The sequence below is a fragment of the Callospermophilus lateralis genome, chromosome 2 (genome assembly GCF_048772815.1).
Source record: "Callospermophilus lateralis isolate mCalLat2 chromosome 2, mCalLat2.hap1, whole genome shotgun sequence".
Lineage (NCBI taxonomy): Eukaryota > Metazoa > Chordata > Mammalia > Rodentia > Sciuridae > Callospermophilus > Callospermophilus lateralis.
Window position 1 is genome coordinate 202530153 of NC_135306.1, and position 131716 is coordinate 202661868.

A 131716-nucleotide genomic window follows, 5' to 3' on the forward strand; every position below is an offset into this window, starting at 1 on the left:
AAGGGCACAGCAGAGAAAGAAAGCAGTTTAGAACATGGCACCAGGAAGACAAGAGGAAAGAATAAGAAGGAGAGAGAGGAGCAGGAGGAGGAGGAGGAGGAGGAGGAGGAGGAGGAGGAGGAGATGAAAATTAGTGAGAGGAGAGAGAGAGAGAGAGAGAGAGAGAGAGAGAGAGAGAGAGAATCTGTTCAATAAGAACAAAATATAAGCCCCCAAAGCACAACTCTAATGACTCATCTCTTCCAGCCATAACCTACCTGCCTACAGTTACCATCCACTTCATTGATTTAAGTATGTTAATGCACAAATTATGTTAAGGTTCTCATAACACTATAATTTCACCTCTGAACTCTCTTGCATTGTTTCACATATGAGCTTTTGGTGGACACTTAATTTCTAAATCACATTTGCCATCATGTTACCTAGACCTGTTGGTTAGTATATAATCTCTCAAACTCTGAACAGACCACTGGATTTTAGACTTTTCTAGTTGTAAATTACCTTTAATTGGTTAATTTATGAACATAGACATCATGCTAAAGATTTTACTTAAGTGATATCAGCCAAGAAGGTTGGGTAGAGGTGCCTGGCATACTTTTGTCTTTGAAAAAGGAAGAAACAAGAAAACATAACTGGGTTATTTGAGGTATAGTACCATAACACAGTAGGATGTGACAGAGACACAGTGGATATTAGAGATCCAGCATGGTCTTATAAAGAAGGAAATAAAACACTGAATATATCTTTTCTGACTTCAAGAGTGAAGAAGCACAAGCAGAAATGGCAAGCAGGAGATCCCCTAACAGTCCCAACTAACACTCATGAAAACCTGAAGTATTTGCTTCTAGAGAGGGCTGCAGCCCTCATAGGACCTCAGTCTAGTATTATTTCAGACAGCATTCTCTGCCAATGCTGTGCCCTTCTACAGCCAAGCTTCTGCTGCATAGTAACATCTCAAGACTCCACAAACCTGTGATCCCATAAATCAAGTACTTGCTTTTACTCATCCATCTTCAGCCTATGAAGTACCTAGGCAGCTCCACCCACCCTTCAGAGGACCCATGGAGCAAACAAGTGAATCAGCATACCCTCGTGTAATCTTGACCAAACTTCTGTGGTATAGGGGAGTATGTGTGTTTTTATCTAACTATCCTAATTCAGGTAAACAGGCAGGTAACCCTAAACAGCTCATCCCACCAATATCCTGAGAGGCAGACAGGTAGATCTGCCCACCTGCCTTCAGGCATGGGAAGCACATATTACCTGCCCCAATCCACCAGAGCATCCTGCATCCACACAACCTGTGGAAATTGAGAGCTGCCTCACATCTGAAGCTGCATGAACCACACACACAGCCACTGACAAGTCTCAGCTACACCCCACTAAGAGAGATACATCCTACCTTGTGAATAAGCCCCAAATTCTTGTATTCTGGGCCACTGAGACAATAACAGACCTCACAGACATGGATGGCTGGTGAAGAATGTACATGTAGACTATACCACTGTGGCCACCTGGTATATCCAATGCAATCCAATGAAATCAACCCAACCAACACCATAAAATTATTACCAAAATAAAAATTTTAATACACTGTTGAGAGCTACAGCCGAAGGGACCCCAGCAAACTTCCAGCTGATTGGCTCACAGAGGCCCCAGCAAACTTCCAGCTGATTGGCTCACTGTGGCCCCAGCAAACTTCCAGCTGCCAGCTTATTGACTCCTCTGTGGTGATGCTCATTGGGCTGTTTCCCAGCCCTTTCAGACCACAGAGCTGTTCACTGGGGACTCTCTTGGCTCTGCCCACACAACCCAGCCAATCAGCCTCAAGAGCAGGAGGAGGGGGGGTTGAGAGGCTCACCGGAAGCCAGTGGTGGCAGTTGGGCTCTGAGGGAATTCCTGAAGAGCTTGTGTGGTGCGGTGTGTGTGTACTAAAAATAAAGTTCATTTCTGCTTGATAAGTGGCTCATGAATTGTGCCCAGCCAGACTGTGGCATTTGGTGGCCCACACGGGGAACGACTGAGGGTAAGTGATAAGGTAAACTGCTCACCCCTGAAGGCAGGGCGAGAGGATGAGTAGCCATTTTAAGATTCTTCTTTCATTTTGTTTCGCTTTTGTTTTAAGTTGCCTGTCCCTGGAGATGGGTGAGATGGAAGAAAAACCACTGACATCTGAGGAAAAACTATTTGCGTCTGAGGAACAGATGGGGAGAAAGGACGGATGGATATTTCAGGAGGATAGAAAGGCTGATATAATGATTTTTTGTTCCATTTTTGTTTCATCTGTTTTGGTTTTTGTTTGGTGTTATCTTGTTGGGTTATGTTATAGTTATAGTAGAAATATGGGATCAGAAATTAGTAAAAAACAAACCAAAAGAGTGTTAAGTAAATTGTTAGAGAAAGGAGGCATCCCAGTAAAATCAAGAGCAGTCAGGGCATACGTTGATACAATACAAAAATGTAGCCCATGGCTTTTTAAGGAGGAGTTGTTAAATATATCACAATGGAACCATCATGGTGAATATTTAAAAAGAATAGAAAAGAACAGCCCAGGAACTCTGCCAGTTGGCACATTGCCATTGTGTACGTTGGTATTTTGTTTGCTTAGTCCAAAGCCTTCAGTTCAGACAATGGTAGAGGAAGGAGAAGACATATTGATTCAAGTAAAAGAGAAGGTCTCTCAAGGTATTCAGACAGAGGAAAAGATTCAAGTAAAATAGAAGGTCTCTCGAGCTAGTCAGACAAAGGAAGAAAGTTTAGAGCAGAAGAAGCCATCAGGGGAAAAGTTACAACAGGAGACTGCTACTAACACCTTTCTATCACCAGAGGGCTTAAGTGTCCAACCAACAGTGCCACCTCCATATGCTGGGAGACCCCCAACCCCCATGGTTGATAGATGGGATCCTGAGACAGGAACCTCAAATATTAGCATGCCCTGTACTTGAGCAGGCAGGAGGACAGCAAATTCACCATGCTTTAAATTTCTAAACAGTGAAGCAGCTAAAAGAGGCTGTAACAACCTATGGTCCTCAAGCACCCTTCACTGTAAGCATGGTCGAATCCATTACCAACTTGAACATGACACCAGCAGATTGGACTAGTATGTGTAAAGCTGTGCCAAATGGAGGACAATACCTTTTATGGAAGGTTGCCAATGAGGAATTTTGCAAGGAGATGGCTAGGCAAAATGCAGCAGCCAGTTATCCTCAGAGAAATCTAGATATGTTGTTAGGAAAGGGACCTTATGAGGGTCAGCAGCAACAAATTGCCTATGATCCTGCCATATACTTACAAATTGCTGTAGATGCAGTTAGAGCATAGAAGACTTTACAAGGACATGGAGGTTTACAAGGTCAATTATCTAAGGTAATACAAGGAGCTAATGAACCTTACTCTAAATTTGTAGATAGGCTTATTCAAACAGCTACCAGAGTTTTTGGGAATACAGAACAAGCAATGCCATTAATAAAACAACTGACTTATGAGCAAGTGAATCGTTGGTGCAGAGAAGTCATTAGACCATGGAAATATGAATATTTAAATACATATATTAAATTATGTAGAGGCATTAATGAACAAGGGCAAGTCTTGGCAGCTGCAGTACAACAGGCTTTAGATGCCAGGCCAAAAACATGCTACAATTGTGAACAAACAGGACATTTTAAAGAGAATTGCCCCATAGGAGGAGGGTTTAACAAAACTAGGTATCAAAGGAGTAGAATACCGGGTATTTGCCCACGATGCCATAGAGGGAGACATTGGGCTAATGAATGCCGTTCTCAAACCACCAAAGAGGGTACTCCATTATCAGAAAATGAACAAGGACCAGATGTCTAGCCACGATATCGTGGAGAAAGGCATCGGGCTCCATTGCCAAAAAATGGACAAGGGGGCCCAATGCTCCGAGGCCCATGACCACAAATATACGGAGCACTAGAGGAACCCAGCAACCCCATCAGGGTAGTGCCCAGGACACATTGTCCATCAGATCCCTTATCAGACAAACCAGAGGGAGCGCAGGGTTGGACATCTGCACCTCCGCCAGATCAGTACTAACTCCAGAGATGGGAGTTCAAATCATTCCCACAGGGGTAAAAGGACCTCTTCCCAAAGGAACAGTAGGCTTATTATTGGGATGCAGTTATTCTACTCTAAAAGGACTTATGATAAGTCCTGGGGTAATTGATCCCGATTATGAAGGTGAAATAAAAACTATAGCCAGTTCTCCAAAGGGTATATCAGTAATTTCACCAGGAGATAGAATAGCACAGTTATTAATAATACCCAGCCTACATGATAAATTTTCCAGTCATACTGTAGAAAGAGGTTCCAGGGTATTAGGCTCCACAGGTGTAGATTGGGCTATGCTTTCTTTAAATTTAGATTCTTGCCCCATGCTAAAACTAAATATTCAAGGACATGAATTTAATGGGCTACTGTAAACAGGTGCAGACCTTAGCATTATCTCTTGTCGAGAATGACCAAAACATTGGCCGTTACAACAAGCCACTCAAACACTTCAAGGCCTAGGAGTGGCGACTAATCCCCATAGAAGTGCTATGGTATTAGATTGGAAGATCCTGAAGGATGTGAAGGAACTATACAGCCATATGAATTGGATCATCTTCCCATAAATTTATGAGGACAAGATGTCCTAGATCAATTAGGACTAACATTAACAAATAACATCAATTCAAATGTGTCCACTATTATGGCTGGACAAGGTTTTAGTAAAGGAAAAAAATTAGGAGAACAAGAACAAGGTATAGCAGCACCAATACAAATAGATCAAGGAACAGACAGACATGGGTTGGATTTTCAGGAGGGGTCACTGAGACAATAAAAATTACTTGGAAATCAGAAAGGCTAGTATGAGTTCCTCAGTGGCCCCTGACTAAAGAAAAGATACAAGTAGCCCATGACCTGGTCAAACAACAATTAGCAGAGGGACATATACAACCTTCTGTATTTCCCTATAATACTCCCATTTTTGTCATCAAAAAGAAATCTGGTAAATGGAGATTATTGCAAGATTTAAGAGCCATTAATAATGAGATGATTATTATGGGACCTGCTCAATCAGGGATTCCCCAATTGTCTGCTTTGCCAAAAACCTGATATGTTTTAGTTATAGATATTAAAGATTGTTTTTTTTTCCAATTCTAATTCATCCTGAGGATAGTCCATGTCTTGCATTTACTATCCATGCACTGAATCATGAAGGTCCTGGTCAGAGATATGAATGGAAAGTACTCCCTCAAAGGATGGCTAACAGCCCAACTATGTGTCAAATTTATGTTAACAAAGTAATCCAGCCACTTAGAAATCAAAATCCTGAACTACAAATATTTCACTATATGGATGATGTATTATTAGCACACAAAGATAAAAACACATTGCTAGAATGTTATGCCACACTTACAAACTTATTAAAAAAGTATAACCTAGAGATAGCAATTGATAAAGTACAATTAAATTTTCCAATTAATTATTTAGGAGTTCTATTATCCTCAACCATGTTCTGTCCACCAAAAATTCAAATACGAGTAGATCAACTCAAATCACTTAATGAATTTCAAAAGTTATTAGGAGACATAAATTGGATAAGGCCTTATTTAGGTATACCAACAGGAGAGTTGGGACCTTTATTTGATATCCTACAAGGTCCATCAGATCCAAATTCACCCTGAATGTTAACGCCTGAAGCAAGAAAGGCATTAAAAGTCATTGAAACATATATGGAAAATATGCATTTGGATAGAATTGATATAAGTTTGCCTTTATTATTTATTGTACTACCAACAAAAAATATTCCTACAGGAGTATTTTGGCAAGAAGGTCCATTATTATGGATACATTTATCTTATTTTCCTAACACTATTCTTACTAGGTATCCTGAGGCTGTAGGACAGTTAATACTCAAAGGAATAAAAGCAGCAAAGGGAGTGTTTGGAATTTCTCCCAATAAAATTATTACTCCATATACTATGGATCAAATTGATGAGTTAGCTAATGAGTTAAATGCTTGGGCAATAATCACATGCAAATCTAATGTTTCATTTGATAACCACTTACTATCTAATCCTTTATTGTCTTTTTGGTCATCACATCCTGTAGTTTTTCAAAAAATGACAAGAAAAACACCTATCTTGAATGCTCCAAATATATTCACTGATGGGTCAAAGAATGGTAAAGCAGCAATAGTTACACCTGATCAAACTTTTACATTTTTAGTACCCAAACAATCAGCTCAATAGGTAGAGCTTAATGCAGTATCACAAGCTTTTGTGTATTTAATTTAATTTATTTTCTGATAGTCAGTATATAGTTAATGCTATAGTATCCCTTGAAGATGCTGGTAGGATTTCCCCTTCCTCTACTGTTTTCTCTTTGTTTTCCACTATACAAAGTCTAATCTGGGACAGAAAAGATCCATTCTTTATAGGACATATCAGGGCACATACAGGATTCCTGGAGCTCTTAGTTTGGGCAATGATTTAGCAGATAAAACTACACATGACATACATATTTTCTCTACACTAGAAGAAGCTACAAATTTTCATAAAAGTTCCATGTCAATGCTAATACTTTACAAAAGCATTTTAAAACAACTAAGGAACAAGCTAGACAAATAATAAAATAATGTCAAAATTGTGTGACCTTTTTACCACAAGTTAATCTTGGAGCCAATCCTAGAGGACTGATACCTAACCATATTTGGCAGATGGACGTCACACACTTGCCAGAATTTGGAAAATTAAAATATTTGCATGTTACAGTTGATACTTCTTCCAGATTTTTGATGGGCTCCCTTCATGCCGGAGAAAAAACTAAAGATATTATAGCTCATTGCTTACAAAATTTTGCCACTGTGGGCATTCCAAAACAGTTAAAAACAGATAATGCCCCTGGTTATACTTCTACCTCTTTTAAACAATTTTGCTCATTATTTGGTATTACTCATTTAACAGGAGTCCCATACAATCCACAGGGACAAGGCATAGTTGAAAGAGCTCATCAAACTATTAAAATGTACTTATTAAAGCAAAAAGAGGGAATTGGAAAGGAGTATATATTCCCCAAAGATAAACTTAAAATAACCCTTTTTACTCTAAACTTTTTAAATTTGAATTCATCAGGGCTTAGTGCTGCATAAAGGCATATGTGTCCAAAAAATGTACATAAGCCTAAGGTACTTTGGAAGGATATTCTAACAGGACAATGGAAAAGTCCTGATGCAGTGATTGTCTGGAGTTGGGGCTCTGTTTGTGTGTTTCCACAGGGAGAACAGCAGCTGATTTGGATTCCAGAGAAATTAACCAAAATTAACCAAAACAGACCAAAAAGAAGATGATTTGGCTCAAATCCATAACAGCTGATATCCAGAACTCCAGTTTGGCTATCCTTACATCTGCAATTGTGGTTCTCCCACACCCGGAGGCTAATGAAACCAGGATGCTTTTTTCAATATCTATTTTATTATTGCCCTTTTCCACATCATGAAGTTCTATTTTGTTTTTTGAGCTCAAACAGACCTAGGTTAATGTTTTGCTGATCAGTTCTATTTTTTGACTATGGAGTTTTTAAACATTGCAAAGGAGATTTCATCTGTAAAATGTTATAAGGCCTTTACTATTATGTTATGTGTTGTATGTATTATATTATGTGTGCACACTTGTGTATTGTAATGTATGTTTGTATGTGCATATGTCCATATATCATATATGACGAGTGCTCATGAAAAAATGGATCCAAATATTTTTTTCTTATTCACGTGATTTAAATGGTTTAATTTAAATTGTGTAAACAGCTGTTGAGGATTGTTTTAATATGTGAACAAAAAAGGAGGTTGACAGATCTGTTTGTTTACTTTCACCTTTCCTTTTCATTATATTTAATATTTCTGTTCAGGATAATGTAAATTGTTCAGAAAATTGTTTTGTTTTAGTGCCTGCTGGAATGTTATATAATTTTTTCTTTAGCCATTATTGCCAGAATTCCTATCTTCATCCCAGGGCTGGTAAAGACAATGATAAAACCAATCTACAGCTTCTGCAATAGCTATCACTGAACTGCTTACAGAACTTGCCTCGACTATGTATCACTTGTATGCATTGTGAACTATCTGTTGGTGCAACAACTTGTGGTAGTGTCATCGGTGGTACAATTTTTCCAAAAGGAGCCGTCAAATGGCTTGGTGTATCCTCCTCCCTTCTGCTTGTGATGGTCGTTCAGCTAAAATTTGGGGGCCAACAGAGGTGAGGCAAAGATCCTCACCCCCCCCACACACTGGTACAAAGGCCTATCCACAGGTGTGGCTGTATGCTGAACTGGTAGTCAATGATGGGTAAGATCCAATTGCAATAGTACCAACCTAAGACAGGAGGCTGACATTTTGAGGTCAGCTCATCCGATGTCGGGTAAGGACCATATGTAGTATTGGACAACCTAAGGCAGGCACGGTCCCTAAGCCTCATGCTTGTCATTTAAACAGAGATGGGGAGATGTTGAGAGCCACAGCCAAAGGGGTCCCAGCAAACTTCCAGCTGATTGGCTCACTGTGGCCCCAGCAAACTTCCAGCTGATTGGCTCACTGTGGCCCCAGCAAACTTCCAGCTGCCAGCTGATTGGCTCCTCTGCAGTGATGCTCATTGGGCTGTTTCCCCGCCCTTTCAGACCACAGAGCTGCTCACTGGGGACTCTATTGGCTATGCCCAAGCGACTCAGCCAATCGGCCTCAAGAGCGGGGGGGGGGTTGGTTGAGAGGCTCCCCGGGGCCGCTGTTGGCAGTTGGGCTCTGAGGGAATTCCTGAAGAGCTCGTGTGGTGCAGCATGTGTGTTCTAAAAATAAAGTTTGTTTCTGCTTGATAAGTGGCTCATGAATTGTGCCCAGCCAGACTGCAGCAATACACAACCATTCTATAAAAATTTTAGAGGCCACTGAACTGACAGATCTGTCAATACCTATTAGGAACACAGAAATGTAAGCATGCAAGATATATGATGCTTCCAAAGGAATACAACAATTCTCCAGAACAGATGCCAAGGAAAAGAAAATCAGTATTTTTCTTTTTCTTTTCTTAATTAATGAACTTTCTAAAAAAATATATAAAAATACAGTTTTAAAAAAAATTAAATAGCATCATTTAATTTAGTTGCCTCTTAAACCTGAATCCTCTTAAGTTAAAAAATTATAATTAACTATTAACACTAATAAATTTAAACCTTCCAGAAAGCATGAATCCAAAAGGAAATGTCCAGCAGGTGACAGGAGCCAGATGCTCTATGACCTTTCCTATTTCAGTCTAGACACTCTAAACATCAATGGAAAAAAATCTCTAGTTTCTCAGTTTTATTCTCTTAGAGCACAGTGTGTGGCCTGCTACTGCATATGGTCCTCCAGCGGGTACACAATTAACTCATAGGTGAACAACAGGATGGCAGTATTAGGGATCTGCCTGATTTTTGTAGGGACAAATGAGGCAAGGCACTGAAGATAGCAGGAAACAGTTTTATTTGGCTGCAGCCAGGTTCAGAGGGCAAAGCGTTTGCTGTATTCAATTAATCCCTTGAACCCCGAGTTCAGGGAGTTTCAGAGTTTTATACCCAGCATGTAAGGGGAGGGGCTCAGAAGTTCACAGTCTGCAGAAATTCATATAAAAGCAGCTTTTTCTTTCACTGTTCTGGGCACGTTAACTCTTCAAGGACAACACCTGAGAAGGGGAGAGCTTCTTCTCCCCTTTCTTTCCTCCTGCTGCCAGCTGTTACCATGGAGCCCAATTGTAACTTATCTTAAAAACGTAGACATCTCTGTGAAGCCCCAGATCAAGGCCAGAGGCCTTGTTTGCACATTTCTTCAAGGTACTGTACTGGATATGTTTGTGAAAAACTAGTAAGGAGGAGTCCAGCACCTGGAGTGCTGGTATCTTCTCGGCCAGTGGCCAAGTAAACAGGGCGACACCAAAATAGGAAGTTTATCTACATTGGACTCTTTCTCAGAGACTATTTTGCTGACAATCCTAAAATCAGCCATGGTGAAGAGGGCTTTTCTGTGGAGAAATGGGGTGCCACTTCAATTCCCCCCTTTAATGATGCTCCCCACAATTTAATCCTTTAAATTTAAGAGCATCATTACCATTATATTGGCTTAAAACCTTATACAATGTCAAAAACTTAGTTGTTGTCATCCTTTCAAAAGCAGCTTCTTTAGTGGACCCAATAGTTTTAATGCACAGTGGAGCCAAACATGGGAGCAATGAACAGGTTAACAGCAGAATACCCACTACACCAGTTAAGCTTTTAAATATACCAAGAATTGAAAACCATCTCCCAAAATCATGTTTGGGACCTAAACTTTAATGCCCTTTTAGGTATAAACTAGCACATGTGCTAATTCTCTTGTGTTGTTGGCTATGTTCTTAATTGTTTGTCTATTGTCATCCATTTGGATGCAACAATCTGAGCTTTTGAACTCTCCACATATTTCTTTTTCCTCAACCAGTAGGTTTTCTAATGCCATGCGGTTTTGATAGTTAGCCACTCATATCTGGTCTGTTGTGTGGATAGGAGGTCAAAGGCTGTGGCAGTCTGATTAATAATAATTTCTAGTAAAGCTTGTAAGTGAATAATTCTATTTAACATGTAAATAGGAGTTCTATAGCTCCAACTGTCATTTTGTGCCCAGGTAGCTGGAGCATAAGTGGCAATAATCCTCTGGGGATGCCAGTTACCTTCACCCCAAGATTGGTGACCTCCTAAATCAAGTTTCTTTCCAATGGACCTCTTTTTCCTTTCCAAACAGTCATTCATCTATAGCATTCCTCTGGTGGGACAGGTCCTAAATATATGTTTTACCACCTCTTGGTTATAGTGGATTGTCTTGACACATGGTTCACATGATCTCCATGGTTGGAATAGGAGTAGGGCAGAATCCCTTAAGGTTATCAAAGGAAACCAAACTAAATAATAGACTAACATTTTGGTTAGCATAGGTTAAACAGCATGAATTAACAAAGCCAAACTAATAACACCAAACAAATTCTAGAAAACTTATATAAGCAAGATAAAAAAGTATAAGTGAAATTTTGTTACCCAGAATCCAGTGAGTAGATGTTACTGTCATCAAACCAGTAGCAAAAACCAAACAGAGAATTATGTATATATCTAGAAGCAAGGGGTGGCAATACATTATAGTATAAGAACTATCTTAGAAGTTAAAAGAGTTCATTAGGCCTGTGGGAAATTTATCTTTCACTGTGCATTGATCAGCCAGTCAGCCCTTCCTGTATGGCTGAAACAGGGTCATAGTCTCCTCAAGCTTTGGCTGTGTGTAGACCAGTCAGCTTCCAGAGTGACTGGAGCAGGGCTGTTGTCCTTCTGATCCTCAAGCTTCTCTGGTGCTCCTTTTTCTTTGGAATGGTCAGCTTCAAGGGCATAGCAACATCTGGAGAGCATGCCATCCGCAGCTGCAGGCATGAGTCTGGTGTAGTGAATCCAGGACCCATCTCTGCAAACTTTACTGCAGTTGGGGTGAATAAAACAACAGTGAAAGGGCCCTTCCAAAGAAGTTCTGGGGTTGAATATTTCATTCTTTGACCCAGACTCAATCTCCAGGCTTGAAGGAGTGTGCACCTGTGGTCAAATTTAGTGGCAATCTTTCTCTAACCCACTGGTTGAGAACCTGTAAAGTTTTCCCTAAGGCCTGAAGCTGTCATCTCAGGGTTAATTTTCCTACCTCTCTTAAGTCTCCCTGTAGTCCCCTAATAAGAGGGGGGGGCTCCCATATATTATTTCAAAAGAAAAGAATCCAGTCCTCCTAGTGGGATTTGATCTAATCCTTAGCAGTTTAATAGGGAGAAGTTCATCACAATGTAACTGAGTCTCCTGACACAGCTTACCTAATTGAGCCTTAAAGTCCTGTTCATCCTTTTAACTTTACCAGAACCCTGCAACCTATAGACAGTATGTAACTTCCATCTGATGTTTAAACTCTTGATCAGTAATCGTATCACTTCTGCCCAAAAGCTGGCTCATTTTCTGAGCCAATAGTTATTAGGACACCAAATCTGGGAATAATATCCCAGAGAAGCATCCTAGTATCTCCCTAGCCTTTTCAGTGCAGGTGGGAAAGGCTTCCACCCATCGGAATATGAACACATAAAAACCAAAAGTTATTTATAGCCCCGTGAGCGTGGTAGTTCAGTGAAGTTTACTTCCAAGTCTTCAAAAGGTGCTCCTCCTATAGTTTGGATTCCTGGTGGGAGCTTTGGCCCCTGACAAGGATTGTTGTGAGCACAAACCTCACATTGTTTGCAGATCATCCAGGTGTTCTTGTGAGCTGGGGGACATAGAAATGTCAACTCAGAACTGTCTCAAGTGCTGTATGTCCAAATGTATTCCTGAGGAACTGTCTGATAAAAGCTGGGGCTAGAATCTCCAGGATGGCTATTCCGGCCATCAGAAAATCTCCACTATCCACCTGGGAGAAAATTTTCTTTTTCAGTCTTAAATCACTTACTTTCATGTTGGGAGTGTGTTGGCTCCCATTCTGTTAGCTAGTCAGCCAGGCAGAAGGGCAGCATTTAAACCTGAGACTGGATTTTCTTTCCATTCCTTGCAGACAGCTAACCTGGCCTCTCTGTCAGCTCTCCACACACATACAAACAAATTCTAAAATACTGAAACAGTGTTTGTGGGGCTTTTTTGTTTGTTTGTTTGTTTTTGAGAACACACATTTAATCTCTTTGATGGTCTTTTGTGGCAATATGTTGATCAATCTGAGATCTTCTCAAATAATTTACATACTCCAAATGTGTGATGTATATTCATGTATATATATGTATATATATGCATGCATATATACCAATCATTTGGAGTAATTGGAGTTTGTTATATATATTTATTTATATATAATTGTTATACTTGGTAATAGCCTCAGTTTGATCTTTCTTCAGAACCCAAAATTGAGTTACAACCGTAAGCTGGAAGAATATGAAACCATGGGTTCCTTTCCCCTAGCATACCAATTAAACAATAACTTATGGGAAAATTTCTTTTCTGAAAAATCTAAAAACTAATTGAGAAGGTTCTGCTCCTTAAGCAACTGTGAAACCAGACACATCAAAGTTAGGAGTTAAATTAGCAACACCTTCTCTCCAGTATCCCAACCTCTGGCACAGTACCATATGATTAAGAGGAAACTTACTTGGTCTTAGATTTTCCAAGGACAGAAAAGTTGGGGCTTAGCGGTAAAGCACTTGCCTAACATGAATGAGGCACTGAGTTCAATCCCTGGCACCACATAAAAATTAAAACAATGGACTCAACATGGCGGCGGGCGGGGAGGCTGTGCTTTCAGTACCTCCTCAGCCACGCCGACAGAGAGACACACAATGTTTGGATTCTACCTGCTGAAAAACTCCCAGCAAAATTCCGCTGAAGTGAGATCTAGGTGAGGAATTTGGGATTATTGGAGGTGACAGCTTGCCCTGGACGGGTGAATCTCGGCCACCCTGTGTGGAGGTCCGGGCTGCTGCTACCTGGCAACCAGTGCAGAAGGAGGTGCTTCAGCACTGCAGGATACCGTGTGAGGCGTAGAGACCCTTTGAAGAGGTTGCTAACCAAGCCTTCATGAAACAGCGGACCAGAAGTGAAACCGAGTCTGGGACAGTCCAGAGACAGGCCAGACCCACCCCTCCCATCAGACACTTTGGCAAGGAGTTTGGGGCCCGCCATAGCAGAGAGCTGATGTCACCAGAGTTCGGTGGACGGGATCCCTTCCCAGCAAAATTGCTTCAACAGGTGTGTGACTCCCATCCCCACCAGATGCATACAGCTGGGAAACATCAAAAAATCTCACCCCAGAGCTCCATGGGCATGACCGTAGGGACTGAGGGAAGCAGAGGGGACTCCCGACCCCCAACTCCCCCTACCACCAGCAGCAACACCCAAGGCCTTAGTCGCCAGTTCCCGGGGGGCGTGGTCACCAAAGGGGTCCAGACAAATTAAACTGATGGTTCCTAGATCACCCGCTCCATAACCTTGGGGTCTGGATGAATGACAAATAGAGAGAGTGCTTAGTCATTCGGGAAATAAGACCTAAGACCAAATAACAGATCACTCAGGGGGGCTGCAAGTGTAACTAGATCTGTGGAGATCAGCTCCAGGGAGCGGGGCCTGGCTGCCTGGCATGAAGAAGGGGTAAGGACTGGAGAAGAGAAACGGCTCTGGACTAACAGGATTGGAGAGACGCCCAGTAGGGGAAGAGGATCCGCCTTACTGGGATTGCTACTGGCACATAGAGGGCAGAAGCTCAGCTCGGAGGGCACAGCTCCACCTACTGGAAGAGAAGAAAATAGAACTCTAAGACTTCATTTATCATTTTTTTTCTTTTCCCTTTTCAATTTTTATTGTTCTTTCCATTCTCCTTTATTCTAACTATTTTTCTCTCCCTCTTTCTCTTTAAGGACTCCTTCCTTCCCCTTCCCCCTAACTTTCATCCCAAGCATTACGACTTTCATCATGTGTAATTTTCTAAATGCAAATAGGTGAATTCTCCGAGGCTGTTTATAGGGCTCCTAAGTACCTAGATATTACCAAATACCCTGATCCATTCACCTGTTAATAGCCCCCTTCAATAGAGCAATCTTCCAAAGTAGCCAAGAAATACTAACCTTCATACCATCATAGCACCCAAACTAAACATAAAGTCCTAAGACCAAATAACAGATAACTATTAGCCTACAGAATCTGTAAGCCTTTTATGAATTGAATGAAGCAGCTTTAAATTACAATAAAGCCCAACATCTCTTGACATAGTCTCCCACCACAAAGGAGAGACCACAGAGATATACAAAACCAAAACAAATTTATAGGAGAAAACAGAAACACAGCAGTTAAACAGAGTTGGAAAGTAACATGAACACCATGAAAAAACAAGGGAAAAAAGGTTTACAAACAATGCAGGAGAACTCTAATTTATGGGAGAATCTAGAGGCATCAGAAAAATGGACACAGAAAGAACTCAAGGCATCCCTGACTCAGATGGAATGGAATCTTAAGTCATTAGACAGCAAGTCCAAACAATGAAAGAATATTTTGAAAATGAATTACATAAACAGATTCAAGAAGCAAAAAATGAACTCTGCCAGGAGATAGAGATTTTAAAAAAATCAAACAGTAACTCAACAGGTAATTTCTCATTGCCTAGCAGCTTTTTTCTGAATTAGGGTGCCCTATGCAGATTAAAAGAGATAATGCTCCAGCTTATGTAAGCTCTTCTTTTCAACAATTTGCCAAGAGTTTCAAATTAATCATAAAACAGGAATTCCTTATAACCTCCAAGGTCAAGTCATTGTGGAACGAGCTCATCTATCTATTAAGCTTCAATTACAAAAATTAAAGGGGGGGAGTAGGGTTAAGACTCCCCAAAATAGCCTCTATCATGCTTTGTTCATTTTAAATTTTTTAAACTGTGACACAGAAGGTCACACTGCTGCTGAGAGGCAAATGTCTCCCTCAGTAACAGGCCCTTTAGGAAGAGTTCTGTGAAAGATTTACAGACCAGTCAGTGGAAGGGCCCAGACCCGGTGATTATGTGGGGCAGAGGTCATGCTTGTATTTTCCCAGAAGGTGCTTTTCATCCTATTTGAGTGCCTGAACGGGCAATCAGACATGGAAGAGATAGAACCCAGATTCAAGCGACTGAAGATCGACCCGGAGGAGCCCCTATCCAAAAGGAAGAGATATCAGAAAAAGATGAAGAAAGACCAGATTGACCCAGCCGAAAAGATGATTTCATGGGAAGACGTGAAGAAGCTAACAACACAGGCTTCCCGAATACTTCGACTCCTAGGAGAGAACAGGACCCCAGTGATGATGGTAGCAACAGTAATTGTCCTGCTGGGCTGTCAGGTAAAGGGGAATCAGATAGACACTTACTGGACATATTTCCCAGATCCACCCCTGGTACACCCAGCTTTGTGGACTGGAGAATCTATTCCAGTATTTACTAAGGACTCATTCATGATGGGAGGATTTACAGATACTCATATTACTCCCGATCATGTGACTAGATTTAATTATTCTGGCTACAGTGCCCAATTACCTTTGTGTTCGTCCCACAATAAACATGCTAGCTGTCTGAAAGTATTATTCGAGGAAAAGACAGCGATTGGTAGACCTAGACTGACAAATAATTCTACTTATGGAGACTTAAAACCTTATACTAGATCAGTAATTAAGATGGGACTTTCCCATAATAAGCCAGTCATTTCTGCAAAACCTCCACAGATACCCCACTGTCCAAATAGTTCTACAATTGAGATTGGCACCTTTCCTAGATGGATGGATTGTGTAAATACTTTTCCTGTACAACATAAGGTGTCTAAAGATAGTGGGTATATTTTAGACTGGTCTCCAAAAATTGATAAGAGACAATTATGAAGAAATTCTGCTATGACACCTGCAGGATTTATTAGTAATATTTTGACTTATAGTGAAGGTGGTATTCAAAAGGATGTTTGGTGTTTAATTGCTGCCTCAGAATTCTTACATTTTACAGACAAGCCTTTACCAAAATTTGTTGGCAAGAACTGTAAGGAGGGATCTTTCTATGGCTTACGAGCCTGTGTCCAGTCTCCTTATGTTTTAGTTATTGGAAATGTAAAAGTTAAATGGATAGATGACAGATATATTGTCACCTGTAACAAATGTAACCTAACCAATTGTATTACTAGGTATAATGGAGAAAAAGGAGTGCTGATACTTCATCAGCACTCTTTCGTTTTATTACCTGCTAATATTTCAGAGCCATGGTATGCTGATACTGGTTTACAAGTCTTGCAGCAAATTCATGCCCAGCTAGCAAGACCTAAACGTGCTGTTGGAATTATAATTGTTGGTGTTTTAGTGTTAGTCTCTTTTATTGCATCCACTGTTTCTGCGTCTCTGACATTGTCTCAAAATATTCAGCATGCAAAATTTCTTAATAATTTAGTTCAAAATACTTCCAAGGCTCTGCGTAATCAAGTAAATATTGATGAAAGGATTGAGACTAAATTAAACGCCTTAGAGGCGACTGTTATAGACATAGGTAATGAACTTTCAGTTTTAAAATTTAAAGAAAGGCTTAAATGCCACGCAAATTATAAATATGTGTGTGTTACAGCTGCCAAGTACAATGCTTCTCTCTGGGATTGGGAGAAGGTTAAAAACCATTTGTTAGGTATTTGGCAAAATAATAATAATAGCTTGGATCTTCTGGAACTTCATCACCATATCCAAGACATTCAGAATAATAGAGCTTATTTTTTGGATCCTTCTTCTTTGGCTAACCAAATATTGAAGGAGTTAAATGGATTTAACCCTGGAAATACCCTTAAACACTCAGCCTGGTACATTATTGTATTGTTCTCTTTGCTGTTAATTCTCTTTTGTGTTGTAAATATAGGATGGCGAGTCTTCAGAACAAGAATGCAGAAACTCGAAGGAGTGAACCAGCGCCTCATTTTTAAGAGAAAAAAGGGGGGATATGTGGGAAGCCATTCTCGCACGTGATTGGGCACCTTCCGGAATGGGTGTGAGGTGTTCTGGCCAAACTGTGTTGGAGCTATCTCCACCCTCTCCAGGTGCGAGAGCCTGTCCGTGTGGGGGTGTGACTGACCACTGACCCTGAGGCCAATCACTGACCCTGACCTTGAAATGATACCCCCTTGACCTTCATTGGATGGAATTTTCCCCTGAATTTCTTGTTCCCCAATAAAAGGCCACTCCCTGGCATGCTCTCTCTCTCTTTCCTTCTAGCCCTGAGTAAGACTTACTGCCATACCAGGTGGTTTGAGGTGAGAGCCAGAGAGGTGAGAACCATCTCGGACCTGGTCATAGAAAAAGGTAATTGAGTCTGTGTGTTTTATTTTGATCTCACTAGTTAACTTCTATGCCATGAACCTCTTTAATAAAACCAGCATGCTGGTTGCCTGGTGGAGTGGAGATAATACCATGCATCTTATCTGATCATAATGGAATGAAACTGGAAATCAATGATAAAAGAAGGAAGGAAAAATTCTGCATCACCTGGAAAATTAACAATATGTTACTGAATGATCAATGGGTTACAGAAGACATAAAAGAGGAAATAAAAAAACTCTTAGAGATAAATGAAAATACAGACACAACATATCAGAATCTATGGGACACAATGAAAGCAGTTTTAAGAGGGAAATTCGTTATAAATGAGCTCACACTTCATCTCAAAACCCTAGAAAAGGAAGAGCAAAACAACAGCAAATGTAGCAGAAGGCAAGAAATAATTAAAATCAGAGCAGAAATCAACAAAATTGAAACAAAAGAAACCATTGAAAAAATTGACAAAACTAAAAGTTGGTTCTTTGAAAAAATAAATAAGATTGACAGACCCTTAGGCATGCTAAGGAAGAGAAGAAGAGAGAGAACTCAAATTACTAATATACGGGATGAAAATGGCAATATCACAACAGACACTACAGATATACAGAAGATAATTAGAAATTATTTTGAAACCCTACATTCCAATAAAATAGAAGATAGTGAAGTTATCGATAAATTTCTTAAGTTATATGATTTGCCCAGATTGAGGCAGGAAGAGACACACAATTCAAACAGGAAATGACAAAGGAGGAAATAGAAGAAGCCATCAAAAGACTACCAACCAAGAAAAGCCCTGGACTGGATGAATATGCAGCGGAGTTTTACAAAACCTTTAAAGAAGAACTAACACCAATATTTTTCAAGTTATTTCAGGAAATAGTAAAAGAAGGAGCTCTTGCAAATTTATTCTATGAGGCCAACATCACCCTGATCCCAAAACCATACAAAGACACTTCAAAGAAAGAAAACTACAGACCAATATCTCTAATGAACCTAGATGCAAAAAATCCTCAATAAAATTCTGGCAAATCGGATACAAAAACATATCAAAAAAATTGTGCACCATGATCACCTTGCATCAGGGATGCAAGGTTGGTTCAATATATGGAAATCAATAAAGGTTATTCACCACATCAATAGACTTAAAGATAAGAATCATATGATCATCTTGAGAGACACAGAAAAAGCATTTGACAAAGTACAGCATCCCTTTACGTTCAAAACACTAGAAAAACTAGGGATAACAGGAACTTATCTCAACATTGTAAAAGCTATCTAAGCTAAGCCTCAGGTAAGCATCATTCTAAATGGAGAAAAACTGAAGGTATTTGCTCTAAAATCTGGAACAAGACAGGAATGCCCACTCTCACCACTTCTATTCAATATAGTTCTTGAAATACTGGCTAGAGCAATTAGACAGACAAAAGAAATTAAAGGCATAAAAATAGGAAAAGAAGAACTTAAATTATCACTATTTGTGGATGACATGATTCTATACCTAGCAGACCCAAAAAGGTCTACAAAGAAACTACTAGAGCTAATAAATTTATTAAGCAAAGTGGCAGAATATAAAATCAACATGCATAAATCAAAGGCTTTCTTATATATCAGCGACAAATCTTCTGAGATGGAAATGAGGACAACCACCCCACTCACAATATCCTCAAAAAAAAAAAAACTTGGGAATCAACCTTACAAAAAAGGTGAAAAATTTATACAGTGAAAACTACAGAACTCTAAAGAGAGAAATAGAAAAAGATCTTAGAAGATGGAAAAATATACCCTGTTCATGGATAGGCAGAACTAACATCATCAAAATGGCGATATTACCAAAAGTTCTGTATAGGTTTAATTCAATGCCAATTAAAATCCCAAAGGCATTTCTTGTAGAAATAGATAAAGCAATCATGAAATTCATATGGAAAAATAAAAGACCCAGAATAGCAAAAGCAATTCTAAGCAGGAAGAGTGAATCAGGTGGTATAGCGATACCAGACTTCAAATGATACTACAGAGCAATAGTAACAAAAACAGCATGGTACTGGTACCAAAACAGATGGGTGGACCAATGGTATAGAATAGAGGACACAGAGACCAATCCACAAAATTACAACTATCTTATTTTTGACAAAGGGCTAAATCAAGGATAGCATCTTTCACAAATGGTGCTGGGAAAACTGGAAATCCATATGCAACAAAATGAATCTGAATACATTTCTCTTGCCATGCACAAAAGTTAACTCAAAATGGATCAAGGAGCTTGATATCAAAACAAAGACTCTGCATCTGATAGAAGAAAAAGTTGGCTCCGATCTACATATTGTGGGGTTGGGCTCCAAATTCCTTAATAGGACACCCATAGCATAAGAGTTAAAAACAAGAATCAACAAATGGGACTTACTCAAACTAAAAAGTTTATTCTCAGCAAGAGAAACAATAAGAGAGGTAAATAGGGAGCCTACATCCTGGGAACAAATTTTTACTCCTCACACTTCAGATAGAGCTCTAATATCCAGAGTATACAAAGAACTCAAAAAAATTAAACAATAAGAAAACAAATAACCCAATCAATAAATGGGCCAAGGTCCTGAATAGACACTTCTCAGAGGAGGACATACAAACAATCAACAAGTACATGAAAAAATGCTCACCATCTCTAGCAGTCAGAGAAATGCAAATCAAAACCACCCTAAGATACCATCTCACTCCAGTAAGATTGGCAGCCATTATGAAGTCAAACAACAACAAGTGCTGGTGAGGATGTGGGGAAAAGGGTACACTTGTACATTGCTGGTGGGACTGCAAATTGATGCGGCCAATTTGGAAAGCAGTATGGAGATTCCTTGGAAATGTGGGAATGGAACCAGCATTTGACCAGCTATTTCCCTTCTCAGACTATTCCCTAAAGACCTTAAAAGAACGTACTATAGGGATACTGCTACATCAATGTTCATAACAGCACAATTCACAATAGCTAGACTGTGGAACCAACCTAGATGACCTTCGATAGATGAATGGATAAAAAAAATGTGGCATTTATACACAAGGAGTATTACTCAGCACTAAAAAATGACAAAATCATGACATTTTCAGGGAAATGGATGGCGCTAGAGCAGATTATGCTAAGTGAAGCTAGCCAATACCTAAAAAACAAATACCAAATGTCTTCTTTGATACAAGGAGAGAACCTAAGAACAGAGCAGGGAGGAAGAGCATGAGAAGAAGATTAACATTAAACAGGGATGAGAGATGGGAGGGAAAGGGAGAGAGAAGGGAAATTCCATGGAAATGGAAGGAGACCCTCATTGTTATACAAAATTACATATAAGAGGAAGTGATGGGAAAGGGGAAAAAACAAGGGAGAGAAATGCATTACAGTAGATGGGGTAGAGAGAGAAGATGGGAGGGGAGGGGAGGGGAGGGGGGATAGTAGAAGATAGGAAAGGCAGCAGAATACAACAGACACTACTATGGCAGTATGTAAAAATGTGGATGTGTAACCGATGTGATTCTGCAATCTGTATACGGGGAAAAAATGGGAGTTCATAACCCACTTGAATCAAATGTATGAAATATGATATGTCAAGAGCTATGTAGTGTATTGAACAAGTAATAAAAAAAAGGGAAAAAATTAAAACAACTAAAAGTCATTGTGTCCATCAACAACTAAAAAAATATTTAAAAACCCCAGATAGTTTTCCAGATACTTTATTTATCAGATAAAAACTTCAAAGAAATGTGTTAAAATGTGCTCAAATAACATGCTTAAGAAATAAAAGTAAGATAATGACTCATGAAATTTCTTGTGAAGATGTAGGTATTCCAAAATATAGCCATAAGGAATTTGGGAGTTGAAATGGAAAATAACTGTATAAATTGGTAAAGGTTCAGAATAGCAGATTTGAATTGGCAGAAAAAACAATTGATGTGTGTGAACATAGAACAATTCAGGTTATGAAACAGGAAGAATGGGAAAAAAGAATGAAAGAAAAATGAATAGAGCAGATAAAACAGATACAGGTTGTGGGGACAAGTGGGTGGAGTACTGCATACATGGCATAAGTTAAGGGCATGTGAGTGGTAGGCCACTCTCCTTGTGCTAGGCATGTGAGTGGCAGGCTGCTTACCCCATAGGTACAGCCCTGGGCATGAGGCTATGAGTTGCCTTCCTTGCATTTATTCCATGGCCCACTGCTTGATTAGTCGCTGCAAGGATGCTTAGCAGAAATTACATTGGTTACTGAGTGTATTCTTTTTGGCTACTGCCTGAATATATGTACATGGCAACTGCGCAATAAAATCAGACCTGCTTCCTGCTTAGTCTCCGGAGATCTTGGTTAGTGATTTTGCAGCCACACTCTCCTTACCCTGTTTTGTGAACCTCCTTGCTGGATGAGAGAGAGCTCATGCAACAGGGATTATCATGGAAGAGGCTGTTGAATGCTTCCCATAAAGTTCTACAGAAATGTCAGCTCTCAAAACTTCTGTTTGAAATGAATGCCGCCAGTGATCTGCTTCTTCCTTCCACACCCTAAGTTACCACCCAATAGCCATTCATTATTAACCCATCAAATGATTGAACCCACTGGTGAGGTAAGAGCACTCATAAACTCATCACAGCCCCTCTGAACGTTCCTTCATTGCCTAACATATGAGCTTTTCTGGGATATCTTGCATCCAAACCATAACACCTCACTGCATTAATTTAACTTGGGATAATTTCTACAACCTCTGTCAATCAAGAATTAGTACTAAACAAACCAAAAATTTCCTCTCTCCATGTCTCCTAGAAAAATCAACAGATAATGAGTAGGCAAACTACATGTTCTCTAAAAAAATCACAAAGCATGTAGCAGAGTTACTCTGGTTTGTTTTCAGAGTATTTGCAGATCAATGTCCAATATTAACTACATTCATTGCCCACAACAAGAATCTTCACAAAGTAGATCATTAACATATTTAATTGCAGAAGGCACCTCAGCAAAATCTTTTTCTCTCAGTGATTGAAAGAAAACAGCCACTCAAGTAACCTGAGGATGACTAGGGGATATTAGCTCCATGGAATTGCCTCAGAGGTGAAGAGGGGACCATTAAGAAGAAAGTGAGGTCAGGGTCAACAGCCTTTGCTGTGTCACAGTGAGAGAGGATAAAACACCTTGTTCTTTGAACTCATCTAGATACAACCACTTTGCTTTCAGTTGGTGAGGGTCATTCAGCCACCATGGCCTTTCAGGACCTCCTGGATCAAGTTGGTGGTCTGGGAAGGTTCCAGATAATCCAGATGGCTCTTCTTCTTACCTACAATGCCATGGCACAGACTCATATTTTATTGGAGAATTTCACTGCAGTCATCCTTGGTCATCGCTGCTGGGTCCACATACTCGATAATGCCACTGTCTCTGACAAGGACACTGGGACCCTCAGCCAAGAAGCCCTCCTGAGGGTCTCCATCCCACTAGACTCAAACCTGAGGCCAGAGAAATGTCATCGCTTCATCCATCCACAATGGCAGCTCCTTCATCTGAATGGAACCTTCTCAAACATGAGTGAGGTGGACACGGAGCCCTGCGTGGATGGCTGGGTATATGACCGGAGCTCGTTCCTCTCTACCATCGTGACTGAGGTAAAAGGCTTGATTTTCCAAGTATTTGACTTGGGTGTGTGGAAACAATGAAAATAATGAACATGCTTTGAGCCTTTAATTGCTGTGTGGGTTGTGGTTCTTCTTTGCTTTTTTCAGAAACTACTGATATTTTTATGCAATTCAGGGCACATACTTAGTGTAATGATAAAAAACAAATAGGAACCTACTGTCATGGCACTTTGATTCTTGTGAATATCACAGTTTAAGCAAGTAAATCATGTGTCTTGTTAAAAATGTGATGCTAAGTCAGTAACACCCTGCCTTGATTGCCAATTAAATATGTATGGTCAGTTGATCAAAATCCACATACCCGACTGAAATCTTAAGAGTAGTCATGTGGGAAAGTGTGCAGTGATATTCAACATTAAGTAAATTCTTCAAGGTCCTTGGATGATGGTGGTCTGTGGCCAGATTTGAGAACTTCTCATTATGGGTTAAAAGTAATCATTAATGTAACCCATAGGTATAAGGCAGTCTTCCTAGATAAAATTATTTTACACAGAGAACAGAATGACATAATTGAAATGTTTTTGAAAACAGAAGCCACAAAAGAAGACAGGGGCCTGACATAAAGAAAACTACACATCATGTGAAGGTGTTTTTTATGCTGGTTTCCTTGTCTTCCAGTGGGACCTGGTATGTGAATCTCAGTCACTGAATTCAGTATCTAAATTCTTCTTCATGGCTGGAATGTTGATTGGAAACATTGTATATGGCACTTTGTCAGACAGGTGAGTGTCTCTGGTTCACAGATCTCTCTACCCCTGGGTACCATCATCAGCTTATGAATCATTTATGCATATGAAAAAAATTATTACAAATTACACTGTCCTGGGTGTACCTTTGTTCCCAGGGATCTACAAACACAAATGCAAAATATCATTCAGTGTGGTGAGTGATGTTTTTAAAAGATTGAGTCCTCTGTGTAGGAAAGCAGTATAAGATTTGGAGGTGTTTTACCAGAGGGTTTGGAGAGAAGATGTCACAACATGGGGTTTGAAAGATCACAGTTAACAATGGGGACACAGAGGTGGATATGTCACCACATTGGATCCAGCCTGCTTTAATATGCAGGTAGGAAAAAGACATTGTCAGCGTCACTCAGGGGCATCATGAAAATAAAATCTCAGTAGGTAAACTCAAAGGACTTCACTATGCTACTTTATCCTTAAAATGTTGAAGAATAAAAGAGTGAAGTCCCAACGAAGCAATAAAAATTGTTTTTTTTTATATACAATGGATCTTCAATGGAATATTGGTTGATTTTTCTTTAGAATACATGGAAGCATCCCAACCTTTTCATCTCAGTAAGGGTCATTATAGTATGTTACTAATGCATTCATAAATTCATATTTTACAACATGAGATAGTTGGGTTTATGCACTTAATTTACATGTAATTTAAATGTGTTGTGTCCTCCTCTCCATTTGTGTACTTACCACTCTATTTGGGAATACATGCACATTTCTATTTGTACTTTTAGTTCACATTTCTGATTGCTACCTAATGCTCCCCAGTGGAGATCCATAACAGTGTTCCTGAGCCTTCTTTTGGGAATGGGCAACCAGATTACCACCCAATGCTCGCCCTCCCAAACCTAAGAAAAGGTCAACTTTATATGTTCTTTTGCTGTGATAAATACATGTTATATTTTTACAAATATGTTTTGTTTCCCAAGGTCAACAAATCCAAACTCACCAGATAGAGACTCTTACCCAACCCATCAGCAACACTGATGTTCTGCTTCATAGCTGTTCCTATTATATCATGTTAGCCATAACCTGTGCAGTTCTAGAGTCTCAAGCACTGATTTTAATATTTTATATAAAACGTTGACTCTCCACTATCATAAGTGTATGGCTCAGTGCAAGAAATATTTATGAGGTATTAATATTTCTAACACTGAAGCATGTCTTGTATAGCTTGAATTGGTGTTGAACTACTGGTAACAAATCGAAGAAGTAGTTTTGGGGACAAGGTATCTATTTTAAAAGAAGAGAGTTGATTTGAGAATATCAGCTGTTGGTCCTTTATGGATATTTTATAGGTGTGAATGGTTTTCTTTGTGCTAATTTTTAACAGTTGTTATTGTTCCCGCAATCTCATCTTTCCCTTTCCCATAGGTTTGGGAGGAGGTTACTTCTGACCTGGTGTCTTCTCCAGCTGTCCATTGTTGACACCTGTGCTGCCTTTGTTCCCACTTTCCTGGTTTACTGCTCACTACGTCTCCTGGCTGGCATGTCCACCACGACCATCCTGACAAATTCTATTCTTCTCAGTAAGTCACTACTGACTCTTGGACGTTTACTGAGATTTGACTTTGACCTTGATATTCTACCTTGGCTTGAAGTAATTATTCAGTGATGTTTTCTTTCAGTTGTAGAATGGACAAGTCCCAAATATCAAGCTTTGGGAACAACAATGGCAGTTTGTGCTGCTAGTTTTGGGCAGATCATATTGGGAAGCCTGGCTTTTGCTTTTCGAAACTGGCATACTCTTCAGCTGGTTGTGTCTATACCGGTGTTCTTCTTATTTATTTCCTCAAGGTATGAGCTCCCTTTTGTCTTTCTCTTCTAAAACCATGGGATGGGAATGTACATGGCATCAGGACATAAAAATTTATTTCTTCTGGTTCTACACATGAGGATGTGCTCTCAGAACAGGTGTCTTTGTACAATTTGAGAAGCAGGGCAAGTAGGATGGTCAGATGAAGTTGAGGACATGGAATAATCTTTCAATTTATGATAACCTAGTAAATATTTATTTATTTTTTTTAAAAGAGAGTGAGAGGGCTGGGGATGTGGCTCAAGCAGTAGCGTGCTCACCTGGCATGCTTGCAGCCCGGGTTTGATCCTCAGCACCACATACAAACAAAAAAAACAAAACAAAAAAAACTAAAAGAGAGTGAGAGAGAGAGAGAAAAATTTTTAATATTTATTTTTTTTGTTTTTGGCAGACACAACATCTTTGTTTGTATGTGGTGCTGTGGATCGAACCCAGGCCGCACACATGCCAGGCGAGCACGCTACCACTTGAGCCACATCCCCAGCCCCTTAGTAAAGATTTTTGAAAAATTTTATCCCAAACTTTGCAAGTGATATACTGAAAGTTATTCATTGTTTATGTGAATTTCTCTTTAACCGTTATATACTGTATTTACTAAGGAGATATCCCATTATATTCATATCATAGATAAACTACAAATAATGTTTTAGGCATGGGATTCACTTTTTAGAATATGATACACTATTTGGAATTCAAATGAACTATGCTTACTCTAGTTATATTTACTAAAACAAGAACCATGAAAACAAAATATCAATGAATCCTTACATGAAGTTCTGGGTCTTTTAGCTTACCCTTGATGTAAGCCTTATTTTGTAATGTGTAGAAAAAATTATTGCAAACATATTGGCCTTTAGATATTGGTAAATTAGTAGAATCCAGAGTGTCAGAGCAGGTCCTAAAGGGTTTGCACTAGCAAACTGAGGTAGGTGAAGGATGGGAAAGAGCAGGAGGCAACTCAGTGACTAACAACCAGGAGTAAACAAAAATGATCAGTTTTCAGGACAGAAAGAGAATTAATAAAGGTAGTGGAAGAGTCAGGAATGCAATCCCTCAGTGGCGGAAGGAAAGCATTTCTCAAGAAGCCAAAAGTCTTTCTACCACCTAGCTCAAGAAAAACAGACACTGACCAATATATCCACAATCATAACAGATAATAAATTCAGGAAAGCTGAACTGTATTTACTCAGGAGAATATTCTAGATGTATCTGCCTCGAGAGTAAACCACCACTCCTCAAAAAGGTCTTGGAGCCTTGGATTAGGGAAGCCCTGACATATTACATCCATTTTGATGTAATTATGCTAGCATGGAATATATCTCATTCTATTTAGGATCCCATTCTAGTGTATATACATGATGGTGGGATTCATTGTGATATTTTCATATATGTACATGAAGGAACTTGTTAATTATCCTTCCTGATTCCCCAACTGGGAACTCCTGAATTTTATCCTTGTTTTTTAGATAGCATTTTCTGTTTTATTTGTTTTCTTTCTCCCTCTTTTTTCTTCCTTTTTTGTCCTTTACTTGGTACACATGTATTTTGAATATCTGTGAGTGTCCATACTGAGAGCCGATTTGGGCATAAAAGAGAGAATGAGATTCAGTGTGGGGTTAAACTCAGAGTGACCAATCAGTCTGCAGAGTGGAGAAGAACGAAGAGGACTTCCCTTTGAAATTGACAGTATAATCTCTGAATGAAAAGTGTGACTGATGTAGGGGACTGGAATAGATTATGATGAAACATAAAGTCCCATATCTTCAAGCCTAGGAGAGGCTGGATGATAGAGTGATGTTTCTACACACCTTTTCCTAGCACATGTGCAGTAACTATTGGAAAGAGGAATGGAATTTAATTCAGGTCAGTCTATAGACAAAGCAAGTGGAGGAGCTGGTCAGGAGACCTGGCAGACCTACATTCCCACCTGCAGACACAACAAAAAAACCATTTGGAGAGTGAAAACTTTCTCACCCCTCTGTGACCCCTCAGCAAGGGGGCCAAGCAAGAAGCTAGCCCAGTTCAGCATACAGACTAACCTAACAAGTTTGGCAGGTTTGGCTCAGTCCTGAAAACTACAAAGGGTATAAAATCCATATAATAGATATTTTATTTTTTAAAGCTTTATTGGCTCTTTTTAGTTATATATGACAATAGAATCCATTTTTATGTAATTATGCTAGCATGGGATATATCTCATTCTATTTAGGATTCCATTTTAGTGTATGTACATGATGGTGGGATTCACTGTGAAGTTTTCATATATGTACAGGGAAAATTATGTCAGGTCCATCCAATGTCTCTCCTTTTCCCATCTGCCTTGCTTTCCCTCCAATCCCCATTGGGAAATCTACTGAACATCTAGTCTTCCCCTTGCTTTTATTTTGGATTAGCTTCCCCATATTAGAGAAAGCATTTGATCTTCGGCTTTTGGAAAATGGCTTATTTCACTTATGATTGTTTCCAGATTAATCCATTTACTGGCAAATGTCATAAAGTCATTCTTCTTCCTTACATTTGGAAATTTCTAAAATTAAAACACAGAATACAAAGTTCTCATTTCAAAAACTTCAAAAGAAGCAATCCAAACACTTTTATGAAAATTAGTGCCTTACCGTATACACATATACCTACACACAACATAAACTCCCATACACAATTTTGTTCTTCTTGCCAATGTTTACTTGAGCCTCATCCTGCACCCATTATACTCTGCCCATTTTAACTCTTGTCTTCCATCCCTTCTCCATACTTTCTTTCTTCTTTTCTCTTTCTTCTTTCTTACCCCATCTTCAAATTCAATTGAGTCTATAATTGTTACCATGTAATATTTAGAGCTTATTCTGTATTACTTGTTGCACACATTCCTCCTGGATTAATAGATTTATAGAGATCATTTTTAATTGCATATATAATGTGTGTGTTGATATATGGGTAACCCTTACACTACCACTGTTACCTATGGCATCTTTCCTTTCAAAGAGGAATTGGAAGTTGAAATTAACATTTTGATTATGCTGAAATGATGTGTTGAAGTTAGGCTATCCTCCCAGCACAGGGATTATTATAAAGAGGTAACCACAATAAAGGAATCCTATTACCAAGGGAACCAATGTCAGGCTGGGGGACAAACCCAGGCTGCAACATGTCCTGCCCCAGAAATATTCAGAATCAAATTGTTAGGAAAGTTGGTTTTATTCGAAGCCAGCTTTGAAGGAAGATAGAAGAAACTGACTGTTTCAAAAGTTCTTCTTTGAACCTCTAAAGATCAACAAAGATGTTAAAGGATGAGTTGAAATGAGTCAGGAGTCTAAATAGATGGGCATGACTACAATTGGGGACTGAATGTAGAAAGACCATATTCAAGAGTGCAGAGGGTATAAGAATTGTAGATAATGGGTTACCCAGTCCTCTGTACAATTCTTGGGAGTCCCCTGAGACTAAGACTCCCAGCATAAATCAGTATCTATCTGGCTTTAGGTGTGTGTGATCTAATATCTTCACAGCAAGTACTATTATAGAGCTTGGGCCTTCCAAGAAACTGGGGCAACATGAAGACCCCCCTCCAAACTGAATTCTCATGATCAAGTCAGGAAGATTTCAGATATGTCACTCAGAGTAAGCAGAATGACATTACTGAAGGGATAGGAAAGGGGAAACTCTCAAGGGAGAGAGTAGGTCCTCTGACACAGGAGAGGGACAACATGCCTCTCTTGCACTCCAGTTTTATTGGATATCTCAGAGAAGTCTCCAACAAATACCTGGTCCATTACTTGATGGTTTATGGACAGCACCTGATATCAGACTTGGAAGTTCACACTGACGTGACAATTCTAGGTCACCTTGTCCCATGCTGACCAGTTCTAAGTGGATTCTGTTTTTTTAAAAATTATTTGTTCTAATTTGTAATATATGACAGCAGAATGCATTTCAATTTATAGTGCACATATGAAGTACAATTTTTCATTTCTCTGGTTGTACACTAAATAGCCTCACACCATTCATGTTTTCATAAATGTACCTAAAGTAATGATGCCCATCTCATTACACAATCTTTCCTACCTCCATGAATCACCCTGTCTCTTCTTCCCTTTTCCAAATGCAAAGTTTCTCCATTTCTCCCATGCTCTCCCTGACCCCCACTATGGATAAACATCCACTTATCAGAGAAAACATTCAGCCTTTGGTTTTCTGGAATTGGTTAAATTCACTTAGCATGATATTCTCCAATTCCATTTATTAACATGCAAATGTTATGATTTTATTCTCTTTTAATGCTAAGTAATATTCCATTGTGTATATATACCAGTATCTTTATTCTTTCATGTATTGAAGGGTATCTAGATTGGTTCCACAATTTAGCTACTGTGAATTGTGCTACTATAAACATTGATGTGGGGGTGTCACAGTAGTATGCTGATTTTAAGTCTTTTGAGTACAAAAGAAGGAGTAGGATAGCTCGGTAAAATGGTGGTTTCATTCCAAGTTTTCCAAGAAATCTCTAAACTTCTTTCCAGATTGGTTGCACCAATTTTCAGTCTTATCAGCAATGTATAAGTGCGCCTTTCCCCCCACATTCTCACCAACATTTATTGTTGCTTGTATTCTTAATAACTGTTATTCTGACTGAAGTGAGTTGAAATCTTAGAATACTTTTTATTTGCATTTCTCTAATTGCTATATGTGTTGAACATTTTCTTCATATATTTGTTGATTGATTGTATATTATCTCCTGTGAAGCATCTGTTAAGTTCCTTAACCCATTTATTGTTTGGATTATTTGCTTTTTTGAAGTTTTTTGAGTTCTTTATATATCCTGAAGATTAGTGCTCCATCTGATGTGTGGGTGGTAAAAATTTGCTCCCTTTCTGTAGGTGCTCTATTCACCTCATTGGTTTTTTTTCTTTCTGAGAAAATGCTTTTCAGTTTTAATTCATCCCATTTATTGATTCTTGATTTTACTTCTTGTGCTTTAGGAGTCTTGTTAAGTAAATGAGGGCCTAATCCAAGATGATGAAGATTTGAGCCTACTTTTTCTTTTATTAGGTAGTGTCTCTGGTCTAATTCCTAGGTCCTTGATCCACTTTGAGATAAATTTTGTGCATGGTGAGTGATAGGGGCTCAATTTCATTTTACTTCATATGGATTTCCAGTTTTCCCAGCACCGTTTGTTAAAGAGGCTACCTTTTCTCCAATACATGTTTTTAGTGCCTTTGGTATGAGATAACTGTATTTACATGGGTTTGTCTCTGTGTCCTCTAGTCTGTACCATTTGTCTACAAGTATATTTTACTGTCAATACCATTTTTTGTTACTATTGCTCTGTAGTATAGTTTAAGGTCTGGTATTGTGATGCCACCTGCTTCAGTCTTTCTGCTAAATATTGCTTTGGCTATTTGGGTCTCTTATTTTTACAGATGAATTTCATGATTGCCTTTTCTATTTCTATGAGGATGTCTTTGGGATTTTGATTGGAATTGCATTAAATCTGTATAGTGCTTTTGGTAGTACAGTCATTTTGATAATATTAACTTTGCTTATCCTAGAACAAGGGAGATCTTTCTATTTTCTAAGGTCTCCTTTAATTTCTTTCTGTAGCATTCTGCAGTTTTTATTGTAGAGTTCATTCATCTCTTTCATTGATTCCCAAGTATTTTAACTTTTTTCCATGGCTATGTAAATGCAACAGTTCTGAATTTCTCTTTCAGAGGTTTCATCACTGATGTACAGAAATGCATTTGATTTATGTGTGTTGATTTTATATCCTGCTACTTTTCTTAATTCATTTATTAGTTCTAAAAGTTTTCTGGTGGAAATTTTTGGATTCTAAGTATAGATTCATGTCACAGAAAATAGTGCTAATTTGAGTTATTCTTTTCCTATCCGTACCCCTCTAATTTTTTTCATCTGTCCAATTGTTAAGTAAATTTCCACATTGTACTTTTTAAAGATCCAACAATATTCTGCCTTCCAGAGATGCATCTCATAGCAAAAGACATACATGGACTGAAGGTGAAAATTTGGGAAAAAATATAGCACTCACATGGACTGTGTAAGCAAGCAGGGGTTTCCACCCTCATATCTAATAAAGTAGACTTCAAGCCAAAGTTAATGAAAATGAATTAAAAAAGGATATTTCATATCCAATAAGTAGACTTCAAGCCAAAATTAATGAAAATGAATAACAAATGATATTTCATACTTCTTAATGAAATCATACATGAACAAGACCTAACAATTATAAATATATATATTCCCCCCAAAATAGTACATCTATATTCATAAAACAACTTCAAGAGCCAAATAAACCACAGCACAATACTACCCTGCATTCTATCAGATTATAGTGGAATGAAATTAGAAATCAATGATAAAATTAAAAAATAGATGCTATTCAAACACCTGGAGACTAAATAATATGCTATTGAATGAACAATGGATTGCAGAAGACATCAGAGAGGAAATTTAAAAATTCTTAGAGGTAAATGAGAACACTAGTACAACATATCTAAATCTCTGGGATATTATGAAGGCAGTACTGAGAGGAAATTTGATTGCATGGAGTTCATTTCTTCAAAGAAGAAAAAGTCAACAAATGAATGAGCTGACACTGCATCTCAAAGCCCTAGAAAATGAAGAACAAATCAACACCAGAAGTAATAGAAGACAGGAAAATTTTAAAATCAAAGCTGAAATCAATGAAATTGAAACAAATAAATAATTGAAAAAATTGACAAAATAAGTAGTTGGTTCTTTGAAAAAATAAATAAAATTGATAAACTCTTAGCCATGCTAATGAAGAGAAAGATAGTGAAAACTAAAATTACTAAAATCTTTGATGGAAAAGGAAATATCATGATGAGCACTACAGAAGTACAAAAGATAATTAGAAATTATTTTGAAAATTTGTAGTACAATAAAATAGAAATTATCAAAGATGTTGACAAATTTCTAGTCATATGATTTACACAAACTGAATCAGGATGATGTACACAATTTAAATCAATCAATTTTGAGCAATAAAATAGAAGATGCCATCAAAAGTTTACTAACAAGAAAAGCCCAAGACCATTTGGATTCACAGCTGAGTTCTAAAAGGCCTTCAAAGAAGAGCTAATACCAATACTCCTCAAAATATTCCATGAAATAGAAAAAGAAAAATTAAAAACACTTCCAAACTCATTCTATGAGGCCAATATTACCCTGATTCCAAAATGAGATAAAGACATATCAAATAAAGAAAACTTCATACCAGTATCTCTAATAAACATAGATGCAAAAATTCTCATACAATTCTTGAAAATTTGAATACAAAAGCATAGTGAAAAGATAGTGCAGCACAATCAAGTGGGATTCATCCGAGGGATGCAAGGTTGGTTCAATGTATGGAAATCAATAAATGTAATTCATCACATCAATAAACTTAAAGATAAGAATTATATGATCATCTCAATAGATGCACAAAAAGCACTTGACAAAATACAGCACCACTTTATATTCAAAACACTGGAAAAACTAGGAATAATAGAAAGGTATCTCAACATTGTAAAAGCTATCTATGCTAAGCCCGAGGCAAACATCATCTAAATGGAGAAAAATTCAAAGCATTCGCCCTGAAAACTGGAACAGAACAGGGATGTCTTATTTCATCACTTTTATTTAACATAGTCATTGAAACTCTAATTGGATACTTATAATACATTCTTACAGATTTTAGGGTTAGAAGAAAGTATCCTTATCTTTAGGATTTCAGAATCTGGTCACAAAAGTCTCCCCCTTCAGGGTAACTTGGGTTCCTCACATTGACATCATCTTGGGACTGCATTTCTCCTGCAGTTAACAGGTAGTTTGCTGAGGAATGTGACATATCCTGTCCACTTATGCCAGATAGTGCTACAGGTAAATTGCTTCTTGGAAAAGAAAGCAAGTCAGGGTGAGCACAGTGGGCCTTTTTATAGAAATATTCTCTTAACCTCAAGTTCCCACCATTTTCATCTGTCTGTCCCCTAACAGTACCACCAGGAAAAGCTCAGAGTTTGGAGCAGGGATAAACTCCAATCACTTCCCATTTTAAATTCTATGTCATATCCACTCTGGGAAAGCATTGACCTAATCTATCCAGACAAAATGCACTGACAGTACTCTCGCTCTCAATTTGGTTCTACCTTATACTGGTGAGAAGAGAAGATTAGAGCTATTTCACCCAGATTTTGTTCCAAGACAATCTAGCTGGCAGCTTGGTGAGTAACACAAAAAGGAAGATTTTATCTATTCCTTGATTTTTGTAAGGGGAATATAGTTCAGGAAGTAATGGAAAGAAGGTCAGTCTGTCATAGACAGAGAACATCTATCCTTGTCAAATTTTGGCCCTCTCCACAGAGAATATTTCTCCAAGTTTCATGAGGGTGTGTGTGTGTGTGTGTGTGTGTGTGTGTGTGTGTGTGTGTTATTTCTGCATTGGCCAATACGTTTGTGAACATACACAGATATGCATATTTGCTTCTTTTTCCTTTTCATGTTTATCATTTTTTAAAAGATATCCATTTGTTATTTTGCTTTTTTTTTGAGGATTAAGGTTTTTACTTGTTTCATTTGGTCTTTTTTGTTTTGTTTCATTGTTACTCTTTGCTTTCTTGTCCATCTAATATCCAAATGCTCTTGCTCTATAATAAGTTATTTGTTTTGCTCTTTTTTTCTGTTTTTCTTTTCCACCTTTTTAGTCCTCACATGCTATTTCTCTTTCTTCTCTCTGTTCATGTACTGATTATTCCCAACTTTCTTTTTACCCAATTTTATTTCCTTTTAATAAAATGTATTACTATCACATTTTAGAATTACTTAGTTTACATAATTTCCAACCCTGCTAAGGTTGCTGTTGTGGTTATTAAGACAAGACCCATCTATATGTTGTTGGCAAGAGACTCATTTTATAGAAAAAGACAGCAATATGCTTAAAGAGAAAGGCTGAAAGAGTATATTCCATTCAAATTGAGCTCCCAAACAAGTTGAAGTAGTAATGCTTATATCCAACAAATCAGACTTCAAGCAAAAATTATAGAAGAGAAAGAAGGTTACTTCATACAGTCAAATTAATCAAATAAGAAGATATAATGATAATAAATATTTATGCCACAAATTTCAGTACACCTCACTATAAAAAACAGACACTACTGGACTTCAAGAATAAGAGGGACCCTAATATAAAAAATATACTGGGTGATTTCAACACACCTCTCTCTCCAATAGATAGATCATCTGGACATCAACTCAGCAAAGCCTCTTTAGAACTAAAAAATATCATATAAGTAGAACGAACCTACCAGACATCAATAGACTATTTCACCCAACAATACCCAAATTAATTCTTTCCTCAAGTTCTCAATGTACTTTTTCTAAAATAGTCCATAATTTAGGCCACAGAGTCACTCTTATAAGATAAAAAAATCAATAAACTTACTTCATCTTATTAGATCACAGTAGAATAAAATTAGAAAAAAACACCAAGAAAAATACAGAAACACATAGATATTAAATACTACATTTTCAAATGATAAATGGGTCATAGAAGAAATTCAGGAGTCTACCATGCGGCCAGCGCAATGGTTTCATTAATGAGGTTCTTGGCATAAAAGTTAGCTAGTGAGATTGAAATAAACACACAGACTCAGTTACCTTTTTCTATGACCAGGTCCGAGATGGCTCCCCTCTCTGATTCCCACGTCTAACCGCCCGGCAGGGCAGCAAGGATTACTCAGGGCTAGCAGGAGAGAGAGAGAGCGAGCACGCCAGGGAGTAGCCTTTTATTGGGGAGCAAGAAATTCAGGGGAGAATTCCATCCAATGAAGGTTGAAGGGGGGGCTGCACTCCAAGGTCAGGGTCAGTGATTGGGCCTCCGGGGTCAGTGGTCAGTTACACCCTACACGGACAGGTTCTCTCAACAGGAGAGGGCCGGGAAAGCTCCGACACAGGCAGAGCGCCTCAGACCCTAACCGGGAGTCACCCAGTCACGTGTGAGAATGACTCCCTACATATTCCCCCTTTCTTTTCGTAATTTTCGTAATTGTCTCTTATCAATTTTTGGAGACCAGTCTAAAATATACCCACTATCTCTAGACACCTTATGTTGCACAGGAAAGGGATTTATACAATCCATCCATTTAGGAAAGGTGCCAATCTCAATTGTAGAACTATTTGGACAGTGGTGTATCTGTGGAGGTTTTGCAGAAATGACTGGCTTATTATGGGAAAGTCCCATCTTAATTACTGATCTAGTATTAGGTTTTAAATCTCCATAAATAGAATTATTTGTCAGTCTAGGTCTACCAATCGCTGTCTTTTCTTCGAATGATACTTTCAGACAGCCAGCATGTTTATCGTGGGACCAACACAAGGGTAATTGGGCACTATAGCCAGAATAAGTAAATCTAGTCACATGATTGGGAGTAATATGAGTATCTGTAAATCCTCCCATCATGAATGAGTCATTAGTAAATACTGGAATAGATTCTCCAGTCCACACAGCTGGGTGTACCAGGGGTAGATCTGGGAAATATGTCCAGTAAGTGTCTACTTGATCCCCCTTTACCTGACAGCCCAGTAGGGCAATTACTGTTGCTACCATCATCATTGGGGTCCTGTTTTCTCCTAGGTCTCGAAGTATTCGGGAAGCCTGAGTTGTTAGCTTCTTCACGTCTTTCCATGAAATCAGCTTTTTGGCTGGGTCAATCTGGTCTTTCTTCATCCTTTTCCGATATCTCCTCCTTCTGGATGGGGGCTCCTCTGAGTCGATCTTCAGTCGCTTGAATCTGGGTTCTATCTCTTCCATGTCTGATAGCACGTTCAGGTACCCAAATAGGACGAGAAGAATTTTGTGGGAAAATACAAGCATGCCCTCTGCCCCATATAAGCACCGGGTCTGGGCCCTTTCACTGTCCGGTCTGTAAATCTTTCCACAAAACTCTGCCTAAAGGGCCTGTTACTGAGGGAGACATTTGTCTCTCAGCAGCAGTGTGACCTTCTGCGTCACAGTTTAAAAAATTTAAAACAAACAAGGCAATATTAAGGCTATTTTGGGGAGTCATAAGCCTATCCCCCCTTTTTAATTTTTGTAATTGAAGTTTAATAGATAAATGAGCTCGTTCTACAATGGCTTGACCTTGGGGGTTATAAGGAATTCCTGTTTTATGATTAATTTTAAACTCTTGACAAAATTGTTGAAAAGAAGAGCTTACGTAAGCTGGAGCATTATCTGTTTTAATCTGTATAGGGCATCCTAAAACAGAAAAAGCTGCTAGGCAATGAGAAATTACATTTTGAGAATTTTCCTTAGTACGTGCTGTGGCAAAAATAAATCTAGAATAAGTGTCCACTATGACATGCACATAACACTGCTTACCAAATTGAGGAATATGAGTTACGTCCATTTGCCAGATTTGATTTGGTTTTAATCCACGGGGATTTACCCCTGATGGCAGAGATGGAGTGTGAATAACACACTTAGGGCATTGGCTTACAATCTGATGAGCTTGTTCTCTAGTAATATTAAATTTTTTACGTAAGCTAGAAGCATTTTGATGATATAAGGAATGGGAAGCTAGTGCACAGTCATATGAAGACATCTGTTGACAAAAAGCTACGAGTCTGTCAATTTTGTTATTACCTGAGGCTAAATGTCCTGGAAGATTAGTATGAGCTCGTATATGTCCTATGAAACATGGATATTTCCGCATTAGCACTGCCTTTTGTAAATTATGAAATAATTTAAATAACTCTTGTGATGAAGTATACCCAATAACTGAAGTTTCAATATTTTTAGTAACTCCGACTGCATATAAGCTGTCAGAATAAATATTAATAGGTTCATTTGCAAAGTAAGTTAAGGCACAAATCAGAGCTTGAAGCTCTGCTCTTTGGGCAGAAGTATAAGAAGTTTGTATTACCTCTGTGTGAACACGACTATAAAAACCTGCTTTACCTGTACTCGATCCGTCAGTGGACACTGATAAGGCTTCATCTATAGGATGGGCACGTACAATCTTTGGAAAAATAAGTGACGTTAATGATGCAAATTGTATAATTTTATCACGAGGATAGTGACTATCTGGCCAGGAAAATCAGCAAAAGCTATTTGCCATGGGCTAGAAGTTTGAAAAAGCCAATTAATCTGTTGAATAGAAAATGGAATAATTATGATACCAGGTTCAGATCCAATTAATTGTAAAATCCTAGTTTTACCCTTAATTACTAATTGAGCTATAGAATCATGAAAAGGAATTAATGTTTTTTGAGGGGAGTGGGATAAATAAATCCACTCAATAACTCCTAATTTTTGCCATATGGCTCCTGTTGGGGTATGTTCAGTTGGAAATATTAATAAATACACCATTTCCTTAGGATCAACTCTAGTAAGCTGTGCATTTTTAATTGAATTTTCAACTTTCCTTAAAGCTGTTTTAGCCTCTAAAGTTAGCTGACGTGGAGAGGTTGGAGAAGGATTTCCTTGTAATATCTGAAATAAAGAACTTAACTCAGAAGTAGTTAGTTTTAAGGATGGCCTCAGCCAATTAATATCTCCTAATAGCTTTTGAAAATCATTAAGGGTATGTAACTCCTTAATTCTTATCTGAAGATTTTGAGGACGGATTGTACGTCCTTGAATTATCTGACCTAGATATTGAAAAGGAGACACTTTTTGAATTTTTTGAGGAGGTATGCATAAACCCATTGCTGTGAGCAAAGTCTCTAACTGAGTAAAAATTTCTGAAAGTACCTCGGGATTAGCATGAGCCAATAATAATCATCCATAAAATGAATAATATATGCATCAGGAAAGCTATTTCTTATGGGATCTATCGCCTGGTCTACGTATTTTTGGCACAGAGTAGGATTATTACGCATTCCCTGTGGGAGTACTTTCCAGCCATATCTTTTAACAGGTTCCTTAAAATTAATTGTTGGGACAGTGAAAGCAAATCTCTCACAATCTCCAGGATGTAACCTTATAGAGAAAAAACAGTCTTTTAAATCTATTACCATCAAGCTATAATCTAAAGGAATGGCTGTCGGGGAGGGAAGTCCTGGCTGTAAGGATCCCATAGGCTGAATTGCATGATTTATTGCCCTTAAATCCTGTAGCAATCTCCAATTTCCTGACCTTTTCTTAATAACAAAAATAGGTGTGTTCCAAGGACTAAGCGTTGGTTCTATATGACCAGCCTGAAGTTGTTGCTCAACTAATTTATGAATTATTTTAAGCTTTTCCCCTGAGATGGGCCACTGAGAAATCCATATAGGCTCCTCTGTGAGCCAAGTGATTTTTTCAGCTGTCTTAGGGATCGGGGAAGTACTCAGGGCCCCTAATAAAAATTTTGGCTTGGAGCATTTACTAATCTTTGTTGTGGAGACTGGTTTGTAAACAGATACTCTTCCTGAAGGGTCTCCTTATAATCTCCAGGAAAATACCTTTGACTAACTTCCTCAACTGATCTTATAGAGTTAGGAGTAACTAATAATAATCCCATTTTGGTTAAAATATCTCTTCCCCATAGATTAGCTGGTAAAGGTTCTGTGCTGTCGCCATTTTGAAATTGGGCTTTTAAGTCACGTGGCTGAGAAGAACTCTGAGCCCCTCTAGGAATCTCTTCCGCATTTTCCTCTCCAGGAAGTTCATATACCTCCCTTGGAGGGCTCTCTAGGACCTCGGAGGTATCTCCTCTCTGATATTGCTCTCCATAATCTCCCTGTGGAGTAGCTTGATTTTGCAAGTTTAAACTTACACTTTTAACTTTGGGCCTGGCCCTTAGCGCCTTCGTTTTTAAGCGGCTTAAGGGAAAAGGAATTAACTTAGCCTCAGGAGGATTTTCCATTTGAATAGACTTGATAGCCTGTTGAATGCCTTTTAGCAGGTCCTCAGGGGGCCACGAATTCTGGCCCATATATTCAAAAAGACAAACTTCCAAAGCCGTCCAGGTTCTCTGAATATTATCTATGCCTCCAGGTAATTCATTAGAAAGACAGACCTTTTGTAACTTTCTTCCTAATTTCTCCCAAGTAAGTAAATTTGGAGATTCTTGTTCACAAAACCAAGGACAATATTTACCTACAATCTCTAAGAATTGTAATAACTGAGCTTTCTTTATCTGTTTTCCTTTCTGATTAATTATACTGTCTAAAATAGTCAGATACATTTCCTTATCCATAGAAGTTGAATTTCCCATTTTAATTAATTTAACATCTCTTTCCTTCAATATCTTAAGGTACTTTTGTGACCCAAATTGTCACCACTTCCTTTTGTGACCCAAATTGTCACCACTTCCTTTATCTTTTACTTTTTTCTTTATCTTTATAGCACGCGCTCCCACTCAATCTAGCTAATCTAGAATGCCCCCCTCGTGGGCGCCAATTCTACCATGCGTCCAGCGCAATGGTTTCATTAATGAGGTTCTTGGCATAAAAGTTAGCTAGTGAGATCGAAATAAACACACAGACTCAGTTACCTTTTTCCATGACCAGGTCCGAGACGGCTCCCCTCTCTGGTTCCTACGTCTAACCGCCCGGCAGGGCAGCAAGGATTACTCAGGGCTAGCAGGAGAGAGAGAGAGCGAGCACGCCAGGGAGTAGCCTTTTATTGGGGAGCAAGAAATTCAGGGGAGAATTCCATCCAATGAAGGTTGAAGGGGGGCCGCACTCCAAGGTCAGGGTCAGTGATTGGGCCTCCGGGGTCAGTGGTCAGTTACACCCCCACACGGACAGGTTCTCTCAACAGGAGAGGGCCGGGAAAGCTCCGACACAGCCAGAGCGCCTCAGACCCTAACCGGGAGTCACCCAGTCACGTGTGAGAATGGCTCCCGACACAGGAGGAAATTTAAAGATTCCTAGAATGAAATGAGAATAGATATACAGAATATCAGATCATCTAGGACATTATGAAGGCAGTTCTAAGAGGAAATCTTATAGCTCTAAGTGCCTAAAAGAGAAAATCTGAAAGATCCCAAACAATCCAATGATGCATCCCACAGTACTGGAAAAACAAGAACAAACCCATTGCAAAACCCTTAGAAGAAAGGAAATAATATCAGAGCCAATAAAAATAAAAAGTAAAAAGCATCAATGAAATTAATCATTGATTCTTTGAAAAGATAAACAATATGACAAACCCTTAGCCAAGCTAGCCAAAGTAAAAAAATAGTCACCAAATTAATAAAATTAGATGGAAAAAGAAGATATTACCAAAGATGTCACATAAATCCAGAGGATCTTTAGGTACAATTTTGAAAACTTATACTCCAAGAAATTGAAATATCTAGAAAAAATAAATTCATTTCTAGACACATATAAACTGCCACAATATTGAATCAAGAGCATATATAAAACCCAAACAGATCAATAACAACTAAAGATACGAGGCAGTAGTAAAAATCTTTCCAACAAAGAAAAATTCAGGACCAGAAGGGAATTCAGATGAATTCTACTAGATTTTTTAAAAAGAAAGAACGCCAAGGTCCTCAAATTATTTTATAAAGTAGAAATTGGTGAAACAACCAAGTTTATTCTATGAAGTCAATGTCACCCTGATAACAAAACCAAAGAACAACACACAAAGGAATGAAAATTATAGAGAAATATCTCAGATAAACATAGAGAAAATAATCTTCAAAATATATTAGCAAATTGAATTCAACAACACGTTCAGAAGATTGTACTCATGAACAAGTTGACTTCATTCCAGGAATAAAATGATTGTTCATATAGTCAAATCAATAAATGTAATATACCACAGAGAATTAAGGACAGTCATCTCAATAGATGCAGAGCAATCTTTGTCAAAATTCAGCACCCATTCATGATAAAACACTAACTAAAGTATTGATAGAAGAAATTTACCTCAACACCACAAAGCCTATATATGAATAATCCAAATGCAAAAATCATACCGAATGGAGAAAAATACAAAGCATTTTCTCTAAAATAAAGAACAAGGCAACGATGACCATTCCCATAACTCCTATTTGATATAGCTCTTGAAACTATCCAGGTCAGTTAGGCAAGAGGAGGAAATAAAAGGAATGCAAACAGGAAAGGAAGTAGTCGAATTTTCACTGTATAAATATAATATAATACTCTAATTGGACGATTCAAAAACTTCTATTAATAAAATAATTCAGTGAAGTTGCTGGGAAATAAATCAGCATTTTAAAAATTAATAACTTTTCTAGACACTAATAATGACTTTGTTAAAAGAGATCAGGAAAACAAATCTATTTGCTATAGGCTCAAAAAACAAAGCAAAATGAAAAAAACAATCCTTAGAAATAGTCTGGGTGCAGTAATGCATGTCTATAATCTCAGTGATTTAGGAGTCTGAAATAGGATAGTCAAAAGTTATAGGTCAGCCTGAGCACCTTAGTGAGACCCTGTCTCAAAAGAAAATAAAAAATGATAGTATGTTCAGTGGTAGATCATGCCTACGTAAAATCTCTATTATTCCCCCTGACCAAAACAAACACTTAATCAACAACAAAACCCAACATTTGAAAAATAAATAAAACTAGATCTCTATTCTTTACCCTGCACAAAATTCAACTCAAAATGGATCAAAGACCCTAGAGTTAGACCAAAAATTGTGCAGATGACAGATGAAAACCTATGGTTAACATTCAATCTATTGATATTGGCAAAGATTTTCTTAATAAGATTCATGAAGCTCATTAAATAAAACCAAAAAAATAAGTAGGATAATATTCAATTAAAAAGCATCTGAATAGTAAAATAAACAATTTAACATGAATAAAGAGCTCACAGAATGGGAGAAAATCCTTGCTACATCTTCTAACAGGGGACAAATATCCAGAATGTATAAAAAGCTTAGAAAACAACAAAAACAACCAATAAAACAAAACAAAACAAAAACAGTGACTAAATGGCCAGTGATAAAACAAATATTTCTCAAGATAAAAATACAAATGATAGTCAACAAATATTTTTAAATTTTTGTACATCTTTAGATATCAGGGAAATGAACATCAAAAATAACATCAAATAAATTTCATCTTAGTCCAATTCAAAATGCAAATATCAAGAATGAAAATAATGATAAGCTTTGAAAATTATTTCTTTGAATGGGTGCATTTATACATTGTTATTGGGTCTGCAAATTGGTACAATGACTATGGAAATTAGTATGAAGATTCTTCAAAAATTAGGAATGAAACCACCAAATGATTCAGCTCTCACAAGTCATTGGATTTACCCAAAATTACTAAAACTAGTATTCTACGTGATACATGCATACCAGTATTCATTGCCATGAAATTCACAATAGCCAAGTTATTAAACCAGTCTAGTATCCATCAACAGATGAGTGCATAAAGAAAATGTGATTTATATACACAATGGAGCTTCACTCAACTCATAAAGAATAAAATTATGTCTTTTTTGGTAAATGGATGCAACTGGGAAACATCATGCTATGTTAAATATGCGACCTCAGAAAATCAAGTGTCATGTTTTCTCTCAGGTGTGGAAGATAAAGAAAGAAAAAAGAAAAATGCAGAGGAAATATCAAAATAGAAGGCAGATAGTACAATAAAGGAAAGGGACCTATGGTAAAGAGGAAGGAAGGTATTAGCCAGTAAAATTGACCCAATTATACTGTATGTTTTATGGATGTATGAGCATGTTTTTATTTGTTCTTTTTAGTTATATGTGACAGTAGAATGCATTTTGACATATCATACATACATGGAGTACAACTATCATTTTTTGTGGTTGTACATGATGTGGAGTTACACATGTAGTGTATTCATATATGCACATAGAAAAAGTGTGTCTGGTTCATTCTACTGCCTTTCCCATTCCCATCTACCCCTGTTCCCTCCATTTATCCTTGTCTAATCCAATGAACCTCCACTCCTCCCTCCCCACCACCAATGTGTCACCATCCACATATCAGACAGAGCATTTGGCCTTTGGTTCTTTCAGAACTGGCATATTTCACTTAGCAAGGTGGTCCCCAGTTCCATCCATTTACCAGAAACTGCCATAATTTTGTTCTTCTTTATGTAAGAGTAATATTTCATTTTTTTATATGTACCACATTTTCTCTGTGCATTTATCTATTAAAGGGCACCCAGGGTGGTTCCATAGCTGAGCTATTGTAAATTGAGCTGCTTTGAAAATTGATGTGGCCATGTCTCCATAGCATGCTGATTTTAAGTCCTTTGAATATATGCCAAGGAGTGGGATAACTGAGTCAAATGGTGGTTCCATTCCAAGATTTTGGAGAAATTTTCTATACTGCTGTGCAGAGTGGTGGCACCAATTTTCAGTCCTACCATCAATGTATGAGTGTACCTTTATCCCCATATCCTTGCCAACATTTACTGTTACTTGTATTCTTGATAATTGCCAACGTGACTAGAGTAAGATAAAATCTCAGTGTAGTTTTGTTTTGCATCTTTTAAAAAAATATTTATTTTATAGTTTTAGGTGGACACATATCTTTATTTTTTTATTTTTATGTGGTGTTGAGGATTGAACCCAGTGCCCTGCGTATGCCAGGTGAGCATGCTAATGCTTGAGTCACATCCCCAGCCCTGTTTTGCATCTTTTTAATTGCTAGAGATGTTGTACTCTTTTTCATATATTTTTTGAGCATTCATATTTCTTCTTCTGTCAAGTGTTTGTTCACTTCTGCAGCACATTTATTGACTTGGTTATTTATTTATTTTTTTCTCTGGTGTTAAATTTTTTGAGTTCTTTTATATATCCTAGAGATTAATGCTGTACCTGAGGTGCAGGTGACATTTTTCTCCCACTGTATAGAGTCTCCCTTCATGTTATTGATTGTTCTCTTTTCTGTGAAGAATTGTTTAGTTTGATACAATCCCATTTGTTGATTCTTGATTTTACTTCTTGTGCTTTAGTAGCCTAGTTGAGGGATTTGGTTCCTAAGCTGACATGATAAAGATTTGGACCTACATTTTCCTTCTAGAAGATGCAGGGGTATAATTTCATTTTATTACATATGGATTTTCAGTTTTCCCAGCACTTAGAGGCAATCTTCTTTCCAATGAATGTTTTTGGCACCTTTGTATAGTATGAGATAACTGTTTTTATGTGTGTTTGTCTCTGCATCTTCTATTTTGTATCACTGGTCTTCATGACTATCTTGGTGTCGATACTATGCTATAGCTCTGTAGTATAATTTAATGTCTGATAATATGATGCTTCTTGCTTCACTTATCTTGCTGAGAATGTCTTTGGTATTCTAGAGCTCTAATTTTTTCAAATTAATGTCATTACTGTTGTCTCTATTGCATGAAGAGTGTCATTGGACCCTAATATAAATGGGATTAAATTTGTATAGAACTTTTGTTAGTATGATCATTTTGACAGAATAATTCTATTAAGCCAAGAATACGAAAGTGTTTCCCATCTTCTAATGCCTTCTTCAATTTCTTTCTTTATGTCCTGTAGTTTCATTTAAGAAGTCTTTTGGCTCTTTGTTCAATTGATTCCTAAATTTTTAAAAATGTTTTTATTTTTTAGTTGTAGTTGGACACAATACCTTTATTTCACTTATTTATTTTTATGTGGTGCTAAGGATCAAACCAAGGTTCTTATATGTGCAAGGTGAGCGCCCTACCACTGAGCCACAACCCCAGCCCCTCCTAAATATTTTTTGAGGCTAATATGAATTGGATAATTTTATGTTTCAGTTGATTCATCATTGATGTATAGGAATCCACTTGACTTATGGGTGTTAATTTTATATCTTGCTACATTGCTGAATTAATTTACTAGTTCTAGAAGTTTTCTGGTGGAGTGTTTTGGGTCTCCTTAAATCTGGAATTATGTCATCACTACACAGTCATAATTTGGTTCTTCTTTTTCTTTTTGTACCCTTTTAATGTCTTTCTTGTGTCTAATTGCTCTGGATAGAGTTTCCAGGATGATGTTGGATAAAAGTGGTGAAATGAGGCATCCCTGTCTTGTTCCAGTTCTTAGAGGAAATGCTTTCAATTTCTCTCCATTTAGAATGATGTTAGCCTTGGGTTTAGCATAGATAACTTTTACAATGTCAATGTATGTTCTTACTATCCCTAGTTCTTCTATTGTTTTGAAAATGAGTGGATGCTACATTTGTCAAATGCTTTTTCTGCATCTATTGAGATAATCATGTGATTCTTGTCTCTAAGTTTATTGATGTGATTAATTATGTTTATTGATTTCCATGTATTGAAACAAATTTGAATTCCTGTGATAAACCTCACTTTATCATGGTGCTGTATCTTTTCAACTTTTTTTATTTGTTTTAATTAGTTATATATGAGAGAGAATGCACTTTGATACATTGTATAAATTGGAGTATAATTTCTCATTCTTCTTGTACATAATGGGAAATCACACCAGTTGTATAGTTATATATGTACATAGGTTAATAATGTCTGATTCACTCTTCTAAACTTTTTACCCCCAATACCCCCCTCCTTCCTTCACTCCCCTCTATCTTAACTAAATCGATTCTTCCCTACCCACCACCTCTGTAGTGAATTCTCACCCACAAAGTAGAGCAATCCTCTAGCTTTTGGTTTTTGGGGATTGGCTTATTTCACTTAGCATGATATTCTCCAGCTCCATCCACTCACTGGTAAATGACATAATTTCATTCTTCTTCTTCTATATATATATATATATATATATATATATATATATATATATATATATCACGTATTTTTATTCATTCATCTGTTGAAGGGGGCCATTTGGTTCCAAATTGTACTATTAGGCTGCTATAAACGTTTGATGTAGCTGCATCACTGCAATACACTTGTTTTAAGTCTTTTGGGTATGAACTGAGAGGTGGGATAGATGGTTCAAATGATGGTTCCATTCCAAGTTTTCTGAGAATCTTCATACTGCTTTCCAGAGTGGTTGCACTGATTTGCATTCCCATCAGCAATGTTTCCCCCATATCCTTGCAAACTTCTATTCTTGCTTGTATTCTTCACAATTGCCATTCTGTCTGGTGTGAGATAAATCTTAAAGTAGTTTTGATTTGCATTTCTCTAATTGCTAGTGATGGTGAATGTTTTACATATATTTGATGATCGACTGTATTTTGACTTCTGTGAAGTGTATGTTTAGTTCCTTAGCTCATTTATTGATTGGGTTACTTTTTTTTGGTGTTAAGTTTTTTTGGTTCTTATATATATCCCAGAGATTAATGCTCTCTCTGAGGTGCTGGTGACACAGATTTCAAAGATTTCTTCCATTCTCTAGACTCTCTCTTCATGTAATTGAATGTTTCCATTGCTGAGAAGAAGCTTTCTGGTTTAAATTCATCCCACTTATTGATTCTTGATTTTACTTCTTGTGCTTTAGGAATCTTGTTAAGGAAGTTAGATCCTAAGCTGACATGGTGAAAATTTGAGCCCACTTTTTCTTCTATTAGGCACAGAGTCTCATTAATATGTTTTTTTTTTGTATGTGATTTGCCAGTATTTTCTTAAGAATTTTTGCATCTAAATTTATTAGGGATAATGGTCTGATATTTTCTTTTCTTGATGGGTCTTTGTCTGGTTTTGGTATCAGGGTTATAGAATGAGTGTGGAAGATTTCCCTTCATTTCTATTTTATGGCATAATTTGAGGAGAATAGGTGTAATTTCTTTGAAGGTCTGGTAGACTTCATCTGAGAAGCCATATGGTCCTGAGCTTTTCTTTCTTGATAGTTTTTTAATGGCATCTTCAATTTCATTACTTGAAATGGATTCATTTAAATTTTGTATGTCCTCCTGATTCAATTTTTGTAGGTCATGTGTCTCTAGAAAATTGTCAATGTCATTAAGATTTGTTATTTTTTTAGAGTATAAATTTAATAGTTTCTGGTTATCATCTGTATTTCAGTAGTGTCTGTTGTGACATTTCCTTTTTCATCAAGAATTTTAGTAATTTGAGTTTTCTCTCTCTTTCTATTTGTTAGCTTGGCTAAGGGTTCATCAATATAATTGACTTTTTTCCCAAAGGACAAAGTTTTTCCTTCTGATGATTTTTTGGATTTTTTTGTTTTGATTTTATTTATTTCAGCTCTGATTTTAATTATTTCTTTTCTTCTACTGCTTTTAATGTTGATTTATTGTAGGGCTTTGAGATATAATGTTAGATTATTTATTTGTTGACTTTCTATAGTTTTAAGGAATGAGGATTATTAGGACTGCTTTCATAGTGTCCTGGAGATTTTGATAGGTTGTTTCACTATTCTCATTTACCTATATCTTTAAATTTTATCCATGATTTCTTCTGCTATTTGTTTGTCATTCAATAACATATTATCTTGTCTCCGTGTGCTTAAGTAGCTTCTATTTTTAATTTATCATTAATTTATAATTTTATTTTATGCAAAGGATCATCTTTATTTGTTGTATTTGCTAAGAGTTGCTGTATGACCTATAAAATGGTCTATTTTAGAGAAAGATCTGTGTTCTGCTGAAGTAAAAAGTGATTCAGCCTTTGATAGATGAAATATTTTATATACATCTGTTAAATATAAATTTTAGATTGTATTTCTATAGCTTTTTAATTTAGTTTTTGTTTTGATGATATCCAGTGGTGAGAGAGATGTGTTAAAGTCTCACAGTATTATTATGTTTTAGTCTATTTCATTCTTAACATTGAGAATGTTTTTTTCGATGTACATTGATGCTCCATTATTTGAAGCAAAAATATTTATTATTATTATATCTTGTTGATGTATAATTCCTTTAAGCTGTATGAAGTGTTCTTCTTTGTCCCTTCTAATTAAGTTAGGCAAAGTTCACTTTATCTCTTTTGAGCATATAAACTCCTTCTTGTCATGAGATTTGTGTGTATGATGTGTTTTTTCCCATGTTTTTATATTCAGTTTGTGGACATATTTCCATATTATATGAGTATTGTGGAGACAGCACATTGTTGGGTCTTCTTTTTTTAATTCAATCTGCCAGTCTGTCTTTTGATTGATGAGTTTAGGCCATTAACATTCATTGCTATTATTGAGATGTGATTTTTACTATCTGTCATGTTGATTTATTTCTGCTTTTGACTTTGAATTAGTTTCTCCATTGATTCACTGTTCTTTTAGTGTACTTCCTCTATTTGCTGGTTTTTATTTTTTACTTTTTCTTCATGACCTCTCTTATTTAATATGTTTTGTAGTGCAGGCTTTCTAGTTGTGAATTCCTTTAACTTTTGTTTATAATGGAAGGTTTTTTAATTCCAAAATCAATTCTGAAGCTTAATTGCTTAATGTTTTGGGGCATAGGATTCTTGGCTGGCATCCATTTTTTTTCAGAGCTTGTTATCTATTAATCCAGGACCTACTAGCTTTAAGGGTCTGGGTTGAGAGATCAGCTGGGATCTGGATTGGTTTTCTTCTAAGTGTTACCTTTAATTTTTCTCTACAGCCTTTAAAATTCGATCTTTATTTCGTATGGTAGGTATCTTCATAATCATGTGTCTTTGTGTGGGGCTGTTTTAATTTTGTATATTGGGGTCCTGTAAGCCTCCTGTATTTTATTTTCCTTTTAATTGTTTAGGTTTTGGAAAATTTCTGATGTTATTTCAGTGAAAATCTGTGCAGTCCTTTGGTTTGTATCTCCAAGCCTTCATTTACCTTAACAAGTGTTAAATTTGGTCTATTCAGGTTATCCCATATTTCTTGTAAGTTCTGTTTGTGGTCTTTTAACATCTTTTCTTCATGTTCAACTTTGTTTTCAATATTATGTTTTGCCTTTGTTGCCTGAAACTCCATCTTCCAAGTGATCTAGTCTGATTGTAATGTTATCCAATGAATATTTAATTTGGTTTGTGGATTCCTTCATTTCACATATTTCTGCTTTTTATTTTAGAATTTCTATCTCCTTATTGAAGTGATATTTCACTTTTTTTGCATTTTCTCTCTGATTTCTCTCCTTATATCATCCTTCACTTTGCAGATCAGTTTAGCTATGTACATTTTAAACTCCTTCTCTGAAATTTCTTTCACTATGATGTGGAATGGTTTCTGTTATTGGAGTATCTTGGTTTGTGTGGTGTGATTTGCTACCTTGTCTTTTCATTTTGTTTGTGCATCTACCCATCTAACAGTATGGATTTGAGGTAGTGGAGTTTCAACTCTGCGGACTTATGGTGTGCCTGAACATTTACAGTATATCACTGCTTAGTGGGAGACAAATAATAACAATTACCAATAAACAGAAATCATATGATTAGTTTTGTCTACAATAAAAACAGCAAGCTTCCAAAAGGATTTACAATTTCAAATGGTGGACAGGGAGAGAACAGAGTGATATAGGATGTTTTGATTATGAAGGAGGAGGAGAGAAGATAGAAGTAAAAAAATAAAGAGTGAAAACAATGCTGATTGGCTGATAGTGGAAGAAAATAGAGAAAGAGAATCAAGGGGTTTCCTTGGTAAGAGAAAAAATACGTATAGAGTAAAAATTTTTTTAAATAACAAATAAAAATAAAAAAATACAAAGCAAAACTAAATATACTAATCAAACATCCTAGTCCTCAAAAAACTGAACCATAAAAAATAACTGGCTTCAAAATGCTAGAAAAGAGGGGGGAAAACAAATATGAGTATATATAAGTATCTATGAATCACAATTAAACTGAGAAAGGAATTAAAGAAAACAAAAAAATTTCAATAAAAAGTTAATGAATTGTTTACATTAAACTTCAAATATTCTCAGTTTCTTTTCTCAGCAGTTTTAAGTGGTCATCTGGAGCACTAATACTTTTTGTAAAGTATTAGCATTGACATGAAACCTTTTATGAAAATTTATAGCTTCTTCTATTGTGGAGAAAATATGTATGTCATGTGTAGATTTATCTGCTAATTCATTGCCCAAACTAAGGGCTCCAGGCAATCCTGTATGTGCCCTGATATGTCCTATAAAGAATGGATCTTTTCTGTCCCAGATTAGACTTTGTATAGTGGAAAACAAAGAGAAAACAGTAGAAGAAGGGGAAATCCTACCTGCATCTTCAAGGGATACTATAGCATTAACTACATATTGACTATCAGAAAATAAATTAAATACGGAATCTTTAAACATCATAAAAGCTTGTAATACTGCATTAAGCTCTACCTTTTGAGCTGATTGTTTGGGTACTAAAAATGTAAAAGTTTGATCAGGGGTAACTACTGCTGCTGTACCATTATTTGACCCATCAGTGAATATATTTGGAGCATTCATGATAGGGGTCTTTCTTGTCATTTTTGGAAAAACTACAGGATGCTTAGACCAAAAAGACAACAAAGGATTAGATGGCAAGTGATTATCAAATGAAACATTAGATTTACACATGATTATTGCCCAAGTATTTAACTCATTGGCTAACTCATCAATTTGATCCATAGTATATGGAGTAATAATTTTATTGGGAGAAATCCCAAACACTCCCTTTGCTGCTTTTATTCCTTTGAGTATTAATTGTCCTACAGCCTCAGGATATCTAGTAAGAATAGTATTAGGAGAATAAGATAAATGTATCCACAATAATGGACCTTCTTGCCAAAATACTCCTGTAGGAATATTTTTTGTTGGTAGTACAATAAATAATAAAGGCAAACTTATATCAATTCTATCCAAGTGCATATTTTCCATATATGTTTCAATGATTTTTAATGCCTTTCTTGCTTCAGGCGTTAGCATGCGGGGTGAATTTGGATCTGATGGACCTTTTAGGATATCAAATAAAGGTCCTAGCTCTCCTGTTGGTATGCCTAGATAAGGCCTTATCCAATTTATGTCTCCCAATAACTTTTGAAAGTCATTAAGTGATTTGAGTTGATCTACTCGTATTTGAATTTTTGGTGGACGGACCATGGTTGAGGATAACAGGACTCCTAGATAATTAATTGGAAGATTTAATTGTACTTTATCTATTGCTATCTCTAGATTATAATTTTTTAATAAGTTTGTAAGTGTGGCATAACATTCCAGCAATATGTTTTTATCTTTATGTGCCAATAATACATCATCCATATAGTGAAATATTTGTAGTTCAGGATTTTGATTTCTAAGTGGTTGGATTGCTTTGTTAACATAAATTTGACACATAGTTGGACTATTAGCCATCCCCTGAGGGAGTACTTTCCATTCATATCTCTGATCAGGACCTTCATGATTTAGTGCAGGGATAGTAAATGCAAAATGTGGACTATCCTCAGGATGAATAGGAATTGAAAAAAAACAATCTTTAATATCTATAGCTAAAACATACCAGGTTTTTGGTAAAGCAGACAATTGGGGAATCCCTGATTGAGCAGGTCCCATAATAACCATCTCATTATTAATGGCTCTTAAATCTTGTAATAATCTCCATTTACCAGATTTCTTTTTAATAACAAAAATGGGAGTATTATGGGGAGATATGGAAGGTTGTATATGTCCTTTCGCTAATTGTTGTTTAACCAGATCATGGGCTACTTGTATCTTTTCTTTAGTCAGGGGCCACTGAGGAACCCACACTGGTCTTTCTGATTTCCAAGTAATTTTTATTGTCTCAGTGGCCCTTTCTGAAAATCCAACCCATGTCTGTCTGTTCCTTGATCTATTTGAATTGGTGCTGCTATATTTTGTCCTTGTTTTCCTAATCTTTTTTCTTTTTTAAAACCTTGTTTAGCCCTAGTAGTGGGCGCATTAGGATTGATGTTATTTGTTAACGTTAAACCTAATTGATCTAGGACATCTCGTCCCCATAAATTTATAGGAAGATGATCCAATACATATGGCTGTATAGTTCCCTCACATCCTTCAGGATCCTTCCAATCTAATACCATTGCACTTCTATGGGGATTAGTAGCCACTCCTAGGCCTCGAAGCGTTTGAGTGGCTTGTTGTAATGGCCAATGTTTTGGCCATTCCTGACTAGATATGATGCTAAGGTCTGCACCTGTGTCCAGTAGCCCATTAAAGTCGTATCCTTGAATATTTAGTTTTAGCATGGGGCGAGAATCTAAATTTAAAGACAGCATAGCCCAATCTACACCTGTGGAGCCCAATCCCCTGGTACCTCTTTCTACAGTACGACTAGAAAATTTATCATGTAGGCTGGGTATTATTAGTAACTGTGCTATTCTATCCCCTGGTGAGATAACTGATATGCCTCTTGGAGAACTAGCTATAATTTTTATTTCACCTTCATAATCGGGATCAATTACCCCGGGACTTATCATAAGTCCTTTTAGTGTGGAAGAACTGCGTCCCAATAATAAGCCTACCGTTCCTTGGGGAAGAGGTCCTTTTACTCCTGTGGGAATGATTTGAATTCCCATCTCTGGAGTTAGTACTGCTCTTGCGGAGGCGCAGATGTCCAGCCCTGCGCTCCCTCTAGTTTGTCTGATGAGGGATTTAATGGATAATGTGTCCTGGGCACTACCTTGATGGTGCTGCTGGGTTCCTCCATTGCCCCGTATATTTGTGGTTTTGGGCCCCGGAGCATTGGGCCCTCCAGTCCGTTTTTTGGCAATGGAGCCTGATGCCTTTCTCCACGATATCGTGGGTAAACACTTGATCCTTGTCCGTTTTTTGATAACGGAGTGCCCTCTATGGTGGTTTGAGAACGGCATTCATTAGCCCAATGTCTCCCTCTACGGCATCGTGGGCAAATACCTGGTATTCTATTCCTTTGATACCTAGCTTTGTTAAACCCTCCTCCTATGGGGCAATTCCTTTTAAAATGTCCTGTCTGATCACAATTGTAGCATGTTTTTGGCCTGGCATCTAAAGCCTGTTGTACTGCTGCTAAGACTTGTCCTTGTTCATTAATGTCTCTACATAATTTAATATATGTGTTTAAATCTTCATGTTTCCATGGTCTAATGACCTCTCTGCAGCAACGATTTGCTTGGTCATAAGCCAGTTGTTTTATAAATGGCATTGCTTGTTCTACATCTCCAAATATCCTAGAAGCTGTCTGAATAAGCCTATCTACAAATTCAGCGTAAGGTTCGTTAGTTCCTTGTATTACCTTAGATAACTGTCCTTGTAAATCTCCATGCCCCTGTAAAGTTTTCCATGCCCTAACTGCATCTGCAGCAATTTGTGCGTATACACCAGGATCATATTCAATTTGTTGCCGTTGACCCTCATAAGGTCCCTTTCCTAACAACATCTCCAGATTTCTTTGAGGGTAACCGGCTGCTGTATTTCGCCTAGCTGTCTCCATGCAGAATTCCTCATTGGCAACCTTCCATAACAAATATTGTCCTCCATTTAGCACAGATCGACACATGTTAGCCCAATCTGCTGGTGTCATGTCTAAGTTGGTAATAGATTCAACCATGCTTATGGTGAAGGGTGCTTGCGGGCCATAGGTTGTTACAGCCTCTTTTAATTGTTTTACTGTTTTGAAATCTAGAGCGCGATGAATTCGTTGCCCTCCTGCCTGCTCAAGTACAGGGCATGCTAGTCTTTGGGATCTTGCCTTAGGATTTTGTGCATTAACTACAGGAATTGAGGGCCGCTCAGCTCTTACGCCCTCTGGTGATAGAACGGAGTTAGTAGCAGCCTCCTGTTGTAACTCCCCAACTGATGGTCGTTTTTCCTCTAAGCTTTCTTTCTTCAAATTTTCCTCTGTCTGACTAGCTGGAGAGACCTTCTCCTTTGCTTGACCTGACATGTTTTCTACCACAGTTTGGACCTCTAACAATTTACTTAACAGTTTTTCGGTTTGTTTTTTACTAGTTTCTAATCTACTATAAAGGTAACGCAACCCAGTAAGGTAGCATAAAACAAAGCCGAAACAGAATGAAACAAAAACGGAGCAAAGAATAGTTGTATCAATTTTCTCTTTCTCCGGGCCAAACAACTTCAAGCCTTGAGCCAACCATTTTTCCCAGTTTGCCTGAGAAAATTCTAGGGATAGGCAGCTTGAAACAAAAACAAAATAAATCAAAAGAAGAACACATTGTTTTTTGAAATGGTCACCCATTCTGTCGCCTTCCCTCAGGGGCGAGCAATTTTACTCACCTCCAAGCTTCAGGCGTTCCCCGTACAGGGCCACCAGTTGCCGCTGTCTGGCTGGGCACAAGATCACGAGCCACTCAAACAGGAACAAACTTTATTTGAAAGAACCGCCAATAACACGTCCGCCCGGGAAGCTTCCCGATCCACCCACGCGGCGTTCTGCTGGTTCCTTCCCGGAACTCTAGCGCAAGCGCCTCCCCGGAATTCCCTCCTACTGCACTTTCCCAACCAATGGGAACTCTCCAGGAGTCCCGCAGCAGGAGTCCGGTATCCATATGAATGTACTTTTTAACATAATCGTATCATCTCAATGGCTAGCTGGCATCACCTTTCAATCAAAAATGCCATGCATCATATTAATTGGCTGTGGCTCCCAGCATCTCCCCCTTTCTGTTTAATTAAGCAACAAGTAATGTGGCTAGGGACCGTGCCTGTTAGGTTTGTCCAATTCAACATATGGTTCTTACCCGTCATTGGAAAACTGACCTTTAGGCGTCAGCCTCCTGTCTTAGGTTGATACCATTGCAATTGGATCATACCCGTCACTGACTACCGATCCAGCATATAGCCATACTTGTGGATAGGCCTATGCACCAGTGGGGGGGTGAGGTTCTTTGCCTCACCTCTGTTGGCCCCCAGATTTGGCCTTGGTGCCAGTGGGGGGGTGAGGTTCTTTGCCTCACCTCTGTTGGCCCCCAAAATTAGACCATCACTAGTAGAAGGGAGGAGGATACAGAAATGCCACAACACCAAATCAATTGACGACTCCTAGGGAAAATTGCATCACTGGTGACACATCAGCAAAGATACGCCAGCATTACCATAATTTGTTGTATCAACAGATAGATCACAGTGCATACAAGTGATACATAGTCCAGGCAAGTTTTGTAAGCAGTTCAAAGTGGAGGAATCTATCAATATGTCCATTTCCTCCCAAGATCATTGATGTATCAGTTTATACAGTTTGTTGTGATAATTATCGAAGAAGTTGTAGTTTGGTTTCATCTTTGTCTTCACCGGCACTGGGATGAAAAATAAGAATTCTGACAATGATGTTAAAGAGAGAAAGAAAAAAAAAAAAAATGTAACATTTTAACAGGTACTAAGAAAACATTTTTTTTTTTTTTTTTTTAGAACAATTTATATTATCTTGAACAGAATTATTAAATATAATGAAAAGGAAAGATGAAAATAAACAAACAGATTTGTTAACCTGCTTATTTGTACACATATTAAAATAATTTTTAACAGCTGTTTACCCAATTTAAATTAAACCATTAAAATTACGTGAATAATAAAAAGTACTTGGATCCATTTTTTTTTTTTTTTTTTTTTTTTTTTTTTTTTTTTTTGAGCACTCCTCATATATGATCTATGGACATACGCACATATAGACACATAACACAAAACAGAAGTGTGCACATATAACATACAACACATAAGACAATAGTAAAGGCCTTGTAGTTTCACCTAGGTGAAATCTCCATTGCAATGTTAAAAACTCCACAGTTAAAAAATAAAACTGATCAGAAAAACATCAACCTAGGTCTGTATGAGCTCAAAAATAAAATAGAACCTATGATATGGAAAAATGCAATAATAAAATAGATATTGAAAAAAGCATCCTGGTTAATCAGTCGCAGATGTAAGAATGGCCAAGCTGGAGTTCTGGATATCAGCTGTTATGGATTTGAGTCAAATTATCTTCTTTTTGATTTGTAGAAATCGTTTTAGTTAGTCTTTCTGGAATCCAAATCGGCTGCTGTTCTCCCTGTGGAAACACGCAAACAGAGCCCCGACTCCAGACAATTACTGGGTCAGGACCTTTCCATTGTCCTGTTAGAATATCTTTCCAAAGAACTTTAGGCTTATGCACATTTTTTGGATACATATGCCTTTCCGCAGCACTAAGTCCTGATGAATCCAAATTTAAAAAGTTTAGAGTAAAGAGGGTTATTTTAAGTTTATCTTTGGGGGATATATACCCCTTTCCAATTCCCTCCTTTTGTTTTAATAAGTACATTTTAATAGTTTGATGAGCTCTTTCAACTATGCCTTGTCCCTGTGGATTGTATGGAATTCCTGTTATGTGAGTAATGCCAAATGATGAGCAGAATTGTTTAAAAGAGGTAGAAGCATAACCGGGACCGTTATCTGTTTTTAACTGTTTTGGAACGCCCACAGTGGCAAAATTTTGTAAGCAATGAGCTATAACATCTTTAGTTTTTTCTCCGGCATGAAGGGAGCCCATCAAAAATCCAGAAGAAGTATCAACTGTAACATGCAAATATTTTAATTTTCCAAATTCTGGCAAGTGTGTGACGTCCATCTGCCAAATATGGTTAGGTATCAGTCCTCTAGGATTGACTCCAAGATTAACTTGTGGTAAAAATGTCACACAATTTTGACATTGTTTTATTATATGTCTGGCTTGTTCTTTAGTTATTTTAAAACGTTTTTGTAAAGTATTAGCATTGACATGAAACCTTTTATGAAAATTTATAGCTTCTTCTATTGTGGAGAAAATATGTATGTCATGTGTAGATTTATCTGCTAATTCATTGCCCAAACTAAGGGCTCCAGGCAATCCTGTATGTGCCCTGATATGTCCTATAAAGAATGGATCTTTTCTGTCCCAGATTAGACTTTGTATAGTGGAAAACAAAGAGAAAACAGTAGAAGAAGGGGAAATCCTACCTGCATCTTCAAGGGATACTATAGCATTAACTACATATTGACTATCAGAAAATAAATTAAATACGGAATCTTTAAACATCATAAAAGCTTGTAATACTGCATTAAGCTCTACCTTTTGAGCTGATTGTTTGGGTACTAAAAATGTAAAAGTTTGATCAGGGGTAACTACTGCTGCTGTACCATTATTTGACCCATCAGTGAATATATTTGGAGCATTCATGATAGGGGTCTTTCTTGTCATTTTTGGAAAAACTACAGGATGCTTAGACCAAAAAGACAACAAAGGATTAGATGGCAAGTGATTATCAAATGAAACATTAGATTTACACATGATTATTGCCCAAGTATTTAACTCATTGGCTAACTCATCAATTTGATCCATAGTATATGGAGTAATAATTTTATTGGGAGAAATCCCAAACACTCCCTTTGCTGCTTTTATTCCTTTGAGTATTAATTGTCCTACAGCCTCAGGATATCTAGTAAGAATAGTATTAGGAGAATAAGATAAATGTATCCACAATAATGGACCTTCTTGCCAAAATACTCCTGTAGGAATATTTTTTGTTGGTAGTACAATAAATAATAAAGGCAAACTTATATCAATTCTATCCAAGTGCATATTTTCCATATATGTTTCAATGATTTTTAATGCCTTTCTTGCTTCAGGCGTTAGCATGCGGGGTGAATTTGGATCTGATGGACCTTTTAGGATATCAAATAAAGGTCCTAGCTCTCCTGTTGGTATGCCTAGATAAGGCCTTATCCAATTTATGTCTCCCAATAACTTTTGAAAGTCATTAAGTGATTTGAGTTGATCTACTCGTATTTGAATTTTTGGTGGACGGACCATGGTTGAGGATAACAGGACTCCTAGATAATTAATTGGAAGATTTAATTGTACTTTATCTATTGCTATCTCTAGATTATAATTTTTTAATAAGTTTGTAAGTGTGGCATAACATTCCAGCAATATGTTTTTATCTTTATGTGCCAATAATACATCATCCATATAGTGAAATATTTGTAGTTCAGGATTTTGATTTCTAAGTGGTTGGATTGCTTTGTTAACATAAATTTGACACATAGTTGGACTATTAGCCATCCCCTGAGGGAGTACTTTCCATTCATATCTCTGATCAGGACCTTCATGATTTAGTGCAGGGATAGTAAATGCAAAATGTGGACTATCCTCAGGATGAATAGGAATTGAAAAAAAACAATCTTTAATATCTATAGCTAAAACATACCAGGTTTTTGGTAAAGCAGACAATTGGGGAATCCCTGATTGAGCAGGTCCCATAATAACCATCTCATTATTAATGGCTCTTAAATCTTGTAATAATCTCCATTTACCAGATTTCTTTTTAATAACAAAAATGGGAGTATTATGGGGAGATATGGAAGGTTGTATATGTCCTTTCGCTAATTGTTGTTTAACCAGATCATGGGCTACTTGTATCTTTTCTTTAGTCAGGGGCCACTGAGGAACCCACACTGGTCTTTCTGATTTCCAAGTAATTTTTATTGTCTCAGTGGCCCTTTCTGAAAATCCAACCCATGTCTGTCTGTTCCTTGATCTATTTGAATTGGTGCTGCTATATTTTGTCCTTGTTTTCCTAATCTTTTTTCTTTTTTAAAACCTTGTTTAGCCCTAGTAGTGGGCGCATTAGGATTGATGTTATTTGTTAACGTTAAACCTAATTGATCTAGGACATCTCGTCCCCATAAATTTATAGGAAGATGATCCAATACATATGGCTGTATAGTTCCCTCACATCCTTCAGGATCCTTCCAATCTAATACCATTGCACTTCTATGGGGATTAGTAGCCACTCCTAGGCCTCGAAGCATTTGAGTGGCTTGTTGTAATGGCCAATGTTTTGGCCATTCCTGACTAGATATGATGCTAAGGTCTGCACCTGTGTCCAGTAGCCCATTAAAGTCGTATCCTTGAATATTTAGTTTTAGCATGGGGCGAGAATCTAAATTTAAAGACAGCATAGCCCAATCTACACCTGTGGAGCCCAATCCCCTGGTACCTCTTTCTACAGTACGACTAGAAAATTTATCATGTAGGCTGGGTATTATTAGTAACTGTGCTATTCTATCCCCTGGTGAGATAACTGATATGCCTCTTGGAGAACTAGCTATAATTTTTATTTCACCTTCATAATCGGGATCAATTACCCCGGGACTTATCATAAGTCCTTTTAGTGTGGAAGAACTGCGTCCCAATAATAAGCCTACCGTTCCTTGGGGAAGAGGTCCTTTTACTCCTGTGGGAATGATTTGAATTCCCATCTCTGGAGTTAGTACTGCTCTTGCGGAGGCGCAGATGTCCAGCCCTGCGCTCCCTCTAGTTTGTCTGATGAGGGATTTAATGGATAATGTGTCCTGGGCACTACCTTGATGGTGCTGCTGGGTTCCTCCATTGCCCCGTATATTTGTGGTTTTGGGCCCCGGAGCATTGGGCCCTCCAGTCCGTTTTTTGGCAATGGAGCCTGATGCCTTTCTCCACGATATCGTGGGTAAACACTTGATCCTTGTCCGTTTTTTGATAACGGAGTGCCCTCTATGGTGGTTTGAGAACGGCATTCATTAGCCCAATGTCTCCCTCTACGGCATCGTGGGCAAATACCTGGTATTCTATTCCTTTGATACCTAGCTTTGTTAAACCCTCCTCCTATGGGGCAATTCCTTTTAAAATGTCCTGTCTGATCACAATTGTAGCATGTTTTTGGCCTGGCATCTAAAGCCTGTTGTACTGCTGCTAAGACTTGTCCTTGTTCATTAATGTCTCTACATAATTTAATATATGTGTTTAAATCTTCATGTTTCCATGGTCTAATGACCTCTCTGCAGCAACGATTTGCTTGGTCATAAGCCAGTTGTTTTATAAATGGCATTGCTTGTTCTACATCTCCAAATATCCTAGAAGCTGTCTGAATAAGCCTATCTACAAATTCAGCGTAAGGTTCGTTAGTTCCTTGTATTACCTTAGATAACTGTCCTTGTAAATCTCCATGCCCCTGTAAAGTTTTCCATGCCCTAACTGCATCTGCAGCAATTTGTGCGTATACACCAGGATCATATTCAATTTGTTGCCGTTGACCCTCATAAGGTCCCTTTCCTAACAACATCTCCAGATTTCTTTGAGGGTAACCGGCTGCTGTATTTCGCCTAGCTGTCTCCATGCAGAATTCCTCATTGGCAACCTTCCATAACAAATATTGTCCTCCATTTAGCACAGATCGACACATGTTAGCCCAATCTGCTGGTGTCATGTCTAAGTTGGTAATAGATTCAACCATGCTTATGGTGAAGGGTGCTTGCGGGCCATAGGTTGTTACAGCCTCTTTTAATTGTTTTACTGTTTTGAAATCTAGAGCGCGATGAATTCGTTGCCCTCCTGCCTGCTCAAGTACAGGGCATGCTAGTCTTTGGGATCTTGCCTTAGGATTTTGTGCATTAACTACAGGAATTGAGGGCCGCTCAGCTCTTACGCCCTCTGGTGATAGAACGGAGTTAGTAGCAGCCTCCTGTTGTAACTCCCCAACTGATGGTCGTTTTTCCTCTAAGCTTTCTTTCTTCAAATTTTCCTCTGTCTGACTAGCTGGAGAGACCTTCTCCTTTGCTTGACCTGACATGTTTTCTACCACAGTTTGGACCTCTAACAATTTACTTAACAGTTTTTCGGTTTGTTTTTTACTAGTTTCTAATCTACTATAAAGGTAACGCAACCCAGTAAGGTAGCATAAAACAAAGCCGAAACAGAATGAAACAAAAACGGAGCAAAGAATAGTTGTATCAATTTTCTCTTTCTCCGGGCCAAACAACTTCAAGCCTTGAGCCAACCATTTTTCCCAGTTTGCCTGAGAAAATTCTAGGGATAGGCAGCTTGAAACAAAAACAAAATAAATCAAAAGAAGAACACATTGTTTTTTGAAATGGTCACCCATTCTGTCGCCTTCCCTCAGGGGCGAGCAATTTTACTCACCTCCAAGCTTCAGGCGTTCCCCGTACAGGGCCACCAGTTGCCGCTGTCTGGCTGGGCACAAGATCACGAGCCACTCAAACAGGAACAAACTTTATTTGAAAGAACCGCCAATAACACGTCCGCCCGGGAAGCTTCCCGATCCACCCACGCGGCGTTCTGCTGGTTCCTTCCCGGAACTCTAGCGCAAGCGCCTCCCCGGAATTCCCTCCTACTGCACTTTCCCAACCAATGGGAACTCTCCAGGAGTCCCGCAGCAGGAGTCCGGTATCCATATGAATGTACTTTTTAACATAATCGTATCATCTCAATGGCTAGCTGGCATCACCTTTCAATCAAAAATGCCATGCATCATATTAATTGGCTGTGGCTCCCAGCATCTCCCCCTTTCTGTTTAATTAAGCAACAAGTAATGTGGCTAGGGACCGTGCCTGTTAGGTTTGTCCAATTCAACATATGGTTCTTACCCGTCATTGGAAAACTGACCTTTAGGCGTCAGCCTCCTGTCTTAGGTTGATACCATTGCAATTGGATCATACCCGTCACTGACTACCGATCCAGCATATAGCCATACTTGTGGATAGGCCTATGCACCAGTGGGGGGGTGAGGTTCTTTGCCTCACCTCTGTTGGCCCCCAGATTTGGCCTTGGTGCCAGTGGGGGGGTGAGGTTCTTTGCCTCACCTCTGTTGGCCCCCAAAATTAGACCATCACTAGTAGAAGGGAGGAGGATACAGAAATGCCACAACACCAAATCAATTGACGACTCCTAGGGAAAATTGCATCACTGGTGACACATCAGCAAAGATACGCCAGCATTACCATAATTTGTTGTATCAACAGATAGATCACAGTGCATACAAGTGATACATAGTCCAGGCAAGTTTTGTAAGCAGTTCAAAGTGGAGGAATCTATCAATATGTCCATTTCCTCCCAAGATCATTGATGTATCAGTTTATACAGTTTGTTGTGATAATTATCGAAGAAGTTGTAGTTTGGTTTCATCTTTGTCTTCACCGGCACTGGGATGAAAAATAAGAATTCTGACAATGATGTTAAAGAGAGAAAGAAAAAAAAAAAAAATGTAACATTTTAACAGGTACTAAGAAAACATTTTTTTTTTTTTTTTTTAGAACAATTTATATTATCTTGAACAGAATTATTAAATATAATGAAAAGGAAAGATGAAAATAAACAAACAGATTTGTTAACCTGCTTATTTGTACACATATTAAAATAATTTTTAACAGCTGTTTACCCAATTTAAATTAAACCATTAAAATTACGTGAATAATAAAAAGTACTTGGATCCATTTTTTTTTTTTTTTTTTTTTTTTTTTTTTTTTTTTTGAGCACTCCTCATATATGATCTATGGACATACGCACATATAGACACATAACACAAAACAGAAGTGTGCACATATAACATACAACACATAAGACAATAGTAAAGGCCTTGTAGTTTCACCTAGGTGAAATCTCCATTGCAATGTTAAAAACTCCACAGTTAAAAAATAAAACTGATCAGAAAAACATCAACCTAGGTCTGTATGAGCTCAAAAATAAAATAGAACCTATGATATGGAAAAATGCAATAATAAAATAGATATTGAAAAAAGCATCCTGGTTAATCAGTCGCAGATGTAAGAATGGCCAAGCTGGAGTTCTGGATATCAGCTGTTATGGATTTGAGTCAAATTATCTTCTTTTTGATTTGTAGAAATCGTTTTAGTTAGTCTTTCTGGAATCCAAATCGGCTGCTGTTCTCCCTGTGGAAACACGCAAACAGAGCCCCGACTCCAGACAATTACTGGGTCAGGACCTTTCCATTGTCCTGTTAGAATATCTTTCCAAAGAACTTTAGGCTTATGCACATTTTTTGGATACATATGCCTTTCCGCAGCACTAAGTCCTGATGAATCCAAATTTAAAAAGTTTAGAGTAAAGAGGGTTATTTTAAGTTTATCTTTGGGGGATATATACCCCTTTCCAATTCCCTCCTTTTGTTTTAATAAGTACATTTTAATAGTTTGATGAGCTCTTTCAACTATGCCTTGTCCCTGTGGATTGTATGGAATTCCTGTTATGTGAGTAATGCCAAATGATGAGCAGAATTGTTTAAAAGAGGTAGAAGCATAACCGGGACCGTTATCTGTTTTTAACTGTTTTGGAACGCCCACAGTGGCAAAATTTTGTAAGCAATGAGCTATAACATCTTTAGTTTTTTCTCCGGCATGAAGGGAGCCCATCAAAAATCCAGAAGAAGTATCAACTGTAACATGCAAATATTTTAATTTTCCAAATTCTGGCAAGTGTGTGACGTCCATCTGCCAAATATGGTTAGGTATCAGTCCTCTAGGATTGACTCCAAGATTAACTTGTGGTAAAAATGTCACACAATTTTGACATTGTTTTATTATATGTCTGGCTTGTTCTTTAGTTATTTTAAAACGTTTTTGTAAAGTATTAGCATTGACATGAAACCTTTTATGAAAATTTATAGCTTCTTCTATTGTGGAGAAAATATGTATGTCATGTGTAGATTTATCTGCTAATTCATTGCCCAAACTAAGGGCTCCAGGCAATCCTGTATGTGCCCTGATATGTCCTATAAAGAATGGATCTTTTCTGTCCCAGATTAGACTTTGTATAGTGGAAAACAAAGAGAAAACAGTAGAAGAAGGGGAAATCCTACCTGCATCTTCAAGGGATACTATAGCATTAACTACATATTGACTATCAGAAAATAAATTAAATACGGAATCTTTAAACATCATAAAAGCTTGTAATACTGCATTAAGCTCTACCTTTTGAGCTGATTGTTTGGGTACTAAAAATGTAAAAGTTTGATCAGGGGTAACTACTGCTGCTGTACCATTATTTGACCCATCAGTGAATATATTTGGAGCATTCATGATAGGGGTCTTTCTTGTCATTTTTGGAAAAACTACAGGATGCTTAGACCAAAAAGACAACAAAGGATTAGATGGCAAGTGATTATCAAATGAAACATTAGATTTACACATGATTATTGCCCAAGTATTTAACTCATTGGCTAACTCATCAATTTGATCCATAGTATATGGAGTAATAATTTTATTGGGAGAAATCCCAAACACTCCCTTTGCTGCTTTTATTCCTTTGAGTATTAATTGTCCTACAGCCTCAGGATATCTAGTAAGAATAGTATTAGGAGAATAAGATAAATGTATCCACAATAATGGACCTTCTTGCCAAAATACTCCTGTAGGAATATTTTTTGTTGGTAGTACAATAAATAATAAAGGCAAACTTATATCAATTCTATCCAAGTGCATATTTTCCATATATGTTTCAATGATTTTTAATGCCTTTCTTGCTTCAGGCGTTAGCATGCGGGGTGAATTTGGATCTGATGGACCTTTTAGGATATCAAATAAAGGTCCTAGCTCTCCTGTTGGTATGCCTAGATAAGGCCTTATCCAATTTATGTCTCCCAATAACTTTTGAAAGTCATTAAGTGATTTGAGTTGATCTACTCGTATTTGAATTTTTGGTGGACGGACCATGGTTGAGGATAACAGGACTCCTAGATAATTAATTGGAAGATTTAATTGTACTTTATCTATTGCTATCTCTAGATTATAATTTTTTAATAAGTTTGTAAGTGTGGCATAACATTCCAGCAATATGTTTTTATCTTTATGTGCCAATAATACATCATCCATATAGTGAAATATTTGTAGTTCAGGATTTTGATTTCTAAGTGGTTGGATTGCTTTGTTAACATAAATTTGACACATAGTTGGACTATTAGCCATCCCCTGAGGGAGTACTTTCCATTCATATCTCTGATCAGGACCTTCATGATTTAGTGCAGGGATAGTAAATGCAAAATGTGGACTATCCTCAGGATGAATAGGAATTGAAAAAAAACAATCTTTAATATCTATAGCTAAAACATACCAGGTTTTTGGTAAAGCAGACAATTGGGGAATCCCTGATTGAGCAGGTCCCATAATAACCATCTCATTATTAATGGCTCTTAAATCTTGTAATAATCTCCATTTACCAGATTTCTTTTTAATAACAAAAATGGGAGTATTATGGGGAGATATGGAAGGTTGTATATGTCCTTTCGCTAATTGTTGTTTAACCAGATCATGGGCTACTTGTATCTTTTCTTTAGTCAGGGGCCACTGAGGAACCCACACTGGTCTTTCTGATTTCCAAGTAATTTTTATTGTCTCAGTGGCCCTTTCTGAAAATCCAACCCATGTCTGTCTGTTCCTTGATCTATTTGAATTGGTGCTGCTATATTTTGTCCTTGTTTTCCTAATCTTTTTTCTTTTTTAAAACCTTGTTTAGCCCTAGTAGTGGGCGCATTAGGATTGATGTTATTTGTTAACGTTAAACCTAATTGATCTAGGACATCTCGTCCCCATAAATTTATAGGAAGATGATCCAATACATATGGCTGTATAGTTCCCTCACATCCTTCAGGATCCTTCCAATCTAATACCATTGCACTTCTATGGGGATTAGTAGCCACTCCTAGGCCTCGAAGCGTTTGAGTGGCTTGTTGTAATGGCCAATGTTTTGGCCATTCCTGACTAGATATGATGCTAAGGTCTGCACCTGTGTCCAGTAGCCCATTAAAGTCGTATCCTTGAATATTTAGTTTTAGCATGGGGCGAGAATCTAAATTTAAAGACAGCATAGCCCAATCTACACCTGTGGAGCCCAATCCCCTGGTACCTCTTTCTACAGTACGACTAGAAAATTTATCATGTAGGCTGGGTATTATTAGTAACTGTGCTATTCTATCCCCTGGTGAGATAACTGATATGCCTCTTGGAGAACTAGCTATAATTTTTATTTCACCTTCATAATCGGGATCAATTACCCCGGGACTTATCATAAGTCCTTTTAGTGTGGAAGAACTGCGTCCCAATAATAAGCCTACCGTTCCTTGGGGAAGAGGTCCTTTTACTCCTGTGGGAATGATTTGAATTCCCATCTCTGGAGTTAGTACTGCTCTTGCGGAGGCGCAGATGTCCAGCCCTGCGCTCCCTCTAGTTTGTCTGATGAGGGATTTAATGGATAATGTGTCCTGGGCACTACCTTGATGGTGCTGCTGGGTTCCTCCATTGCCCCGTATATTTGTGGTTTTGGGCCCCGGAGCATTGGGCCCTCCAGTCCGTTTTTTGGCAATGGAGCCTGATGCCTTTCTCCACGATATCGTGGGTAAACACTTGATCCTTGTCCGTTTTTTGATAACGGAGTGCCCTCTATGGTGGTTTGAGAACGGCATTCATTAGCCCAATGTCTCCCTCTACGGCATCGTGGGCAAATACCTGGTATTCTATTCCTTTGATACCTAGCTTTGTTAAACCCTCCTCCTATGGGGCAATTCCTTTTAAAATGTCCTGTCTGATCACAATTGTAGCATGTTTTTGGCCTGGCATCTAAAGCCTGTTGTACTGCTGCTAAGACTTGTCCTTGTTCATTAATGTCTCTACATAATTTAATATATGTGTTTAAATCTTCATGTTTCCATGGTCTAATGACCTCTCTGCAGCAACGATTTGCTTGGTCATAAGCCAGTTGTTTTATAAATGGCATTGCTTGTTCTACATCTCCAAATATCCTAGAAGCTGTCTGAATAAGCCTATCTACAAATTCAGCGTAAGGTTCGTTAGTTCCTTGTATTACCTTAGATAACTGTCCTTGTAAATCTCCATGCCCCTGTAAAGTTTTCCATGCCCTAACTGCATCTGCAGCAATTTGTGCGTATACACCAGGATCATATTCAATTTGTTGCCGTTGACCCTCATAAGGTCCCTTTCCTAACAACATCTCCAGATTTCTTTGAGGGTAACCGGCTGCTGTATTTCGCCTAGCTGTCTCCATGCAGAATTCCTCATTGGCAACCTTCCATAACAAATATTGTCCTCCATTTAGCACAGATCGACACATGTTAGCCCAATCTGCTGGTGTCATGTCTAAGTTGGTAATAGATTCAACCATGCTTATGGTGAAGGGTGCTTGCGGGCCATAGGTTGTTACAGCCTCTTTTAATTGTTTTACTGTTTTGAAATCTAGAGCGCGATGAATTCGTTGCCCTCCTGCCTGCTCAAGTACAGGGCATGCTAGTCTTTGGGATCTTGCCTTAGGATTTTGTGCATTAACTACAGGAATTGAGGGCCGCTCAGCTCTTACGCCCTCTGGTGATAGAACGGAGTTAGTAGCAGCCTCCTGTTGTAACTCCCCAACTGATGGTCGTTTTTCCTCTAAGCTTTCTTTCTTCAAATTTTCCTCTGTCTGACTAGCTGGAGAGACCTTCTCCTTTGCTTGACCTGACATGTTTTCTACCACAGTTTGGACCTCTAACAATTTACTTAACAGTTTTTCGGTTTGTTTTTTACTAGTTTCTAATCTACTATAAAGGTAACGCAACCCAGTAAGGTAGCATAAAACAAAGCCGAAACAGAATGAAACAAAAACGGAGCAAAGAATAGTTGTATCAATTTTCTCTTTCTCCGGGCCAAACAACTTCAAGCCTTGAGCCAACCATTTTTCCCAGTTTGCCTGAGAAAATTCTAGGGATAGGCAGCTTGAAACAAAAACAAAATAAATCAAAAGAAGAACACATTGTTTTTTGAAATGGTCACCCATTCTGTCGCCTTCCCTCAGGGGCGAGCAATTTTACTCACCTCCAAGCTTCAGGCGTTCCCCGTACAGGGCCACCAGTTGCCGCTGTCTGGCTGGGCACAAGATCACGAGCCACTCAAACAGGAACAAACTTTATTTGAAAGAACCGCCAATAACACGTCCGCCCGGGAAGCTTCCCGATCCACCCACGCGGCGTTCTGCTGGTTCCTTCCCGGAACTCTAGCGCAAGCGCCTCCCCGGAATTCCCTCCTACTGCACTTTCCCAACCAATGGGAACTCTCCAGGAGTCCCGCAGCAGGAGTCCGGTATCCATATGAATGTACTTTTTAACATAATCGTATCATCTCAATGGCTAGCTGGCATCACCTTTCAATCAAAAATGCCATGCATCATATTAATTGGCTGTGGCTCCCAGCAGCCCACCTTTGGGATTGCTGGAGTGAGAGAGGTAATCCCATAGGTGGAATGCCTGGAGGGAAGGTTTAAACTTAAGCAGATTCAAGGCTCTTCAGTGAATGCCAATTGGTCTGGAGATTTAAAAACAGTACACCTCCAGGGCCCAGCCATTGCTGGTGTACACTGGAAGAATGTACCCCAGGGAACTCCCCTGGATTCCACTTCTGTGGTGGAGGAGCAAATTCTTAGTGCATTATGTCACCTTCAGACAACACATTTTCCTGTCTTGGGTTAAGTCTCCAAACTCAATCACTCTTGCCCCTGCCCTTCTGAATTTCTGGCCAGACATGTGTCTCTCGGCCAGTTCTGCAAGCAACCAGATTGCAGGGGGAGGGGTAGAACTAAGTTGGTTTCCACAACCAGTTGTCCTCTGTGTAAATCTCTCTCCATGTGTGATTTTCTCCCAGTCACTTAAGTACACTCTGTGTTGTGTAGTTTGTGTTTAATGGGCCTGTATTTCAGGCCAAACTCATGTTAGCTAAGAATTGGCTCCTGCAGCTGGCAGCTCCTATACGGAGGCAGCAAATTATTTCCTTCTTCTTTCCTCTACATGCTGCCAGGAAAGATGGGGCCTTCTTTCCTGCACAAGAATATTGTGCATCACATCTTTCAGTTTAGTGGGGCAATGTTCTTGATCTATAAATGCTTCATACCCAGACATGCCTCACCCCTCTAAAATGTAGGCTCTTTAATACCTTTTTCCTTTCACTTTGCACATGGTGGGGCTGATGTGGCTGCTTCTTCTTGCCTAGCTATGGCAGTGGCTGGAATGCTGGGTATTTTTATTTTATTTTATTTTATTATAGCCAACCTCCTGGGTTCCTGATCTGCATTGAATGTCCAGCTTTAAATTCCAGTAAATCCCCAATCCTCCCACCATTTGTGCTGTTGTTGTTGTTGTCCTATCTTGCTGAGAAGCTTCTTGTCTGCTTTCCTGGTTTTATTACTTGGAGCAGCCAGGAAATCAACCTCTTATATTCTGCCATTTGACAAAAACATGTATAAATATGTAAAAACAAATTCCACTGTGAAGTACAATGTAACAATAAAATGGAAAAAGAAGCATAAGAAGCAAATTTTTTTTTTACATTATGTGAATTCAATCTTCACACTATTTTTTTCTTTTGCTGTGCAGAAGCTTTTTAATTTAAAACCAACCAATTATGGTTTCTTGGTTTTATCTCTTGAGTTCTTGGAGTTTTATTAATGAAGTCACTGCCTCCTCCTGAATGTGGCAATGTAATCCTTGCATTTTATTCTCTCAGTTGCAACATGTCTGGTCTAATTCCTAGGTCTTTGACCCACTAACTCAAAATTTCTAAGTCTTTGATCCATTAACTCAAAATGGTAACTCAAGACTTTTGTGCAGGGTGAGAGATAAGAATCTAATTTTATAATTCTACATATGGATATCTAATTTTCCCAGCAAAATGTGTTTAAAATGTTGTCTTTTCTCCAATGTATGTTTTTTTTTTGACAACTTTGGCAAGAATCAGATGTATCTGCATGGATTTGTCTCTGTGTCTTCTATTCTTTTCCATTGGCCTTCATGTGTGATTTAACAATTTTGGTTGCATTTGAATAATTCTCTCACAGTTTGTAGGTTCTAACATTTGAAACAGATACAAAAGTCTGTTTCAAAAATTTCTAATTTGATATAAATTTCCTATGTTCATATATGACTATACCACCAGTGATACTCCCCATCATGTTCAACCAGAAGAATTGGATCCTAAGGAGGATATGTTATTCTACATATATGTATAATATGTCAAAATACATTCTATTTTCATGTATATATAAAAAGAACTATTTAAAAAAACTTTATCAACAAATAATCTTAACTTCTCTATGATAATTTATTTAACAACTGACTGATAATAATTAATTCCTACAATATCCCCTATATAACTATTTCACTGCAGGTTTCTTTTATGCTCTAACTTTACTGTAACCATTTGAACCTCTGTATCTCCTCCCTTACCCACCACCTTCCTTGATTGACTTCTCATTTTTCTGTATTTTCTTTATTTTGTATAACATCTTAAATTTTAATGGAATATAAAATTATGAATGTGTAGCTGTTTTATTCTATTCGCTATTGCTGTTCATAGACCTTCTTCTGGGAAGGATCAGAGTAATAGAGATCTTTAGAAATTACATTTGTAGTATATATGAACATATGGCTTAATTTAAAACTATCACTCTTACTTTCTGCTTTCAAAGTGGCATTAAAGTTAAAATTAATAATGGAATTTTTCTGAACTTATTTGCTAAAGCTAAGATATATCTTCAGATTAAGAGTTATTACAAAAAGATAACTACTCACCAAAATATCCTCCATATCAAAGAGGAAGAGGAGTTTATCTCAACAGATGCACAAGTTTAGGACTTCTGAACAAGCGAGGAATGATGCCAGCAAGTCTCCATCCAAATTTACATTTCCCAAATAAAAAAACCCACACATATTTAAAGGGATGAATTTCCAGAAGGAGACAATAAATGTTGATTATTAAAATAATTAATGAATTAAAAGAAGATATAAGAAACAGATTGAGAGAAAATATATTAGGTGGAAAATAATTTCAATAAAAGATTGATTAAGAAAGAAACTCAACCAGAACTCCTAGAAATTAAAAACACAATAAATAGAATAAAAATTAATTTGGAAGAATGAACAAGAGATTAGATTTTGTAGAAAACAGAGCTTCAGACCTTGAAGACAGGTTATATAAACTTGAATTCTTACAAGCACAAAAATAGAAATAAAATCATTATCAGAATATACAAGAATTATGGGAAAATATTAAGAGGCCAAACTTGACTTTGTGAATTTGATGGTAAAGGAATGGATCTGGAGATTATCATGCTAGGTAAAATAAGATAATTCCCCAAACAGCAAAGTCAAATGTTCTCTCTGATATGCAGATGGAAACACACAACAAAGGAAGAAGAATAGAAGTTCAGTGGACTTGACAAAGGGAAATAAAGGGAAGGAGAGGAGATAGGAAGGACAGTAGAATGAATTGGACATAATTTCCCCATGTTCATATATGAATACCTGATCAGTGAAACTCCATATCATATAACACAAAAAAATGGGTTCTTAATCAGAATAATTTATATTCCATGTACATATAATATGTCAAAATATACTCTAATGTCATGTATATCTTAAAAAAACAAAAGGGAAAAACATCATTGGAATTGAAAAGGGCATGGAGATACAATCTAATGGTACTAAGAACTTTGCAGCTGAATAATAGAAAAAAATTCAAACCTTAGGTGTTAGATGAACATACACGTGTAGAAGTCATATAGAACCAAACATATACAATAACAAAACAAAAATTTCTCTAAGACGCATCATAATCAAAATGCTTAATATAGACAATAAGGATAGAACTTTCAAACTTCAAGGAAAAATGTCAGAGGCAGGCACTGTGATACATGTATACTCCCAGTGGCTCAGGAGACCCCTACTTCAAAGCCAGCCTTAGCAGCTTATGGAGGCACTAAGCAACTCAGTGAGACCCTGTCTGTAAAAAAATACAAAAAAAAAAAAAAAGGATCACTGGTTAAGTGCCTCTGAGTTCAATCCCCAGGGGAGGGGGAGAGAGAGAGAGAGACAGACAGACAGATTAGGACACATTAGAGCTAAACCAATACAAATAACCCCTTAGTTCTTCACACCATTTTAAATCCAGGAAGGCATATAATGAGGCAATCCAATCTCTGAAAAAAATTTCCAACCAAGATCACTATATACAGCAAAACTATCCTTTAGAATCAAATAAAAAATAAAAACTTCCAAACATGAGAATATACTAAAAAAATTCATGACAGCAAAGCAGCACTACAAAAAATACTTAAAAAAATACTACCCATATAAGAATTTAAAAACAACCCCAACTTGCCTCTAAATGTGGGCTGCCATTTTTCTCTTTCAGCTTTTAAAATTCGATTTTTATTCTGTGTAGTAGATGGTTAATTTTGATGTACTTTAGGAGGGATGTTTTTTCATCTTATCTATTTGGGGTTTGAAATGCCTCTTGTATTTGGATTTCCACCTCATTATTACAGTTTGGAAAACTTTTTGATATAGTTTCCTGAAAATTTTATACATTTCTTTAGATTGTATTTTGTTGCCTTCTACACAAAGAGTCTTAGATTTGGGCTATTAATGCTCTCTCTGATTTCTTGTATATTCTGGTCATGATTTGTTACCATTATTTTATTGTTATTTCATTTCTGGTATATTATCACTTAATTCATTTTATAGATATAATTTTAGTACACTGAACAATTTAATTATCAACTGGTTTAGTCAGCTTTTTGCCACTGCAAACTAAAGACCCAACAAGAACAATATTAGAGGAGGAAAACTTGATTTGGGGGCTCACGGATTCAGAGGTCTCAATCATTAGATAGCAGGATCCCAACCTCAGGGCTCAAGGTGAGGCTACTCATCATTGCAGAGGTAAGCAGTTCACATGATGAGCAAAAGGCAGAAATAGAGAGAGAGAGATATCCACTTGCCAGATACAAATACATACCCCAAAACCATGTCCTCAATTTCCACCTCCACCAGCCACAACCCACCAATGCAGTTACCACTCAGTCAATGTCTATCAAGGGATTAATTCACTGATTGGGTTAAGACTCTCACAACTCTATCATTTCTCCTCAGAACCTTCTTGCATTTTCTCACACATAAGATTTTGGGGAACACCTCACATCCAAATCATACATAAACTTTCTAAATTCTTTTTCTGGCATTTCCTCCATTATGATATCAATGGGATTAGTTGCATTCTGAGGTATTTGGAGTGACTAGTTCCCTTGCTTTTTCATAGAATTCCTTAAGGGGTATTTATCTCTTTTACTTTTATATAAAGAACATTTTCTTGTTATTCTGTGGATTGGGTGAATGCCTTGGTGTCCACATTTCACTCAATTTAAACTTTCTATTATGTCCAGTATCTAACAGCCCAATAAGAAGAGAGAGATTAATTTCAAGAAGTTACAACCACTTCAGAACAATTTCAAACCAATAAATCTTTAAAAAAATTATTACAAATGTTCTTCAGAAATACACTAGTCTGAGTGGTAAATGGGGGTGATTTTATTTAATTGGTTGATAAATAAGTTAATAAGGAAGCCAAATTATTTTAAGACTATATTTGGCTTTGAACCTTTGTGTGGGGTCTTATCCTGCATGCTAAATTCTCATGCCCCTAGGATTGAGTAGAAGTTCTCGGGTAGGCATGTGGATTTCCAACATCACTGAAGTGTTCTACCCATAGGTCATGGTAGCAGACCACTATGGGTAGATGGTGAATGGAAAGGTTTTTGTAGCACCCCCCCCAACTGGCCACCAAATAATTGTCCATCCCTAAATGAATTCTGCCCATCTGTTCAATTTTCCTGTCCTTTTCAACTGATCATTCACACACAGAGTGCAAAGGGAGAGCAGGTTTACTCTCCTCTGTTTCTGGCCTGAATCCCCTGGATCTGCCATTCACTATGATTGTGTTGGGATCATGATTTTTCAGGTGAACTTGAGATAACACAGTAAGCACTAACTGAGACCAAAAAAAAGTGGAAGTTTTTATAAAGAACTCTCAAGTTCCTACAGGAAAATGATTCAGCTTAAACTCCTACAGTTAGATCTCTATTTCTGTTCTTTATTTACATGAAGCATATTTTGAACACCAGTTCACCCCAGGGCATTTGTATCTGCCAAGTCTAAACAGCCTTTTAAAGCTGTTTATGTGTTGAATTTGTTCATTGTGTTTCTCTTTCCTTTTGTGGTGATGCAGCATCTCTGCTGCCGCCAGGCTCTGGTGTGTTTTCTTATATCCTTTGTTCCCAATACCTGAATTTCTGGGCTTCTCTGACTCTCTGACTGACAAATATTGATTTATAATTACACCCACCTTGAAATTAAGACGTATTACTCTTTCTTCAGTTCCAAAAATCAGATAAGTGGGAAGTGCTTTCTTCCTCTACTCACCATTTGGGAGCCTCTGAACAACACACGGTTGAACAAGAACTGGATATGAGAAAAAGTCAGAAGAAATATTAAAAATTCTTAGAAACAAACAAGAATAATTTTAGTCCACGGCCAGCGCAGATGGTGAGAACAGTTCGGTCACATGGGAAAATCCTCAGGGAGTTTAAATTAAAGACACAGACACCATTTTGTGAGGTTTTACTGAAAAGGGGAAGGCGGGGGAGAACGAACCCAAGAGAGCGAGCATGCTAGGGAGAGGGCTTTAATAATTGGGAAACAAAAAATAAATGAATGCTGGGTGAAAATCCCATCCAATGAAGGTCAAGGGGGGCAGTGTTGCAAGATCTGTTGTGATGATTGGATCTTTGGGGCAGTGGTGAGACGTGCCTCCACATAGACAAACTCTGGAACCCAAGAAGGGTGGGGAAAGCTCTGCCACATTAAAAGTGACTGAGCGCTTCACACCCAGCTGGGGAGGAAACTCAGTCATGTGCAAAGATGGTCTCCCACAAATAATGATACAACATACCAAGAATCTGGAACTCTTAGAACACAGATCTTAAATATATATATAAAATGTATTAAATGCCTACATTTAATATAGAAATATCCCAAATAAAAAAACTAATGCTACATCTCAAGGCCATTGGCAACCAGGATCAAACTAATTCTATGTCCATTAGATGATAGGAATTGATTAAAATATAAATCAATGAAATAGAAAATGAAAAAAACAAAATTCCCAAATTCACAGAATTAATGTAACAAAGTGTTGATTATTGGAAAAAATAAAGAAGGCTGAAGGCTGATAAACCATTATCTAATTATAAGAAAAAGAGGAAAGAATCATATAAAGAAAATTATTGCTACATGGGGACATATAACCACAGACATTTTTGAAATACAGAGGACCATTAAGGACTATTTTAAAAACTTATTTTCATATACATTAGGAAATCTAGATGGTATTGACAAATTTGTAAAAACATGTGATTTACCCAAACTTGAGCCAAAGTGTATAGAAAAGCTAAGTGGATCAATAAAAAGCAATATGATTGAAGCAAAAATAAAGACCCTTGTGACAAAGAAAATTCTGGTACTAGTTGAATTTTTGGCTGCATTCTATAAGATCTTTAAAGAAGAGACCTTCTCAAGACTCTCTAACTTGTTTCATGAGATAAAAAGGTGGATAATATTTACAGATTTATTCCATGAAGAGAATAAAACCCTGATACCAAAACCAGATACTGATAAATCAAGGAAGGAAAACAGCAGACCAACATCCTTGCTGTATCTCATAGCAGATAAAGTGGACTGAAAGCCAAAATTGATCAGAAGAGACAAAGAAGACTATTTCATACTGCTTAAGGGATCTACAGATTTAATGCCATCCCCATCAAAATGCTAATGAAATTCTTCACAGAACTGGGAAAACAGTCCTAAAATTCATTTGGAAGAATTAAAGATGTAGAATGTCCAAAAAAATATATGAGCAATAAACAAAATGCTGGAGGCATCACAATGTCCTTTAAATTATATTACAGAGCTATATTAACAAGACCAGCATGGAACTGGCATAGAGGTAGACATGAGGACCAATTAAGCAGAACAGAAGACACAGAGAGAAATCCACATAAATACAGTCATGATCCTTGTCAAGGGGTGTTGAAAACATACAGTGGAGAAGATAGTCTTTTTAAGAAATGGTGCTGGGAAAGCGGGATATTCATATATAGAAGAATGGAATTATATCCCTACCTTTCATCCTATATAATAGTCAAGTCAAATTAGCTCAAGGACATAGAAGTTAGAACAGAAACTCAGCAACTGCTAGAAGAAAACATTAGTTCAACATTCCAACATATTGGTGAAGGTATGGATCCTACAGCATAAGAAATAAAACAAAGAACCAATAAGTGGGATGGTATGAAATTTTAAAAACAAATTGCAGAGCAAGGAAACAAGAACATGAAGAGAGATCCTGCTGAATGGGAGAAAATATTTGCCAACTGTTCTTCCTACAGGGAATTAATATTCATAATACATAAAGAACCCACAAAACCTTGAAATCAGAAAAATTCATGATCAATAAATGGGCAAAGCAAATGAGACATATTTCTCAAAAGAAGAAATACAAATACATAAAAAGTTTAATATCCTTAGCAATCATGGAAATGCAAATCAACACTACACTGGGATTTCATCTCACCCCAGTGAGAATGGCATTCATCAGTATGCAAATAGCAATAAATGCTGATGAGAATGAGGGGGAAAACACACTTATACAATGTTGGTGTAACTGTAAATTCCTACAACCACTGTGGGCAGCAGTATGGAGATCACTCAGAAGACTAGAAAAAGAATCACCACTCCTCTCTGTCTAGCCACAAAAACTAAAATCAGCATTCTATAGTGATTCATGCATACCCATATTTATGGCAACATAATTCACAATACCCAAGTTATGGAACCATCCTTGATGTCCATCAACAGATAAGTGGATAAAGAAAATGTGATATATATATACACACACACACACACACACACACACACACACACACACAAAGTGGAGTTTTACTTGATCAAAAAATAAAATTAAGTCATTTTCTGGTAAATGGATGGATCTGAAGCACATCAACTAAGTGAAATACATCATACTTTAGAAGATCAATGGTCAAATGTTCTCTCTCATATGCAGAAATGAGAGAGAAAAAAGAAATAAAAAAAGGGCTATCACAAAAATGTGAGACCCATAGAGTAGTGACAGGAAATGTAAATGTAATGAAAGGGGAGGTATGTAAAAATAAAATCAACTAAATTATGGTATTGCCATGAAAAAAGGTACCACAATGAATCCATTTCTATATATAATTAAAACCACTAATTAAAATATAATAGAAGAGAGACCAGTGGAGGAGAGGAAGGGGATCATGGTGAGGGAGTAGGTAATGGAGAAGGGCAGATACTGGGGAATAAGATAGATAAATTATGCTGTGGGCATCTATGAATATGTCACAATGAATCCCAGTATCATATATAGTTATAATAGATTAATAAAAATTAAGTTTTAGTTTGACTCTGCCACTTCCTATTTTAGGGACTTGATAAAATTTATATTATTTTTAGTACAATTTTTGGTAATGACCACTAATATGCTCTATCTCTGTACTTTTTTTTAAAAAACTGAAATTATATAGTGACTATGAAGATGCTTGATGAAAACTAAATGTATTCCATAAACATAAAATAATAAAGACTTTCCATCACATCAGGAAGCACTTGAAGATTAGATAGCCACAACTATGCCATGTAGTTTTGTGTGTTTTCATTTTTCAATGAAAAATGCCCAACAGAGAATATTTGGGTGATTTATAACTTTGGAAGTGATAATGGATGAGAGAAAGAACATATTTCCATATGTAGCTATTTAATGAAGGAGGAGCACTGTTTCTCCAGTTGGAAAATATAGGATGCCTGGACATCTTACATAATTTTTTCCATAGATCTTCTTCCTTTCCTGTCTTTAGAAAGCCTTAAGACAGGCTTTGATGTTCTTCCTCCCAAGAGGCTGGCTCAGTGGAGGAGGCCCATTTGGTGAGGAAAGACTCAGAAAGATGATCACAGATTAAGAGAGTGAGATGATTTCTTGCAGACAAGAGAGTGTACCCTGTGGTGCACTCATCCATGATGTCATTCATCCTCATAACAAATCTGCAAACTGGTGACGTTGCTGTTCCCATTACATAGATGAGAGTGTCCAGGCAGACTGAGCTGTTTGTGTATCAGATTCCATCAGAGTGGCAGGAGCAGGAATGCTTCCAGTCTGCATGGGACCTTCAGTAAGCAAAAATATTTTAAGGTGCTTATTTTAGGAAAAGAACACTTTATAAATCAGCATTTCTTTTGCCCTTACAAGTAACTTGGAGAAGGTCTGAACAGCTAAGTGTCCCTCATGCTCCAGAGCTATAGGTGCCATAGTCAAGGTGTGTCCAACCAAGAAGGCTGCTAATAGGAAGGACTCCACGTCTGCCATCCCAGCTGTGCAGGTGTACTGCATGCAGGCATCATTTCCCATTTGCCCAGTTATGGTACCAGGCAACATGACAGTGTGTTTCTTGGCTTAATTGAGCCAGTAGTAGTATTAGATTGAAGGAGAATGAAGGTGATGTGGTAAATACCATGTGAGAGTTGACTACACTTCCATCATCTTTGATCAGGTGGATGTCAGAGTCAGCTCGGTGGCTGATTACCAACAACAAACCCGAGGAGGGCTTACAGGAACTTAAAAAAGCTGCAAGGCTGAATGGAACGAAGACTTCTGCAGATGCCCTAACCATAGAGGTGAGCAGGATGGGAGGTGCTTTTGAAACAAGGAAGACATAGCCTGACATATTATTAGTAGGTGTCCAAAGATGCAATATGCAGTCACTGAAAAGGTTGAACACAGATATTTTATTCAGAGGAGGCAAAGAGCCCCATTTTTTTCTTTCTTTTGCTCCTCATAATCAATTCACATATCTCCCTCCACAGGATTTTATTCTTTATATTTGATTACTTTTCATTCTGACAAGTAACCCTGTATGTTTTTATATTTACAGTGTGATGTTTTGAAGAATATGTACAGGGTGGAATGGTTAAGTCTAGCTAATTAAACCAATTAATTAAACTAATTAATTAAAAGTCTTAATAAATCAACAGTATAGTCAGCTTTTAGTGGCAGTGACCAAAATACCTGACAAGAATAATTTTGCTCAGGAAAAGTTTATTTTAGGCTCACAGTTTCAGAGGTTTCAGTCCATTGTCAGCTGACTCTATAGGTCTGCTCCAGTGGCAAGATGAAGCATTCTTTGCAGAGGGCTTTGCAGAGGAAGGTTGTGCACTTCATGCCTATCATGAAATTAATAGAGAGGAGAAGGAGTCTGAAACAAAGCATTATAATCCCTAGGGTATGTCCCGAGTGACCCACTTCCTCCAGCCACACTGAACCTGCCTACAGTAACCATTTGTAATAAATTCAAAATTTCTAATCCTTCAAAAGGATTAATCCACTCACTAGGTTTTGAGTCTCCCCTCATCTAATTATTTCACCTCTCACCATACCACAGGAAATTTGGGGGGACCCTTCATATCAAAACCATAACAACCAGTAATTAGTTTAAATGTCACAAGTCAAAAATGCATTTAATACATGTCACCTACTGAATACTTTGGTATAGAAACACAGTACCCGGTAGAGTATTGGTTGTTACCCTAAAGATCATGTGAATGGTGGGAACTGTGGCTCACTGCAGGTGCCTAACATGTTGAAAGAATATAATGGAGTACCCGGAAACAAAAGATCAAGGTTCAAAGTGTAGTTTCTATAAAACATATATTGCATTTGTCCCTCGGCAAAGTTGAATAATTTTCAGTTGTGATATAATAAATTTTATTTTTTCAGTCATCTGTTAGCTATCTATTTATTTATTTTAATTTTGGAAATTGAACCTATTGGTGCTTTACCACTGAACTACATTCCCAGTCCTTTTATTTTTTGAGACAGGCTAGCCTTAAACTTGTGATGCTTCTGCCACAGCCTCATGATTTCCTGGGATTACAGACATGCACCATCATGCCCAACCTATTCATTCATCTGTTAATGAACACTTGAGTTGGTTCCATATCAGGGCTATTGTAAATGATGGTATATAAACTTATGAATGCAGATGTCTCTTTGATATACTGATTTCATTTCCTTTGGACATATACCCTGAATATAGCAATCATATTTTAAATTTTTTGAAGAAACTCCATACTATTTCCCATAATGATTGTAATAATTTTCATTTACATAAACAGTATGCAAGTGTTCCCTGTTGTTTACATTCTCATCCACATTTGTAATCCTTTGGTTTTTTGATAATAGCCATTCTAAGTGGAGGGAGGTAAATATATCGTTGTAATTATTATTCTGATCACCACTTGAAATCCTTCTTTTAATAATAGTTTTTCCTAGTGGGGAGAGCAAAGTATATCATTATAATTATTCTTTTCTGTTACTAGGGATTGAACCAAGTGTTGCTGAGATACATCCCCAATATCTCTTGTACTTTCGTAATTTGTGAGAAGGGTTCATTAAATTGCCCAAGCTTTTTTTTAATAGCACTTTTTTTTTTTAAATCAGTTCAGTGGAAATATGGGCTCAAACTTAGAGTTCTCCTCCTCAGCCTCCCAAGTATCTGGGCTTACAAGCACATACTGCCATGCGCTGCTTGATTGTAGGATTGATGTGCATTTATGGCATAATTAGTGATATCAAATATTTTTTGTACCCATTTCCCATTTACAGGTTTGGTTGAGATCTTTTACCCATTTTTTTTTTTTTAAATTCAGTGGTTCTACTCCTGACTGCTCATAAGAATCCTTGTTTGTGTTGGGGGATCAGATGCTGCAGCCTGTAGTTTGAAGTGTTCCAAGTGATTCTGAAGATTGTCTTCTCATTTTAATTTCAGATTCGTTTTATTATATTTTTGTATTTTCATTCATTTTTGGTTATTGGATCATTTGGATTTCTTGTACCTGTTGGGGATAAATGCCTTGTCAGAAGCATAGTTGACAAATATCTTCCTCTCCCTGTACGTTGATTCTTCAGTATGTTCCTTGCTTCCTTTTCTGTGTAGAAGTTTTTTAGTTTGACCTAATCCCATTTGTCCATTTTGACTTTGGTTCCCTTTTGTGGTCGCATCTAAAAAATGTTTGCCCACACCAAAGTCACGGAGTTTTATTGCATGTTTTCTTCTGGTAGTGTAATGGTTTGGGGGCCTTCCATTTAAGTCTGCAGTCTATTTTGGATCGATTTCCCTATGTGGTGAAGACACAGATCTGACATCTATCTTCAGCATGTGAGTATCTAGTCTCCCTAAGACCATTTTTTGAAGAGAAGTTTTCTTCTCCATTTTTTTATACTTAGCACTTTTTTTGAAATCAGTTCAGTGGAAATATGTAGATTTATTTCTGGGCTCTCTGTTCTACTCCACTGCTCTAAGTCTGTTATCTTGCCAGTACCATGCTGTTTTGATTACTATGCCTTGATAGTATATTTTGAAGTCAGGTGGTGTGATACTTCCATGTTTATTTCCATATTTTTTGGTTTTATTTTTGTGCCTTTTTTTGCTCAAGATAATTTGGCTATTCAAGAGCTTTACTGATTTCAAACTATTTTGGGAATATATTTGGAAAAATATTTTTCTGTTTCTGTAAAAAAATGTTATTGGTATTTTGATAGAGATTGCATTGAATCTCTGGCTACTTTTGAAGAACATGAACATTGTAACAATGTTAATTCTTTCAGTACATGAACAAAGACATGTGTCTATTTATTTGTGCCTTCTTCAATTTGTTTCAGAAATATTTTATAATTTTTATTATACAGATTTTGCACCTTCATGGATACATTTATTCCTAGGTACTTTTCTGTAGCTTCTGTAAATGCACTTACACTCTTGACTCCTTTTTTCACATTTCACAAATTGAGTTTTTCACAACAAATTGATGCCACCACTATAAATAACAATATGAAAATTCCTCAAAAACTTGAATAGAATTATTTGATCCACCTGTCCCACATCTTGATATATGCCCATAAATAAATAAATAAATAAAAATTTGAATCTCAAGAAGATATCTGCATTCCCATGTTCATTGTGGAAATACATAAGATGAGTAAGTCCTAGAAAGCCACTGAATGGAATGGTGACAATAATACTGTATTATGTACTTAAAAACTTTCTAAGAGCGTGGATTTGTGCTAACTGTTCTTATCAAAATAAATAGTAAAAATGAATATAGAGGACTGGGATTGTGGCTCAGTGGTAGAGTGCTCACCTAGTACATGCGGGACCCTGGGTTTGATCCTCAGCACCATATTAAAAAAATGAATAAAATAAAGGTATTATGTCCAACTACAACTAAAAAATAAATATTAAAAAGTGAATACAGAGTGCAGGAAGAAATTTTTAAGTGATTATATATATTGATGGATATATTTTGGTGCCAACTTCACAGGTATGCAGTTATGTCCAAAATACTTAGATGCATTGTTAAATATGGGCAGTTTTAAAATTATTAATTATATTACTAATAAGGTAAGTTGAGAAGTCAAAAATAGTTATCAACATCATCTGTCTATGATCACAGTCACAAACATCTTCCCAAAGCTCATTTATTTCGTTTTATTTCTCTAGTGGTTCTTTCATGTGAGCTTTCTTGGCTTCCAAATGCATTCCACCTCGTGTCTATGCCTTTTGCTCTGCTTCCTCATATCTTTTTTCCTTCCTTGCACATCCTTTCTGAGTGTGTTCCATGATTCCCCGTGACATGTCCTTTGACAGGGGACAAAAACATTTATAGCTTCCACCCTCACAAGGATCAGTGGGCTTGATAAAGCCCCTGAACAGTCAAGTAAGGGTGCAAAGTGAATCCCAAGGATGGAAACCTAACCTTGATGTAGGGATGGGAGCTGTGAATGCATCTTAAAAAATGCAGTGTCTGAAATGTGCCTTTAAGGTTTGGGTAGAACTAGTCAGGTTTAAACATTCAGGGATTTGGTTATTTGAAGGTGAGTGCAGCCCAAATGACTTCAAAAGGGCAAGGTCGGTGGTGTCCTGGTAAATGTTTAACTTCAACATTTAAAGATTTTTCTTTTTAAATTCTAGAGTCCAAGAATTGTGGAAATCATTAATTTTTGTAGTTTGCTTACTTCCCCCAGAGTCTATTTTAGCCTAAACACATGATATAAACAGGTTCATAACCATTTAAATGTTTAATAAAGAGTTCTTGTAAATCCTTATGAACTGACCCTGATGCACCTTTGTGGGCAAGACTGCAGAGATGAGACTGTTTCAGGCTTTTCTAATGATGTGATGATTGGCATAGAATGAAATTTATAGAGAAAGATGCATTTGTAAAATGTGAACAACCAGCAAACCCTTATTTGAATATGTGCTGCTTCCTCTCAAAGTAAGGGTTACCGGGGAGAATACATTTGTAGAACTGCCATGTCAGCTAGTGTTGCCCACCTAAATATCTCTGGATGCACCACTCATTTCTGTTAGCTCATCAAGAATGAGTACCTGGTAACAAATTAAGCCATCATGCCCTGATATTTTACTCTGATATTGGAAGGTGTTGAAGGCCAGTCTCAGACACTGCAGCCCTCATCTAAGACAGATTTAAGGTCTTCTTGCAACCAATTCTTATAATACCATAATAACATTGGCCAGTGGTCATGGGTTTATGTGTTGGATGCAGAAGGTATTACCACAAATGTCTCTCTAACAAGCATAAATCCAGTATTCCACTGTTGAAGCTAGAGTTGGAAGCTCCAAGACCATTTCTGATGGTGCAGGTTTCCTCAGTCATGGGAGTAGGTTTAATTCTCAGCATTCCCTTCAACATGAAAATTTTCTGATGGCATTTGTAGTATTATTGCATTTGTAGAGGAGGCATGACAATGGACTTAATCTTTCTGAATAACTAATAAATTAATAAGTCTAAGAGTTCTGCTAGAAGTAGATTGATATGTATATTATAACCTACTAAATGACATAGAAAGTGTTTGTGAGGAAGGCATTATTATTTTGTTGGTTTTCTTACTTATCCTGATCCTAATTCTTTTATTTCTTCTTCTTTTCAATGACAAGGAAATTGAGGTACAGTGATAGCCATCACCTTGCCCAGGGTATACAACTAGCAAGTGGCAAGGCCAATAACACTTCAGTATAAAAGCAAATCTGAGTTTAAATCAATTTAAACTAAAATCCCCTCTGATTCAAAACTCAAGTTTAATTCTAGGCTTCTCTTTCACGGAGAAACAACATGCAACATATTCTATAAAACAGGATGACTCAAAAACTAAAAAATAAAAATAAAAAAATTAATTGCCAGGAAATAATTCTTCTTCCTGAGATATGAAATGTATTCTCCAACCATTAGTAATTAGTGGAGAACAAAACTCCATTTCCAACTCTTCTATAGTCATCTGGTATAAAAGGGGCTTTGAATTGTAATCTCACTAACTCAACATTTGGTTTCCTTCCTCAGATAAATCTCTAACATAAATTCTCTTTTCAATGTTCTATGCTCTTTTAGAGTTTACTTCTTAATATGTTCTCATTGCACAACTTCCCTGAGGTTCTTTGAACTCCTGAGTTCACCTATCACACCACTTTCATGCCTGCCATTGTTTTAATATCTATACTTTCCACTATTTAGGATGGTTATTGACCTTACCTTCTGTGGGTGGCCAGTGCTTCCACACTACCCATTGTTTTCTGACAACTGAACAATTTGTTGTCTCTGTTATTATTGAAGGCTGTGAGATCCACCATAAAGGAGGAATTGAAGGCAGCACAGACAAAACCTTCTCTGTGTGACTTGTTCCACACACCCAACCTGTGTAAACGGATCTGTCTCCTGTCCTTGGTGAGGTAGGCTTCACATCATCTTATAAAAAGAGTGGAGAATGAGTATATTTCTTATTTCAATTGGGCAATATATGGTGAACACAGCTTTGGATATAAAAGATGAGAAGGATATTATGAGCATTGCTATGGCCAGGGTTATGGTCAGAGTTATGAAAAGCTTGACACAGAACCATTGTACCGTGAGTTCTGTTTATCATATCACACTGCCAGACTCACACCAGAGACAGATGCTGCAAACTTCAATCATGTACAGACTTTGACTCGGATTTTCTTCATTGTTTGCTTTCATTGTTTGCTTTAATGGAGATAAAATTTGAAATAGTGAATTACAGACATATATGTAACCCAATGAGTATTTACATATGTAAAGATATATCTATCACTCAGACCAAGAGCGGGAAAAACTCTAAAATCCTAAAGACCCATCTTATATTTACATTCCTGACATCTCTCCAAAATAAACATCTGATGGCCTCATCATATATTTGTTTTATTACAATTATAAAATAATCACTTGCGTGCACATATTACAAGAAAAAGATAGTTTGCATTTTTAACACCAAAAAGTAACTGATCTTATAATACCATCGTTTGAAGTATATAAGTGTTAACTCTCATGACATGTGTCTTTCCTGTGTGTTTGTTACAGATTTTTAGTATGGCTACCCACTTTTGGCTTGATTATCCACCTCCAGTACCTGGCAAGCAATGTTTTCCTGATCCAAATTCTCCTTGGTGTAGTCACACTCCCAGCCAATTATCTTTCACTTTGGGCCCTGAATCACAAGGGCCGTCGAATAAGCCTGTGTTTTTTCATGACCACGATGGGAATCACCTTTCTGGTCAACACATTTGTGCCTGAAGGTAAGGAGAGAGACAGGGTAAATAAGGAAAGATCTTTCCCACTTTCCTGGGGATTTTTCAGCTTGCACCTATAGGAATCAGAAGAACTGGGTTCTAAGTGTTCACTGACACAAGTTGGGCATTTAGAACAGATTCTGCCATCCAGTACTTGGAAGGCAGAATCTAAACTTTACTAAAGGTCAGTAAAGTTTGTTTCAAATGCATGATGACCTTCATTATGGTCAAGAAGTACCTGTAAAATGGTGCCACCATGTTCTGAGCTTCTCTAAGTTTCTCTGAGCTTCTTCTCTTGGCCAATCACACTTCCTTGAAAACATGTAGGGTTTAGACTTATCATTATAAGCTAATATGACCACACTGTATTGTTACTTTTTCTCGATGGCTCTGTCTTATTACTTCACCTTCAGTGACAATCTATACCTGAACTCTGTGTGTCTACACATGTGCCTCATCTCAGGTCACCACAAATGCCCTTCTGGTTTTGGGGAGTTATTTTGACTTAAGAAAATAAGCCTTTGGGTTCCAGTAGAGAATAGGTGACAGCAGTGACAGCATATCCATCACTGTGCTTTGCTGAACTCCTGTGTTGTAACTTGTTTTACAAAACCCCACATTGGTGGGTTCCACCCCTCAGTCTCTCTCTTTGGTATCAGGGATTGAACCCAGTGGCATTGAACAATTGAGCCACATCCCCAGCCCGTTTTATTTTTAGCCACGGTCTTGATAAATTGCTTAGGCCCCTGATAAGTTGCTGAAGCTGGCTTTGAACTTTTGATCCTCCTTCCTTAGCCTCCTGCAATGCTGTGGTTACAGGAGTGCACCATCACACCAGGCTACAGGCTTCACTCTTCCTGAGTTTGAACAATGCTGTCAGTTTCCTGGCTGCCACAAAGCCTCCTCCAAGGTTTAAAGCTCTCATGAGATTCTTTTTTTTTTTTTAAAGAAAGAGAGAGAGAGAATTTTTTAGTATTTATTTTTCAGTTTTCGGTGGACACAACATCCTTATTTTTATGTGGTGCTGAGGATTGAACCCAGCACCCCGCGCATGCCAGGCCAGCGTGTTACCACTTGAGCCACATCTCCAGTCCCAAGAGATTTTCTTTTAATTGAGTAGAAAACCAACTTTATGAAAAGTTTCCAAAGTCTGTCATGTTTTCTATAATAGAAGTTTTTATTCTTGAGTCTTCAAACATTGATCTAGATCTGGCTACTCTCCAGCTTGTCCATTAATATAGGATTCCTGTCCTTTCATGACTGTCTTTTACAGTCTTTACCCCATGTCAGTACTGTGCATGGACCATGGTTTCCAACCCCATGAGTGCCTGAGTGAGTCTGACACCCCTCAGTAAATCACACATGACAATCCTACCTTCCATTCAAGGGATAGAGACATTGTACAGAAAAAGAAAGTGATTTCCTCCTAAATTCAGCATCCTCTCTTCTCCTTTGACAAATCTGGAGAGGCAAAGAGAATGAATACAATTATTCAGAACTTTTATTCATCATAAATTGAACTTTGCATATAAGTCACATCTCGTCCTCATAAACTTCCTCGGTGCAGTTTTTCCACAGTATATTTTACACTGTGAACGTCTCCAACAGAAGCATTTTTTTTTTTTGTTTGTAAATTGGAGAATGAAGATTCCTTCATCTCAGATTTCCTAACTTTCCTGGCTCTTCCTCTTTCCAGAAATGCAGACCGTGCATATGATTCTGACAACTTTGGGAGGAGGAATTTCTTTTGCCTCTGTTACCTGTTCTCTTACCCATACAAATGAACTGCTCCCCACCGTCATCAGGTACAAAATCTCATAGGTTCTTTGTGTAGGTTAAAACAGCTCTTTCTCAGCTCTATGACTCATCAAGGGAAGAAAACAAAAGTAATCAATGGTGATGATAACAATTATAGCCAAAGTTTACCCAAAGTTAGCTTTGTCTAGGTATTTCTAGGTGTGCTAATATACCACTAATGCACATCTCCTGTATTCTGTGGAGTCACCTAAATTGGAGATGCTATTGGGCAACTCACAATAGATAAATTATAGGAACAGCCCAGATGCCCATCAACAGATAAGTGAATAAATAAAACATGGTACATATACACAATGAAGTTTTATGCAGCCATAAAGAAGAATAAAATTGGGGCTGGGGTTGTGGCTTGGAGGTAGAGCGTTTGCCTAGCATGCATGAGGCACTGAGTTCAATCCTCAGCACCACGTAAAATAAAATATTGTGTCCACCTATAACTAAAAAATAAATATTAAGAAAATTATAAAAAAAGAAGAAGAAAATTATGTCATTTGCACGTAAATGGATGGAATTGCAGAGGACCATGCTAAATGAAATAAGCCAGAATCAGAAACTCAAGGGTTTAATATTTTCTCATATATGGAAGCTAGAAAGAAAAACATGAAGAACAAGAATTTTTATAAAAATAAAAGGGAGACCTCTAGAGCAGAGAATAGGCATTGAAGTGGAGGAACTGTACAATGAACTTGACCGGATTATGGGCCTATACAAATGTATCACAACCAATCCCATTATTTTGCATAACTGTAATGTACCAGTAAAGATAGAGTAAGTATGTAATAAAGTAAATGAGTAATAAAATAACATAACATAAATGATTAATGGGATTTTTAATAATAAAACATGTCTTTGTAGTCTGTGAACTTGATAAAGATTGCTAGCAGATGAAACAGAATTTCAAAAGCAAGAGCAAGTCATCAATCTTCACATGCCCAAACACACTCCTTGTTGTCTCTCATAATTAATGAAAAAAGGGGACACAAATCCATCTGCATTCTTACCAGGTTAATTTTTTATTGTTGTTTGTGCTCCAAGGGCAACAGCTTTAGGAATCATTGGAGTTTGTGGTAGTTTGGGGTCAGCCCTGGCTCCCCTGTTGATGATCCTGGAGACATATGCTGAACCCTTGCCCTGGATCATCTATGGAGCCTCCTGCATCTTTGCTGGCCTTGTTGTCTTCCTCCTTCCAGAAACCAGGAATCAGCCTCTGCCTGACTCCCTCCAAGATATAGAAAATGGGTGAGTGAGCCTCCTCATGGTCCCTGAGAGGAGTTATGTGTCACAGGTCTGAGATGAGAAGACAAATTCCCCTGGGGCCATTATGGCTCTGGCAATCTTAGACCTACTCTCTTTCCAAGTGGTCAGTGCCATTGGTTTAGTAAAAGCAATATCCTTTAACCAGTGATATCAGATGTCCCCCTGAAGATCTCTAGACCACACAAGCCAGTTCTTCCCAAACTGCCCCAGTAGGTTTAGTAGTAAATATGACACAATTAGGTCTGCTCAGTCCTCCCTGCTCCAGTGTAGCACATACCACTGAACATATCTCACAAACATGCACAAATACAAATGCCAAGTCTCACCTTCCAGGTCCTACGATTCTGCGACCCGATGAGTGCTGGTAAACTGTCTGGCATTGTCATTTTTTATAGGCTTGAGCTCTTCCCTGGTCACTGAAGAACCCAGGGGAGAATACATACAGAAATAGGGCCCCTTCCACAGGTGACAATATATCTAAGGGGAGGAGTCTTCATGTGTTGCCTGTGAGATTCAGACCATCTGGTTTTCATGAGGAATGAAAGTGTTCAAAAAAGAAAAGAATGCAATAGTAAATAAAGACATTTTTAAAATGATGAAGGATTAGGGAAGATTTTTAAACTTTTGTGTACTTCCCTTGATTTATCCAAAGACTCCTTTGGAGAATGACATGATAGCCAAGGATGACAGTAGAAATTATCAAAGCTTCCTTCCAGATACCATCAGGAATATTTGTCTTTTATTTTACAAGATTTACTCAGGTCCTTAAACAGGTGTCATGGTTTGTTTGTTTGGTTGTTTGTTTTTCACCAAGGTTGGTGGGGAAAAGATCAGCTTGCTCTAAGGAATGCAGGAGATATATTCTTTCTCCATGTCACTTTGTGTTTGTGTTTCTTTCATTGTGGTTTTTACTGTATTTGTTCTAGGAGGAAAGACTCAAGAAAAACAGAGCAGGAAGATACCTCCATCAAAGTGACACACTTCTAAGGAATTCCAGGAATTGACAACTGATCAAAGAGCAAGATAAAAGAAGAAATATCAAGATCACTCCTAGATACTAGCAAAAAATATTTAAATAAATAGATGCAATAGTAATAATGAATCTCATTTACAATTGTGATGCTAAATTTTGTATACAAGATGCTTTATGAATCACAAGAAGTTCAAAGCAACTACAATACTTTGAAATACATGAGAAACTATTTACATGGTTGCAGATACCTAAAAGGTTTTGGATAGGGAGATGGAATTAGCTTAAAAACATTTTTCCTTCTGAATTTATAGGAAAAGTATTTTATTGGATAATTACAATGAAGAACCCCACTTTCTGGAAACAACTTGAAACAATAGTTACAAACATCTAAAAATTATTCCTAGTATGTGAGTCAGTTTTTTGTCTTTGCAACAAAATACTGGAGGTAAGTGACTTAAATGAAGGATAGATTTATATTGGCAAACAGTTTCAGGATTCTCTTTCCATGGTTGCTTGGCCCTGTTGCCTTGGGTCTATGGAAAGGGAAAGTACTGTATTGAGGAGTCCATGGTGGAACAAACCTGCTCACCTCATTGAAGACAAGAAACAGAGGAAGTCACCAGGATCCAAATATCTCTTTCAAGGTCACACTCCCAGTGACATAAATCACTCCAACTAGGTACAACCTCCTGAAGTTTATACCACCTGTCAAACATACCACCTGTGGGGAGTCATCCATGAACTGTGCATGGTGAATTCAAATGACTCAAAAGCCATTAAGCAGAAAAGTCTGTTAGGAATTCGCAGCAGCAACCCTGCTGGTTTGAGAATGCCCAGTTCATGTGACTTTCTACCTAGCTCTGTCAGAGGCTCACCATAGCACTGGAGATGGGCATGACCCCTTAAGAATTGAACAGACTGCCTCCTCCCACACCTATCCTGTTTTTTTTTTTTTTTTTTTTTTTTTTTTTTTTTTTTTGCAAAAAAGCTCCTATTGATCCCTTTTGATCTGTATCACTATAAAGCAAAGTGGGGGTGGGGGAGAGTTGGGGGATTCCTTTCTCTTGTTAGAAGCTGTACCCTCTGGTTAGCTTAGCCCATCACTGCCCACTCTCTGAAAACTTATTTCTGATCTCTCGTGTTTACTTCCTTGTACTATTTTCTTAGCTTTATTTCACACAAGTCCATCCCATTTCCTTCACCCACAAGGTATGTGAGCAAGAATTTTCCTAGAACAGGGACTGTTCACAAGGATTCCAAAATGAGAAAGAGTACAGGTGGGTGCTTGGTCCTCTCTCACAGGAAATTTTCATGATTAGCTTATTGAGAGAAAGAAGAGAGAGGAATTTTTTTTTTTAATAGCGTGATGTTAAGCATGGCGAACTCACTCTCTACAGAGAGGGAGAGTTACTTAGCTATTCTTAAAGGTATCATGAAGCAAAAGGGGAAATCTGTGAAGTGAGCTCAACTTGCCCAGTTCCTACAGGTGATTAGGGAAGTCTGTGGTTTTCTGAGGAAAACCATACTTGGGAAAACTGCGGGGAGCTGCATGCTGGTTTTATTTCAGCTAATAGGCCTAGGAGAACAATCCAGAATGTAGAAAGAATTTGGACTGTGATAGAGACTTGTTTATATTCAGACCAAGACATTGGACTATTTAATCACCGCCTTTGAAATGTTGTTATAAGTCTTAGACCTACTGGACAAGCCTGCCTACCTTCCAGGTCTTCTCTGATTGCAGAGAACATAACACTTGGTAAATGGAGAGAAGACCTAAGGATGGAGGTAAAACGTGCTCCATTTGCAGCTTGTAAAAAGCAGAGAGAGAATCTAAGGACAGAGTCAAAGCACCCTGCATTTGTAGTGAGATAAAGGCAGGGAAACAGCCCAGAGGTAGAGCCAGAGCATGCTTCATTAGACAAAGCCATACAGGAAGATGGGGGAGGGATCACTTTGCTGGACCGTGAGGAAGACTCTGGTCTGAGGAGGAGGATGAATTGACAGCAGACCTCCATAATTTGCATTTGAATCATCCTGCTCCAGAGATCCACCCTGTCCCTTGGGGAAGACTAAAAATCAGGGTCCCTAATATGGTGGCTACAAAAGTTACCCTGCTTCAGCAGAGCCTTAGTGCCACCAGAGTGGCGGAAGAAGATTTATTGGGATTTAAATTATATCCAATATTTGAGCAATTAGGTCTGCAAAATCCAAATCAAAATATATGTATCCATGCAGCCATTCCTTTTAAAACATTAAAAGAAATAAAATTCACTTGTTCCACGTATGGTCCCAATTCACCTTTTTTCATAGTTTGATGAAATCATTGTGTAATGAAACCCTGCCACCTAATGACTGGATTACCCCTGTGAAAGCTTGCCTTTTGGGAGATGAATATTTTCTGTGAAAATCTAGTTGGATGGATTTTGCTCTGAGCAGACATGCATGGAGTACATATCACGTTAGAAATGTTGGCTGGGACAGCACCATTTGCAACAATTAAATTATGATTTACAAATGTATACTTAGATAAAAGTGTGTTCAAGAAGGCCATGTAGAAAAGTGCCTACTAAGAGAGAGAAAAACTTAGATTTCAGCCAGATCTTACAGGGGTCCAAGGAGAATTTCTTAGGTTTTGTAGCACATTTATATCCAGCTGCAAGCTGTATGATTGGGGATCCAAATGCATCTGAGATTTTAGTTAAACAACTGGCTTTTGGAAATGCTATAAAGTTTGTCAAGAGGTCTTCCAGCCCCACTGCCAAAAGGGAACTGTATCAGATTACATCCATCTCTGTTCTGAAGTCAACCCAGTGTACTCCCAAAGCATAGCCAAGGTGGCCACCTTGAAACAAATTTTACAACCTCCTTTAAAGAAGGCCAATTCTAAGAAGCAATGCTTTAACTTTGGCAAAACAGGGCATATGGTAGAGATTGCAGACAGTCGCAAGAACAAAGAAATGTACGAGGTATTTGCCCACAGTGCCTAAAGGTCGGCATTGGGTGTGGGAATGCTATATCCATAATGTTGTAAATGAACCACCTCTGCTTATACATCAGGAAGTGGAGGGGGACCAACCCTGACCTCACTAAATAATGAGGGTGTCACCTTTTGCTCTGTGGCAGCTCTTGGCTTGGGATCAACAGTCACTCACTCTAGTCTAGCATCCTCATGCACGGGCCCAGTCTTGCTATACTCAGGAACAAGAATCCTGGGCTCCACCCCACCTCAAGATTCATACTGACTCCAGAGATGAATCCACAAATGATCCCTATGGGAATTTATGGACCTCTGCTGCCAGATACAATAGGTTTAATATTGGGTAGAATTATTTTAACTCAAAAAGGAATTCAGGTATTACTGGGTGTTCTTGATGTAAATTTTAATGGACAAATTAAAGTTGTTGCTCAAACAAATTACATTATTCATCATTCTCCAGAAGATAGCATTTTTTTTTTTTTTTGCCTTATTATTCCACAGGGGAAACTTTATCCGATGAACCCCACGAAGTTTAGACATCTGAATCCTTGGAAAGAGCATTCTTGGCTCTATTAGTTAAGCAAGAACGCCCTCTATTGGATCTTAAAATTAATTACAAAATTTTGAAGGGTGCGATAGGTACCAGAGCTGATGTTTCTGTAATTTCCAGTAAATTCTGATCCCAGGATTGGGCTTTACACACACTGTCTGCTGACTTAGAAGGTGTTAAACAGATCTCTCAGCCTGCTCAAAGTGCTCAATACCTCCAGTTGGAAGACAAAAATGGCAATGCAGACTATTTAAACCTTACATCCTCAATACTTTGCCAGTAAATTTATGAGCGTGAGATATTATGAGCAGCTTAGGAGTTTTGTCAATAACCCCTAATTTCATGATGACATCTACCATGCCTAATAAAGGATCTATCTCCACTAAATAATTAAAAATGAATAAAAAGGAAAGGTATTTACCTATGCCTCAGTTTTCTCAGCAAAGACAATATGGATTACTTAATACATTTAATCAGCCTTTTTAATGGGGCATTGATCTATGTCTTCTCCAGCCCAGAAAATGACAGGAAAAAATAATTGCGGTCTGATGATCCTTTCTGGGTTGATCAATGGCCCCTTACAGGAGAAACACTTCAAGTAGCCCACAATTTAGTCCAGGAACAGCTTCAAGTTGGTCATATTGAGCCTACTCTTAGGCCTTGGAACAATCTTTGTGGTAAAGAAAAAAATCTAGCAAATGGAGATTGTTACATGATCTCAGAGCCATTTATTGAACCAGTGGGGGCTTTACAGTCTGAACTTCCTTCTCCTATGGAGATACTACTTGATTATCAATTAATAGTAATAAAGATTGTTTTTTCACTATACCATCACATCCTGATGATTGTAAGAGATTTGCTTTTATCATTCCAGCTATAAATTTTAAAGAACCAGTTAAGAGATTTTGCTGGAAGTGTTGCCTCAAGGTATGGCCAATAGCTCCACATTATGTCAGGACTTTGTAGCACAAGCTGTTGCTCCATTATGAGAAAAATTCCTTGATGCATCTATAATCTATTATATGGATGATATTCTTTTAACTCAGGCTACTTCAGGTATGCTTTTAAAAATTTCTGCTCAATTAGAAACTTTACTTACTGTAGTTAGTTTATGCATAGCACCCAAGAAGGTACAAAAGTCTTCTCCTTTTCAATATTTTGGCAATTTAATCAAAGGATGCATGATTTATCCACAAAATCTACAGAACAGAGTTTATGGTTTATAGACATTAAGGACTTTCAGAAATTACTGGGTGATATTAACTGGTTGTGGCAACATTTAAAATTATCCACTCCAAATTTGAGCCTTTGTTTCAGATTTTACAGGGAGACCCTTCTCTAAGTTCTCACCAACTTACAGCACAGGCAAGGACTACCTTAACAAAAGTTGCAACTGCCATTAAGACTGCACAGCTTACTAGAATTAATCTACAAGAACCTATATATTTATTAACATTTTCCACTATTCATATCCCTACAGGAGCAACATGACAGTCCTTGGGAGTTATTGACTGGCGTCACCTAGCTCACTCTTCTCAAAAGTCTTTGACTTTATTTCATGATCTTATTGCTCAATTAGTTATTAAATGTAGAACATGAGTATTACAATTGGTTGGATCAATAATAATAGCCTTCTATTATTGTAACCCCTTTTTCTATCCAACAGCATAGTTGGCTCTGGCAATCTTTCAGTACTTGGCAAATAGCTTTTTATTTATTTTTTAACCTGTCCGAGATTTTATTAGCAGGACCATAACAGCCAGTCAAAGAGAAGGGGGTGGAGAGAGAGAAAGAGAGGAGAGAGAGGAGAGAGAGAGAGAGAGAGAGAGAGAGAGGAGAGAGAGGATATATATATATATATATATATATATATATATATATATATATATATATATACACAGAGAGAGAGAGAGAGAGAGAGAGAGAGAAAAGAAGAGAAGAAGAGAGGAGCGGGGGAGAGCGCAAACAGAGTGTTGATATTTATGGGCTCAATGCAGGATGAGGAGGAGCAGGGCATGTGGGCTGTTACTTCTTTATTGGCAGAGAGCTCGTGCCACTTCAGGGATTCGAGGTGCGCCATTCAAAGTTTGCGCCATTCACAGGGATTGGAGGTGATGGTTCGAGTGCCATTCAGTGCGTCAAGGACCTGAGCTCCTGGAAGAGAAGAGCTCTGGGCGCCATCTTTGCCAATATTCCTCCCTTTTTTGTTTTGGTTTGGGGGCACCGTTCTTGATCTGGCTACTTACTGCTGAGTAGGGGCGTCCTTTAGAGGGAGGGAGGGAGGTCAGTTGGTTGGAGAAGGAGGGCCAGGAGGCCCCATATCCATGCGCTGAAGGCATGGATTTCCTCCAGGGAGAAGTCTATGAACAGGCCCTGCAGCTATGAAAAGAAACAACATTAATTTCTGGTATGTCGTTCAGTCTCTAGGGCTGGTAGAAAAGGCCTATGTCCAGGAGAAGGCAGATTAGAACATATAAAGCTGAAAACCAAGGGCTTATTTCTTTGGAATAGTGCAGTAGAGATGGCCTTTTGGTGGAGTTGTCATTTGGTATCTTCATCTTTCAACACTTGGTGGAGGTTTCTTGGGATGAGTGGATGTGAGTGTCACCCGGCTTGTTGGCAAGTAGCTGGTAATCCCTGAGAAGGAACTGATTGAAAGTTTGGTTAGAGATTTTGTTAATTTGTCCTTGAAGGAACTTTAAAATGCAAGGAAGGAAGGCACAGAATGAAAAGACCCCAACTAGATGTCCCAGTATCAGTAGACTCCAGTGGATGATGGTGTTTGTGAAGAGGTCCCAATAGGATTGTTGTGCCAATTGCAGCTTTCTTTTTTTTCTAGTTGTTCCTGTAATTGTTTCTAAAAAGGGTGTGGGTGTACTGTGTTGCTGTGATTTCCTACATTCTATCGGGAGGCCCATTCTTATGTGTATTCTTCTCCTCTGGAATGGAAGGGAGGGTGGTGCGTGACTGTGAAAAAACGGAGCTTAAGAGAATTATATGTGGCTCAAGTGGTAGCGCAATTGCCTGGCATGTGTGCGGACCGGGTTCGATCCTTAGCACCACATACAAACAAAAGATGTTGTGTCCGCTGAAAACTAATAAATAAATAAATATTAAAATTCTCTCTCTCTCTCTCTCTCTCTCTCTCTCTCTCTCTCTCTCTCTCTCCTCTCTCTTTAAAAAAAGAGAATTATCTGGAGATACCTCACAAGTAAATCTGGGTGATTGTGGGGGTCTTGTAAGGTTGGGAGCTGTGGTGGGATTGTCCTGTGGAGGGCGTGCCACTGGTTTTAACCTAGAAATATGAATCCAGGGGGTTAGTTTCTTTCCTTCCTGTTGGAGTTTTGCAGCATTGGGTGTACACAGGACTACCTGTAATGGCCCTTCCCATTTTGGGGCTTGGGGGGATCTTTCCCCTGGGGAAGAAAAGTAGACCCATTCTCCTGGTTTGAGGGGAAAAGAGGCAGCTGAGTTCTCTGGATCCGGAAACAACAAATCTTGATGCTTCTATAGCTCAGAGAATATAAGGAAGAGGAGGGGAAGAGCATATTGGTCAGGGAGGGGCCAAGGCATTGGTGAGATTCTGGGGGAAGAGGACGACCATACATTATCTCAAAGGGGGAGACAAGGGATGGCTTTTTTGGTAAAGCCCTCAGGTGTAGTAGGGCAAGAGGGAGGAGTTTAATCCAATCCAAGTGAGTCTCTAAAGACAGCTTCATTATGATGTCTTTCAGTGTGGAGTTGGCTCACTCAACCTTACCTGAGGCTTGGGGATGATAGGGACAATGAAAGTGCCATGGGATGGACAATGTCTTTGCCACATCCTGGGATACTTGAGAGACAAACTCAGGCCCATTGTTGGATTGGATTGAAGTGGGTATCCGAAATCAAGGGATTACTTTGGTTAGGAGGATGTTAGCCACCATGGTAGCCTGCTTATTTGAGGTGGGGAAGGCCTCTACCCAACCCAAGAATGTGTCTATTAAAACTAGTATGTATTTGAAGTTTTTTACTCTGGGCATATTGGTAAAGTCGATTTGCCAATCTTCCCTGGGAGTATGGCCCCTAGCCTGATGAGAAGGGAAGGTTCTGGGTTTTAAAGATATATTGGGATTCACTCTTTTGCATATCTGGCATGAGGCTGTGATTTGCTGATCACTTCTTTATCCTGGAGAGTCAGAGTAAAGAAAGAGTGGAGAAAGGCTTTGAGAGTCTGCGACTAGTGTGGAAAATGGAGTGGAGGTAAGTAAAGAGGGCATGTTTTGGTGGGTCTCCATTATTGGGTAATGTTGGAGAGAACGTGGCAATGAGAGATCCAGTGGGGTCTGAAAGGGCTGCTGACTTGGCTGCCTGATCTGCTTTTGAATTTCCCTGTGTGATGGGGGAGGAGTCATTTTGGTGTGATCTGTAATGGACAGCTCCAAGTTTTTTAGGAAGCTGGGAGGCTTGTAGTAGCTGGGTGATGTATGTGGAGTTGGTTATAGAGGTGCCCTTTGAGTTCAGGAGACCTCTCTCCTTCCAAATTGCTGCATGAGATAAGAGAATGTGGAACACATATTTGGAGTCAGTGTAAAGGGTAAGATTTTTCCCTGATGCCAACTTGCAAGCTCGTGTTGCAGCTACCAGCTCAGCCTGTTGGTTGGTGGTATTTGCAGGCAGGGGATTGGCTTCTATTACTCATGATAGGGACACTATGGTATATCCAGTTTTTCTGATCCCCTCATTTATAAAGGAGCTGCCATCAGCGAATCAGGTGTAATCAGATTGGTCTAGTGGTCCCTCAGTGATATTAACTGGGCATGGGAGGAAGTTTTCTAGAATTTCCCTGCATTTATGTATTGGGGATTGTGTTTGACCTTGAGCCTGAGTGGGTAACAGAGTTGCTGGGTTGAGAAGGGGGAAGATTTGGAAGGATACAGAAGAATTGTAGAGGAAAGAGACCAAGAGAGAGAGAATTCAACAGGGAGGGAGGGTTTTCAGTCTTTGTACATTAGCAAGTCCTTGAGGTGATGAGGAGAGGTGACAGTGATTTGAGCTCCAAAGGTAAGCTTTTGCGATTCTTTTAATAAAACATAGGAGGCTGCTAGGGTGCAGAGACAAGAAGCCCATCCCCGGACAGTTGGATCTAACTGTTTTGAAAGGTATGCCACCAGAGCAAAGGTGGGCTCATACATTTGTCCCAGCACCCCTAAGCCTTGCCATTTGTTTTCATGGACATGGAGAGTAAAAGACCTATTAACATCTGGCAGGTGTAGAGCTGGTGCTTGTAAGAGGGCCTTCTGGAGGGTTCTGAAATGTGGTGCAGCTGAAAGTAACAAGGGCTCATGCTTGTTCCCCTTTGCTAGATCATATAATGGTTTGGCAAGTGATGAGTACTTTGGTACCCATGCCCTAAAATAGCCTGCCAGACCCAGGAACGAGAGAATCTCCTCTTTAGTTTTTGGTACTGGAAGACTTTCAATAAGGCCTTTTCTATCAGTTGTGATAGCTTTCTTCCCTTGGGAAATGTGGAACCCTAAGTAAACAACCTCAGAGAGAAAGAGCTGCACCTTTTGCAGAGAAACCCTATATCCTCGGTGAGCAAGAAAATTCAGAAGGGTGGCTGTGTCAGACTTTGAGGTTTCTAAAGAGGGACTACAGAGGAGGAGATCATCAACATATTGTAGAAGGATTGAGTTGGGGCATAGAGGGGAAAAATCCTCAAGATCTCCAGTGAGGACTTGTCCAAAAATATGTGGGCTGACTCAAAACTCCTGGGGCAGGAAAGTCCAGGTTAGCTGTCAGGAATGTCTAGTCTCTGGTCAGTCCAGGTGAAGGCAAATATGTCTTGGGATGTGACAGATAGTGGAATCAAAAAGAAGGCATCTTTAAGATCAATAACTGAAAAACAGGGGGAGTTTGCAGGAATGGAGGAAAGGATAGTATAAGGGTTTGGAACTAGGGGATGTATGGGCCTGATTGAAGAATTTATTTACCTTAAGTCCTACACCAAATGGTATGTTCCATTAGGCTTTTTTACTGCTAGAATTGGGGTATTGAATGGAGAGTGTGTGGGATGAAGGAACCCCTTTTTTAGTAAGCTCTGAATGATTGGCTTTAGGCCCTTAAGACTGGCCATTGGCAGTGAGTATTGGCCTGGTTTGGGCAGTGGTTAGGATCTTTAAGATGCACTTCCATGGGAGAGCAATTTGCAGAGGATGGGGTTTCAATGTCCCATACAATTGGATCTACTATTTTACAGGGGAGGGAAAAATGTGTGTTCTGGTGGTTGTTGGGGTCTCCACACCAGACACAAAGAGATAAAGTCTCTTCTTCATTGGGGAGTAAAGCCATGATGAAGATATGAATAGGGGAGGACAATAAGGGTAAGGTTATGGAGGCCTTCAAGATGGATAATATATCTCTTCCCAGCAAGGGGACCAGACACTGAGGCATAACCAAAAAATGGTGTGAAAAGAACTCAGATAAGGAGCAAGTGAGGGGAGGAGTTTGATCTCCTACCCCAACAATAGGAGATTCGGAGGGATAGGTAGTTCCCAGAACTCTCTCAGAACTGAGAATGTGGCCCCGGTGTCTACCAAAAAGTTTGTGGGATGCCCATCCACTCAGATGACCACCCTGGGTTCCTGCTGGGTGATTGAATAGGTCGGGACAGAAGACCCAGAGCCCCGTCAATCCTCAGCTGCTAGGCCCAGCAAGTCACTGGCAGGGTGACTGACCTCAGCTCCCCTCTGGGAATTGGGGCAGTTCAATCCCCAGTGGCCAGGACGTCGGCATCCGGGGTATAATCTGGGTGGTGCCCTGGGGTTAGGGCAAGCCTTAGCCCAATGTCCTTCATTGCCACACTTAAAGCAGGGCCCAGGGGGTCCTCGTTGTGGGGGTTGTTGTCTCCCCCTTTCCATAGGTTGGAAGGAGCCCTGTAACACCTGAGCCAACATCTGGCATTTTTAGCGTTTTGCTCTTTCATCTCTGTTGTGGTAGACGTTGAAGGCCGTGGCCAACACCTCCATCTCAGGAGTCAAGGGTCCCTTCTCTAATTTTTTTTTTTTAGCTTTGCCTGGATGTTGGGGTAGCTTTGTGAGAAAAAATAGGTAATAAGAAGTTGCCTCCCATCTGGGGATTCAGGGTCCAAATTAGAGTACTGAGGAGAGCCTTTGTTAGTCGGTCTAGGAAGGCTGAGGGGTTTTCATTCTTCTTCAGGATGACTTCCTGGAATTTATCAAAGTTAATAGCCTTTTGTGCTGCCACCTTTGGGCCAGCTATCAGACAGGTAATAAGGTGGTCCCTGTGTCCCAGGTCTTGGGGGTTATTAAAATCCCAACAGGGGTCTTGGTCTGGAACCGCCTGGGCTGCTAGGGGATGGTAGGCATCAGTCTGATTAATCTGGTCTGTATAGGCCCTAGCCTGGTCCCAGACCCTTCTCCTTTCCTTAGGGAGGAGAATATTGGACAGAATCATATAGATATCATGAAAGGTGAGGCTTTAGTCTTGAGTTAAGTACTGAAACTCTTTAATTTAAGAGACAGAGTTTGCCGTGTAGGATCCCAATATTTTTTTCTACTTGAGAAAGGTCAAGCACAGAAAAAGGAACATACATCCTTAAAATCCCATCTGGCCTGGTGACCTCTCCAAGGGGGGCCACAATATGTGAAGTTTGAGTCTGATGAAATGTGGTGACTTGTGGGTTAGGTGCTGTATTAGCACGTGAATGGGTGGCTGATCAGGTGGCGGGTGGACTAAACTGAGGTGGAGGGACTGGGGTGGAAGGAATGGAAGCGGGAGGAGATTGTGAGGAAATGTTGGGAGGAAGAGAAGGAGGAGTGTTCCCAGAAGATGCCACAGATGTAGAAGATGGGGAAATGGGAGGGGGTAAAAGTGGGGAAAGCGGGGCTGAGGGTGGGGGAGGGTGGGGAGAGTGGTATGGACGTGGTTCATCAGCAGGGTGGAAAGTGGAGGCGGACAGCAGAGAAGAGGAAGAAGGGGGAGAAGGTGTGGAGGCAAGAAGAGGAGGAAGGAGGCTTGAGAGCAAGGAGTAGATGTTAAGGCTTGCACTGGGTGCAGAGATTTGGATGAGACTGAAGCAAGGAAAAAGCCTCCACATAGGAAATCACGTTCCACTTCTTTGATTGCTCACAGTAATTAAAAATATCCTGGAGTAAATTGGGATCCAGAGACCCACACGTGGGCCAAACCTTTTGGTTGTCCAAGGGGTATGTAGGCCAGTCCTGGGTACAGAATTTTATGAGCCTTTTTGATTTGATATCCGGGGCCAGGCTCAGGGTTTTCAAATTATCTAAGAGGCACCACAAGGGAGAATAGGCCGGGAGGTATGAGGAATTTTCCATGCTGGAAGGGCAAGATGGGAGTCAGAGAAAGAGTAAGAGAGAGGGAGAGAGAGAAAACCTGGGCCAGAAAGAGCTTCCTGGAAGCTCCGGAGTGAACAGAGAGTCAAGTGGGTGTCCCCAAATGGCCGACAACCACAGGGAAATAGTCAGAGGGAATTGCCAGGTCGTCACCAGTGTAGTGCAATCTGTGAGACCCAAATAGGGCCGAGGCCATGGGCAACCTGACGTCAGGAGAGTTTTTCAAGTGGAGAAAAAGAGTCAGAAGGAGACTGTTGGAACGGAGGCAGAACTCTGGTGAGACGGATTGTAGCAACTGCGCTAACCCATCCATGGGAACCAAGAGTGAGGGGAGACAGAGAAGTTAGAAAGGGAGAATTGATCCTAAGTCCCAGGCAGTCAATTCCCAGGGGTATCCTAGCAGAGCGCCCAGGGTCCACCGTGACCCTGATGGGTCTGAGTGGGGTGCATTCCCCGCTAAAACACCCAGAGGGATTGCCGGACACTCAACGGCCAATTCTCTCATTCTGGTGAGTTAGCGTTCAGGCACTCATGGGATGGGGAACTCGCCAATCTTCAAGGCCAGTGTTGGATGTCAGGTGGGCGATCAGAGGAGTGGACTATGACAGGAATGGTTGGGCTTGAAGTTTGGGAACGGGGTTCTGCCTTGAGCGATGGGGATCCCCATCCCGGGTTTAGGCACCAATGTAGGAATGGTGGGAAAAGCTCTGTAAACTTAACGAGCCAAAACAACTGTTTACCTGTCTGAGATCTTATTAGCAGAACTGTAGCGGCCAGTCACAGAAGAAAAGAGGGTGGAGAGAGAGAGGAGAGAGAGAGAGAGAGAGAGAGAGAGAGAGAGAGAGAGAGAGAGAGAGAAGAGGAGAGGAGAGGAGAGGAGAGGAGAGGAGAGGAGAGGAGAGGAGAGGAGAGGAGAGGAGAGGAGAGGAGAGGAGAAGAGAAGAAGAAGAAGAAGAAGAAGAAGAAGAAGAGAGGAGAGGGTGGAGGAGAGAGAAAATGACAAATAGCTTTTGCTAATTTTCCTGGTCATCTAGAAAGTCATTATCCTTGTAATAATGTTATTCAATTTGCTCTTGTACTTCATTTATTTTTCCAAAAATTATGTGCTCAACCAATAGTCATAGCAATGACGGTGTTTACTGATGGCTCAAGTTCAGGAAAAGCAGGTTTCTATAGCCATGCTCATACTGAGATAACACAGACTTCATATACTTCTGCAAAATGAGCAGAGCTTCAAGCTCTCATTTGTACTTTACTTCACCTTACTAATGAGCCAATTAATATTTATAGCAATAGTGCATATATGGTTGGATTCGCTAAACATATCGAAACAGCTACTGTTAGAAATAAACCATCAAAAGAACTATTCCATTTGTTCCATACTTTGCAAAAGACAATTCAAATGCATCAATATCCTAATTTCATTAGTCATATCAAAGCACATTCTAATATTTCAGGTTCTTTGGTATCAAAAAATGATAAGATTGATAAACTTGTTGCTGCCTGTCAACAAATGTCTTTATATGATTGTGCACAAACCTGACATTCTTTACATCATCAGAATGTTTCTAGTGTACATAAAAAAATTTTCATGTTATAAGGGAACAAGCTTATCAAGTTGTTTGCAAATGTCTACAATGTGTTATACATATTCCATCTTCACCAACTGAAGTTAATCCCCATGGTTTACCACCAAATCAGCTGTGGCAAATGGATGTAACTCACATCCATCAGTTTGCAAAAATTGTTATGTACATGTTATTGTTGATACTTATCCTAGATTTATCTTTGTGACTGCCCATGTAAAAGAGAATGTTCAACATGTCATTTTTCATTGCATAGCTGATTTTGCTTTATAAGTCTGTCCTTTACTGATTAAAACTGATAATGCTCCAGTTTATACTAGTTCTTTTCAGCAGTTTTGCCACCATTTTCTATTGATCATAAAACAGGCATTCCTTATAATCCTCAAGGTCTAGCCATTGTAGAGCACACTAATTTATCTATTAATCTACTAGCACAAAAACAAAAAGGGATAAATAAGACCCCACAAAATAACCTTAACCATGCCTTGTTTGTTTCTAAATTTTTTAAATTGTGATTCTGAAGGTTGCACTGCTGGTCAAACATGTCTTCCACTGTAACAGGTCCATTGGGCCTAGTTTGGTGGAAAGATTTACAAATAGGATAGTGGAAAGGACCAGACCCAGTGATAATGTTGGGTAGACATCATGCTTGTGTTTTCCCAGAAGGTGTATTTTGTCCTATTTTGGGTACCTGAACATGCCATCAGACATGGAGGACCTAGAGACAAAGTCCAAACAACTGAAGATCAATCCAGATGTTCCTCCAGCAGGAACAGGAAGCTCTCATGGAGGAAAAGGATGAGGAAGGCCCCAAGGGACCAAACATCCAAACTGCCATCATGGAAACAACTGAAGAATCTGAGGCAACAGGCTGTGCAGTGCAACAGGCTGTACACATGGTTCGACAACAAAGAGATATTAAGTCTCCCACCACAATGTCTGTGGCCATGATAGCTCTGTTGAACTGTCAGGTAGGTGGGGTTCATGGAGAAACTTATTGGACCTATTTCCTGGATTCACCTGTAATGGATCCAGTGATGTGGACTGGAGAATCCATCACAGTACTTACTAATGATTCTCATTACATAGAATACAGATACTCACATTACATCCATCCATGTGACTGATTTTAATTATACTGGCTACAGTGGGAAAATACCTATATGTTGGTCCCATGATAAACATGTTCGGTGTTTAAAGGTATCTGTTGAGGAAAAGACAGTTTATGGGGGACCTAGGCTAGCCAATTATACTGGCCCGTGGGACTTCATATTATATGTATGGACAGTTATTACAAGGGTTCATTCTCATAAGAAGCCATTCATTTCCATAGAATGTCCACAAACACCTTACTGCCTTCATCATTCTGCAATAGAATTTTGCACCTTTCCTAAATGGATGGAATGTGCAAATGTCTTGCCAGGACAACATAAAGTTTCTAGAAGTGGTGGATATATTTTGGATTTGTCTCCAAGAGTAGATAAAAAGACAACTATGTAAATATGCCATGACCTCTGGAGGTATTGATGGTAATATTCTAACATTCATCAAAGGTGGTATCCAAAAAGATATCTGACACTTAATTACAGCCTCAACTTTTCTACATAATACAGATGGCCCTATCACTGACTGTGTAGGCAGGAATTTCAAAGAGGGTTCCTGCTATGGCCTGAGAACCTATGTTCAATCTTTTTATGCCTTAACTGCTGGAAATATGAGTTAAGAAAAAAAGGTAATAAATATCTTGTAGCCTTTAAAAGATGCAATCTAACTAATTGCATCACTAGATTTAACAGAGGGAGAGGAACATTATTTTTTCACCAACCATCCTTCGTCTTAACTGAGAATCATTTAAAAAAATTTTTTTTAGTCGTTGGACCTTTATTTTATTTATTTATATGTGGTGCTGAGAATTGAACCAAGTGCCTCACACATACAAGGCAAGGACTCTTCCGCTGAGTCATAACTCCAGCTCCCTGAGAATCATTTTTAACACTCATTTCTGGCAACAATATTTTCAAGGCAATTTAGGTGTTTAATAATCTGCATATCAAAAATCTTCCTGCCTGTACTCACTACATGATTCCATGGATGCATCCATATTTTAAGGACACTTAGTGCATCACCCCACTTTCCAGCACCAAAATCTGTACTTGAGCCTTGTACAGATAATAGCAGAAATTGAGCCTCTGCATGGGACCAACAGCATTAGCTCCCATTCTTCAAGTCAGAAACAGTGACTACCTGTGCTGAAAGTCAAGTTGCAAGCAACAGGAACCAGTTCTGGGTCATCAACAGAACACTATTCCTTAGGAAGACTAGCCAGTACCTTGATGTCAAATTGGTCACATTAGAGCCTGGCATAGTTGTGCATACCTTTAATCCCAGTGACTCAGGAGACTGATGCAGGAGGATCACAAGTTCAAAGCCATCCTCAGCAATTTAGTGAGGCCCTGATAAATTAGTGAGATCCTGTCTCAAAACAAAAACTAAAAAATGCTGGTATGTGGTTCAGTGTTTGAGAATCCTTGGGTTTAATCCTTGGAACCAGAAAAAAATCAGTTCCATTAGACAATTTTCTGCACGTGACAATAATTTTTTGTCAACTTTTTTGCTGATGTGACTAAAGAACTGACCAGAACAACTATAGAGGAGGAAAATTTTATTTGAGAGCTCAGTTTAAGATTCTCAGTTCATAGATAGCCATCTTCTCTGCTTGTGATTTGAGGTGAAGCAGAACATTTTGGCAAAAGAGTGTGGCTAAGGGAAGCAGCTCACATAATTATCTTGAAAGAGCCAGAGATCTCCACTTGCCAAGTGTAAGTATATATCCTAAAGTTGTGTCCCCAATGCCCACTTGATTTAGCCACATTTTGCCTGCCTTTAGTTACCACTCAGTTAATACCCATCAGGGTTTTAATTTACTGATTGGTTTAAGGTTCTCACAACCTAAACATTTCTCCTCTGAGACTTCTTGCCTTGTTTCACATGTGAGATTTTGGGGGATGCCTCATATCCAAATCATAACATTCTGTTCCTGGCTCCCCAAAAGCTCACAATCATCTCACAACTAAAAATACATTTTGTCTATTTCCAAGAGTCTCCATATGCTCAACAGATCCAAGTTTTCCCAAAAGTTCAAGTCCAAAATCTCCTCTGAGAATCAGGGCAAGCTTGCATTGTGAGCTCCTATTAAAAAATCAAAAGCTATTTATAAATATATAATATATAAAGGTACAGAATAAAAATTTCTAGTCACAAAGCAGGGGCACAAAAAGAAGACACAGGACCAAAGTAAGACTGAAATCCAGCTGGGAAAACAAGTTGTAGCTCCACATCTTGCATTTAGGGTACATGTCATAGTGATAATCTGATCAAAGGGCTTGTGTAGCTCCACCCTATGGTCTTGTTTATTGTAACACAAATGACCTTTCTGTTCACATGTCTATGCTTAATTCCTTCTGTTTTCCTATGATGATGTCCCATATTACTAGTATGTCTTTTTTTTTTTTTTTTTTTGCTGGGAATTTAACCCAGGGCTCTAAACCATTGAGCCATATATCCAGGCATTTTTAATATTCTATTTAGAGACAGGATCTCACCGAGTTCCCTAGGTCCTCACTAAGTTGCTGAGGCTAACTTTGAACCCACAATCCTCCTGCTTCATCATCCAGAGCTGCTGGTATTACAGGTGTGTAAGTTTCTCCATGGACCCCACCTACCTAGCATTATTGCCATTTCTTAATCTTGGGGAGGGGTCTCCATTACTGCTTTGGCTTCCTTCTCACATCTTCGTGCATTGCCCTTTCAGAGAATACCTGTAGGACTCCAACCCTATTGCAATTTACCTGGCCTGAATTCTTATGGAAGCTTCTATGACCCCCTAACTCCAGCATCCTGCCTTCCTACAGAATAACCACAACATGGTTGATGCCAAGGTCTGTTGCCATCTAAAGCAGTAGCCAAGACTCCAGGAATCTTTGGTGAAGCAGCTTCTGAATGCCTGTGTGGCTGAGCATGCTGAAATAAATCTTCTTAGACCAATTAACTTGGCAGCAACTAGGAAGGTAGGGTGTGATTGGAGGAGGTGGGTCCCTGAAGGCATACATTTGGGGTGTATATTTTGTCCCGGAACAGTGAAGCATTCATATTCTCTCTCTCTCTCTCTCTCTCTCTCTCTCTCTCTCTCTCTCTCTCTCTTCTCTCTCATTCTTTAATTCTCTCTCTATGGTGGCTATATCTTAAGCCATTTTTTTTCCAACACACTCTTCTGCCATAATTTTCTGTTTCACCTTGGGCCGAGAGCAATGTAGTTAGCCATTTGTGGACCAAGACCTCTGAAACCATGATTCCCTAATAAACTTTTTCTGCTTTAAAATTATTCTTGTCATATATTTTGTTCACAGCAGCCAGGAAAGCTGGGGAAAATGAAAAATGGAGTGGAAACCTCCATTCTCTCAGAGAATAGGCCACTCCTCCTGGTATGCTCTTTTCCAGGTTTGTGTTAGCAGGGGTCCTGAGAATCTGAGAGGTTGTGTTTTGTTTCTAGATGCTTGTATTCTCTCAGGAGAAAATTTCAATCAAAAACATATAGCAAAAGTTTACAAAATTTATTAGGAAGAAAAGAAAAGATGTTGTTATGGGATTTGGTGGGTTGGCAGAAAGAAAGGGTGATGAAAGCTCTTTTCCCTAGTTTTGTATTGGAATCTTGGGGAAGTTTCTAGAGAGTCTTGGTAGGTACTACTCTCAACTTTTGACTGACAGGAGGTTTGCCTTAGATTTTTAAGTCCCTACTGTGCATATTTGTACCTAATTGTACCCAAGCAAAACCCATAGAGGTTAACTACTCTAATGAGATTAACATGACAAGCTAAATATTCAAAGACAACTCTCAGTAATATTCCTGCCATGCACGTCTATCTGATACCTATCAGTGTGAATTGGACTTTCCTCTTTTCCTCTAAGAACTCATGTGTTGAAGTCTTGGTACCCAGAGTTGCAATATTCAGAGATGGTGCTTTAGGGAAATGATAAATCACAAGAATTTGGATATCTTCACTGATTGCTTAAAGGATTACTACCAAGTGTTGGAACCTGTAGGCAGGTGGCATGGTCAGAGGAAACAAGTCATTGGGGGTGTACTCTTGGGAATTATTATGGTTTGGATCTGAAATGTATCCCTTAAAGCCTATGTGTCCAAAGTATGGTTCACAAAGTAGAAAGGATCAGAGGTGGGGCTTTTCAGAAATGCTTGGATCATGATGGCTATATTTCATCAAATAACTTGAATTGACTATTGATGGTAACTGCAGACATGTGAAACATTACTGGAGGAAGCAAATCACCAGGAGCATGCCTTTGGGGACTGACTTGTCCCTGGCCTCTCCCTCACTTGGCTGCCATGTGCCAAGCATCTTTTCTCTGTCTTGCCTCTCTTTATAGCTTTATGCTACTTGTCTCTGAGCAACCCACACACTGGTAACACTTCTTTAAATTTTTCACATGTACTTGGCTCACCCTCATCCCAGAACCTGCATCCAGTCTCTTCTTCCCATGTGACTTTCACTTGTGTTTCTCATTATAACTCCAACTCCCTTGATTTCATTAATTGATACACATTCTTTTGGTTTTAGCATAAAAATAATTTCATCTAGGAGAGATTTTCATGAACTGATGCATTAGTTAACTTTTCAACTAACCTATGTGTTATTCATCTGTGACAAAATACCTGAGATAACTTAAAGGAGGAAAGGCTTATTTTGGCTCATGGTTTCAGAGGTTTCAGTTCATGGCCATCTGGCTCTGTTTTTTTTATGGACCTGTGATGATCCATGAATGTCATGGCTGCACACTTCTGATAACTAGGGAATTATTTCAGGATGTACATGTAAAATTGCAAGCCCTCAGTAGAGAAATATTCAAAATCATGAAGATCGCAGATTAAGAAAACTGTTTGATTTCTAATTGTTAAACATATTAAGTTTTACTTTTGTTCTTTTCTATTCACATCATTGTTTACTTTTTATTCTAACTAAAATAGTCTTGGTCCTGGGGATATAGCTCAGTTGGTAGAGTGCTCACCTCACATGCACAACGCCCTGGGTTCAATCCTCAGCACCAAAAAAACAACAAAAAAGTTATTAAAATAGTCTTTCCGCACTCTTTCACCCAACTTTTCTTTGTTTCATGAAGTCACTTTCATCCTTCAATGCCTGACTCAAAGTTCATTTTTATATTAGATTGTTTTGTATCCTTTGTCATTTACACAGGTTACATTAAATATTTTTTTTCTAGTGCCCATTGGATCTGGTGAATTCTCCATATATAACCCTCATGACTATTATTTATATTTCAATGGATATGCATTTGTAAGGACAATGAACTTCTTCATGTTACTCTGTCTCTGAGTAGTTTAATATGTTCTTTGAATAAAAAAAAACCTGGAGAATTGAATTTTCATATCAGTTGAGTTATTGTCTTACCATGACCTTACTTGGCCTGACTCCTATTCTTGTTTTCCAATTTATTGGAACTCAAAATCACTGAGTTAGCAGTGGTTATATTGGCAATGAAGCAGAACCTCTGTTACTAATTGGGTCAGTTTTTTCATTTCTGTCTCTGCCCCACATCCACCCATTAGTTTTGATTTGTGATCTTGGTGCTGGAAATAAGCAAATCAAGTTTCTGTTTTGCTGGTTGGGTCCTGGTAGGCATCACCAGAAAGGAACTCAGAGGGTTCCTGACTGCTTTCTGTGGGGTTCCTTCCTGTCTGTTGCCCTTTGGTGACTATTGCCCTAGTATGGCCCCTTCACACAGTGGCTGTAGTTCTTTCTTCTAGAAGTTACCAACTCCTGTTTAGATATTTTCCCAACAAGTACAGAGTCAGCCTCATCACCCAGTGTCCTCTCTTCTTCAGAGAAACTAGCACCAGGTGGTATAAATACTTCTCTTTATGGATCAGGTCTTGGTGAGTGTCCTCCATGCTAAGAGGAACAAGCACTGTGTACAAGGGCCCAACTTAGTAATTCCAGATCTTTCCATTTTAATTCTCAGCACTTGGGGTGGCAGCATCTTCTTTAAATTGTTCTTTTTTTTTTCTCTTTTTAACTTTCTGATTATATATGACCTTTAACTGAAGAATTCTTCATGAAAATTCTCTGGTAAACCAACAGAAATAATTTGTCTCTCTTATTGGAACTTAATGAAAAACCAGAAATTTACAATGAACATTGTACTTTGCTTTATTTTAACTCAATGGGTTTCATAAACTTTAAAAAAAACAGAATAAAGTGTAACCAACAACTGATTTGGGTTTGTTATTCTCTCAAGTGAAAATCCCATGTCTTCCACACTTGTATTTCTTTTTTTCCTTAAAATTTAGGTTTTAGTTATTGCATATATTTAAGGTGTTCTGCACAATGTTTTTGATGCATATAATGAAATGATTGCAAAATAACATATCCATCACTTTCCAGGGTTACTCCTTTCTTTCCTGGGATAAATCCCACTTGAGCAAGGTAAAAATTCCTGCACTGTGCTATTGGATTTAGTTTTCTATCATTTTGTTGAGGATTATTGCACTGATGTTCATCAAGGATGTTGACCTTAACCTTCTTTCTTGTTGTATTCTTTTTTGTCTTTGGTGTAGAGTAATGGTGGCCTTGTAAATTGAGTTTTGGGGTATTATCTTTTCATCAGGTTTTGGAAAAGTTTGAGAAGTTTTGGTGTTATTTCTTTAAATGTCTGTTGAAGTTAACAATAAAGACTTCAGGTTCTGGAATTCATTTTGATGAGATGTTTAAAATTTTTTTTCATTTCAATCTCCATATTCATTATTGGCCTATTCAGACTTCCCATTCTTTCATAAGTCAGTCTTGGTAGGTTGCTCATGTCTAGGATTTAATTTCACTTCTTTTAGGTTATCCAAATAGTTGGCATAACTTAGTAGTTTCTTATGCTTCTTTTTATTTCTATATTATCAGTTTTAACATCTTCTTTATATCTGATTTTATTTGAATCTTTTCTCTTTTTATTTGTTTTTGTCTAGTTAAGAGTTGTCAATTTTGTTTGTCTTTTCAAAAACCAACACAAACCCATCATTTTTTTCTATTGTTTTTCTAAATTTTACTTTATGTATTTGTATTTGGAACTTAGTTATTACATCCTTCTATAATCCTTAGCTTAAATTATTTTCCTTTTGCTTGTTTGAAATATTTCCTTTCTCCTTATAAAGAATGTATTGCTAAAAACTTCCCTTTAAGCATGTCTTTTTCTGCATCCCATAAGTTTTGGTATTTTGTGTTTCCATTTTCATTTCTCTCAAAATTAAAAAAAATTTTGGTTTAATTACTTCTTTAACCCATTGGTTCTCCAAGAGCACATCGGTTAATTTTTCTTATGCCCTGCCTCTTCATCTTGACGTCCCTAAACTCCTAACTCAGATACAAAATCAACATATAAGAATCAAGAGATTTCTGTATGCCAACTAGAAATCCACTAAACAAGAAGTAGCTAAAAACAGGCATGTGTAATTGGAATAGACTAGATGACACAGAGACACAAACTGATAGTTATTTGATCCTTGATAAAAGGGCCACAAGCACACTTTGGAGAAATGACAGCCTTTTAAACAAATGGTTCTGGAAAACTGGATAGCTATATATAGAAGAATGAAACATGATTCCTGCCTCTTAGTTTGCACTAAAGTTAACATCAAGTGGATCGATGACTCAAGAATCAGACTGAAAACTGTGCAACTGATAAAAGAAAAAAGGATAAAAGTTTCAACATATAGGTGCAGGCATCAACTTCCTTTAAAAACTCCTAAAGCTCAGGAAATAAACCCTAGGAGTAATAAATGAGATAGCATGAAATTCAGAAGCTTATTAACTGCAAAGGGAAAAAAAGAATGAAGAGAGAACCCACAGAATGGGAGAAAAATCTTTTCAGTCAACTTTTGAAGGGGATTAATATCCAAAATATAAAAAGATCTAAAAAGAAAATGCCACCAGAAAACCATATAATCCATCGATATATGGACAAACTAAACAGACATTTGCAAAAGAAGAAATAGAAATAAGTGGTCAACAAATAAATGAAACTATGTTCAACATCGTTAGCAATCAGGGAAATGCAAATCAAAAGTACACTGAAATTTCATCTCACTCTAGTTAGAATGGTAATCATTAAGATTACAAGAACTAATGCTGATGAGGGTACAGAGACAGAAAGGAAAACTTATTCAATGTTGATGGAACTTTAAGTTAATATAAGCATTATAAAAGTCAATATGGAAGTTCTTTGTAAGGAAAATAAAAGGAGACACAGAGACAAGATGCAGAGTCAGGAAACGAAGGTGGCAGAGTGGCAGAAGGGCCAAGCTGCCAAATATTATTTATGTCAATCAGTTATTTTAGGTCATTGGCATTATGAGTACATATTGTTCATTGTATTACTAGGCAGCTTACAGACTTAGCAACATTATGCAGCTTATTGCTCAGTGACATACTAAGGTGCAATTTACAATGATAAGAGGTTTGTGTAGCTCTCAAGAAAGTCCATTGTATAAAGTTCCTGTTATGTGGACAAATTTAAGTTCTGTGAAACATTGTGGTTTTCTAACAAGAGAGTTTCTATATTCCCAGGAGATATGTGACTGAGATCAAAGTTGAGGCTGATAGGACTCTAACATGGAACTTCATCATGAAGGACATTTCTACAGCAGTCAGGTGTCTTGTGTCTTTGCACAGAAGTTTTCCCAGCAGCCAGGTATTCTGTATCTTGCACAGAAACTTTCTAGAAACCAGGCATTCTGGGTCTTTGCACAGAACTTCCTAGCCACCAAGCATGCCACAGTCATGAAGCTATCAGAGACCTCGATCCCAAACACAGAACCCCTACACTTCCTCAAAAGATTCGGAATGAGACCACTGTGTAAGTCAGCTATACTACTTGATATTTATCCTGAAAAACTAAAGTTAGGATATTATAGTGATATTTGAATACTTATGTTTTAGCAGCATAATTAAAAAAGCCAAATACCATAGCTTGGGACTGAGGCACAGTCCACCCCAACACTGATACAATGCCCACATATGATTTTCATTTCAGACAAGGGTAGGCCTTTAAAATTAATTTCAGTAAATATCCATGTACCAAGAAAACTACTAATGGATGTGATAGTTAAGGCCAAAAATTCTGCCAACAAGAATAGAGAGCAGTAAATGTGAAGTGTGGAAATAAAGGTCTCAGTGATATCCAGTTGGAGAAGACACCATTTAGACATCAATTTCTGTCCATTGCTAAGAAACAAGCAAACACAATAATTTCAGTAAATTTTACCTGTTCTTCCTATGTCTCTCTTATTCTTTATACTCAATAAAGCAGCCAGAGTAATGCTTAAAACATTATAACATAAATTTTGCAGCAGAAATCTTTTGGCTTTCCAGTCTGCTTAGAATAAAACTTGGACTCCTTACCATGCCCTGCACTGCCTTAGTATTCATGCATTTGGCCTCTCCATTCTTTTGTCTCATCATCTCCTCTTCCACCCTCCTCTATTCACACTTTCCCTTTCTGCCTAGATCATGAAGCTGGTCCTTTCCTTGGAGAATTTCCATCTGCTTTTCCTTTGCCCCTGGAGAATGTCCATCTGCTGTTTCCTTTGCTCCTTGTTGTTTTAAGCTATAAAGTTAGTAGTGCTTTGTATGCTTGCACATAGGAAATCAATGTTGAATTTAGTGGTGGGAATGCTGTTATAAAAATACCTAAAAATGTGAAAATGAAATTGGAATTCAGTAAGAAGTAGAGGATATAAGAGTTTTGAGGTATATAGTAGGAAAAGTCTAGATTCTCTGGGAGAAAAACACAGATATTAAATTTGGTCTTGATGAAGGCTAAGACAGATGTAAAGAGAACAGAGAAAGCTTCTGTCACCATAACCATAATGCTGGTATCTAGAAATATGAATAATAAAGCTTCTGCTTGGTGAGGTGTCTTCTTTACCTGGTCAGTCATGCAGTGTTCCTGCTGGTAAAATTATCAAAAACCTTCTTGGTTAGAGACTCTAAGTGTGAAGGAGTATCATATCATTAGACATTATTCATAGACACTGTTTAGATAATGCTATTTCTATTTCTGTCTTCTGCTGAATGTCTAATGGATCCATTAATCACAATTAATGCTGAACTACTACAAGGCAATCTTTTTTTAAAAGAAAAATTGGCCAAGTTGAGTTCTGATGTTGGGTCCAAAGTAGAATTTGTAAAGGATGGACTTGGATATTTAGCAGAGGAAATTTCCATGCTATGAGAAGCTTGTTTTGTTTTTGCTACTTAAGGAAAAATGTGAGAAGAAAGAGGCAAATCAAGGATTGACCTGTTAACCAAAAAGGAACCAGCACTTGATAGTTAGAAAAAATTCTGAGCTTGTTCAAATAGCATGTTCTGGAAATAGAACCCAGGATGTGGCTGAAAAATGTTTGTTAAAGAGAATATGTATGTGACTTGTTGATATAATCAGCCTTTCAGCAGAAGCCAGGGATAGAGATGTGGTTATCTGGGCAGGATTTGTGAATAACACTTTTGTCTGCTGATGTGAATCATCTTGACACCTGTGAAAAACCACAAGGGTTTTTTTGAGGGGTGGGTGGGTGGGGGATTTGACCAGCAGGGAAACTGTCAGATTGGACTGAAAGGAACAGGAGCAGGAAAGAAGAGAAGTGACTCAAAGGGAGAGCCACTAATATGAAAGCTAAAGTTTGGACTGCTGCAATGAAGGGTTCAGAGGACAGAGGACTGAGCCCCAGAGAATTATTCTCAGGCCTTAAAACCTAGTAGAATTTACTCTTCTGTATCCTAAATATACTTTAGAGTAATTATACCTTCATTCTTCTCATTCTCTGCCTTTTAAAAAATGTTTTAGTTGTAGAAGGACCTTTATTTTATTTATTTATATGTGTTCTGAGGTTTGAACCCAGTGCCACACAGATGCTAGGCAAGTGCTCTATCACTGAACTACAATTCCAGCCCTTATTCTCTTCCTTTTGGGATGAGAATATCTACCCTGTGTCTGGTCCATCATTGTATTTTGGAAGCAGACAACTTTTCCCCTAGTCTTTCAGGTCTCTCCCCCCATGTCTAATTTAGATGATTAAATGATAAAGTTTGGAACTTTTTGAGTTGATGTTTAGTTAAAATTTTGGAATTAGAGTTGATTCTGTAATGGGTGGTGACATTTTGGGATGCCAAAGTGGGGATGAATGCACATGGAAAGAATATGAATTTGGTGATGCCAAAGGGTGGGTTGTTATGAATTTAACTGTATAATCTAAAGATATACGTTGAATCCTAAACTTGGGGACCCACGAGTGTGGCCTTGTTTGGATATAGGTTTTCTGCAGATATAATCAAGTTAAGAAGTCAATACTGATTAGATTGTACCCTTCCAATTACTGTTGTCCTTATTGGAAGAGAACTTTGGACATGGATATATAGGTAGAACATCATGAGATGATGGAGGTAGAAATTTGAGGTTTTTACAAGCCAAAGGAATCCAAGAATTTTCAGCTAAGAATAGGCAATGAGTGGTCTTCCCATAGAGCTTTCAAAGGGAGCATTGCCCCGATGACTCCTTGATTTTTGACTATTCAACTTCAAAATCATGAAAGAATACATTTACATTGTTTAAAGTCACTAAACTTGTAGTACTTTATGACAGCCATAGGAAACTAATATGGCCCCATTTCTTCCCATCCTTTTCTTTGGCTGCTTTCTTGGGAATACCACACTCAAAAAATTACTGAAATTCTATCAGATTTTAAACTGCTCCAGACTCTTTCTCACCTACTGAGTTTTAAGCAATCTTCCTATCTCATCTGAATAGCATATTTTGTTAGTTATTACACAATCAACTCTCAGTAGTTCAACAATTGATAAACATCCATTAAGGGTCACCTGACCCTGTACATTATAGTAGGACTCCTGCTTCACCATCCTTTTACTCTCCTTTCATCATTTAGCACAGTGTCTCTTAACTTTGGCATATGTCGATCACTCAAGTAAATTCCCAAAGTGCAAATTCCTGGGCCATGCACAGAATTACTTATTTAGCTGGTCTGTGTGGAATGATCTGGTTTCTTTTACTCATTCATGTGTGTGAAAAACTCCCAGCTGGGCTGGGATTGTGGCTCAGTGCTAGAGCACTCGTGTAGCATGTGTGAAGCCCTGATTTCAATCCTTAGCACCACATAAAAATAAATAAATAAAATAAAGGTATTGTGTCTAACTACAACTAAAAAATAAAATATGAAAAAAAGATGTAGGAGCTGCTCCTGAGTGTGGAGGATATTATAACAGTCACATGATTCCAGTTTTGTGTTGAGTGTGATGCAAATACACTTGAGGGCATTTGACTATGATCCCAGTGACATTAGCAAAAAAAATCATGGTCCAGGAAGTGAATTCTGTCAGCAATAACTAGGAAAGATTTGGTGCAGTTCTTCAAAAAAATGTGAGGGCACATTACCTTGATTGAGGTAAGAAGAAAGCCATTTCAAGGGTTTGGAATTTTCCTATGCTTTCAGCTTGATTTAGGGGCTCCTTAAAGAGGAGTTATTGCTGACAAAGAATGTCTTTATGGAGATAGAACATAACTCCTGCCACTAATTTACACACCTAGAATTAATCCTAACAACACTTATCCATCAACATTTCCATCCCCATGCTTTATAAAAGTAGTGTTAACAGTTTCTTAGGGTTTTGTTAGTTCAGGCAGAGCCATTTTCAATAGAGTCACAGGGGGGAATTATTTAAAATGTTTCTTCTAATAACTGATAAATAAACATATTAAATTCCTCTTCTGGAAATGTCTCTGACTTCAGAGGACAACTAGAAATCCTGGAGAAACTTGTAGTTTAATAAAATAAGTAAACAAAAGTATACCTGCTTAAGGGTCGATAGTGGAATAGAAATTTGTGTGCCAGGGCAACCCTGGTCCTAACAGATTCTCCTCCTACCTTGTTTGCAACAAGTCTTGTTTGGGCTGGAAGCAGGCCTCCAGCTTTCACAGCAGCTTCTTGGACTCCAAATTCCAAGATCATAGAGGAAAATAAAGCCTGTTTCTGGCTGCTCTGTGACATGAAGCCAAGAAAGCAGACAGGCAGCTTCTCCACAAGGTCTTGCCTAGGTAGAACACAACATCTCAGAGAGTGTGAGAAGACCCCTATACAGTGGATTTGAGCAGAAATCACCAGTGCTGCAACCACCTGCACAGAAATCAGAGCCTCTGGGCTCAAGTAAGTCTCCAGACTCCAGACCCACAGCCTGCAGTTCTAGCTCACACAGCACCCCCAAGCAGATTAGCAGAAACACCTATCAGCACCTCTGCAGAACTCCAGACTGTACTCAGCTCTCATGTAGGTCACTCGGATGCTACCTATCCACAGCACTAGTCCATCGTCCAACTCCCCACACATCACCAGATACCCGGTTACATAAAAAAAAATCCAAGAAGCAAAAGATCACCTCAACAAGAAGATAGAGGTTCTTTAAAAACAAACAAACAGAAATCCTTGAAATGAAAGAACTAATAAACTAAATTAAAAACTCAAATGAAAACATCACCATTAGAGTAGATTAGTTAGAAGGTAGGACATCAGACAATAAAGATCAAACAGATCATCTTGAAAAGAACATAGACCACACAGACAAAATGATAAGGATCTATAGCAATTTTCCTCTAAAATAAAAATGTTGATATAGGTTCAAACTATTTTTTTTGTTAGAAAGAATAAATGCTAGGTTATTTAGCATTACATTTTGGTTAAAAGAGTTAGTTAAAACAATCAATTATGTTAGTGTTACATTTTGGTTAAAAGAGTTAGTTAAAACAATCAATTATGAGTTAAATTAAACCCAGATGGAATGTTCAATATAAAATATTAATTTTATTAACTAAAGATTTACCTCAATGGAATCTAACCAGGAGTTCAGAATGATTTTAAATTTATGAAAATTGGGAAATGGATTTGGGGCTGAGGTGAGGCATGGGAGAATTAGTATTCCTTCTGACAAAGCAGTTTGCTTTCTTTATCTTATTTTTCATTTATTTAACATGTTTTCAGAACACACTTGCTAGGAACACAAAGTGCAAAGAACATATTAAGGATTCATAATGGTCTCATATTTCTTCAAGAAAGGAAGAGTTCAGTTTGTGAGGGAAGGATGTACAACATGCTGTAGAAGAATCAATAAGATGGTGTTTGTAGTACTTAGTAAATGCAAAGTAAAGAAGTCTCAGCTGTAGAGATGAGGTTTCAACCAGGTATCCAAGAATGAGTGAACCCTCCAGAGTTAAAGAATGGTAGGTGGAATTAAACACTGGGAAAATATCATTCCAGGCTGAGTAATAACAAGCACAACTATGAACAGAGGGGTAGAGGAACATGGGATCATTGCACAATCAGTGCTTTCTTAACATAGTCAGATATTAAAGAGGGTACATAACTAGAGAAGAGATTTTAAAGGAATAAACAAAAGAATCAACTTTATCCTGAAAATCAAATGTTGATTCCTCAGTTGCTTAATAACTGCCTTGAGGAAATGATAATGAAACTCTGTTCTGGAAGTGATTATGAGGCAGGGCTCAAAACTCAGATGTGAAGAATTTTGTATCATGAATTGGCAGATGTTTTCTGTAAGTCTAGGAAATGACCTTTAGATAATAAATAGTTTAAGATCTGTAGACCAAGATGCAAAGTTGAAGCTATTACATAGTTATTTATATAACAAAAGAAAAAGCAAATTTCCATATTTTTGTTATTTTCCATAATTCATTTCCCTAATTAGTTTTAAAAATTTATTTATTAATTCTAATTTGTAACATATGACAGCAGAATGTATTTCAGTTCATTGTACACAATATAGTGCACAATTTTTTGTGTCTCTGGTTGGACACAAAGTAGAGTCACACAATTTGTGTCTTCATACATGTACTTAGGGTCATGATGTCCTTCTCATTCCACCCTCTTTCCTACCCCTTTCCCCTACCTAAAGTTCCTCCATTCCTCCCAAGCTCCCCCTCCCCTTCCCCATTATGAATCAGCATCCTCATATCAGAGAAAACATTCAGCATTTGTTTATGAGTGATTGGCTTACTTCACTTTGCAACTCCATCCATTTACCTGAAAATACCATAATTTTATTTTCTTTTAATGCTGAGTAATAATCCATTGTGTATATATACCACATTATCTTTATCCATTCATCTACTGAAGGACATCTAGGTTGGCTCCACAATTTAGCTATTGTGAATTGTGCTGCTGTAAACATTGATGTGGCTACTGCTGAGAGCCATAGCCAAGTAGGAATGATGCATGGCATTTTGGGGTTGAAAGGTGACCCTGCTCAGGGATTAGGTTGGCTCTGGGTTTAGGGTGGATCCTGCTGGGAATAGGACGGCTCCTGGATTAGGGCATATCCTGCTGCCTCCGGCGCCTGCTCTTTGGAGTTCCAGTTGAGTTCTCGCGGGGTTCTGAGAGAATTGGTGCGCGGAGCCGGGTAGAGACAGTGTGTTCATGGGAAGTGTGGGTAGAGTGTCGGTGAGAGTTCGGGAATAAAGAGTTGCTGTTGGAATCTACAAGGTTTTGTGGTGGCTCAGTTATTTTGTGCCCAGCCAGACTGCGGCAGCTACATCATTATAGTATGGTGTTTTTAAGTCCTTTGGGTATAAACTGAGGAGTGGGATAGCTCGGTCAAATGGGAGTTCCTTTCCAAGTTTTCCAAGGAATCTTCAAACTGCTTTCCAGATTGGTGGTAATAATTTGCAGTCTGACAAGCAATGTATGAGTGTGCCTTGTTCCCCTCATCCTCGCCAACAATCATTGTTGCTTGTATTTTTAATAACTGCCATTCTGACAGGAGTGAGATGAAATCTTAATTTTCATTAGCATTTCTCAAATTGCTAGAGATGTTGAACATGTTTTTCAAAAATTTGTTGATTGATTGTATATCATCTTCTAAGAAGTCTTTCTTCAATTTCTTAGCCCATTTATTGATTTGGTTATTTGCTTTTTGAGTGTTAAGATTTTGGGGTTCTTTATATATCCTAGAGATTAGTGCTTTGTCTGATGTGCATGTGGTAAAAATTTGCTCCCATTCTGTAGACTTTCTATTTACCACACTGATTGTTTCTTTTGCTGAGAAGAAGCTTTTTAGTTTAAATTCATCCCATTTATTGATTCTTGATTTTATTTCTTGCACTATTGTACTCTTATAAAGGAAGTCAGGGCCTAATTAGACATGATGAAGATTTGGCCCTACTTTTTTTCTATTAGGCACAGGGTCATGGTCCTTGAAACACACTGAGTTGAGTTTTGTGCATGGTGAGAGATAGGGGCTTAATTTCATTTTATTGCATATGGATTTCCAGTTTTCCCAGCACTATTTGTTGAAGAGGCTGTCCTTTCTCCAATACATGTTTTTGGTGGCTTTGTCTAATATGAGATAACTGCATTTATGTGGGTTTGTCTCTGTGTCATCTATTCTGCATCATGTGTGTACAAACCTATTTTGGTCCCAATACTGTGCCATTTTTGTTACTATATCTCTGTAGTATAATTTAGATCTGGTACAATGATGCCACCGGCTTCACTCTTTTTGCTATGAATTGCTTTAGCTATTCTGGGTCTTTTATTTTTCCAAATGAATTTTATGACCACTTTTTTCTATTTCTATGAGGAATGTCTTTGGGATTTCAATTGGAAATTCATTAAATCTGTATAGTGGTCTTGGTAGTATGGTCATTTTGACGATAGTAGTTCTGCCTGTCCAAGAACAAGAGAGATCTTTTCATCTTCTATGAACTTCTTTAATTTCTTAATTTACCATTCTGTAGTGTTCTTTGTAGAGGTCTTAAACTCTCTCATTAAGTTGATTCCCAAGGTTTGTTTGTTTGTTTGTTGAGGCTATTGGAAATAGGGTGGATTTTTGAGTTTCTTTTTTTAGAGGGTTTGTTATTGATGTACAGAAATGCCTTTGATTTATGGGTGTTGATTTTATATCCTGCTACTTTGCTGCATTGATTTAACAGTTCTAGAGGTTTTCTGGCCGAACTTTTTGGATCTTCTAGGTATAGAATTATATCGTTAGAAAATAGTGATAATTTGAATTCTTCTTTTCTGATCTGTGTCCATTTAAGTTTTTTATTTTTTAAATCTGTCTAATTGATCTGGCTAGAGTATCAGTGTCCTCATTTACCTTTAGGAATTTTTAATCTCCTCTTTGATGTCTTTTCCAACATATTGTTCTATTTTAAACAGAAGTGGTAAAAGAGGGCATCTCTGTCTTGTTCCAGTTTTTAGAGGGAACACTTGCAATTTTTCTCCATCTAGAATGATGTTGGCCTTGGCTTTATCATAGATAGCTTTTACAGCATTGAGATATGTTTCTGTTATCTCTAGTTTTTCTTGTGTTTTGAACATGAAGGGGTGCTGTATTTTGTCAAATGCCTTTTCTACAACTATTGAGATGATCATATAGAAATGATCATAAAGTAACTCTATTTTCTTGTATTTGCTAGGAGTTAATTTGTGGCATAAAGTATGGTCTATTTTAGAGATGAATTCATGTGCTGCTGAGAAAAAAGTGTATTCATTTGTGGATGAATGAAATTTTCTATATATGTCTCTTAAGTCTAAATTATTGATTGTATTATTGATTTTTATCATTTATTTGTTGAGCTTTTGTTTGAAAGATCAATCCAGTAGTGAAAGAGGTGTGTTAAAATCACCCAGAATTATTGTGTTGTGGTGTAACTGACTCTTGGACTTGAGAAGAGTTTGTTTTATTAATATAGATGCTCCATTGTTTGGGGCATATATATTTATAATTGTTATGTCTTGTTGATGAATGTTTCCCTTAAGCACTGTGAATGTCCTTCTTTATCCCTTTTGACTAACTTTGGCTTGAAGTCTACTTTATTTAATATGAGGATGGAAAACCCTGCTTGTTTCCACAGTCTACATGAGTGGAATGTTTTTTCTCCAACCTTTCACCTTCAGTTTATGGAAGTTTTTTCCTATGAAATCAATCTCTTGAAGGAAGCATATTGTTGGGTCTTTTTAAAATCCAGCCTGCCAGTCTATGTGTTTTGATTATTGAATTTAGGCCATTAACAGTCAGGGTTATTATTGAGACATGATTTGTATTCCTGGACATATGTATTTTGGGTATTTAACTTGACTTAGTTTCTCCTTTGATTAGTATTTCCTTTGGTGTAATACATAGCTTTGCTGATTTTCATTGTTGTTTTTCATTTCCTCTTTATGGAATATTTTGTGAAGAATGTTCTGTGGTGTATGATTTCTAGTTGTAAATTCTTTTAACTTTTTTTGTCTCAAAAGGTTTTTAATCTCATCATCAAATCTAAATCTTCATTTTGCTAGGTGGAAGATTCTTGTTGGCATTCATAGTCTTTCAGAGCTTGGTATGTGTTGTTCCAGGATCTTCTAGCTTTTAGCACCTGGATTGACAAATCTGCAGATATCCTAATTTGTTTTCCCCTCTATGATTCATTTTTCTTGTTCCTTTTAGAATTCTCTTCTTTTTCTGTATGCTACTCATTTTCATTATAATGTGCCTTGGTGTGGATCTGTTGTGGTTTTGTACATTTGGTGTCCTGTAGTCCTCTTGAATTTGATTTTCCAATGCATTCTCCAATTTTGGAAAATTTTCTGATATTATTTTATTGAACAGATTGTTGATTCCTTTGATTTGGAAATCTATGCCTTCCCCTATCCCAATAATTCCTGAATTTGGTCTTTTTATGTCATCCCATAATTCTTTTTTTTTTTAAAGAGAGTGAGAGGAGAGAGAGAGAGAGAGAGAGAGAGAGAGAGAGAGAGAGAGAGAGAGAATTTTTTAATATCCATTTTTTAGTTATCGGCAGACACAACATCTTTGTACGTGGTGCTGAGAATCGAACCCGGGCCGCACGCATGCCAGGCGAGCGCGCTACCACTTGAGCCACATCCCCAGCCCCCCCATAATTCTTGAATGTTCTGCTCATGGTGTCTTACTATTTTCACTGTGTGGTCAACATTCTTTCAAGATTATATATTTTGTCTTTATTGTCTGAGATCCTGTCTCCCAAGTGATCTAATGTGTTGGGGATGCTTTCTGTTGAGCTTTTAATTTGGTTTATTGTTTCTTTCATTTCAAGAATTTCTGTTTGGTTTTATTTTCAGAACCTCTATCTCTTATTAAAGTAATCTTTTGCTTCCTGTCTTGGCTTATGTAGATGTTTATTGAAATAATCTTTTTTCTGTATTTATTCTCTTACATCACATTTAATTCAGAGAACATTTTAATTATGTACATCCTGAACTCCTTCTCTGTCATTTTTTTTCTGTTGTTCTGGCCTTGGATTCTAATAATGTAATATCTTGGTTTGTTTAGGGCACTATCTTCCCTTGTTTATTCATCATGTTCTTGTGTCTTCCCTTGTGACACTGTGGATCTGAAGAGTTATTAGGCTTATAGTGTCACTTCAGGTTTCCAGGGAAACAAGTAAATCAGAAGACAGTAGAGTACTAAAACTAAACAAACAAAATACCTCTCCTTCTGTGAGGGGACAATGTAAACTGACTCAATACAAAGAATACACAGCCTTAAACCAGATAGCTGCTATTAAGACATTTACAGTTTTGTCACAATAAACAGAAATGATAAGTACAATTATTATCTATAATAAAAACAGTAGGTTTGCAAAAGGACCTACAGATTCTGATAGTGGACACAGAACCATGGATGAGGTGTAGGATGAGATGTTGAGGAGGAAGGAGGTAAGGATATAGAATTATTAGATCTTAGAAAGCATGAGAAATTATATGTTTTGTCTTCATTGTCTGAGGTCCTGCCTTCCAAGTAATATAATGTGTTGGTGATGCTTTCTGATGAGCTTTTATTTGGTTTATTGTTTTTTGTTTCATTTCAAAAATTTCTGTTTGATTTTATTTTCAGAACCTCTATCTCCTATTGAGGTACTCTTCTTCTCTGTCATTTCTTCTACTGTGCTGGCCTTGTATTCTAATAATGTAATATCTTTGATTTAAGGAGCACTATCTTCCCTTGTTTTTTTTTTATATTGTTCTTGTGTCTTCCTTTCTAGCACAAAAGATGTTGGTTAGTAGCAGGAGAAGATAGAAAAATTAATTTTGGGGAAACAAGTAAGTGGGAAGACAGTAGAGTACTAAAACTAAACAAACATAAATATTAAGAAACATTTAAAATGTAAAAATAGGAGATAAAAGAATATACAAACCATTGCAATATACTATCTGGACATCCCAGTTCTCAGTAGCCTAATTTATGAAAAGTATTTGGTTTCAGAAATTTTGAGGATATGAGGGCAGGAGAAAAGAGAAAAAAAAAATCTGAAAAGAAGAATCAAAGATTGTTTCTGTTGGAGACCAGTATCTTTCCAGCTTCCCTTCTCATCCTATAGGTAAAGTTGTCTGTTGCTTGCTGGTTTCTCCACCCTCAGGATGATGAAGGTTATTAAGGTGTGAAGATTGCTTTTGGGGACATGGTTCCTGGAGGTAGGATATAGCACTTGCCCATCCCTGATAGAAGACTGCACCCCAAGGATCTCCTTTAGGAACACTCTTGTGATGTAGGTGTCTGGTCTTATCTCCTTATATTGCCTGTAGACCTCACAATTCCTGATCTCTAATTATGTCTCTAAACTCTATCTCTCTCATCCCTGCCCTTTCTACTTCCTAATCATGAACTTTTCTTTCAAGAGGTCTGTGTTCTGGGGGCTGCACACATGTTAAGGAGAGATGTTTTATACTGGAGAGTTCAGGACCCAGTTGTGTGAGCTACAGATCAGCCCCATAGCTGCAAGCACTGTGCCAGATTAGCAGCTGCCAAGGAGAGTGGAGTTGGGGACTTTTGGTACCTTGATATTGTTTCTAAGTCCTAACCAGTTCAAAGCTGGGAGTGCACCCAGGTAAATAGGTGATGAAGGTGTCCCAAGATGCAAGTGGCTGCTTTCAGCAATGGGGTGTCAGGTCAGGTGGGGCTGGGCAGTGGCATTGAGCAGCATGTTCAGAGATGCAGCTCTGTGGCAGTATTCTGACTTGCAGCTGTCTCCAGAAAACAACTCCAGTTGCAGTGTCCCAAGATGGAGGCAACCGGGGGATCCCAACATTAGTAGACAGGGGTCCACACAGGAGTGGTGGCCAGAGTTCCTGCCCGTGGGCTGTGGCCAGGTGTCTTGTGTGGGTGCTAATGCAGGTGGTCCTACTCAGTCACCCAGAGGTCCTCTGTAGACAAGTAGCCGGGAGTCCTGCACTGACACTGAGGCCTAGAGACCTGAGCAACATGGCAGTTGTGATTCCTCCCTAATTAGTTTTTTGACAAGACTAAACTATAACAACAATTGAGTATGAATTTTTGTAATAAAAGCCTGCCAATGAGAATTAAATTATTTTTTGAGACATTTTATTTATTTGAGTTCAAAGTTAGTGCTATCTCTCAAAACCAATTGTATATTCAAGTTTTAATGATGATCCATGATGAACTTGTGCATATTTAATCTTTGCAATTGTCTTTTCACATCGGTAGGTACTACTAAAAACTGATATTAATTCCTGAGCATATCTATTGCATGAAGTCACTTAAATAATTCTAGTAGAGTGTTCTCTAGATATTAGGTTACACAGAAGCTCCTCCATTGCAAAGCAGCATATTATTTGCAGAAGAACAGACATTGATCAATGGAATAAAAAAGAGCTCAGAAATAAATCAATGCATCAGTCAACTGATCATTGTCAAATATGCCAAGAACACACATTTATTTAAAAAAGAAAAAAAGAAAAGAGAAAAGAAAAATAAAAAAATTTCTCCAATAAATGATGCTGTGAAAATTAGATGTCCACATGTAGAAGAATGAAACCAGATCTCTGTCTCGTATCACAAAAAATATCAACTCAAAATGAATTACAGACATAAATGTAATACCAAAAACTAGGAATTTTCTAGAGAAAAACCTACATGAAATACTTAAATATGGGGTTGGGGCTCTAACTCAGTGGTAGAGTGCTTGCCTAGCATGCATGAGGCACTGGGTTCAATCCTTAGCACCACATAAAAATAAACAAATAAATAAAATAAAGGCATTCTGTTCATCTACAACTATAAAAAACATTTAAGAAAGAAATATTTAAATATGATGGTCAGGACAAGAAGTATTTTGGATATGATCCCCAAAGCACAGGCAACAAAAGCAAAATAAAAATGGCATGACATCAAACTGTAAAGTTTCAGCACAGAAAATGGAGTAATCAAAAGCCTGAAGACAACTTATAGAATGGGAGAAAGTCTCTCAAGCTATGCACTGGACAAAGGGCTGATATTTATATCACATAAGGAACTCAACAACTCAAGAGCAAAAACAAACAGACAAACAGCATAAACCAAATTAAAAACTGGCAATACATTTTATTATGGTTTAAGTGTTGTCTGTCTCCACAGAGGTTCTTCTCTTAGGAACTTGGCTGTAGCATTCAGAGGTGATAGACCTTTTAAGGTGTGAGGTCTAGTAGGTCGTCTGTCTTTAGCTCACTGGGGCCCTGACCCTGGAAGGGAAATTTGGTCTCCTTGAATGAAATATCACTAGAGTAAAAAATACAATTGTTGACAATTTGTGTGGCACTAAGGTTCTTGCCTTTTGCATGAACATTAGACAGTACTGGAATTATATAAAGTAGCTGACATCGCTTGTTATTCAAAAAACATTATTTGTCACCTGAGTGACTTTGGTGTATTATAAGGTTCACACCTCAGTGATATTTTGACTTATAATTTTAGGTTGAACTCATAAAGAAATATTATAGAGTTAAAAGCACAGTCTAATTTCCAATCCATTCTTTGTATGATAATAGAGGATGGTTCTTTACATTCAGAAAACTTTAATCCTGCCTCTGACTTCAAAATAATTGTAATTAAATTTACCATGGTTAATATTTGCATTTTAAAATTCTTAATGAAGACAAAAATCACTATGAAAGAAGTAGACAATATTAATAGCCTCATATATCTACTAAAAATAAAGTTTGTAGGTAAAACAATCTTAATTCCACCTTTAAAAAAAGACAAATGAAAATAAAATAGAAAACTACAATGGCAGATAGATTTATTGGTGAATTCTATCAAAAACTGCCACAGTCTGGCTGGGCACAAATCACAAGTCACTCAAGCAGGAACAAACTTTATTTCCGAACTCATGCGAACGCCACCCATGTGCCCTTCCAGGAATAGCACACACTCCAGAACTCCCACCACCAGAAATTCACCAACCAACGCGAACTCTTCAGGAATCCCCGCAAGAGCTCAACTGGAACTCAATGGGAACTCTGGGAGAACACAAAAGTCATCATCTTAATGGCTCGCTGGCATCACCTCTCAACCACTACTTCTGGCAAAAATGCCAGGCGTCATCCCGACTCGGCTATGGCCCTCAACAAAAAACAAAACAACAACAACAACAAAACCCCTAACATATCATGACCAAGTTTGTGTTATTGTAGTTACAAGGGTGCTTTAACATTTGAAAAGTCATCACTGTACTTTTCCATACTAGGAGAGTAAAAGAAAGAAAACAGATCATCTCAATAGATCTGGCAAATTATAGCAAATTAAAAAAATAATTTATTTTTTCTAATTGGCATGCATTTGGGCTCATTTATGGTGTATAGCATTGTAACTCTCTCTCTCTCTCTCTCTCTCTATATATATATATATATACACACACATACATACATACATACCATATAACAATCAAATCAGGCAGTTAGCATTTCCATCACTTTGAATATTGTCATATTTATGTGTTGGGACCTTCAAATTCTTATCCTCTAGTTATATTGTAATGTATACTTAAGTGGAAAATAAATTGGAAGGTAAGACTTTCTCTTTCTCTTCAAATAAGTGATGTTGATTTTTCTTCCTGTCAAAAATTTTAAATCAACTTATAATAAATATATCTATCAAAAAGTATATATAAAGTATATATAATACTTTATATATATGTGTGTGTATACATATATATATATATAATATATATTATATATATATGGAGAGAGAGAGAAAGAGAGAGAGAGAGAGAGAGAGAGAGAGAGAGAGAGAGAGCGCCTATAACAATCAAATCAGGCAGTTAGCATTTCCATCACTTTGAATATTGAGATATTTATGTGTTGGGACATTCAAATCCTTGTCCTCTAGTTATATTGGAATATATACTTAATTGCCATAGACTGCATAGACTGTAGCTGTCCTATCACACTGCAGGACATTAGAGCTACTCCCCCAGTATAGTTCATAACTTAGGTGTTCCCCCACAGCCCATGAGGTGAAGGCTTGCAGTCTAGTAGATGCAGGTGTGAAGAGGTGGCTATTGGGATGGTGGCTTTAGGATGTGGAACCTAGTTGAAAGCTATTAGGTCACTGGGACTGTGCTCCTAAGGGAGATATTGGGATTCCAACTCATTTCTATCACTTTCTGCTCCCAGTCACCAAGAGATGAGCAGCTTTGCTCTACCAAGCACTCCCTGCCATGGTGAACTGCCTTGCTGACAAAGCAACAGGAACAAGCAACCATGGAAAATTGTGAACCAAAATAGATATTTTACCCCCTTAAGTTGATTTTCTTATATATATTTTCATAATGACAGAAAGATGAACAACTTCCCCCTTCCTAACCTTTAGTGACTTCTATACTCTCTACTGCTATGTGATTAACTATTTTTGGCTTCCACAAATGAATGAAAACATTCACTAATTGTCTTTCTTATTCCAGTAATTGCCTGATTTTTTCATGTAATATCATTTTCTCTAGGTGCTGCAAATGACAGGAGTTTATTCTTTTCATGACTGAATAATATTCCATTGTGAATATGTGCATGTTTTTCTGTTTTTTTCTTTTTATTTCCTTCTATTTTAAGAGTTACTAAGTGATTTTGGGTTTGATTGGTATATTATAGAAAGCCTGAGGAAAAGAACAAAATGACACTTAACACCAATGCCAGTACCTATCTTTTTAGGGTTATAACTAAGAAAGTTATTAATTTTTTTGTTATCTACTTTTCTTTGGAACATAAATCAAAGCCATTAAAATTGAATTTGAGTGTATACACAATACATACACAATAGTATGTAAAATACTTTATATAAATAGTTACTACATTTTCAAGTACTGGAAATAATATCTGTGCTAAGATTTATTTTGACTGAATGGAACAAGAAGGAATCAAACTTCAACTACATAGGATTATGCTGATAGAAAAGCTCTTAATGTCAAAAACATATTTATCTCCATTTTTATTTGCTGCAGGCTACACCATATTCTGTATAGATTCATTATGGGGAAAATGTCAATCACAGTTTTACTACCTTACTTTGGAAGGAAATAAGAGAAAATAAATTGAAAGGTAAGACTTCATCTTTGTTTTAAAATAAGTAATATTGATTTTCTTCCTATCAAAAATATGAATTAACTTATAATAAGTATATGTATAAAAAGTTTAGGTCAATTTATGATAAATATATCTAAACCATTAGATAAATATATTTAATTTGGTTTGTTGGTGGGGACTGAACCCAAAGCCTTGTGCATGTGGGGCAAGCACTCTACCAACTGAGCTATATCCCAAGCCAGATAAATATATCTAAACTATTTATATATATATATATATATATATATATATATATATATATATATATATATATTCATCAACTTCTAATAAGAGTTCCCATTGACATGGTAATTCTTGAATGGATGATATCACATTCAAAGATGAAGAGATCTCTACTGTCCTATATACAAAGACCTTTTTTTTTGTGGTGCTGGGGATTGAACCCAGGGCTTATGCATGCAAGGTAAGCACTCTACCAGCTAAGTTATATATCCAGCCCTTTCCATGTACTCTTTATCAATAAAAGTCAGGGCTTTACCAAAGGGCTGCAAAAGTTAATGGTTTCGATATAGTTATCATAAACTGATCTAAACCTTTTCAAAAGAAAGAAAAGTTAACCTCACTTTTTTCAAAAAGTGAGAGATTTCTGCTACAGCCATGAATTCTTTAACATCTTGATTATTAACAAAATTAATAATCCTAGTTATTTTTAGGTTCTGATGCACTGAACATTTTTACAGAGTTCTTCTCTAGTTATAGAAGCCCTCTTTATGTCCACAACAGCTATTATAAACTCTATGTTAGCCTAATAATGTTCCAGGGAAAATAAATTGATCATCTGGTCATCAATATCCAACATTGGTAATATGTATTTTTTACCACCCTCTCTTCTACATTACCTTTTATGGTACTATTTATAATTTAATTCACAGAAAATTTGTAAATAATGTTGATTTTCCCTGCATTAGCCAACACAACAATGATAACTGTGCTCCTGGCAATGAAATCATCTTCATGTCTGAGTCAATAGAATTCTCATTCTTGGGCAGTGGGCCCTCTCCAACCACCCGAGTTGCCTGTCTTCCTCTGGCTCAGGCTGAGGTTCAGGAAGAGACACCTCTGATTTTCTGCTCCAGTGCTGGGTGCCACCTGCTTCTAGGGAACTGGAGGAAGGCATAAGCCTAGGCCACGTTGCTGCTGGCCAGGCCCCATCTGTGGCTTCATTTGACTCAGGGAGATTACTGCTACATTGTTAGCAGTGAGCCTCATAGACCACCATACTTCCCCAGATCCCCTCATTTAAAATTCCATTCAAATGATTATCTTTGACATCTTGCTAAATCCATAACTTGTCTTTGTGAATAGTGTTGCAGTAAACATAAGCATGCAGATATCTCATTGTTAGAATGATATCCTTACCTTTGGATATATATATATATATATGAGAT

The 131716-nt window shown here is 37.9% G+C and overlaps 1 protein-coding gene across 2 annotated transcripts; it reads left to right on the top strand.

The window, feature by feature from the left end:
• The first annotated feature begins 23125 nt into the window (after positions 1-23125).
• Positions 23126-90333, top strand: LOC143391920 (organic anion transporter 7-like). 2 transcript variants are annotated; one of them, XM_076844711.2, is made up of 10 exons: positions 23126-23527; positions 24176-24279; positions 25672-25826; positions 25926-26094; positions 79171-79294; positions 85304-85419; positions 86066-86280; positions 87971-88079; positions 89125-89328; positions 90273-90333. In XM_076844711.2, exons 1-10 carry the CDS (start codon positions 23126-23128, stop codon positions 90331-90333), a joined length of 1659 nt encoding a protein of 552 aa, XP_076700826.2. The 2 variants fall into 2 exon arrangements, with proteins under 2 accessions (XP_076700826.2, XP_076700827.2); XM_076844712.2 differs by lacking the exons at positions 25672-25826; positions 25926-26094.
• Positions 90334-131716: the final 41383 nt, after the last annotated feature.

Excerpts from the sequence above, each read along its gene's own strand:
- LOC143391920 (XM_076844711.2), top strand. The coding sequence starts at position 23,126 with ATGGCCTTTCAGGACCTCCTGGATCAAGTTGGTGGTCTGGGAAGGTTC. Across the intron at positions 25,827-25,925 it reads GACAAATTCTATTCTTCTCA|TTGTAGAATGGACAAGTCCC; the intron begins GTAAGTCACTAC and ends GTTTTCTTTCAG. Across the intron at positions 85,420-86,065 it reads TGTCTCCTGTCCTTGGTGAG|ATTTTTAGTATGGCTACCCA; the intron begins GTAGGCTTCACA and ends TGTTTGTTACAG.